General features: G+C 38.2%; 2 protein-coding genes across 5 annotated transcripts in view; one reads left to right on the forward strand and one right to left on the reverse strand.

The window, feature by feature from the left end:
- Window positions 1–705: 705 nt before the first annotated feature.
- Window positions 706–91,421, reverse strand: med27 (mediator complex subunit 27). Its single transcript, XM_088614638.1, has 8 exons — window positions 91,181–91,421; window positions 89,793–89,937; window positions 47,853–47,983; window positions 31,207–31,300; window positions 12,603–12,710; window positions 9,210–9,251; window positions 7,053–7,130; window positions 706–2,801 (listed from the first exon to the last, which is right to left on the reverse strand). The coding sequence occupies exons 1-8, from the start codon at window positions 91,381–91,383 to the stop codon at window positions 2,667–2,669; spliced, it is 936 nt and encodes a 311-aa protein (XP_088470764.1). The 5' UTR covers window positions 91,384–91,421; the 3' UTR covers window positions 706–2,666.
- Window positions 91,422–97,032: 5,611 nt separating this feature from the next.
- LOC148644001 (netrin-G2-like) overlaps window positions 97,033–119,079 on the forward strand; it is a 70,810-nt gene continuing 48,763 nt past the window's right edge. The window contains exons 1-4 of one of the 4 annotated variants that reach the window (XM_088615505.1): window positions 97,043–97,733; window positions 99,687–99,813; window positions 100,115–100,545; window positions 112,593–113,236. In XM_088615505.1, coding sequence (XP_088471631.1) covers window positions 100,315–100,545; window positions 112,593–113,236 — 875 coding nt within the window. In that variant the 5' untranslated portion in view covers window positions 97,043–97,733; window positions 99,687–99,813; window positions 100,115–100,314. Of the gene's footprint in view, window positions 97,734–99,686; window positions 100,546–112,592; window positions 113,237–119,079 lie in introns of all 4 variants that reach the window. The other 3 variants (XM_088615507.1, XM_088615506.1, XM_088615508.1) reach the window with 3 other exon arrangements.

The raw sequence follows: 119,079 nt of genomic DNA on the forward strand, positions 1-119,079 counted from the left end.
TAATGCTTATCTGTGCTGTTAAAGGAGCACGGCTGTATAAGTATTAATACAAATCATGCAATAGAGGTTTGTCCTTGTTCCCTTATCCAGCTGTGACCTTTAGTTTAACATGAGGTGAGTGTGAAATACAAATAGGGTTCACTGGATATATATACACAGTGCATCTGAGGACATACTTCAATTAGCAGGCATACTAAGCCTTCTTCTTTCTATGCAATATTGCCTGCAAACCTGTCTTTATAGCTTCCAGGCAACTGGTGAAGTGATTTCTCATCAGTGTGACACAGTCTTTCTCTATTGACCCCGGTAAACAGTATTCATGCTTCCAATCCACAGGGAAATCGGACTTTCATGTTGAATCTAAAACATTTTGCCAGTGATCTGCATTTAATTAAAACTCAGAAAGTAGGATGCGTTTCAAAGTGACACTCACAAAGTAACCTGATTCAACCCACGTGCAGAAACACTACGTTCAACTATTCACCATATGTTAAACAAGGGCCTTCTTGAGATACTTGTAGGAGGAATTCCTGCAGCCTCTACACAACAGTGAACATGTTTTATGGACTTCATATGCTGTACAGCTCTTCCCTAAGGTTTTTGTCAACACAATGAATCTCAGTCAGACCTTCCACAGAACTCAAAGTGCCCATTTCTAATTTCCTTCAGTGAGTGAAAGTGAACAAAATAAACAAAATGCCAAAGTGTGTCTTGCTTGTTTTTATTACGCCATTTCAAAATGAAAGCTGCATCTCCGACACAAAGGCCCTTAAGTACAAACATGTAGTCTCAAACAACAGCAGCGCTGCAGACTGTAAATGAAAATACAGAATTACACCAGATTTAGTACTCATATTGAATAAGAATTTATATCCCACAATTTATGGCACTGTTATATTCTTGAAGATGTCACCCCTGCAATTTTTTTCCTGACTGCATTTTATTTCGGTTAAAGGCAGAGAATTGGTGTTTTCACAGCTTTAATCGATGCAGACATGAAATAAGCTACGTTCATAAAAATACTGGGAGTAGTTTATAACTAGGTGCTGCTTTTGTAATTCAGTCTACAAGTATCAGATTGTGATGAAGAACAAATGACAAAACCTCTATACTAAATAAGAGCGTACTCTTCAGGTGCCATGGGTATGTGGCACACGATTACAGAAGATAAATATAGGAGATTGGGAATAAGGCAAATCAATGATATCTTAGTTTACAATACGTTTAAGCCAGGTCATACATACTTTTCTGCAAGTGGCAAACCTTTCTTTGTGACAACTGAAGGAAATTTGGTCTCTTTTTTGAAAAAACAGGCTACTGTAGAAAGACAACATGAAGACCTACTCTTACTGAACATATGTGGGCTGATCTCAGAGCTTCACTTCTATTTTAACTTCTGAAATGATCAAAGAGGAAAAAAAAGTACTGAGAGAGATCATTTTAATGTAAAGATGGAAAAACATTTTTAAAGATCTCATGAGATATTTAGTGAAAACCCCCCTTCAGCTTGCCTTGTCCTGCCATGCACATCACTGCTATTATGACTTACTTCCAGTTGAAATTTAATAACCACTGACCGTCTAAAAAGATGGAAGCAATCAACAAGACATATAACATTCTCTAAGACTGGCAACATTTTTAGATCAATTAAACTGAGTCCAGTGACAGAGGATCTGCAGAAACTGCTGCTGTTGGCACAATTATGGGGAATTCTATAATCTTTATCTGTACAGATGCCCTTTTATCACTTTTTTATTTGGGCAATATTTTTTAACAATTCGACATATTTCAGAACTCAGACTCGTTTAAAAAAATAGAACTCCTCAGCGCACATGCAGCTGAAGTCCAATTCTAAGCAGGTTTATTTATAGCAATGCTTTTAACTCACTTTACAAAAAAACAACAACATTCTTATGGGTTCTCTGGGTTGATCATGAAAGATTAAAGCATTTTCCCATGCTAATGGAATTGAACAACAAACTACACTAAACACACCTCCCCTCCCCTGAACCATTATTGAACTGACTGCACCGTGAAAGGTGACTATAAAGCCACATTTGCAGAAATGGTAAACGTGACATACTGAATGCAGGCACAAATCTTAGAAAGCGTGTAAAAGAATAAAGTGATGACTTGACACGGAGCATAATGTTTTCATTTTCTGCGCAGCACACACATGTAATATAGTGTGTATTTCAATGCTTGCTCCTCAGACACAGGTTCACAGCTGGTTTCTATGAGCTTGACCAAAAGTATTTCGTTGAGGTAGCCCCGTATTCTTTTAGGGTCTGTGAAACCTTGAGTTAATACTGCACATTTTTTCAGCAGTTTCCCAAAAACGTGGAGGCTATGAGAAACAGAACAAAGTCACCAGTTGGTAGAGAAAAGATCTGATTACAGTACATCTTGCCAGTCTCAATCCAGAGTTAAAAGTGGTGCTTCCTGAGGCCACTCTGGGTATGTGGGCATTTCGCAAAAACATAAAAATTGTCAAAAGGATATGGGATTATGCCCATATACTGTAGGAATCAGCTGGTCTATAAAACCTAATATAGATTTTATCTAGATCTTCAGAACTCTCTTAAAGTTTACTGACACTTTCAAGCCAATCTGGAGGAGGAGTTAGGAGAACACTGATCTCCAGTCCCTTTTCTGCTATTCCTCTGTCACTGGCGGCAGGTGTCATGGAAGGCTTCCAGTGTGCGGAAATCTCTCCAGGTTGGTGGCAGCCCATCTTGAAGAAACTTTCCACAGCGCTGGCATGGAGTCTGGAACAACTTGATGTAACTTCTCAACCAGGTCTGGGAAAAAGAGCAAGCAGAAATCACCCATTAAACCCAATACTTACAGACGCAGGGCTTAACAGATAAGAAAGTATAATACAGTATAATATATGACAGTACAACATTAGCTAGACTAGACTGAACATTGACTAGATTAGACGTAAAGCCCTTGAGGTGTAAAGAACAAAATAAAAATAAAAAAACAAAATTGTATTCTAAAAAAAATGAATTTGCATTTTAAGTTGATGAGTAAAGCTGACTCTCAATACAATATTGCTTTTAAAGAAATATTAAATTTTAAATGATATCTCAACTCCCTGCAAAACAAAACTCCAAACCTGTTTTCTGGGAGATTCACTTTGAACATTAGCTTTTATTACAAGCTACACTCCCAAACTAGTAATGCAATCACCATTTCTATTTTCTAAGTACAGGGCCATAAGACCAAGCCAGTGTGGAAAATTTTATGCAGGGCAACATCCCAGACTCTGCTGTTTGCTCTGAAGCGACCTGCTGGGGAGAGCGACCTCTATTATGCAGTAGCTGTGCAAATAAAAACAACCTTCATCTGCCATTTCAGTAACATAATGGAAACCATAGTGGGTGCTGAAGTTTTCAACTTTGGCTCAAGACATTATGATTTGAAGTGAGTGCACCTTTTCTTTCACTCTAACCTTTCTTTTTTCTTTTCAGTAATAAAACAAAATGAAAACCAATCCTGAATACCAGAAAGACTGCAATTAAATCTCTGATCTATTGTATGACCCAGAGACATTATCATTTAGGAAAAGCACAAGGTTATTATCACAAAACAAAAACGTAAAGATAAACAGGATTGAACAATCACTGACAAATCTAGCCTGAGGCAATCCATTATCCAGAAGTTCTCAGGTTTCTTTTACATCTTGCAAAAATAACTGGATCTTTAAGAAGCCAAAAATAGCAAAAATCAGCAGTAATCGGAGACAATAGTAGCAAAAGGACAAGTATCCTGAGGGTTTGTGGAATACAAAAAGAATGGAGGCTATTGTTAATGAGAAAGACATCAATTGTTTTAAAATTTTCCTCTAAGCTCTAAACGGCATAAAAAAGCTTTAACAAGTTCGTTTTTTTTACCTACTGTACCTAAAGAAATCTCAAGCCAATCTGAAAATACAGTACCTCATAAGTACCCGTATTGGACTTACTGCAGTCTGCACTTTATGACATGCCCTGAAGTCCATCAAATTGAATCGGTTCAATTAACTATTTGCACCTTTTCACACAACATGTGTGTTTGCGAAGACTTACCTAAAAGGTTGCTTTCAGAACAGAAAACTATGATAATGCCTGAAACCAGAGACCATTCTAAAATATGAGTCATGTGTAGTGTGCAGAAACGACAAAGCAAGTTAGGGTTTCTTGGCTTGCAACAGAACATGAACAGTTTTTTTTTCCTGTGCAGTCAATCTGTGAGAGGTCTCACCCTGTAGTACATTTCCCATAACTAGAAGAGCCGATATAACCCTGGCCACAAATCTCCCGGTTTCAGCAGGAAAAAACTGCATCTCAGGTAACAGCCTGTCAGTGAAAGCATATATTTTACCAATGGAGGGATTATTATATTGACACTTCTGGTTAAAGCTCAGCTTCTCTCTGTTAGAAGTTCTCAGCGGTCTTTGAGGAATCGATCGGGTAGGCTTGTATATTTAAGCTGCTTGTCCTCGTGTCTTCACACGATATCTAACGCTTCCGCAGTACACAGCTTGGGACTGCTCACACTTGTCAAAATGCATTTTCTGCTGGATGGATTTAATAGCCTACAATCCGTTTGGATGCAAGTTTATTTCATTTTACATTTCATTGGTCTCCTAAGCATAAAGATGCAATCTGAGATGAAGGCTTGTGCATTCAAATACTGAATCTGCTGGTAGATAAACTCACCTTTTGTTTTATTATACCAACTTATAGTAGAGTCTTCCCAGGTAAACAAATGCAAAAATGAGCAAACTTCATTTAGAAATTATTTAAACCCTGTAATACATTGAGAGAATATTAATAGTGCCAACAGATTTACTGTACGGTGGCTCTGTGGGTGAGGATCTGTGCCTGTGGCTGGAAGGTTGCCGGTTCGTATCCCGCAGCCGGCAGAGGAATCCTACTCCGTCGGGCCCCTGAGCAAGGCCCTTAACCCCAACTGTTCCAGGGGCGCCGTATAAAATATCTGACCCTGTGCTCTGACCCCAAGCTTCTCCCCGTCAGTGTGTCTCATGGAGAGCAAGTTGGGGTATGCGAAAAGACAAATTCCTAATACGAGACATTTTAATGGCCAATAAAGTGATCTTAAAGCAGTTGGTTCCAGATGTTTTTAGCAAATCATCTCGGCTTGCTAGTGCTCTGTGGTTTACTTTTGCTCATATCTCAGAGCACATTATTTCTGTGCAGGTTTATTTTTTTAGAACATCTATATTATGCTTTTTAGACCCCAGTACGTACTAATGTAATATTTCAGTAGCTTGGTTATACTGCATGTAGTACTATTTGCTACCCCTAACATTACCGAGAAAATTAAAATATATTTTAAATATACTGAGTGATCCTGCTCTGTGCCTAGAAGTAAACTTTGCTAATTACGCATTTAAAGAGCAAACACTATTTTGTTTGTGCACAAGAAAGATAGGATTTATGAAAAACATATTGAAGTTTGCATCAAATCTGGAAACAAAGCCATTTTTATCCATTATTTTACAAATCCAGACTGCGCCTACACATTTGGGCATGATCAGAACAGCTTTTCATTGATCTTAAAAAAACAGACTAATCAATCTCAATTCCTTCTGCACCAAAAGCAGTGCTGAAAAAAAGAGGCTATTAAAAGATGAACTCACAGAAAACACTACTGGGGCCTAAAAAGCATAATATAGATGTTCTAAAAAAATAAACCTGCACAGAAATAACGTGCTCTGAGATATGAGCAAAAGTAAACCACAGAGCACTAGCAAGCCGAGATGATTTGCTAAAAACATCTGGAACCTGAACACTATGTAGGCAATGATTAAACAGCTGGTTTCTAATGCAAAGATTATAGTTAAGAAGATAACATCTCGTGACAGATTCTGTCTGAAGGCATGTAAAAAATGTGTGTTCTTATGGTAGGCATATTTAATGAATTTACTCTTATTTACTTCACTATAGTTACAATGTGAACAAAAGAAAAAGACCAATTAAAGTGTGTATATTAAAGCCATAATGTCTCTTTCACAGTAAATATTCTTTTACATGCTATGTTGCCTAACATTGTCCAGTTGTTTTTGAAAGCTAGTGGCAGATGCCATAAAAATGACCAAACTGACTAATCGCTACATTATAAAATCAATTTACAGACTGTTAGTTCACATAACCTTTTTACTGGGTGCAAGGTTAACAGTTAAAATAAAACTATTCTAATGGGTTTGGTATGCTGTGTGGGTTTTTGGGTGAAATTGACATGGGTTATTTCTTAATGCTTCAGTTGACTTTCTTATGAAATACACTTTAAATAAACTAAAATAGAACCAAACAGTATCGTCTTCTAGATCTAGACATGTTGTGTTTTTATTGTCTACCCATGACTAATTAGGGCTAGAATCAGGTCTTGGTTTATGTATCTATATGCTGCTTTAAATCTCATAAACTTCATGGGATCTTTAAGATGTTATAAAAACAGTAATATTTTGTGGAAATAGTTTAAATATATTAGTTTTTCACAGAATCACTCCAACTTATTAAAAGAAGACGCACAAGACTACAAGATTGGACAAAGGATTGAAATGAAGTATCCTAAAAACATTATGCTTGCTTCTGCATTACGGATTAAGGTGTGGACTTAAACCGTTAGGTATGGAGTACTGTATTACGCCTGCCAGAATGTGGTATACTTTTTTCACCCCACCCCAAGACATAGGCAGACCTGGTGTTTTGAAGCCGCAATTAAATCAATAAGACATTGTATAAGAAAATGAGGGGGAAAATGAGGGGTACTAATAAGTAAGTAAGACAAATATCTTTCTTTAATTTACACATCTTAGAAAGAGATCACTGTTGTTCCAAAATGCCTATTTAGCTTATGTGTTCTCACTTACTGCACTCCGGAGGAGTGGTTCAACAGTAGGATCCAAACTTAAGAACAACAGGTAATGGTAATGATCATAAATGACCCGTAAAATTGTGGACGTAAAAACCTAATTCAAATGAACGTGCCTATATCGGTGCCCACTTGTGGCATGCTGGAGCGTATTGCAGTGGACTCACCATGAAGGACCTCACCACCACATCGGGCATCTGAGGGAGCTGGTAGTGCAGCAGGGCAGTCGTGGCGTGATCCGTCACCTTTGAGAAACCGCAGAAAACACCCCACGTCCCATCAGAGTCACCACCCACTGTCTTTAAAACAATTATAAACTATTCCGAGTTTATTTCTGCCATTCTTTTTTAAAATGAGACTTCCCTACTCCCTTTCCAACAAGTGATGAAGTAATAAAGAAATGACTAAATATATATCACACAACTTACAAACAGCATTTAATTAATGATAATAATATCTTGCATTTTATATAGTGCTTTTCATCTCAATTAACTTTACAAATAGAAGGGGACCCATTTTATTCACAACTGAAGTGCAGAAGTCACTTGGGTAGTGCCTGGCAGCTCTGAAGTCTATTGGATTTTAGATCTATTTATTGTACAAGCCATACACTGATTTCTAATTTTGCAGTGCACTAGGATCTCCAAACTTAAACAACCTAGACTTTCAAATACTTAATTTCTGTCTTTGAATTAACATATCCATGTTAAATAAGGCAATGTAATCATGCAAGTAGGACTACCTACTACATGGATGCATGCAATAATTATTCTTAATATTATTATTAGTGGAGAAGACAAGTCTTAAAAAAATGCAAGAACAAAATGCTACAATGAGGAATTCATGTCACATACCCAGAATATAAATCAGTAATTTATACATCAAAAGTAACTGTGGAACCGGAGCGCTGAACTGATGGGAGACAGTTCAGAGCAACAGAGTGATACAGAAGACTGGAGTGGCTGACTTTGGTGTTTTGCTGGAGAATGGCTTCCACACAACCTCCTTTTACCAGGAAATCTTTTTTTTGTGTGTAAAATAAATAAATAAGATATCCTTTGATCCAGTGCCGCAGATGTGTAAAGTCACTTGAAAAGCAATTTCTTTTAAAGGCAAACCCAAACTGGCTTGCTATATAATTCTGGCGGCACATATGCTACTTCGGCAGTAATTCCATTCTAATGAGATTCGGGGGAGAAGATAAAAGGTGCACAGCTCAGTCGGAAACTCGTAATGTTTGTGGAACAAAAGGCAGGAGATATGCTTTAAAATAGACGAAGCAAATGAAAAACCCCGCCGACTTCTAGGGGAAGAAAGATGGGAAGGGATCTGACAAACTCTGAGCTACATATGTGACAATACAGAGGGGAAAGAGAAGGACAGACATTTCCTAAAGGATAAGGGTCTCGGAAATCTCTGTCAGCTTGGGGAGGACTGTTGGAGGACAACACCACTTTTCATGTGAGCAACTGTCTTCAGAAAGCCAAACAGCCGATTCAAAAATATCAAGTAATTTCACATTCTTCCTTTGCGTAACATGGTAATAAAAATAAGCAGTTTTTGTTTCCGTTTTCTCAGTTTGGAATTGAAAACAATTTAACATCTTAGCTGACCACTGCAGGGATCACACCAAAACCACAGGGGAACAGACAACACAAACAAAACATCCTGGACTCCCAGGTGACTCCACCAGTAAAGATGACGGCCCAGCCATCACTAGTGGGACCAAGATCCCCCAAGTAGAAGACCCTGACTGGTAGGGTAGGACTTTCCAATTCTTAGCTCTCGAACCCAACAGTGACTCTTGAAATGAACTGGGTGCTGCAGGCTTGCTGACTCTTCCCCTGCCTGCATTTTCTTTCCTGTCAGGCACTGTTCAGCTCGCAATGTCTCAAATGAGAAAGGGCTCTGCATGATGGTATGTTATAAGATGTTTCCATGTGTCTGCTGGGGAGGCACATTTTGCCAGACAAATGACTTGTTCTAGATGCGTCCACAGCGCCAACAGCAAAAGCAAAGGCATTAAATAGAGAACCGATGAAGCTCCAGCTGATAATATTCATGTGTACCTGGTAAGGTGCAAAGAATAACACAGCAGAACATTAAAGCCGGCTTCAAACATATCCAACCTCTTTAGAGCCACACATTGAGTAATTAGGTCACCTCTCCTAAAGTATGCCCACATTTGAACATCTGGACTTTATAACTCTCCCTGTCCTCCTGGGTAAAAACTGAAAACCTTAAAGATGAATTTACCTGAGAATAACTTTAGGTAGTTTAGATTTCAGCATATTAGAGCTGATAATGTAAATAGGAGTTCTTACCTTTTGAAATACCTGATAATTGGACTTTGACCAAATGTCCAGCTGAAACAAAATGCATACTGTAGTTAATACTTAGTATTCTTACACATTTCACAAAATACACTGTTCAAGTAAGGCAAATAAATGGTCATTATTGATGGCTATTTAACTTGTGTGATCCACACAAAGTAAAGACAATTACATTTTGTCCCTCAATTGAAAAATGGTGTGCTTGTATCAATGTGCTTAACATTATGAAGACGTTTTAACCTTCCATTTTAATTCAGGACTAAATTGCTATGTATCTGATGGCTTGTTTGCTTTCATGTGCAGTCTGTTAAACATGTTGTTCACTGCAGCCAGTCTAGCCTCAATACTCTGCTGTAGCAAGATGGCCGGTTTCCAGATGTGGGGGTGGCCGGCCAGTAAAGTTACAAAAAAACTCTGCCCTGGAGTCTGAGGATCACTGCCAGAGAAGACCCCTGTCAGAGAGAAACCAGGCACAGCTGGACTATGAGAGGATTTGGCAGGAGTGTGGGAAAGCAGCCTGAGGCAATGGAGGTCTTCAGTACAAGGACATACTATACAGTTGTCTCTTTCTAGAACACGTTTATTTCAATTAATATTTCATATAAAAGCTGTGAAAGGGATTAAAGTTCTAACATATGAAACCAACGTACTTCTTTAGTCACTTAACATTTAGCAACTTTCTATTAAGCACGTTTTTTTGTAATAGTTTTTAAATATCCAGCATTTTAAAATCCCAACAGATTTCTCCATTTTATATCTACATAGGTCCACTGTTAGAGTCATATTAAGTACAGTTTAATAAAGCACAAATGGTGTAAGGTTTAGTTAGACTGTGAAGACACTGTTTGAAGACCTAGGAAATTAAAAAGTACACTAAGGCTTATTATTTTACAAAGCAGCACTCAAGTAGTCCCAGGTAAGGGTGATCTGCTGAAGTAAAGAAAAAAGCTCTCAAATTGGCACTAATAATCATGTCAGTCAATTAATCAATCAATCCAATCTAGGGGAGACCAGAAGTACAGTGAACAGGGGAGAGGGGGGTAATTTATATTTCTGGAAAACAAAGTCCCTGTACATTAAATAATGCACCTGCTTGCTTCTGTTGTATTGCTCTTTAACTTTTCACTTTCAATCACATAACAAATCTGTAACACCACAGAAAAAAAAAACTGCTGAAAGCACAGTATCGGGGAACGTCCTTCTCCTTCAGATTAAACTGGCGAGTCCTTCTCTTCCTTTTCCACCATTTTTTTATTTTAGAATGTCGAAGCTTTTCTCCCCATTCCTCCTCAGTGCTTTCGCATAACGGGAGTGGTAATAAGGCAGTTTTGTGAAGGTCGTCCGAACAATTTCAAAGGCGATAACAAATCAAAATGTTCCCTGAATCTAATATCAAACAGGGCTGGTGTCAGCATTTATTAGAGAAATCAGATTCGATCCCCCGCTGCCCCCACCTCTCCGACACGCAGTCGGGCTTTGAAGTTGGAAGAATGCGGGCTCGCAAATTACCCAAGAGACGCTTCTGATAGTCTTTGAAGCCTTCCTTTGATAGTGCTTTTTTTCTCCCCTCTCTCTCTTACGCTAGCAGGCTAAAGAAGCCATGTCTGCTCTCTTGGCACATGGTAATTAGTGGAGAAATCGCATAAACATGACCCAAGAGCCCAGCCAAGGGAGAATGCAGTGGGACCCCTGAGTTGTCTCTGTAGTTGTGGTTAATTCATGGAAGATGAGATATGGGGGGATTGGGGGTGGGGTGGGGGGAATCCAAACTACCATGTGGGGGCTCAGTACCTCTGAGGTACCGCTCCATTCAGCAATCAGCTGCATGCACAAGACTCCACTCAGTCTCAGTAGTCATCTGCCTCCTCTGATATAATCACGTGAGGGGGCACAAATTTCATTTTTAATCCTTCTCTCTCTACATATTAACCTCTCCATTTATCTCAGGCTCTCTTCTCTTTATCAGTATCTATTTTTCGAACCTACTCTGTAGCGGTCTTTCTCTGCGGCCGCCTCTTTGTTTTCTGTCTGCCTCTCTGCCTCCTGGTGGAGGCTGACTGGCAATTTGTTTTTTCCCGCCCAGACCTCTGACGAAGTATCTTGGGAGATTCCAAGAATACAAAGTAATCTTTTTAAAGTGCTGACAAATAGTGTGGGGAAGATATTCTTAATGTACAGTGGTCCTTTGAATTATTGGTGTATTCAAGGCAAGCAGCCCAGCTCAGCCTGAAAGAAAGGTTGATAAAACACTTACGGCTCATTTAAATACCCCCCTGTTTCTGTAAAATACATAAAACATTTAAGTTGCCCAAAATGTTTAGCACCTACCTACTTATATTGTTTTTATTAAAATACTGTTATGTTTTTTTCTGTCCTACTGTATGCATTGTGAAAACAGTTTTGAGCCAAGAGAGAACCACTGGTTTTCTGAGTGGCCCAGATTACAGGAATATTGTCAAGGTCTTGCGTGGTGAGTTGAATTCTCCCACCATCACTAATCACATGCACAAGCTCATATATTTGTGTCATAACATTCTGCACTGCTCAAACATATTATTTGTATTTTGTGTTTCTGTTGATTTTAATCAGAAGTTCTTCTGAACAGCAAGATGTCTGTGAATGAAAAAATGGAAATCTACCGAGTTGTGTAAAAAATAAACACCTGCTTTAGGGAGTCTGCTTTCTACTACATTTCTGTTTTTTTTTTCAAAAATAAATTAAAAGGTCATGAAATCTAGATTCAACATTATCATCAATTAACACCTTCAGTTAAGTTTTAATGGCAAATGTTTAGTTGTAGCGCTAACATGCATACAGTAGTTGTAGTTCTATTAGCCCAATTAAAAAAAGCACTTTTGAAACTGTACATCCGATACCTTATACAGGTAGGAAGTTTGGATATTCCACATATAATTAATTGTGATTAGGGTTCTCTAGTGTTTCCATGCAATAATCTTTGTTCAAATAATTCTAACGAGAAATTGATTGAATGAGAAAAGTAATGAAAAACATGCCTGCCCTTATTTTGATCTTCACAAAGATGCAAATGTGTATATACATGCACACAAAGCATTTATAAAGTTAGATGGCCTATTCAGACAATTGATTCAGGTTCCTTGAAAACATACTTGAATGTTTTGATTGAGAGACAACACAATACAGCAGGAAGCAGGAAGCTGTCCAGTGTCCACTATATACAGTTAAAGTACCTGTGAGCCAAAGTTATATCTAAACTTGTACAAATACCTAATTTCATTGCTCTTCTGTTACCATGATGGGACTGACTGAAAAGGCCAAGTAACTTTATAAATACCCTAAATTTGGCTTTGAGTAGATATTTTCTCTCCAGCACTGCTGTGCTGTCCCCACACTGTGAAACTCTACCTTGCCATCTTCAGAGTACACATTCTCGTTGAATGCCCTCACAATCGTCCGATCGATAAACAGGCTCCGCATTACGACTATGCCTTTTAGCACTTTCCCCAAAGTCACCTGTGAGACATCAAATCAAGGGAAAAAGAAAGAATTAGGCACAGACACCTTTCATGCCACACTAACCTGTGTAAACGTGACAAGCCACTGTTACAAATGTCAGATGCCTAACAGTTATTTCAACAGTGCTAGTGCTATACAGATCCCTTTGTGTGAACATCTATATATAGATATTTTGCAGCTTGAACCCTCAGATTGGCTGGGACTCTGCACTGCTGTTGTATATATTTATATATGCTTCTTACTATTTCTCAAATAGCCGGTCTTAGCAACGCTGGAGAAGAGATTCAGCAATGCCAGCAGTTTCCTTTAAAGATTTTGTGGATGTTTAAATTTTTAATATCTCCTTTAGCTGATGATTACATAGAATAAGATGAGAGTTAGAGTTTACAGTTGGTGCCTTTTGGGGCTATATAAACACAATCTATCGTCCTAGGATGAATACTTTTATTTTTGATAAGAAATTCAGATACATTCAGTTATGATTTAGCTACTATACATTATCATTTATTTTGCATTTTCATTTTTCACACAACAGTTATAGTCACCTAGGATCAGTTCAATATGATTGTGTGAAGCCCCAATTGAGAAAAATGCATCAAGTAAAAAGTCAATGACAGACTGACATGTTTACACAGGCTTCAAAACCAAGATTTTACAAAACAAGTGCAATGATGGAAAGTGAAAACTGTGCTACTGTTCTACTTTTGACGCACAAACATGAAGCTAAATGTTAACCCCCTAATAGCATGTGGACAAAAAGGGACGACATTCACTCAGAGACTGCTCAATTAAAGTTGAATTATAGTTTTAGATGACTTCACATCATAAAATTTAGAATAAAAAAATAATTCAAATTACAAGAAAAAAAACAAACAAGGATGTAATGTGAATGAGATTAGCAAAATCACATCAAGATCCTGCTTTATTCGTAAAATAAAAACGACTCCCCCACATCAATGCTCTTTAGGGACAAAAAAACTATTTATCTTCTTGCACCTTCCTCTGAATTAGCTGTGTTGTCAATAAAGGAATGTTAACTGCAAGCTGACAGCTTCATGTTATTTTGTACTTAATTCTCTTAACAATTTAACACTAACAGGTGTCGTGGACTCCATCTACCACAAAGTATTTTCTAAAGCAGGCCGTGCTGCCATTCATGTATAATGGGGCCAACTCTGTATGAGGCAGAAATAAAATCACAGGGAAAAACGTAATTTAGAGGCTTCCCACTGAGTCTTGAATCAAAATGAGCAAACATCATTCCTGTCCAGACAAATGTTCCTCTGGGAGTGAGGGTCTACGGGGGCACCATTAAAAACAAATGGCAAACTTAACGTACATCTTCAATTAATGAACATGAAACGGACACACAAATAATACAATGTAACCCAATCAGCAATAAAAAACGATAAAGGTTTTCATCAAAATCCCCCATTTGCAAGGATGGATTTGCAAGGATTGAATAGCAATTCTGCAGCTCAGTCTCACTTGTGTAGCAAAAGAATTGATGCAGCAGCTTCTAAATGAACTAACAGAAGTCACGTACATATTAATATCACAACCATCATTTTGATCATTATATTTAACAGCTGCATCACAGGCATATGAATTATTGTACATTGCTTGCTGCTTTATCAAAACAATCAAGCTTGAGTGATAATCCACAGAAAACACTAGGGCTTTATATTCTTTAAAAAAATCTAACGTTTTTCATGTAAGTGTGACTCCTATCATTTTAAGAAGAGCTTCATAACCCTGTCTTTATCATCATTCAAACTTCTCATGTTCCACAATGTATCTTCTTTTATTAAGTGCTTCTCCTTTTTCAGCATTGTGCTTCTTTACTGTATGCCCCTAAATTCAACTGTTGAACTAGTTTTTCAGCTCAACGAAGCTGCAGGCTCAGAATGGCTGCCATCAGGTGGGTGCAGCACTTCAGAGGAGGATGGAGTTGGTCCTCTCCTATATCTGAAGCCCTTCAGGATTCTTGGTGATGAAAAGTGTTACACAAATGCAATCAATTATTGTTGTTAGAAGTGTTGCTATTTTTATATTGGAAAGTAATGCTTTGCTAATTTGGCAATTTTAATATCTTAAAATTTGTTCTGATCTGATGGACTATACATACAGGAATACTGGTGTGATGTAGCTCTCGGTGTCTCAGGTGTTTTTGAGCGAGTGCATTAAAAAGGCAAGGATGGGCAAGATAGCTTTTTCATCTTGTATCTATTCATGCATGAAGTGCTTTGGAGACACTGCTTATGTAATTCAGTTTTTTTTTTAAATAAGTGTATTCTGTTGAGGTTCCGTTTTGCTGTTTGGGAGACTACGAAAGCTACAAAGTGAATCTGAGATAAATCTAAACAGACTAAAAGAAATAAAACAGGCATCCCTCTACTTTAGTAAGAATCTTCTGTTTCAAAGATCAAACAATGTTTCTGTGAAACCTGTGGGATCCATAGCCTGAGATATGAAGCCTGATTTGAATTTCTGACAACACAAACAAAGACGAACAACAAAAATGACAACAATAAAAAAGCATTAAAGACTGAAATAATAACAGATGAAAATGAAACTTATAATTCAGCCAAAGAATTGTGTCTAAATGTTACCTATGTTACTACAATACATAACAAATAGATAGATACTTTATTGATTCCGTGAGCGAAATTGCAGTGCAACAGCAGCTTAACACAGACAACACAGACACAGTGTAACGAATGATACAATAATAATAATACAATACAATCAGTACAGTGAGAAGTGCACTAAGAAGAGTTACTCACAGTCCAGAACACACAAGGAACAAACCAGACCAGAAAAGTACACAAAAAAGTCGTATTGCACAATATGACTATTAATAAATATAAATGTATTGCACAGGTCCCTGCCATATATTGCACAAAAACGTTTTCAAATGGGAAAAGAAAAAGAACAGATGTATCAGTTTACTGTTCAGTCCAGAAACAGGTCACTGTCAATGTTGCCTCTGCCCAGATGCAAGGTGGATGCATTGTCCTTCGGATGAGACGTAAAACCGAGGTCCTGACTCTCTGTGGTCATTAAAAATTCCAGGGCGTTTCTCGAAAAAAGTAGGGGTGTAACCCCGGCGTCCTGGCCAAATTGTCCATTGGCCCTTACAAATCATGGCCTCCTAATAATCCCCATCTATGAATTGGCTTCATTACTCTGCTCTCCTCCCCACTGAGAGCTGATGTGTGGTGAGCATTCTGGCGCACTATGGCTGCCGTCGCATCATCCAGGTGGATGCTGCACATTGGTGGTGGTGGAGGGGAGTCCCCATTACCTGTAAAGCGTTTTGAGTGGAGTGTCCAGAAAAGCGCTATATAAGTGTAAGCAATTATTATAATTATTGTACAGTCTTATGGCAATAGGCAAGAATGACCTCCTGTAGCGCTCCCTGTCGCACCGTGGATGAATCAGTCTATTGCTGAACGTGCTCTTCATTTCTACAAGGATGTCATAGAGGGGACGGGAGACGTTGTCCATGATGGCCTCTAGTTTGGACACCATTCTCCTCTCAGCCACTACCTCCAGGGGGTCCAGGCCAGACCCAACGACAGAGCTTGCTCTCCTCACAGGTTTCTGTATTTTGAGATTTTTTAGATAACTCAGGGCGGAGTGGTGGCTCTGTGGCTAAGGATCTGCGCCTATGGCTGGTTGCCGGTTCAAATCCCGCAGCCGGCAGAGGAATCCTACTCCGTTGGGCCCCTGAGCAAGGCCCTTAACCCCAACTGCTCCAGGGGTGCTGTACAATGGCTGACCCTGCGCTCGGACCCCAAGCTTCTCTCTCCCCGTCTGTGTGTCTGTGTCTAATGGAGAGAAAGCTGGGGTATGCGAAAAAGACGAATTCCTAATGCAAGAAATTGTATAGGACTAACAAAGTGATGTGATGTTAAGTTATGTTCAGTATTGTGGAGCAGTGGTTAGGGTTCTGGTTTAAATGCAGCTAAGATAATGGTGCTGTTCTTCCAAAGAGAGTTATTTTAGACATACTGTTACTTCCTCCCATATGAGCCTAAATAATTGGCTCAAATTGTTTCAAAAAATATAATTAAGGGTAATCATATTATTATTATTATTATTATTATTATTGGACAGTAAACATGATATAATTGTACCCTTAAGCTAGGTACTTTACCTGAATTATATTTATATATAAAAGGTGCAAATGTTAGTTGCTTAGAAGAGTCTGTCAAATAACTTAGCAAATATAGAAGAAAACTGGTCTTAGTCAAAATATGTACAATACTGATACATCTTTTTTAAGGGGAGCTATCTTAGACATACTGTTACTTTCTCCCATAGGGGCCTAAAAGATTGGCGAAAATTGTTGTTAAATAATATCATTACAGGGTATTTGAAAATAATCCTTAACAACTCAATTTGCATACAAATGAAGACAGAAAATCCAAGGCAAAAGATTAAATTAATGAGACAGCCCCCCTCCCCACAATGTGCATACATAAAGTACACACACTAAAATAAAGAGATAAATCACTGCTTCACTGCTAGAACTTGTCTGCCCCTGGAAATTCTAATATTTCAAAAGAAGACTCCATCTAAACAGTAGAGGTGGTATGTTTTAAGGCTAACAGGTACATCAGTGTTGGCAGAGACACAGGTTACTGAATAATTCTTCGAAATGTATGAGTCATAAGCTGAAACAAACCCTTTAGTGTCAAAGTAAAAGTATATATTTCTCAAAAACTTTACATTAAAATAAACTTTGACGAATCAAATATTTTCCAAAAAATATTATTGTGCAGAAATAAAAAAAACCCTCTCAGGTCTTACAAGACTGGTCTGTGAGCTTCATGATAATCACCAATCTGTTTCAATTTCAGGTGACCACATATTATATCAAACATTGAGATTGAAAGATATATAAAAAGGGCAAGTGAAAAAATAAAAGACCTCTGAAGTTATTATTATTAAGGTAGTTCACTGATACTATTATGCAAAGCATTTTGCATTAGGACCCATTTAAACAGCTGGGCATTTCACTGAAGCTGAGTGAAGTACCTTGCTCAAGGTTACAACAGCAGATCCAATTGCCTGAGTACTGCAGCTCAGTAAGTATACTAATACTCAGTATTTGGTGGACAAAAACGACTGTTTGACAAAAATATTCTTATAATAATAAAGATCAAAAGTTTGGAATATATCAGGACACCACTGTAGCATGGATTTGAAAAGACTGTGAAACATACATAACTGACATAACTCCTTTGGCATGATCTCCCTTAATTTACATTGCAGTGTGAACAATGGTGTTTAAGTAGAGCTGCACTCGGTTTCAATAAAGTAATGGTTCTTAAAATTTTGCCTAATGGTTGCATTAATAATTCTGATAAGCAGTTAAGGGGTGATATTCCAATTGTTGCATTAACCTCTGAAAGAACACATATTTACTAAATAGCAATTCGTTTCTGATTTGGAATTTTACTTTGGGATTTTTCTATGGACGTCACGTACAGTATGTTAATAATAATAATAATAATAATAATAATAATAATAATGTTTCTTTATTAGCCCTATACAATTTCTTGCATTAGGAATGCGTCTTTTCGCATACCCCAGCTTTTCTCCAGGGAGACACAGACACACAGACAGAGAGAGAAGCTGGGGGTCAGAGCGCAGGGTCAGCCATTGTACGGCGCCCCTGGAGCAGTTGGGGTTAAGGGCCTTGCTCAGGGGCCCAACGGAGTAGGATTCCTCTGCCGGCCGCGGGATTTGAACCGGCAACCTTCCGGTCACAGGCGCAGATCCTTAGCCACAGAGCCACCGCTCCGCCCCATACTGTACATATGGGTCATTTCGTACAAGCTTAACCGGAGGTGGTACTCAAAAGACTCAAATTGTGCTAAAAAAATCCACCTGGGCTGACTGAATTCTTCAGTGCTAGACATTTTATAATGTAATTAAGATTTCCACTAGGCAAAGAGGCAACAGTTGAGATTTGACATCAAAACTCCCTCTTCTGGCTGGGCGAGGAATGACCCAAATGTATGCAGTCAGGGGAACTTCAAAGTTCCAGCAGAAAACAATAACATCGATTTTTAGTTACAAATACAAAGAATGCCTTGTTTTTCAGAAAATAATATGCCAAACTACTTTAGGTGGATGTGGTTTCTCTAAAACAACCCTGGGTATCAAATGTGTTACTAACACACATGCTGTATGTCCCTTTTCTTTACTTTAAATATAGCTATTCTGAATGTAGTAAAGGCATATGTAAAAATACTTATGCTGTAATTGACCTTGATAGAAAAAAAAATAAGATAAAAAAGCCTTGTATGCCCTGATATCCAAAACTAGACTAAAAAAAACTTCCTTACAGAGCACATCTCTTACAGTAAATTGACAGAGAAGACGACTCAGTTTTCCATGCTCAATAGAAAAATTATGCTGACTGTATAAAATATATTTATATACATAAATATCATTTGGTTTATGGTCCAGTATCTAAAAGAAATGTAAATTCAAAGTACAAAAGAAAAAACAGTCAAACATCCAAATGCATTCCAAAAATATCAGGAGAAAAATATTTACATGACCACCAATTTAAAAAAAGAACCTTTTCTTTATATATTGATATGTTGAGTTTGCATTGTGATGCTGGTCTTATTCTGGTAAAACGTGTTTTAATTGTAATCACACAGTGATAGCCATATGTACTGCATATACACATTCTTAGTAGTTTTTTTATCTTAGTAGATTTGTTTTGCTTAAATGTTGTTTTTTGTCAGGTAATAGAACACACAATAGTTTTGGAGTATATTTCAGTGTGCATCTGCTCTCTTCTCTTTGGATTGAAGTTGAACTCTGTCAGCCAGCACCAAAGTCTTCTAAGGGCGTGCATCTTTCATTTCATGCAAAATCAATGTGGCAGCTTCCCCTTATGATGCACGACTGCTTGAGGAAGAATTAAAAATATCAGAAATTCACAACAGCTACAGGTTAAAGGAGGTCTTTTGGCCCATCATGCTCATTTGATTCTGCTTTTGTTACATACTGGTCTTACTGGGAACGCCCCTCCAAAAAGAACAATTTAGAGAAACCAATCAAATCTAACCTGCTTACTTATAGAATGTACTAATCTCTATGAATATATTTGCAAATAAAATTTTCCTTTTGTCACTGACATAAGCCTCTAAAATCAGATTCCTGTAAAATAATAGAAAACAATTTAGGTTAAATAAAATAAACACTTATAAGCGCTTTTGTGTTTGAACGTGATGTGAAAGTAAGCAAACTTAATGAGTAAAAAGCAGAGCAGAGAATTCACAGCACTGACAAAATAAAAGGATATATAGGCTATGTGTATTTTGAAAGCCCCATTTTGAAGAAACTCAGAACATAAATCAAAGAAATTTCTAAACTGGAGTTTTTTTCAACCAAAACAGACAAATACCTTTTTTAACTAATACAAAAAAGGCCAAACACGAGGCTGGAGAATATTTTATGTCTCATCAACAAATCAAAGGAGTTAGGAACCTGGAGAGAAAGATCTGAGATTGTCAAGAAAATGCAGAAACATCCATTTATATTTGATGAGTTACATACCTCCCCTTAACATTAGCTTATTAAATTCATAACTGTCATTCTGGCTCAAAGCATAACGTACATCTAGCAGAGTGCCACTCTGTACTGAGACAGGTGCTCAAAGCTTAAACCCATTAATGGAGACAGGCTTTTTAATAGAGCAAGAAGCTTAACTTTGGCAGTCAGTCACAGAGTACTGGAAGTTACCTATCCTATAGTTTATAGGCTTGGCAACACATCAATAAAAGTTTAAAGGGGCGTGGAGTGGTCTGTCTGTGACAGAGGCCTGTTCTAAAATCTTAAAGCAATGCACCGTACCTGAAAATTAAGAAAGAAACTTGTGTGGTATTTTCTGAGATTGTGAAATGAAACTACATTTACATATACAGTACATTCTATTAGTATTAGTAATAGTGCTAATACTGGTTTCACTTTATTTAACCAAAGCTTAATCAAAGAATTAAAAATATACCCATAATATAATGAGTCTGTTCAAATGAGTTCAAATATACAGTATATAGTGTAGGACGTGGGCAGTTCAAATATATTGTGAATAACTGTTCTGGTAAAAAAAAATATTAATTAGTACTATTTACCTGTAAATCAAGGAATTAACTGAAGAAAATAAGTGAAAATGAATAACATGATAATATTACATTGTAATGAACTCCTATGAAAACTATCATTATGAGATAATAGCATGGCACATTATCAAGGAAGCCTACACATACACCTACTGAACCTCAGTTATTAAGAACAAACACAAAAATTGAATTAATTGAAATGAAAGGAAATAAGGAAAAAATAGAAGGGACACCCTTTAAAGTTAGGGTGGGGTTTAAATATTTAGCTCTTCTTCTGAACACAAAGCTACAGGAGACAGAACAGTCTCAAAACTTTTAAGGTAGCTTTGCCATCGGCACACAGAGGCTGACACACTTCATTTGAAATCTAAAACAGCAGAACACTCAATGATAGCGGGCAGAAAAAAAATCAGATCCATTTCAAATCAATATATTTTTGCAAGGCAATCAAAAGGGTTTGTGATTAACAACAACAAATCAATCACTATTAACCTCTGGTAGGGCAAATCTAACTGACACGTATTGAAATGTAACATAATGAAAGTGAATTCTAACAGGATAATCCTAGCATGACCATCTAAAACACTTAACACTTGACAGTCCTCGTACACAGACAGAGGAATTGGGTTTTGAAAATTGTATATGGAACTAGGCAAAGTACAGGCAATTTGACAGATGACTACTTTGAGGATGGGGTGTTTCCTTCAGAAGGAAAAGGACCACAAGTTGCATGTAAACCACCACAAAAAATCATGCAAATGACTTCCACCCCAGGAGTGTACATCTTTTACTTTTTTACCTAAGGCAGTTATTATGTAGAAAAGTCTAAATTATATTTGAAATCTTTCTCAGAACTGAACTTGAGATTAAACTTAAAATTGTGATGTAACTACGACAGCACGTAACACATGCTATTAAAACGAAATCTATTTTCGACCTCAGTAAATAGCAATTCCAGTTGCGCTACAAATGAGCACCTGCATAGTGGTCCCACGGTATTGGGACCAACTACCGTGTTGGAGAAAATAACACTCAAATATGGTTTTACAGACAGAAGCTGAGAGATCCCACCAGTTACAGAACAGGCCCTCCTGAAAGACAGCATCTCTCCTGCAGGGCACTGACATGTGCAGATCTAAAGCATGTTCCTTTCACAATTCAACCTTTTCATTTTGATGCAGACAGATGTATGCACTGTATTACCATCTTCTTTTCTTCTCTCTTCGTGAGGGACTACATGTTTCTGCTCTGTGAAAATGAAAACAGGGGGTGCAAAAGAAATAAACAAAAAACGAACATAAGATGCAACCCGTCTGTACCTGGATCACTCCCTGTTGCAGAAATCAAAAAGAGACGAAAGATGAAAGATGAAAGCCAGTGAGCAGACCCCTACCCTCCCTGTGGTTAAAAACCAAACTCTCACACAACACGCTGTACTGCCTGAACTAAGCATTCATCCTAAAAACAAATTGCTCTTACTTAGAATCTCCTGACAAATGCACTGACTGGCCACTTAATCCCTTGTCCAGATTTGTGAAGTCCTCCTCCCTTGTGTGATGGTTTTCTTTAGAATAGTGTTTTTGTGGGACAACACTATTAGTAGTAGATTTAATACTGGTATAGTAGCGCCAACGTAAATCCTAATCTAATTCTTAATCCAAGATGGTTAAATTTACCAGTACATATGAAAAGGTTGGTATATGGCCTACAGTGGGTATCAAAATTGGGTGCATCACAAATTTAGGCTTCATAGTATTCACCCATCTTGGAATTTTCCTTTCTTGTTTTACAATATGGAATATTAATGTATTTAATTGGAAATGTTTTCTACTGACAAAAAAACACTAGATAATGTCAAAGTGAAAACAAAATTACACAGATTAATTAGAAATATACAATAGAAAATGATTATATAAGTACTCATCCCCTTGGAGACAATATTAAGAAATAACAGACATAAGTCACCATGAATAAGTTTCTAATAGCTTTGCACATTTGAACACTGCAATGTTTGCCCATTCTTGTTTGCGAAATTGCTCAAACTCTCTCAGGTTGGACAGCAATTTTCAACTCCTGCCACAGGTTCTTGATTGGGCTTCGACTGGGCCACTCCACAACACTGACTTTTTTTCTTTTTAAATGACTACAGCGTGGCTTTGGTTGTATGTTTTGGGTCATTGTCCTACTGATGAAAGATGAAGCTTCTCCTAAGTCCCATGTGTCTTGCAGACTGCAGCAAGTTTTCCTCCAGGATTTCTCTGTACTTCGTAGGTCCATGTTTCCTTCTGTCTTCACAAGTCTTCCAGGTCCTGATGCAGCGAAACATCCTCATGATGTTCTCACAGTGATGTTCACTCTTACCCTTGCAACAAACATAATGCTTACCTTTGAGGTCAAAAAGGTTCATTTTGGTCTCGTCAGACCATAGAATCTTCTTCCACTCGGTCTCAGAGTCTTGCACATTACTTAAGGAAAAGTGTGGTCAAGAATTGATGCAGGTTTTTTGTCACTCTCCCATGAAGCACAAATTTGTGAAGCACCCAATTTGGGGCAAATGTCATGTGCCAGTTTCTTCCATCTCAAACATTTGACTGTAATTCCTTTAGGGCTGTCACAGGCCTCTTGGTGGCCTTCGTTACTAGTGCACTTCTTGCTTGGATACTCAGTTTTTGAGGACACCCTGTTTCTTCATTTCTTTCCACATTTCTGCATAATGGACTTTACTGTGCTTTGGGGGATATGTAATGCCTTGGAAATGTTTCCTTCCTCTGACTGGTGCTTTTCAACAACCCTATCCCAGGTTTACTTTAAAAGTCCCTTTGTCTTCATGATGTAGTTTTCTTTGGGAGCCATATGAATCAACTGTGGGACCCCCCAGAGATAGGTATATTTATCCTGAGCTCATGTGAAACTCTCTAATTGCATGCAGGTGGACTCCATTCAACACATTATGTGACTTGTAAAGACATTTGGTTGCACATGAGCCTATTAAGGTGTGGCATACTAAAGGGGGTGAACCAATCAATATGATATCACTTATTTTCTGTTTTATATTTATCAATTAATTTAATAAAAATATAATTCAGGAGGATGTGAAGAATTCTGCTTTTACTTTGACATTGTAGAGTGTTTGTGTCAATCAATGGCAAAATTCCCATATAAATACATTGTGATTCTACAGTGCAGCACAGTAAAATGGGAAAACATCCAGGGGAGGTGAACACTTTTGATAGCCACTGTATGTGACAAAGACAGCAGGATGAAATGTTAGTATTTAACTCTCAGGAAAATGGAAGTGACCACTTTTATACAGAAATTAATCAAAATGAGTATAGGAAAGGGTTTTATCAAGAACAACATACTTGAACTTCAAAGCCTTTAATCTAACATTGCTAGATCAAGGCAAAAGTCTAAAACTCACCTAAAACTGAGACAGTCTGAGGTATACCAAAAATCAAGACAGGTAACTGACCCCTAGCTTGGCTTCTGAGAGCTATCCTCTATCTTCAAGGTTCTCAAAGAAGCAAACATATGCACATGCTTTTCTCTTCCTACATCACATCCCATTTTCTTTATCTGGCTGTTCTCCTCCTCCAACAGCTTCAAAACAAGCGAAAGAGAAAAAGAACTGTCAGAAAATTCCTTGTGACAGAAAATGCTCAACACAGAGCAATTAAAAGAAGATATTTCCTTCCAGACAACTGTAACAAAACGTTTACGGTTCTAGTAGGTTTAGCAATGTTCTATATATCATAGGTTAGATTTCAATCCAGCGTTCACAGACACATCACATATGACAAAAACACAAACCATATTGTAACCCAGAGATAGGCTCAATGATGTGGGGAAACACAAACTGACCCAAACTCATGTCTATATATAAGGAAGCCGTTGAGAAAAGCAGATATTCTAGAATGATTTACTTGCTATGCTGAGGTAATAAGGAATTTTAATTTGTAAAGATGCCTAATCTTGCTAAAGTGCCAGAATCACAAGAGATGCTGTAATCAGTGGCTCACATTATCACCTGTTCTTGAAACCAAGTCAAAAGAATGTTTTTTTTTTTAAATATCCATCACCCCTGCAACAACCATCTACATTTCTGTAAATTACCTGCTCCACTGTTTCTTTCATGGAAAACGAAAATGTGTTCTGAACCGAAAAATTAATTATGGATTTAAAAAAACAAGAGCCACTGTCATTGTTGAAAAACAAACTAACGAGCATTGGAAACACTGTAAAACAGTGATCACCAAAACAACGTATTTAAAATTCTGACTCATTTACAATATTTTGCATAATCCATGTGTCTTGCCTTTCTTTCATTATTTTAAGATTTTGTGTTTTGTAATTTTGTGGTTTTGTCCAGAGGCATCCTTTTTTATTGCATTGCCTTCTTTTAAGGTGGGTATTTTAGAATGGGATATAGGAGTTCCAATCCTCTTCTGTTATATTGTGTCTGCTCTAGAGTGGTTTCCTTCTTGCTTTCTTTGTTGCCTAGTTTACTACCTCACACTACTCAAAACCTTCTACAGAAGTCAAACACCCACTGTGGACTAATGTATTTCTAAATGGTGGGGCGAGCTCCACTTTTTTCTCTGGAGGTCCAGTCAAATACTTTGGCTTCTCCTGCTGGAAGCTGATCTTCATCTACACTGTAAAAGTGGTAATAGTGCACATGCCTCAGCCTGTCCCCCTCATTACATCAACATCATTACCTGATGGGTATTGTCACAACAAGCTGGGCATCCCTTACAAGTCAGGTGTATTCCTGAACAAAGACTTCACTTCCATCATAAGCACTGCTCATACAATTGGAGCCCTTTCACGAGGGCAACAGATCAGCATTTTTACGTCACAGATCTGTATCTCTTCTTGTACTGTTTTGACTTCAAAACTGAGCAGTACGAGATGAGCAATGTAGAAGGGTGAGTATGGCCACGTGGCAGTAAGATTGTAGGACAAGACACAAGAAAATCCCCAAAACAGCTCTTCTGAAGTCTTGTCTGGAGGCAAAATAAACGAACAAGCAGTTATGGGAAATTCAATTAATAGCAAGAACATAAAAGTAATCATGTATCCACAACCCCCTGACAACTGAAATGTTTTGAAGCTAAGAAAACTTTTATAGGAGTATTTAAAAAAAAATAAAAACTGAATATACTTTATGTGATGACTCTATTGCTCCAAGACAGATGGCATGTTTTTTACAGAAACTGTGGGCTGCACTGAAAGAACTGAAGGTAGGCGCTTTGGATCTGCATTGAGGAAACAGAAATGTTTCTTAGCAACCAGCACCTTAAATCTTTCTTACCCATCATTTCAATTAAAGGAGCCGATTTGCCCAGAAGCATACGAGATGGCAGGTACAGTAGGTGAGAAAGGTGTAGACAGCTGCTCGATGGAGTTTTCTTTAAGCTGTCTGCTTGGAGAAAAGCGCTCCTCAATGATAACGTCAAATTTGGAAATGCTACAACAGGAAGTGCTACTACTGTCAATTTTAAAACAAAGTCGCCGGAGTGATGGGAGTCTTCTGAAGAGTCTTCAGTATGATTGGCAGCACTTGGCATGAGAATTTAAAGCTTTGTGTGCATAGCACAAAAATATTGTGAAGGCTGATGACTTCACAGATGTTTAAATATCAGCTATAAAATGTAACAGGGTGTTAAAAAATGAGAGAAACCGTTGGTGCCAAAAAATGAAATCTTCCAGTAACCATTTTTAAACTATTGCAGCACATACCCTTTAGCCATTAGCTTTGAAGCTCCCTTTATGAAGTAAAACGAATAACTGAAAACACTGTATATTTTAATTACAAAGTTTTAAAAGACCCATCATTTTATTAGCCTGTCAATAAATGCAAAAAAACCCCCACACATTTCACCTCAAATATCTTTTAAAGCATTTAGAATTGACAGACTACCTTATATCCCAAATACAGCCACTAAAACCTTGTGCCATTCTAAGTATCTCCCTGACCACAGTTCACCAGATTCAGATCCCATTCTGTTCTCTAAAAGGCTAGACTCAGTGGTAGGATAACATTTACTCCAAATACGATGAATGCAGACAATTTCTATTTCAGTCCTGTGATAACTCTGTCAGTTTCACCCTGTTCTTTGGCAGGAGAACCTCTGAAGTTATTACAGAACACTGTCAATACTCCATAGATAGCACACCGCAGTCAAATACTCTGCCCTTAGGATATTTGCTGCTTCGACCTTGAAGTGGAATTTTTTAATTCAAATCAATACCACAAGGTCACTTTAAAATTCAATTAATAAAAAAAGTGTAAAATACTCCTCGCACTGCTTCCCTTGAACCTATTATGAGAACAGTGAACAGCTGTTCAAATTTGAAAGAAAGAAAAAATAAATTAAGATTTGTATTATTAACGACCAAGGTGTGCTAGAAATAGGTTCTTCATGGTGCAAAAAAAATAGATTCCTTGCAGAGCGAAAACAAAAATCCAAATTTAACCCTATAAGTTTGAGATATTAAAAATAATATTTTAGACGGTGCTCAAAAACAAATGCATATCTTTTGTTTCACTTGGATCCTTGTGCAAAACTGCAAGACAGATTCTGCTAAAATATGCATGCTAAGCAACTGCACACATTTCATTTTTAAGCTTCCCTGAAGGAAAAGGCTTGTTTCTACTAAGCAATCGGCCATCACGTGTCTTGCAATGCTTTGCTCTGTCTATAAATACACACACAAAATAGCTAAATAAAACCTCTCATTTATCCTGAACCTGCCGTTTAACTGTATGCACAATGCAATTCAGCGTGTGGGATATACAGGGGTGCCCCAGGAACATGCCAAGCAGGCTGAGCGCTAATTAACAGTAGCTAATTATCAGAGAGATGCACTCCTCACTGCAGTCTGTCACTGAAGGGAATTTGCTGGTCTCTTCCCCTGACCCCAATCTCATGCCCTAATTAACGCTGTATCATTCCTGCCACAACTGCTGCTGCTGCTGTTTACAAGCAGCCATTTAGGACGGAAAAGAGACCAAGACAATTAATTTTATACCTAGTAATGATGATTAAGTAAACATGTAAAGCCCATTTCAAACATACCTTCCAAAATGCACAATTGTGTTTTCATGTTATTACACAAGTGATAACAAAACAATGCAGGATTTTGCAGAATATTACCTAAAGGCCGAGGCTATAGTGGAATACTCCAAAGCTTTTACTCCCTTCACATAATCTTATTTCAAAGAGCTGAGTGGTTGAAATGAAATGAAAAATAATCCAAGACATGCAAAGTGTGCAGCAAACTATTTTCTGCATGTAAAGAAATTCCAAAAAAACAACAACAATTGTTTGTACGGTTGCATTATCTGAAGGTTGTACTTTTTACTGCACCTGCACTGAAATAAGCACATTAGTAGCTTTTAATAAATGTTTGATGCAAACTTTATATGAATACTTGGAAGGAAGGAATAAATGGTAAAATCGCCTCGTGCAAAACATTATAGAAGTGCGTATGATACAAACCACATTTGTAAAGTCATTATATAAAAACTGAACTGCATTTGGGGTTTAATATTTTAGTATTGCCAGAAGACCTGAGAGAGAATTGTATGGGCACATCCCAGGGAATGCAGCTTCAGGCGGCAGTGAGATGCTGAGTTGGATCAGTCCGCCAAGCTCAAGGATAGAATTGGTTAAATCCGGCCAGCGAAAATGTAAAAGTTGCATTTTGTTTGGAAATATTACATTATATTTCCTTGATTTCACTGTTGCCAACTAAAAACATTAAAAACAATTATATGCACTGGCTTCATGGCCAAAAAAAATTCCCTAACCATCGAGTGAATAAGACCTCAAAGTTAGAAATAAATAAATGGCTCCAAACCTACACTCGCTACTTGATCACCTCTCAGGAATTTATTGTTCTTATTTTTGATTAATCCTAGGCTTGGGATTATAGTTGCGATTTTTTCTCCCTTTTTCAAAGTACAGAAATGATGAGAAGCTTAATCAAAATGTCTAAGACATTTTCAGGAAAAAAGCTATTAATGATCAGACTAGGCTACAGCTGCTTTTGTGAGACAGATTACAGAGGCAGTAAGGAAAGCACATGGTCTTCTTTTTAATGCCGATTTGGTGGTATACAGATAATTACTACAAGATGATTCATTTTTGTAAGTGGCAACCTCTATTTTGTTCTTAAGTTTTTCATGATAAACATCATAACATCAGTAAAACAAGATCTCTTCACATCAAATTAGATATGGATTGCATTGTAAAAGGATAAAAAAAGCTCATATCTAGTATTTCCAAAAGGTTGAGCTTCACTCTTTATATTTTAAATTTTGATTGTGAAGACGTTTCTGTCATCTTCAACCTCAAATTAATAAAAGGGTGACAGTCTGTATGGTGCTTACATTTCTCATGCTGTATTTTATTGGCTACAACACTGAAGTGCATGAAACTCACCAAACCTCTGCTCTTGGCAGCACCAGGGAATGACACAGAGAAATTAAAAGTGCACCAGCACTCCTCATTCATGAGAGCTACACATTGCACCTTTATTTTCCTTTTAGACATGCTTCCTCAGTTCCTTACCCTTTTGTTTCTGATTCCAACCCTCTTGTAGATGACAGGTGGCTTTCAAAAGATGAAGGAAAAACATGCACTAGAGCACCCCCCCTCCACATGCAAATCGTTTCTGTTTCACAACGAAAACAAACAGCTCACTAATTTAAGAATGCCACAGGAGATGGTGAGATCAGCGCTTGTGCAAGTCTCAAAAGCAGGTCAGCCAAAACTGAACTGTCAAAGTTCCTGTCAAAACTGCAAAAACAGGTGGCCCAGTTCTCAAGTCATAATACACTGATACATTGAATCCTGCCACCGGGAATGAAATGGGTATCTTTTCGAACTATAATAATCACAGATAGCATTGCAAGAAAGTCAAGGAATGAAGGAAGGAACTTGCAACACCCTACTGTGTATGCTACTAAATGAAATAGATAACTACATAACCTGTCCACTATTTTATTTTCCTTCATCTACAAGTGCAGGCAAAAGGCAATGTTTGTCGCTATTACCTTGCTTCTGGTATTTTAAGAATATATAACAGTACTGGAAACAGGGATTTTCAATATTTTCAGAACTAAGTGAACCAGGGAACACATTATTTAGCTTTTAAAAATGAAAAGTTGAGCATCCAATCATTGAATGTTAGCTATACCCTATATGTGCTGAAAGGGAAGGCTGTTTACTCCAACTAGAAAACAGGTTATGTAGTCAGACGCTAATAAGCACTGCAGAGCGACATCTTTGAAATAAATGTAAACAGTTCCTATTGTTCTTACTGTAGGCTGGCTCATTTCACATACCTGATAATACCAACATCAGGTTCTACAAAAAGCAACCACTGTCATCAAAGGGTGTTACTTTAATGGGGCTGTTAGTTTATGCTGTTGTCTAGTCATGCAGAGGTAACACTAATGCACTGCTGCTTACTGACAGTGCCATGTCCTTGATGCTGCTTGCACTTTTAACCTTGTGACTTCATCAAAGAAAGAAAACTTAGCAACCCAGAGATAATGACCACAAATCCATTAAGTTGGCCAAAAGCACCAGTTTAAACTCCCACTCACAAGACAGAGCCCACACACCCCCGTGAGTTCTACACCCTCCTTAGTGATCACAGCTAAGGCTACAGATTTTCAGCTACGCTTAAGCAGCTACAGATTATCAGGGTTGACATGCAGCAATAGGTGCAGCTAAAATGCATGTCTGCTGTTTCCATTTCAATTCACTGGTTTCTGAGGTGGGACATGACATCTTTTACTGTACCTTATCATATAATCCTTTGCATAGGTTTATAGCTGAGAAAGTGTCTGTTCTATACTCCAATCTTAAAAAAGTGGGCTTCCAAAGGTCTCACAAATATATCTTACAAAATTACCAGTAGTGCAAGAGAAAGGTCAGGTATCCTCACCTATAGGAGAGTGTATCAAGTGTTCTGTGGACAGTTACAAAGCTTTTAGCGGTAGCAGCTCTACGCCACTAACATCACTAAAACGTGCTGGTGTTAATGAAAAAATTAGAATAATGGTCAAAAGGAATAAAAGTAGATAGGTGTTATTGGTTTTGGGGACATCAAGAAAAAGCCACTCAACTCCAGGCAAATACATTTATTCACACCTATCACATTTAAAACCAAGGTGCCCCAGAGTCATTAGGAAGATGATACAACATTAACACTCCACAGAAATATGTTTTAAAACGAGGAGGAACCTAGAACTGAAAACAATAAGGAGGTTGGAACTGAATACCTTAGAAAATGAACTCATGATGCTTGAGAATTCATCTTACCAGAAGTACAGCTGAGGTACCATTGGGTCTAGATAGCTCAATTGTCATATCGGGAAACATGCGTCCAATCCGGGATATGACATCGTCAACATACCTAAAAGAAAGAAAGAGAACATCATTTTTACAAGTTATTACTTATGTAACCCCCTACCTCCCTGAAAGAGCACACTGTGGTACTGAAAAGTGTTACCACCATGCCACCTGATCCCAGCCTGGTCAGTACTGGATGAGAAACCCCTAAGAAAAAACAGGTTGCTTCTTTAAGTGGCATTGGTGAACCAGTAGGTGGTGCTCTTCCCTCTGGATCAGAATTGCCAAACCAATACCCTAGAAATATGACCATCAGATAACAAACAAGGTTCTGACTGCCAGATCATTAAAGGTTCCATGGTGCTGTTTTTAACAGCAAGGGTGATTCTATGCATCACTATCTTGACCAAAACAAAGTTATTTGGATGATGCTTTTAACCAAAGGAACTTACATTGCACTCAGTATTTTTACTGGAGGAATTTTGATAAAGTACCTTGCTCAAGAGTAGACTAGCAGTATCTCACTTGAGACATGAACCCACAATTTTCCAGTTAAAGTGGCACTCCACACTGCTGCCCTTGCAGTGGGTGCTGTATTTCAGTGCTGGGTGAAGTGCAAAGTACAAAATATTTTTGCAGTTGAGTGTTATCCAGTCATAAATCAGTGTGTTCACTGTATCACTCAGCTTGAGCATTAATGTCTTCAACGGAATCATGATTTCTTGTCATATGCATGCACACATTAACTAAAAAATGTAAATCTTTTGGCTTTCATAAAACAAAAATAAACTGCCTTTGTTCATATTTCTCCACTTAACTGAAACAATTTTGTCCATTTCATGTTGCAAAAATATTGAAATAACACTTCCTGTCAGCAACAGAATGGTGTCCAGCTGGTTAGAATGACTGATAGGGTATCGGTGGTAGTTCACAGACTGCCATAATTATTTTTCCATCATCTTTATGTGGTGTTGCAACGAAGCGAGAACACGTCATCACTCAGGCTGGAAATCAGGTCTGCCATAAACCCGTTTGTGCATCAAAGAAGAGACCCTGTTTCTGAGAACAGGAAACCGTCTTTCCTACAAAAAAAAGGAAGTGGCACCTACTTTGGCACTTTGCAAACTCGCTCTATGTCCACAGTTTTAAATAATTTCCAGCAATGCAGACAAGGACCTGATGAATAACTTACTACACTAGTGTTTTTTTTCTCCTCTGCTGGAGCTTGAGTGAAACTTAGCAGGTTTGTGTGTAGGAAGAGTGTTGCTGTTGGCAAGGACACAGCACAGTTAACCTATGTTATTCCACAATAACTTACTGATTGGTGTTAAAATAAAGGCATACTATATGTGACCACATAAGTAAATTAAATTGGAATGCATAAGTGATTTCTATACACTTTTTGTATGGATTTAAAAATAAACGTGTCAGCATGTGTTCCTGTTTCTCTGAAGCCCTGTATGTACCCCAGAAATGCCCTAAAAGTCAGAGGGTTGGCAAGTAAAAACCTTGGACTTCAGTGACTAATTTTTCTCTCTAATATTTAAATCATGTAATAAGTCCAGCAGCAGATTATTCTAAATATCCTTATTGTCAAGCCAAGGCCAGCAAGAGGTTCTTCTAATGGTGTATTGTACATCTTATTCAAGGGGACGTAGAATACAAGGTCCACTCAGGTACTTCAGTCACCACTGATTCATAACATGATCACGTCAAAACCCTGACAGGACCCTCTGTCTCAAGACCTCAATGCCATTCATCAGTACTCCTGGCACAAGGTCCTCAAGTCTCAGACCTCATATTTGTGCATGTCAGCAGAAAGCAACTGTCAGGCTGCCACTACTTACAGCCAGAGGTCACCGTTAACTATATGCTAATCAGGATTTAATGAATATCTCTTTATTGCCTGCAATCAATACACTTCAGTGAGGGGCGTGGAGCATAATGCAAAAGAGCAAAAATGGGAAAAAAAAACGACTCACTGAAGCTGAATTATACCAAGTCGGAGTGCATGTCTAAACATTCAGATTTTTTTAGGCCTCAAGGTTTTTCTAAAGCTTTGGAAATTTATAGTACAATATATCTTCTTTAACTCAGTCTGCCACTTACACATTTTACATAGCTTAGCTTGTTTCAAAAGCTGGTCTTTCCTTGTCACCTACATAAGGCTAAAGAATATACTACCACACCTCATCTTCATTAAAATTGGGGTTTAATTATTAATACAAGGTATGTTCTCTATTATGAACAAACCTAATGTTTTACTCTAAACATGAAACAGTCTCAAAAGTGGAAAAGGTATACATTGCACATTCTTTGATATTTTATAACAAGTTATAATCTCGGTTTGGGCCTTAACTTTAGATTAAAAGCATGAAACTATTCTTGACTATAAACATGTGCGTCTTCAGGAGATGCAAAGAAAGTGTATCTTCAGGAGATGCAAAGAAAATGAATGCATTCAATCTGTTTATTATTTGGTACAGAAAGGTGAAAATTAGATTGGAATGAATGAACAACCAGAAAATAAGACTCTTCATCTCTGTAACCTTCCTTTCCATGAAATCATAAATATAATAAAAAGCTAAGGTGCTTGGAGGTATTCCATTGTTACAGGATAGCCCTTCATCAAACCAAACCATGGAATTACTCACAATTTATCTCAAGCATGGTAATTTATTTGTTACAGGAAGGCCAAATGAGAATAAGAAATAAGAATAACAATAACATTGTATTTGCGGCATATAAAGGTGTCAGTAAGGTTCAAGATGAGGCTTGCTTTGCAATTCTGGCGCCAATTAATTCAACGCATGGTGTGGGCTTTTTGGGTGCAGAATAATAATTGACTCTTTCCCACTTGATATTTAAATTTTGTCACGGTTTATCAATCTGAAGAAAAGATTCCTGCTCAAGCTGTAGGCCAGTTCTATTTTGACACTGAAAACTATTTCAGAAGAGACAATACTTAGGAAGCTAGAAATTCTGAAATATATATTTTATATGGTAATCTTTAGTGGGTTAAGGCCTGTTTCAGGGAAAGCTACCTGTACCTCCACCTACAACACTGCATTTCTACCTGCAGTATTTTCAGATACTCACTTTCTCTATTTCATAACACTTGTCCTTATCATCCCGGGTCAATCTTTTTGCAGAACCCAGATAAAATTAAATTCCCACATTTTAGGAAATTACAACCAAGGTACTGTAGGTAGGATTAGCAAGAAAAGCAAGATCATCATAATCAACAAGACTAAACCTGACACATGCAATTGTCTATGCAGGACAATTTAGGTTTATGCCTATATTGGTAAACATCCTTCTTTCCACCATCTAGCCACAAGCTAAAGAATTTATCATTTATCAAATTGCTCCTATTACAGGGCTATTTCTTAGAACTGGAAATGAACAAGGTTCATCTAGGAAACAAGCAGACAAAATGCACCACCACAGAGCCCACAGATTTCCCTGAACTGCATATAATTAGCCCAATATAATCTTTCTAACTAATCCTTCTCTTTTCACCAGGGCCTAGAAAATAAAACTAAAATATTGCTCCTGCTAGATGGAGGAACTATCGAGGAGGACTGAAATCCCCTCAGCCCATGAATTTAAATCAGCTCACTTTTAATGCACTTTTTAAAATTAGAATCTCTCTTTGCATCTGAAGAATTAACAATTCAATTATTTCATAGGCGTACAAAAGCAGACAAAATATGCACCGGTGATCTGTAATCAGTTGAAAAGGTTTCAGTAGATTATAAAACTGGAAAATATCCAATCCCAATGTTACTGTTATAATTTCGAATTCAAAGTTCACCTCTCTTTTCAAGTCCACAGAAGTAAGAATGCATGTGATCTACCAGCCTTTGCTATTTCACAAACCACATGCTTTACTTAGGTGAGCAGAAAGCTGCACTTTTCACTGCTAAACATGGGTTTTTCAAGAAAAATCAACCAAACTCATAATTTTTCATGTAAAAAATGATGTACCCAGGTATCATTAGTTAAATCAAGAAATTAATAGTTATCTTGTTGTATACCACAAAACCACTTAAACCATTAGAAGCCAAAGTCTGTACAGAGCACTGTTATTTTCAAGAAAACATATGAGATGCTGAAAACATGTTTTACTTCTGTAGTGCTCTAACAATCTCTGAAAGCAAATATTTGAAGGCTGGTATTTCTTACATATACTACTTCGCTCTTCAGTATGGTAAGCATATTACTTATAAATGCATTGGCCTTTTGACCTGTGTTCGTAGAGTCTTACAATTGAAGCTATAAAAATAATAGAGGGATACACAAAAGGTCTTTAAAATAGAAATGTCACAGGATATAAAATGGGAGCATACTGCTCAAGGAGAAAGATAAATCTTAGCTTCTTCTGCAAATATAAATAATTTAAGTCTAAGGTTCTGCATGATTGTCCTCAGATGTTACTGTAGTTATAACAGAAATGGTGTGATTGACGGGCTAGACTAAAAGGCTTTGTGAATTGCCCATCTTCCCTACTGTTTTCACTAATGGCACAGATAAATGTCTGAAGTTGGATACGTGTCAGAACATGCCAGAAAAAAGGGATGGTACGTTTACACTACCAATTACATATTGTCTACTCACATATAGATTTCACAGTTCAAAAGTACCTGTGTGGAGGGATCAATTTTATTTTGTTTTTCTTAAGTTATTGTTACATAAAAACACATAGCTTTATCAATGTACAGTATCAGTTCAGAGACTGCTTTCTTCAGACATTCTCCTCTAATGTACTGTACCATTGTTTGTTATTTGCACTTTGTTTACTGTAAATATACAACACGAAGAGTGTTTACACTCAAAAGTGCTGCTCTGTATCCACGTGGATTTGAAATTCATTTGTTTCTATTTTTCTTCTTGAACAGTGTATGCATTGTGCTTCACACTTTATAGTGCAAGCCTTATCATAATTTTATTTGCTTAATTTTATTAATACTTGTATGCAATGACACCTATCGTTTCCTTCCTACCTAAACTTAATGTAAAGCTTGTATATAATATGTTACCCTATATACTGAAGCTTGCTAATAAAATAGCATCAACAGATGTATTACACACTCCTGCACCAAGCAATTTTATTAAGAATGCAAATTCATCAAATCCCGCTCTTTGTGTTGTCTTGTCAAGCCTAGTTGATGAGACGGTGAGAAATAGAATTAAAAAAAAAACAGAATACAGCTTAAGTGCCCTTTGATATCCTGCTTCCAATCCAAAATATTTTATCTCAGCAGAATATGGTGTAGTGGCTGATTGAATTATCCAGTTATAGAGAATCAATGCATTACACAATCATGAATTAATGCATTATTCAAAGTAGTTAAATTAGAAAATACCTCCCTGCTCAGATTTAATTACAGGAATCTAAATTTATGTATAACAAATATCTCAAAAAAAATTGAACAATAATTAAATGTCAGCATTGAAAATAAACCAGTAGTGATGGGGGGCTTGCGTTCGAGCACATAAAACACAGTACCTGTGCTTTTCTTACTGCAGCACTTTCGATACATGATTTGATTCTACCTAAGACCAGTGAAATGTATTAAAGGGCCAAAGGGCCTTCCAGCTGTTTATTTTGTTTGTTTTAAGCATAATCAATATGAAGGCCTGCCAATTTCCTTCACTTTAGTGGCTGAATTTTATCATCACAATGGGGAAATGTGAATCTGGGTCCCATATGACTTTTGAAATAGCCAAAAATAACCACTCAACACCATTCTACAGTCCAAAGGATCCAAATGGATAATATTAGAGCACAAAACAATCGAGCATCCAGAAAAAGCTACATTTTATGAAAGGTGTTCTTTGATTAAAATTCTATAGTGACATCACAATTTTCACTTTTTCCAAAAACTTTGATTAACAGCTATTGGTTGGACCATGCGTTTTCTTAGTAGGTGTAAAAAGTGTAGCAGTGGGAGAAAGAGTGTGAGCAAGAGGGAACTCGCAGACTGAAGTCAAGTTTCAAGTCAGTTTGTTCAAGTCTACAGTCAAGCCTTGAGACAAAAATTAAAAAAAATAATCAAATGCACTGTTTTACTGCAGGGCTGTTTTAATTATTTAAGCAAACATTATTTAGGTGAAAAGAATGAAAGTCTTATTCCCTGAAAACAGGTGTCCCCTGCAATCAGCCAGGGAGAACACGATGGAATGGAATGAAAGCAACATATTAAAAACACCATTATACATTTGCCGTGTAAAAAAGAAAAATCATTTTCATGAGGGCAAGCAAATAAGTAGGAAAATGAGATACTGTCCTTTTTAATATGGAAATCCGTGACAATAAATTCAGAATGTGACATTTGTTTAATATTGCCTCCAAGTCAAAGAAATTTCTGCTGTATTGTTTAACTAAATGCCACAGAATGATCACACATTCCTTAATGTAGAGAAGAGAGAAATCAATGCTGATCTATACATGTGTACTTTCATTCTGAGTGCACACAGAATTTCGGTAGTACAACAATTATACCTAGGAGTAGTTACAGTTAAAACATCTGATCTAGCACTGTAACTTTTCAACACTGTGATACCCAAGTTATTTTAGAGCACAAATTGAATTCCCTAAATAAGCTAATAACCGATCAGTGAAAATAGTCCAGGTCAATAAATGTTTGATCATGAAGACAATCACTATGGTGTGATTTCTGAGATTGTTTTGGAATGGTATCTCTTTAAAATGTATATTGATTGTCTGAACCAAAAGATTTACTGTTCAATCACTTCAAACTAAATAATCTTGGAAGATTATTTAGTTTGATACCTACTATAGTAAGTTTTTTTTACCAACCATACCTGAGCTTAAATTAACCTCTTCAGCCTTAAGCCTATCCTATTCTTCTCCCCATATGTCAGGATTCTGCATCACTGTCATGGTCCCAAGAGGGACATTGCAAATACAGCTATCGTTTAGGAAGATTTGCTAGTCTACATGGAGTACTGGCACACGGAAAGACAAAATGGAAGGCTTAATACTCCACACTTAGTACTTTCTTCTGAATTGTATAATGTTAGCAGGAGTCTCTTTTCTCTCCTTCTGTATTGTAACATCATGTACTGTCACACAGCTTTGTTAAGTGCCTTGGGGCAAGGAAAAGGTGTGAAAGGCACGATAGATATAAAATGTATATATTTTATCCCTATAAACAATAAGCAGAAGCACTGCTCAAGGGCAAAGTTCTCAAGTGGGCTTTCTTAGCTACACTTTCACATACAGTATGTGGCCTACAGACCTATCAGGCCAGATCTTATTCCAATTTCTGTATCATTAAGCATGCTGAGAGGATGTAGCTTTTCCATGGATGGAATACCATCACAGGATTACGCTCTATCAGTGCTGGAACCCTTAGTGTAACTGGGTGGACAGGAGCAACTGGGGTGAAGTACCATGCTCAAGAGTACCACATGTCATGTCTGTGACAGGACGTGGCACTGCAACCATCCAGTAAGTGAATCCTGAGCTCTAACCCCTACTTTGTGATGCTTCTTATGTTCTCCTTCCTGAGAAGGTGTGCTTGAATAAATAAAATTAATAACCCAGGCACTGGAATGGCAGTGAGCACATATCAAGTGTGCTGATTACGCAGGCCACGAGGGGCCAGATGGTGAAATGGGCCCACAGATTTATCCAGGTCGGTGTAATCTGGCCTGTAAAATGAGAGAAATAATCCCCCAATCTCTCACTGATTAGAAGGGAAAAGATGTTTTAAAAACATCCTGAAAAATTAAAGTATGGTTATGCAATTGCAGGACGTGACCTTAGGCTGGAAGCTGACCCTTTCTTTCCAGGCATCGTGGCGGGGTGTTAAATCAAAGAGTCGACAGCTATCTCCACACAATTCGGAAAGCAAAAAGAAACAGGTGAACACAGGAAACAGGTGTAGGCGGTCATCACAAAATCAATTGCTTAACGTCTCTTCACCATGCCAGTCACCCAATCAAACAAAACAATTTTAATTACAGCTCAGACAACAAGATCTATTGTTCAACAGACTAATTCTGACATTTCTTGATAAAAACATTCATGTTTTTATTCCTATGCCATTCACAGTTTCGCGTATGGTAAAAGCAAAGACACAATTAAGAAGATATTGCCTATTAAATGTCTCGCAATAATGGAAAACACTCCCCTAGCAAACACAACAAGCAAATAAAGCCAAAACCAGCTCTGTATAGTTCAGGACTCCCTGAAAAGTTCATACCCTGTTCTTGCTCGTTTTCAGATAATTACTACCTACTCCTTGCACTTCAGAACACAGCATTACAATAAATCCCTTCACTGCTAAAGTACTAAACAGATAAAAATGTATTTTCATATTCATTATATAAAGCACTATCAGCCTGAGCCTGCAGCCACAGTTAGTGTGCATTTATTATTTCAGAAATGTTGCTAACAGGTGAGCTGAGGATTAATGAAGTCTCTAGAATAAGGAATTACATCTGGAAATGACAGAATACTTCCTCAGCATGCCCCTGCATTAGTGCTTCATTCCAAGGTGTTACAGTCAACAAGGTTTGAAAATTAATTTGTCTTGCTGCTATGATTTTTTCTTTAAATCCTATCATTACAAATGACAGCTGCCCTTGAAAATAATGCATGTGCAGTTCTACAATTAAAGTGAAATCATCAGATTTATCCAAGCCTCATAAACGCCAACTTGCCCTCTCTAATGGGATAGCTGGCAACAGGAAAATAACAGCACTGCAGATCTAATTACAGAAATATTTTGAAATCCAAGCAATGTTTAAAAAAACATAACTCGCGTTGTTTGAGCACTGCAGAAGGCTGGAGTCACCTCTATGGGTAAAATAGTCAGGCACATGCACTTTAGCTTTACCTCAGATGTAAAGATAACAATGCCTCTATGGATCAATCCAGTCAGGAGAGTTTGCTGTTTTAAGTATGTCTATTTACTGTACATCCTTACCAATCTGAATCCCTTGATGTTACAAAACAAAACAGATCTTGCTTGGTCCCCTGTTTTCAAGTCACATCTGTCTAGGGAGTGAAGAGTTTCTGCACTGAAAACTTCAACTTATTCTATATTTTTAACTCAAACCCCAAATGGAGGATTCCCTAGAAAACCAGAAAACACTGAACTATCTGTAAAACTAACGGTTGAGGGAAGGGGATGATCTATTCTGAATTCACATGGGACTCTTCAAATCTGTACAGTATACCAGTTTTTCTGATTTAAGGCATGATAAAGAGGAATGAAAATCAGTAACAGGGAAGCACCTGAATATTTAAATCTAATTAAAGAACAATTCTTTGGGTTATTTCTGTTTGCTGGTCATAACCACGACATACAGTCGCTTTATGCTGAAAGACACAGCCTTAGCTCTTACAACTAGAAATGGAATTTTGCGATACAACTTATTCATAAACAGCCGGAAATTCCAAATGTCTGAAACAAAAAACTAAAAATCGGATACAACCTGTCTGTGATGGAGTGCTATAACAAAACCCAAAAGACAAGCAAAAGTTTCTCCATCTTTTCTGATCCTTGAGCCTAGAAAACACAAAGCTGTTCCAAGGGGTGGTTTAGATTTTTTTCCTGCTTACTGCGTTGTTGCTTTTACTGTATTTTGCTTATAGAGCTTACAGTGGATATGTATTCAATAATTCACCATTAAAAGCTGTTGTGTCTATTTATGTCCAACGCTTCCCCATGGTAAGCTTCAGATGTGTTTCGCTTTGCAGCAGGCTTTTGAACTGTATTAGGGAAATGGATAAAAAATAATAAGGTCCAGAATACCCAGCAGTTATTAAATGGTTATTAATTGAAAGAAAAACTGCTGTACGTGTTTGAAATGATCTGGCAAAATATTTAAATTGGTCAATTTAGAAATGAAGAGAAGTCCCAAGTGCTGGGATCACAAGCACAAGCAGAGGAAAAGTAATTAGCGGCTTTGTGTGCAGAAAATAATTGGCATGTGATGTGCGGAGACGAAAAGGGATGGGTCACAAGTCTAAACAATAGGGGCTACAGCATGAAGTATTACTGCAGGCTAGAGAGCAAAACTGCCAAATAGAACATCACAGATCCTTTTCTAAGGTGCCTGAACTACAGTTGCTTCAAGTTATCTCCACCCATTTGTGCCTGACGTAAAAACACATTATAGATGGCTTTCGAGGGTCTGTTATACATTCAGCTCTTCTTATTGTGTAAACGTACTTTTTAGATATGATTAAATGAACATTAAACTGTTAAGCATAAGATGACAAATGTGTTTTTTCTTTGGACTGAGCAAGAACAAGATGAAGACAAGGAAAATCTAGGTTAAGCTAACAATATATTTTTTTTGAGATTCAGACTTTATTTTAACATGGTAGATGTTTGCCTGAACACTTTTATGATCAAAGATAGTAATATCTCAATCACATTCCAGCCTACCTACACTGCACTGTATTCCCTGTTTGGCCATTTGCACCTGAATTTTGTATCACAGAATGAGCTACATAGAACTGTAAAAAATAGACAAGGCAAGTGGTTGGAAAGGGAAAGTTTAGAAGCATAGTTAAGCAAGACATGGCTTATGTGTACATTTTACACAGCTCCACTTGGCGCCATTTTCATGCAATCCTTGGGAAGTCTTAATCCAAGGCCATAGTCACTAACTGCTTTCCAATCCCAGCTCCAACCAAGGCATGCTGTCAAGGAAAGCAAAAATCAATATAGTCTCTGCTCCTGATTATCCCGGTTCTAGAAAGCGTGTTCAACCATCAGATGCTACCTTAATCTGATTTGCTTCCTATTTGAGCAGAAACTACCCCAGCTAATGACTTGTATAATGCGCCATTGCTGAGCTCCGTACTAGGCGCACGTCAGCGTCACACCGGCCGATAACAGGGATTAAAAGGGCAGAGAGAGAGAGAACCTATTGATTTTCACTTTTTGCTTTAAGCCTCAGCTTCCAGTAAGTTAATGGGAGCAAATGTTCAACCTGGCGACAAGACACATCAGTGGTAACAAGGTGGAAGCATTTACTATGTGTTCATACAGTTGAAGAGGTCCCAACAACATTTGACTGCTGACAGTTGTCTGGGCCTAGGTGAAACATGTCAAATGGCTATTTAGTCAGTTAAATTCAACATGTTTCCATTCAAAAGATTAATGTCTGTGTTGTCCTAGTCAGTGGCTATCATTGACATCCTCTTCTGATAAACAAGGAATCAATAAACTGATTAAACAATCACAACAGATTGCAAATCTTTCTCTTCCCTTGCTGTCCACCCAGGCACAAGACAAGCTGTAAGGAAACCCATTTCACAGAAAGGTATGGATTAAATCGATGTACCTCCTTCCCCTAAATGAGATAAATTTGAAAAGTTTACCTCAATGACTTCTTTAAGTGTCAAGTTAGAAGCAAAGTTTTTTTTGCCCTTTTGTTTTCATCGGCTAAGCACTCTTCACTCACAGTATTTACCTTCAAAGAGATCTATAAACTGAAGACCACAATCATCGACTAAACTCATGCATAAAATTGCAAACAGCAACCTTCTGAAGCATCTTTCACCTATCAATGCATTCATTTATCAAAGAAATGAGCAGCCTACATTTCCAAGAAGAGCGATATCTAGCCTCAATTAATACAATTAATATTATTAATACTATGAATAATAGAACACTTACACTTACAGATTCAGTTGATAATGTGCTACAGTGGTGCAGATGCAGACAAATAAAATATGGGAACACAATAATGTTTCTACACACATTAATCACAAAGAGCTGACCAGGGCAGATCATAATGCAAGAGTCTAAAAATATGGTTTTAGTGCAGAGATGGTGCAAAGTTCATGCACTTCCTTTGTGGTGCCTGGGATGTAGTAGGATACACAGCAATGACGGTCCCTACTGATACGACATCGCAGCTCTGAGAGGATTACCTGACAAACCTGCAGCTAAGGTCACAGGACCATGAATATTCCTCTCCTCATTAAAAGAATTGTTTTATTCAACTGCCAGGAACAAATACACAAATATGCAAAGCCTTTAGCGCTGAAACGGCTTTAAACGTTAGTCTTCAAAGCAGATACAAAGCTGCATATACAAAGAAACTTAAGGTCTAATAAGAAGGTAAAAATCCACATCAAGGGTGCTTGCAAGCAGCACAGCTGGTAAATGGTTGTCTGCTGTGATCCAGATGTTATGAGAGCGAGAATGGGTCATTTTAAGAGCTAGAATTTGCCAAGTAGTGAGGGACCACTGAACTGCCACATGTAGGATTAGTCAAATAGGGCTCTGTCTGCTCCTCATTCCCTATACATTTTGTACACTTTCATCTGAAGCTTTCATAATCACATCATTTAAAATTCCTCACCTACTGCCTTGCACCCCTTAATAATACCACTGTTATTTACAGAAATCATTGAAATCCCCTTCTTTGCTACTTGTCACATTTCTTTGACTCTTATCTTTGATCCTTCTACCATCCCTGTAAACCCTTATATATATAACTCATTTATACATATAAAGTAATCTAATCATGCTGGCACAACTGAGGTTTCCCATCAAGTGCCTCTTCTAAACCAACATGAGGTAGTTTTCTTGCTGGATTTAAAAAGTCAAGTGGCAGTTTGAACTGAATTGAAATTTGTAAAATAACTGTGTCCCTCTATACACAGCTTTTGAAGTAACACGCTCTTTCCATTCTGAAGAGGATTTTTTTTTGTAAGAACCACTTGTATAAAACCATTGAGAGCTCTTACTTTTTTTTTTTACTTCCATTGAGACTCTCATTTGATTTATCAATGCAATTTGCCTTTTCTTCTCATGACCAAAACGTGCACTTTTCCAAGTCACTCCACCACCACCCCCATTAGTGTACAGGCTATATAGTTCTCGCATAATATTTTCATGCTTTGTATAAAATAAGTAATATTATGATTTGAGTCTATTAGGGAGGGTTACAAATGGTTTAATGCCACTATTATTTTTATTATGACAACAAATTACAGTATTTGTGACAAATATTTGACCATCAGTAAGAGTACAGTTGTCCATCACATACAATGTTAAACAAAGTTAGTGAAAAATCGGAAAATATGAAAGCCACCTCACATAAAGGTTTTGCATAATTCATTGGCTACTCCATTTAGCACTGTGATTTCAGGAGAACAATGTTTCACAGAGAAAGAGACAGCTAGCCTTCACCTTGTAGTGCTCTTCAGCAATTTCAGAAACACATTAAGCTTTTCTCCGTCTTTGCATTTGGAATGGTCACCAGGAAGTGCAAGACCAGGCAATCACAGAAATCGCCCAGCAGTGCAAGACTAACACTAAACACAGCACAAGGAAGCTGTGCTATCTAGAATAGCTGTTAATAAACATTTCCAGGAGGGATTCCAAAAGTGTTTGCTTCAGAGCAGACTTTTCTCCTTATATGCCAATAACTACATAAGAACGAAGGAGCCTATTATGCTAGAGACATTCAAATGTTTTTCACCTGTGAGTGGTTAAGGCATTTTGAATGTGTTCTGTATGAAGAGAGAAAAAAATCTGCATAACTGTATAGTAAAACTGCTACATGCAGCAAAGTTCACACCAGGCTGGCCTCCACAACCTACAGTTTGCGAACAGAAAGAATATTATCTAAACCTTAAATTATAAAACATTATGCATGTGTTATAACATGAAGCATTTACGACGGGATTATGAAATCCTTATGTGGCAACATTCAAATAAAGTGTTACCACAGAGATATTACACATAGGCAGCATGGAGGAACAGCATTGCTTCCTCATAGCGCAGGGGCCCCCGAGTTCAACTCCTGCAATCTACGTGGAGTGCTTTCTGTGTGGAGTGTGTATGTTCTCCCCGTGTTTGTATGGGTTTCAGACATGCTGAGATAATTGACTTCTATAAAAAATTGCCCCTGCTTTGTGGCCCCATGATGGTCTGTGTCCTGTCCAGGGTATATCCTGTCTTGCGCCCATTGCTTGCTGGGATAGGCTCCGGCTTCTCCCAATTCCCTGTACTGGATAAAGTGGTTTAGAAAATGTAACAGACGTATGGATATAACAGATACACGTTTGGAATACGTGCCAGGGATTAAGGAATCCCCCACAGATAAATACATCACCATATTACCTTGAATGAAAGCTATGTGACATTAATTTTAAATTAACCAGCTGAGGCGTTTAAACAAGGGCAGAGCTTACCCAAGGGTGCATTTTCTTATATTTGAGGTTTTTCATGAGTCATGTTGGCAAACAAATGCGGATGTCAAGCACTTTGAACATACTGAGATTTTCTATCCTTTATTTCTTGTTAAAAAGATTTTTTACTGAAGACAGAGCTATGTACTCTAAAGTTATGTAAACTTGTCTTCTTGCTTTTCTTTCTAATTCAATGATGATTTCCGCAATACAATCTTCCGCTTCTTGCTTTTCTTTTCAATTCAATGATGTTTTTCTCAATCCAATACAGCTGTGGAGCTATTCCCGTACCTGTTAATGTTTAGAGGCCTTTTTCATCCACCTGCTTTTAATGTACTGCTTGTTTAAGGGCAGTTCTTACGTCAGCAATAATTATTTAATAGTGACGTTAAATCATGGGAGGTGATAAAAAAATGAGCTATAAGTTGTGAATGAAGCTGGTCAGGATTCATCCTGTGTAATCTAAAAAAACAAGATGCGTACAAATCATACTTGCTCTGACACATTCAGACAATGGACTTGACCAAAAGTGAGTCACATGTCGCATCCCACTCAAAATGAAATAAAATTATACCAGTGCTAATGAGACATAGTGAGAGAGATGTCAAAAAGGCAATGAGGCTACTTTCTCAGCATCCTTATTTTATTTTCAAATGAAACAGCTTGGTCTGCATTACAGATTTTCAACAAATAGAATTACTTCACTTGTAACATTAATATCCCTTTTTCATTCGTTAGGTTAAATGTTTTTTTTGCTCCTTTTCAAAAACTGATGTCAAAGTGTTAGCAGTCATTAACTGCTAATTCTTCCTCCCATTCTTTTAATTAACTACAAAATCACTTGTGCATGGCTTGGACTCAGACTCTGGCAAAAGCCGGGTTTATAGAACAGAAGGACTGTCCTCTCGTTACAGAAACAGCAGGGGGGAGAAAGAGCTCAAGGCACCGCAGATCTGAGCGGATGCTAGACAGAGAGGTGCTGAGCAATACACAACTACGGAATCATAACATAATGTGCTCGGTTATTTGGCCCATCATTTATTCCATTTCCTCAAACACACACTAGCCCAGCCATCCATCAGTGACTGAGCAGCCTGGCTGTCCGGAGGTTCAATAACAGAGCTACAGCGGAAGTATTTAAAAAAAAGCAACAGCTGCCAATGCCATAGTGACACAACTTCTGCTTCTGTCAATAAGTAGAAAGGTGGCATCGCAATGTACTTCACCAGCATGATCTCCGTGTTACACAAAATGAACAAAAAAAAACCTCCCAAAAGGCAAGATCAATGAACATGACAGGTAAAAGAAAAATAAGTTTTTCCGGTTCTCGCCACAGAATGCACACGTCAATCATTTTGGCAAACGGGTTTGATGCTGCATTAATGTGGCAGCTCATTTAAATTTTCTTCATTCGAAACCCCAAAGAGACATGGGTTTCTTCCTGAGATGGCTGCACCTCGAATCTTTTTAAAAATCAAAGTTTAATATAAAAGAGTACTTCCTTTCATACACTGCAGCAGAACATTAACAGCACACAGACTTGGCACTTGACATGTATTCCAATTAAAGAGGATTGCTTCTCGCAGATGTCTAACACTGTGCTTGAGACAACCGAAGCACATTCTTCCATTATGTTGGATCTCATATCTTGATGGAAGAGGGTTCAGACCCTGTATAAACCACAAAACACAGACTGAAAGGAAACAAATTCAGTGGCTACATGAACACAGCGTTTCTCTGTTAGTCGACTACACTGACAGCTGTGGACCATTCTCAAGACCTTCTCCAAGCCTGACTGACTTTCATCTTACATTAAAAGCCCATTTTACCCTTGGCAGGGCAATTTTCAAAGTGGCTCCCTGGCTAGCTGAGGCAATGCACAGGAGGTTTGTTTTTATTTCCAAGATCAAAGATTCTGTTTTGTGACCCCTCAGCATATGTATTTAACAAACAGACTAGCATGCTATTCAAATTGTACTTTTCCTGAAAAATGACAGACTGCAATGTTGAATTTCTGTAGGATTTGTCATTTATTTCTTCCAGATCAGGTTCAGAAACAATCAAAAAAATGTATTTTCACATGGTGGCCCAGTGGTTTGTTTGTTCTCCTTGTGTTAGCGTAGGGGTTCTCCCCACAGTCCAAAGACATGTTGGTAGTTTAATTGGCTACTGGGAAAACAGGCCCTAGGTGCGAGTGTGTGCGTGCTTTGGTCTGTGCATGCTCTGCTCTGGAAAGGCATCCTATACAAGGTGTAACCCAGCTTGCGTCCATTGCTTGCTGAAATAGGCTGACTCCCGCCTCTGACCCTGAATTAGATGAGGCAATTAGAAACTGGATGGATAACACACCTCTACAAACTTTTGGAGCACCCCGCTGTATGGATCTGTTTGGAGCTATGGATTGGTATAAACTCACTGTGGAGGAAGGACAAGGGTGGTAGGCTGAACTTTCGGACGTCGTTTGGCAGAGGCACCCATCTGATTGGCAGAGCGCTTCAAGGACTGCTGGTTGAGAAGACTAGATGCCAGACCAGCATGGTATTGCAACTGGAAAGATAAGAAAAGAAAACAGAATAGAACATGTTAGACAAATCTCCCTTGGCCTGCCAGTTCATTTACATCTGTTTCTTACAGCTCTTAAATGCTGACCGGTCAGGTCAGGCAGAAGATACTGCAATGAACAAAACACACAACTTTGGAGAAATACCTGCTCATTCAACACTGGTGAAAGAGGCAGTCTCTAGAGAGTAGGGTGTTACTGCTTTTAACTAAATTAAATTAAAAAATATAAAACACAATGTAAGGGCTGAAAAGCTCACGAACTGTTGCAACAATATAAATGAAACTAAATCTTTTTTAAGTTAAATACACAAGAGAAAAGTTATAACAACAGGGAGTATAACGATATCAGCTAACAGTTAGCATTAATAATAGATTAGTAGAGTATGATTGAGCTAGTGTAATGGAGGACAACCTGTGGCCTGAGAGCTACATGCAGCCCTTGGAGACATAAAACAAACTACCCACTTTACTAAATCTAGTGATGGTTTCAGATTGTTTTTTGCTTACACTTAAATTACGGCTGTTCATGGTTTTGCAACTTCTTGGTCTTTTCTGCTAACTTATGAAAACATGTTTGGAAAAACCAGCTGAATTTAGAAGTACTATACTAATAAGACATAAAAAAATCAATACGATAATTATCACTATTCATAAACACATTCTAAAACATGACTTGCTGAAAATCTCTTGAAAGCATTCTCTTCTTCATGTTATGTAAAAAGTTTTATTCTATTGAATAAAATTATTGGAAGCAATATCATTAATACAGACTCAGCAGCACCTCAGAGAGAAAGTGGCTGCAGTCCTTAACTTTCATAACGTTTACAATATTTATTAACATGATATAGATTCTTATAAGCTGGAGCTTACCTTATAAAAAAATAAGTAGATGACTCTCACTTTTATACGCATTAATAGTATTTTTGGCATGGAGGCCAAACGTGGAAAACATTTCAATCCATAGTAATTAAAAATTAATATGCTGACATTAATATTACCATCATCATGAATAAACATTTTAGGGAGATCATCTATTCATAATTAGAAAAAGGGCCAAAATGTGCTGTGCACAATGTGTGGTGCTTGATATAAATATACAAGGAGATGCATTGGCATCCCTGTATCAATAGTACACTCCAGAGCAGGGTAGCCAACCAGTCAAGGAGTGCTTGCCAGTCGATCGATCCATAAATGGGCTACTTGACTATTTACTTTTTTCCATAGCCTAAAAATGCATTCAAATCTGTGCATGTAATGTCATACATTTTACTGCCCTTGTGTGTGTTTAACCCTTGTCGAACGGGTTGTAAAAGTCTCTTCCCTGAGTGCTGGCTGACACTGAAAAAAGGCTACAGGAGCTCCGTAAATAGTGTTGTGTGTGCTACCCAAGAATGTTTTCTTGGTTATTGCCGCACGAACCCCACATTTGCTACAGTGCATGGTGGAGCGAAACAGAGTGGCCGTGACAAATTCGCCAACAGTTTGTTAAGTTTGATTGCCTATTTGATAGCTGTAGTGTTTGAGCGAAAATGATAAAGCAAAGGACCGAAAACTTACCATTACCACAAGGAATGGGAGCGTGAATATTATTTTGTACTTTCGGATTCAAACCTGCAATGCTAGCGTCTACACGCAGAAGGGAAATATAGAACATTTCAAAACTGCACACAAAACGTATGATGTGGACTTTTCCTCTAAAAGTGAGTTACGTAAAAGAAAAGTTGAAAAATTTAAAACTCAATTAGCAGCAGTCGTTTTTTTTTTAACGAGGCCTATTACAAGAGGAAAAGCGGCAATCATCGCATCATTCTGTGTGAGCCACGTCTTGGCTAAACACAAAAAGTCATTCAGGGATCGAGAAGTAATAATGAAAGTGATGAGGCTGCTGACTTGCTGTTTGGAGATTTCAAAAACGGACATTTTTGGCGAGGTTCAGACAGCTGCTGCCTGAAATCTCAAGTCGTCTAAACACGGTGAATATGCCCAATTAGAGGATGACCAGTGGCTTCTGGATTTAGCATTCCTCACAGACTCGACTGAACTGCTGAATGAGCTGAATGTCGAGCTGCAGGGACAAAATAAAAATGTCACCGACATGATCAGCAATGTCAAAACGTTCAAAAAAAAATTACAAGTGTTCTCAAGCAAGCTTCTCAGTGCCAATGCTCACATTAAGATAGGATATTATTTTTTTCTAAAATGGGGAACATTACTTGTTCACTGTAGCATGAGTCACTTGCTTTGATATGCTGTCATATTAGTGATGGGTATCATTATTTTACTGATCACAGTCTGTTTTTCCTATATCAGAGCTTCAAATTCACCCTGGTAGATCACGCAGGGCTGGCAAATGAAATTGTAGATCTTGCGTTAAAAAAAGGTTGGGCACCCCAGCTCTAGAGTGCATTGTATTGAGTGGATTTACCCATAGTACCAAATCATTAAGTATGGTACAAACCAGTTGTTTTGCAGTATGGACATAGTGTGCCACCATTTTGCTTCACAAATAACCCTAAACCCCCACTTACCGAGATGATCTAAGTAATAAAACACGGAGGAGACAAGCTAAGAAAAAAAGGAAGTGTCAGGATTTTTTTTTAACATGCCTGTGTCATCATTTAATCAACTTGTAATTTAGTGGAGGCAGGAAAGCAATGTCATTGTAACAGGTATAGATCTATACTGCAGTACAGGGTTCTGACAGAGACAAATAACATACTTAACAGAATCAGAGCCACGCAGGCCAGTGGAATTTCAATCGCCACCATCCGAAATCAAACGGTTCTCTGACTCCTGGCCTGAAGCAGTGAAGTCTTGCCTAGAGGCTCCAAAAGTGTTTTAAAATCATCAGTGGCTTCCAATTTCCATATTTTTGTGGATTGTTTTTTTTGCTTTTGATGTTGCTGATATTATGCAGTTAAAGCAAAGTGGCTGAAATGCTACAAACTTTCTGGGCTTTCTCATGGGAAGATGTTTTTGTCTCAGAATATACAAATAATAATTCATAATAATTGCTTACACTTATATAGCGCTTTTCTGGACAGTCCACTCAAAGCGCTTTAGAGGTAATGGGGACTCCCCTCCACCACCACCACCAATGTGCAGCATCCACCTGGATGATGCGACGGTAGCCATAGTGCGCCAGAACGCTCACCACACATCAGCTATCAGTGGGGAGGAGAGCAGAGTAATGAAGCCAATTCATAGATGGGGATTATTAGGAGGCCATGATTGGTGAGGGCCAATGGGAAATTTGCCCAGGACGCCGGGGTAAAACCCCTACTCTTTTAGAGAAACGCCTTGGGATTTTTAATGACCACAGAGAGTCAGGACGGTGCCTGTTTGCAGTATAGTGATGGGGCATTAGGACCCACATGGACCGAAGGGTGAGCACCCCCTGCTGACCCCACTAACATATGCAGAAGAAGACGGTGTGTTGAAGCAAAGAGTTACAAAAAAATACGGGTGCAAGCCCACCAGTGACTGGAAAAGTAGATAACGACAAATAAAAACAAAAACAAAAAATCTTACTGCTGCTGTTCACTAGAAATGGAGCACACACTAGGCTGCCTTCATTGTAGTCTTTCTCTACACCGCATTAAATATTACTATTTCAATAGCCCAGTGCAGTTTCTGCATTGCACTTCCTGTTATGGCTTTATTTTATTTTTTATTAATCATTATTGATTGTTATTAATTATTAATTAAGATATTGTTTTAACTTGTTTGCATAAAATTTAAATTTCCTATATTTTTACAATTCTAGATAATGGATTCTGCTTGGCAAATAACTTGGCTTCCATGTGCACCTTTTAGACAGAGTAGACAGTTTCCTCCAAGCTCCCAATGGAGTACAGATATAGCCATATAATCGAGACCTGGGCTAGCCTATTAGCTAACTGTGACCAGGATTTCCCCAAGCAGCAGTGCACCACTGTTTGAGTGCTGTCGGGGCTGGCTGGAGCTGGGCCTGCACTTCAATCCGTGGTGTTCTGCATCAGTCCTCCCTTCAAGACTGTCTGCACTACTGACGAACACAAGTAGAGAATGACAGCACCTGATTCACAAGACTCACCCATGACGTCTATGTTTCCACTGTGCTGGAGTAAGAGCCGTACTGGTTGGCTGAGATGATTAATAAACTGAAGAATGTCAATAAAAAGTATTTCTAATGCTATTTTAAAAAAAGAAATAGGATGGGATACATATATCGTGGAAGCTTTTAAAATGGACTCTGATGAGTATTTACCAGTTAATGGAAACAGAACCAATGACAAGCATAACAACATTAAATAAAAAGTCAGCTGCACGTACACAAATCTTAGGAATCTATGCTCACTTGAGACTTGCAAATCTAGGACATGACAATACTTCCAAGGAATAATCCCTGCCCACATGTCTGTCCTTTTACCCCCAAAATAAATGTAAATACAACATTTCCTTTAGCATACTGAATGCAAAATAATCACTGAATAGTTATACAGCATTCATAGAGTCAATATTCCTGGGGCTAACCAGTCAGTAAACAGGTGGCCAGCTTGATTCCAGCTAATTACTAAATCGTCAGTATGCTGCACCCGTTTCCCCACAGTCTGATTCACTATTCAGGCTCTGTATCGGTTTCCTCGCTTCAACACAGAACCCTTCAATTAGAGCTTAAATAAATCCGTAGCCTGTTAATTGCTATTAAAATATTCCACCTCTTCTCCTAATTAGCCCACATCCACTGTACTGGTAATGCTTAACAGAACGAGCAGCAGACGGTAGAGCACTCCCCCGGTTTAAATCTGGCTGACCAAAGCGGGTGCGATAACATTAAATTATTTTAATTAATCGCAGCTCCTTCACAGCTAATGAGGCTAGTTTGCAAAGTCTGAATCTCAAACCAGGAGTTTACACCCAGGGATGCTGAGAGCCGATATGAAACACCACCAGCTGCAGTTTTGAAATTAATACTTTGCATGGAACAACTTCACAATTGGTCTTCCACCAAACGCCCAGCAGCGACATGGAAGACGACAAAAGTTCGAGCTGCATTTTGTGCAGGACAGGCATTACAGAGACAAACAGCAGAGGTTTCAGTGTTTACTCTCCAGCAGGGCTGGGGCATGGCCCTGAATCTGCAGGACATGCCAAATCCCCATTCAAAACATTCTTGCATTGTGCAATTCCAAAATTGACCACTGTGCAGGTAAAATATTACAGGTGACAGATGTCTCAGAAGTCCAAGTTGCAAGAACTCCTGCCAACATTTTGTTTTGTTTTTTTATTGTGTGATAAAGGGGGGGAAAACTCACATTACAGAGAAAGCCAAAACATCGGGGGTTCCCTTAGTATGTTGAGCCACAGAGCCAGAAAGACTGTCATTATCTTCATTCAGCTTTATAATCCCTGGCACATGCTCTGGTCTCCTGCTACCAATTCTATTCAATTAGTGCCAGATGATGGCCTGACTACTCGTTCATTCTCCTTCTCCTGTGCGGGTTTCTCTCGCTCTGGGAAGTGTTAGACTGATCAGTAAAATGTTAGCTGACGTCCTTGGGAAGGCTTAAAGTATACATGTATTCAAACAGCACAACAGCAGAGTTTTTTTTTTTTTGGGGGGGGAGGGGGATTGGCAATAAACAGCAATGTGCAGGTAGAATCTTTCAATGGGGAAAAAGATGAGAAAATGAGAAAAGATCCAAGGGCTGACAGCTGAATGTGTTATCTGCAGCAGAGCTCTAAATTAAAAAGAAGGGCATCCGGCAACATACGAGCAGCGGGTGCTTAAACGCTGACAAAGGACACTGGTAGCATAATTACTGTCAAGATCAAACAGAATGGAAAAGACATGGAGCTCCATTGGAGACCAATAAGGGGATGATGGGAGGTGATCTCTGTTGTTTGATTGCCATTCTGATCAGGCAGATCGTAACAGAGACAAATTGTCTAACTTACTTTTGTCTCTTAAACTTTCTTTGCAAGAAAACATTTGAAAGTATTCTACATGCCAAAGACGGAATGGTCAGGAAAGGCAGAAAAGCAGTACAGATGAGAGTAAACTTACCCATACTACGTATATGCAAAGAAATATATACAGGTCTGTCAAATGTCACATGAAGAAATTAAATGCAGTTTAACATCGCTTAATTGGGTTTTTGTAATGCACTATAATAAACCACTAAAAATATAAAATGCTTGTAATCTCATACCATGTCTTGTTACAACTACTCACAAAAATACGAGCAGTGACTTTACTGGATAAAGTCTACTATAAGGTTCTCTGCTTGCCATGTAACCGTGACAAAGTCATTAGCAGTATAAGTATCAGACAGTACAGTTGTATACAGAATTACAGAGCAAATATCAGAGAATAACAAAATGCAGACAACTGCAAATCATCTATTGCTTTTTAGGTAATGGGGATTCTGGTCCACCAGCACCCACTTGGATGATATGACGGCAGCAAAAGTGCACCAGTACGCTCCCCACACATCAGCTCTCAGTGGGGAGGAGAACAGAATGATGAAACCAATTCATAGATGGGGATTATTAAGAGGCCATTATTGGTAAATTTGTGAGAACCTGAGGAAGGTGCACCCTGCTGGAATGCTGTCACATTAGCAGAAGCTCACAGGAAGGACAGACAGCAAGTGAGGTTCCAGGGCTTGCTCATTACAGTACAGTCAGGCTGCCACTTGCCAGTCACTACTGATGGAGTTCTGTACAAACTAGACTTATTCTGCATCAGGTGTGATGGTTAACTGCTTCTGGACACCATGACTCATGGCCTCCCAGATCTGGGTCTAATATCAACAGACTGTGTTTGTGGCTGTAATGTCCTGTCAAGTTAGAAGTTACTGGCTGTGAACACCCCAGATGGTAAGTAGCAGTGAGCCGACTTCGTCAGGCTCTAACATATCAGTAGCACGAAGGCATTCTTTTTGTTATAAGTCAGACATATTATTTCCTTTCAGAGTTGTTCTTTATATTTACCAAGCTTGACATCTAACAGGTTAAACTCATCACCTGTCCCCGATAACACTCTCACTAATGAGGCAATTCAATGCTTACGCAACATAGTCATTCCAATGTTACATAGTGAGAACCTGAAATTCACACCAAAAGCAATTAATCAATATCCAAAATCGCTGTATTTTATTTTCGTAAAAATGTTTCTTAAAATGTTTTTTGAGGTTCCGATGGATATTTGGTAAACTAATAAAAAACGCAAACTTGGTGTTCTACCACAAAATAAAAAAGACCCAGTGTATATATATTAAAATGAGATATATACACATTGACCATGTAAGTGAAATTCGTTTTTCCGTTTTTGTCTGTAAGAGCAATGGAAAGGATTTGGAGGATAAGGATGACAATGGAAAGGGTGGGGGGAAAAAAAACATACTGTAAAAGAAGAAAAAGAAAAAAAGACCCTGTAATGAGTGACGTCTAAATATTGTTTGCATGGCCTAGCACAAGTATATCACAATGAGTGAAGTAAACTCACTGCAGAACTTCCAGCCTAAAATAGCAGTTAACCTTCTGGTCCACTGAATGAAGTCTGAGGGACAAAACAGATATTCATTCTTCTCTTTCATTTTAGCAAGTTGTATGCCTCCCAGACACCCATCTCATTACTCATTGAATGAGAACAACAGACGTGTGTGAACAGGACTCCTTCAGTAAAGAAGAGCTTTGGCTCAATGCCTTTTGTGATGAGACATAAATTGAACACCATGAGTGACTCTTCCAGGACCTGGACACCAGTACATGGTCAAAGAAGGTATCCCTTCAGCATTTGTGGTCAGACAAAAGAAATGGCTTTAAAGATGGCTGCAGTGAAGAAACAACCATCTTATTTTCTTTGTTTTACTCCCAGCCTATGTGCTAATCTGCAAATGACAAGTCACTCCAAATAATGTGCTGACAAGTGATAGTTTCTAGTGTCAAAATTAAGATTAACAGTTGTGGAAAATTTTGGCAAAAGAAAATGATTCAAACTTTGATTCTTGTTCCAAAAACAGACATTGACTCAACTAGCTATTGAGAGGTAGAGTGCAAAATTGAATCATCATTTAGCAACGTAGGCTGAATGAGAGGAATTAATACAATGCTTCTAAATTATATTTTACTTTTAACTGTGTCATGCATCCATTTGATATTTTCATACATGTTGACTACAATAAATCACTCCAGTCCCATAGAATTATTTTATCGGTGTTGTATCAGTCTGGAAAAGAAAACTCTAGGGCTGCCTGCCAGGTACAGCATTTTGAATTTAATCATCAATACAGATGTGGAATATATTCATACAATTTCCAGAACCCACTTGCTTGAAGACAAACTGTGCTCAATGAACATTTTTCTCACAATGACCTTCACATTTTCTTTGATTTCATCCAACTGATAGAAGTAAAAAATATATATATATAATTTTAAATACTTTGGATAGTTCACAGTCTCATCTCCAGACAGGCTGTAAAACAGTTCTGCTGGCAATTTGGACAAACTGTGGGGGGCATGTGGTAGCAGCAGTAACTAAGGTCCAGATTAAATCAAAACCTTTACCCACCTGCCAACACTGAAATCCAAACAAATTCAGTCATGCCCAATCTTTGAACACCAGATGCTTCTTATATCTATCCAGTGGAATCCTGCCACCAAGTAATGGGTTTGGATTGTGCTATTAGTTGGCGGGGCACAGTTTTGATCTAATTCAAACTTAGTGCAGCATTTTAAACAAATCCCTCAAGGAACCCTGCATTAGGAGAACCCTCTGAACTTGCATATGTGGCATAAACATGCTGTCAATCTTTACTCTTTTTCAGGTACATATTTTTTAATCACAGAGAAAAATGAGCAAATATATTAAATGCAATGTATAACAACTGGGTCAATCCCCAATAACACTAACCCTCCTTCCTCTCAGTCCTTAACCTCCACCCCGCCTGAACAGGAATAGAAAACCGTGGCATTGATTGATACGTAGGTACAATTTAACCAGGAACTGCGTTTATTCCATAATTTACTTACTACGCCTTTTTTGTCAGAGCCAGGAACATCCATCACGGGAGGGAAAAAGGAGGAGCAAAACTAAGAGAATACAGCATGTCTATCATGTAACTGACATTTCAAAGCACTCTGCCAAAGACTTTCTGGAAGCTGAGAAGACAACACATGAAGGTGGGAGCAGGGAAGGCAATAAGGAATGTACTGTATGTGGCTGTGTAGTCAGGGGGTTAATTAATTTTTAAATACCAGCCGAGGAGCTCAGGGTCCGTGGTATTTTCTGGGCCCGATTCTCATAAATCAGGGTTATGAGAAAGCGAATGAGATCGGACTTGCTCCACAGTGGAAACTAATTTGGGTTTAAACAAGTTTCTACATGTTGTGATTGAACAAGAGGACGTGAAAATGTGACAGTGCGGCAGTGTTTTAATAAGATCCAAAACTAGCTCTGACCGCAGCTGAAATTAGTGTTGAAGGTGGGGTTTTTTTCATTTTTTTCCACCTTTGTTTATTAAAAAATGGGCACGAAGCAGTCTCAAGAAACGGTGTTAACTCTTCACTGGAATAAGGCCCATTAAATGGAATGGGAAAAATGCAGAAAGATGACAGGGACTAAAAGCACCTGGCTTCCATAGTGGGAACAGTGGCAGAAAAAAATATTTTTTAATTACATTCAATAAACAAGCCATCACAGATCTCATTTTCATTCTGCTTGGCTATGTTTCATAAATATGTAATTATGGTTTGATAAGGTGGGTAAAGAACCTCTAGACAAAGGAATGATAACTTTTATTTGTTATGGTACATGGAGAGGAAAACAAATGCAGATACGACAAAAAAAGTCTTTATTACCACATCTAAAATAAACAACAACTACCCCCCCCTTGTGTGTTTGGCACTAAGACATTAAATATGCAAAAACTTATCAAAAGCATCCTGCTGTCAAAACCTTTTTTAATGAGGAATTAGTCTACTACGGAAAACAAACATGGTACATGATGTTTTAACATCACAGTGCTTTGCCTAAGAACTACGAAGGGATACCAACCTATGATGCTCTGACATCAAATAGCTTGTCTTTTCAGACAGCAGAAAAAGGTAGCAGGTTTTGGTTTGATTTTGTCGTTTCAAAATACCCCCCCCCATTTAGACTGACCAACCTATTAACCCCCCCTTGCAAAGCAATCTGCCAGCTCGTAGTCCATCATTAACAAAGAGATGGGATCATGCTGCAAAAGCTCTGCTCACAGATCTTATGTGGGCGAGCTGCTGAAGCCAACTATTTGTCTATTCTGACGGCTTCATTTAACAGATGATTAAAGCCCGTGACCAGCTGGTATAATTTCATCACTGGGGAAAGAACAAAAACCTTTAACTCTTCCTCATACATCAACAGCTTTTGATCATGTTACTGATAAAAAAAAACTATAAAGTTAAGCTCCATGACTTAATGAAGTAATGCAAACCACAGAGAACACGCAGGTTTAACCTATTAAGCACATAGCTCAGGAAATTCAGAGCAAAATCACACATGATGAGCCAACAGAACCATGATTTTTAAAGTCTATTTTACAGTACAAGAGAGCACTGCAAAATCTGAGTACATGGCCACTAACTATCCACTGTCTTATGCAGTCAGATTATTCAAAGCTGTATTATAGAATTTTAGTGGCTTCCACGTTTAGTATGCCCTTGTCAAGGAATTAAAGCCATTTCAAACAGTGTTAGATTTGAGTTGTTGTGCAGTACATTTCTATTTTGTTCACAAATCTCTACAGCTAGAATAAGTTATCTCGTCACTCATCTAAAAAGGAAATGGGCAAATAAACTGCAATTCTACAAATTGTAAATGAGTCCAGCTAATTACAATCCATCAATCTAAAAATGCATTAGGCATTTGCAATGCATGGGCAATAACCTGACGTCTTCCAAAAAGAGAGCTGAAGGCAATGTGACCTTGCATAAGCAAGCAGGTTGAGTAACTCAGTGATACACTTTTAGCACCTACTCAGCCAAGCCACTCACTGTCCTTGTGCCTCAATAGATGAATCAAATAGTTGCAGCTCAGTCTCACTGCCTGCTCAAATCTGTCTCCAAGAACAGTCTGAAAGGCAGTGGGTGTCTATCTGAAGGCATTATAACGCCTTTACAGTGGGAAAAAAATACAAGATTGCACACCACATCCCACTAATCATATTATGGATGTTGATCAAAATCAGAGCTCATTCCTCATACTATGTTGTAAATCTGATTTCTGAGTTTTTTGCAATACCATTTAGCAAAGAGAAAGAAACTACACAAAAACTCCAAGAAAATTGCTTAATGAACTGCTTCTTTATGAATACTTAGCAAAGACTATTGCTATAGACTGTGTTACTACAAGTAATATTTAGGACACCAGGATCTAAAATCTAAATTTTACATTTGTAGGATCTAAAATCTAAATTTTTAAATATTTTTAGTAGGTAGCCGTGTCAGCATGCGTAGGCTGCAAAGGAACAAGTAAAGGTTTACTCCATGCTGAACAAAATAATAAAAGAAGCAACGTTTCCGCTGTGGAGCCTTCTGGACACAACTGAAGAAGATTCCACAGCCGAAACATTGTTTTTCTTTTCTTCACTTTTCAGCATGGAATAAACATTTACTTGTTCCTAAATAATGTTTAACTATGTAGCAATCATAATACAAGGTCTCAACGACAAATCACTTTAAAAGACTGCCTTCACCATTTGAAGTATAAAATAATTCTGCCAAAGGTATCGCTTGAAAATTTGTTGTTGCCATAATTAAAACAAAACTGGTGAATCAAAAAAGGTTTCTACTTAGGAACATCCACCTTAAACAAATAAAGATATTAGACTTGTAACAAATGTTTAACCATCTGTCTTTGTCAATGTTATGAATTTGTATGAACCTGGAAGACAGATGTTTTAAGACTAAATTGTATATTATACAGATTTTACTGTTTGTATATTAGGAGTCAAACAATAGGGTTAAAGTTATCCTAAGATACTATAGGTGCAAAAGCTTAGATTATGTGTTATTATGTATTTTTCTAAATCTTTTATTTAACCAGATAAATCAAGAGGACAAATTACAATTTATAGTGATAACCTAGAAATGTATGCATTCATACAAGACATTGCAGCAATCTGAGCAAAGTGCCTTGTTCAAGAGTACCACAGCATCATCCCACCAGAGATTAGCATCCATGACCCTCTAGTCCAGAGTCCAGATCTCTAGGCACTGCTATTCCCTGCTGCTGTTTGTCTAACATTGAAGGAGAGAGCAATACAATAAGTCAAGACTCACGTTTCTAAGCAGAAGAAATGTGCACTGAAAAAGCTAAGTGAGGGTCCACTATATTAATCTGGCAAAGTCCCAAGAGGCTGGTGCTTAAGGAAAGCTGGGAGTGCTACCGGTAATAGCTGTCGAGAGGGCTGGCTGATGTCTTCACTGTCGGCTTGTAGAGATAAGCAGGTATTTAAATGGCTCACTGAGCTGGAGGTCTTTGTTAGCTCTCAGGGCACAAAGAGGCAACCGTTAATCAAACTGTTATCTGGTGTTAAATGAATGCGCAGTGCTGGCCCAGGCCATGGGGATAATTGACAATGATCAAATGGTTAGGGTGTCATGCTGTCTAGATAAGGAACACCATTGATAAAGTGCTTGAGGGAGGGAAGGAGAAGGAAATTTGAGAGGGAGTGATCGACAGTAAATGGAGAAAAAGGTATTTCATGTGTAAAGTACCCAGACAGACTGTTCTCTCCTATTTGTTAACAAAATCACTGTTATGTGAAGCTTTCTGAACAAAATAAACTATGGGTTTTTAAAACAAGGAGGATTGTGGAAACGTGGATGGTTCTGTCAAGAAGCTGATGGAGGGAGGAACAAATGATCCCAATCATTGGCCATTGTTTGAACCAACACTCATTGACAGAAACAGCTACCACCTCATCTTGTTCAGGGTCTTAATAATAATAATAATAATAATAATAATAATAATAATAATAATAATAATTGCTTACACTTATATAGCGCTTTTCTGGACACTCCACTCAAAGCGCTTTACAGGTAATGGGGACTCCCCTCCACTTAATAGCTTGAAATATTTCGATTTCAAGAGTAATATAAAAGTTGAAGTGAAGTGCCAAAATATAAAACGCAGGTTATTTGATGCTGATTAGTTGACAGTCATTAGTTGCTGAACACAACTGCAACATATCAACAGGTCAAACGTGTTGCAGGTCTTGACTGAACATCTGTGCACATTTACCGGTAGATAAAGACAAATGAGCAGTGTGGGGACAGTGTCAAATATTTTCAGAGCCATTTTTAAGAATATGACACAAAACACAAAATTATCCCACAAATACTTCAAATTCAAATCAATCTAAGGCCTGATTGCTGATGATGTATTAATCTATATAGCAGCTGGGGCTAAACAATCTTCTGCACAGATGCACCAAAAATAAAGTCCATTTTCCAACTCTCAGCACGGAGAGCATTTCCACTGCACTTTCATGAGACCTGACAGATCATCAATGACAGCTGGAAGTCAAAATTTCATTCTTCTAAAGACCAAATGAAAAATTAACCTTTCATGTTACGAATGACAAGCAGATGTATTATGCATCTCAGTAACAATGACTTCTATCATTTTTTCTAAAAAGGAAAAAAATGTAGCATAGCCTCTAGCTCCAAACAAACAGTGCTTAAGGGATCTCTTGGTAAATTAGTTTAATTTTCTATGTCTCTGATTACATACTGCTTATGAAACTGGGCAGGAGCTGAAAACACCTTTCAACATGAGAAATATTAACATATTGTACATACAGCTTTAGGTGACTGAAAAGTGTCTCTTAGATTTTAGATACAGTTCATGACACTTGGCAGAGTAAACACTTAACTTCAAAGTAGAGAGGTTGTTTGTTAAGATGTGGTGGTCCCTTGATCAGCAACCATTTATACTTAACTTAGTATACCTAGGTAAGTTGTGGGTTAATGATTGTCAATGAGGAGTACAGAAACACACAATATAAGATCACATTTAGAGCAGAGAGAGACAACAAGAATAAGAAAGAAGGAGAAGAGATAGGAGTGACATGAGTCCGGAGGAGTTGGAGCTTGAAGCTCGTGCCATGATCATCTCATGATCATCCATAAAAACCTGACCGGAGCTAAGTGTTTGAACCTTGTCAGAGAGAGGCATTATTTAAGAGTTTCATACTTAGTAGAAATCTGGGGGGGTTTCTGGGTGATTAGGATGTTAGGCATCTGAAACACCTTGTCTGTAAATACTGTACATAGAGTAACTTGTGTGTTGTACTGTATGTTTTGTTGTGTGTAGTGTAGTTTGTGTCTTGTCATTAATAAACATTTATTTAACCAAGTGTGCTTGGATTTTTGTTCTTTCCACCAAAGCTGTGCCAGAGAAAAAATAATTCATGTGCCTCTAACTATACCAACCACTCGGCATACTCTGGAGAAATCACTTACAAGTTGGGGATTATGAACATTCTACTAAACCACTTAGTCAGTTCCCAATTTTCACAAATATTATTATTACTTCACAATCATAACCCTCCATTTGTAACAATATGTACTGTATACCTGTTAAAACAGCAGACAAAGAATGGTTGGTAAAGGGGAGCTTTGACCTTAGTAATGACAAAACCCATGTGAAACAATCAGACACTAATTGTGTGAGGTATTGTACCACATTAACCATTTTATCTAAACACTGTAATATATCTAGCTCTAATCAATGATACTAGAGGTCTCCTCATAACCTATTTAATTATATAAATAACTGTGATGGTACATAAGGTTTGATCTTATAGGAGAAGGGGAATAATAAAACTGAAAATGCCAACACAGAAATGTTAAGTGTACTGCATTTCTAAAAGACACCTACAGTAAGCAAAACCATAACAATTACACTTTTTAAACTTTTATTTCAAATACATTTTAATTCAACTTAAGCCTCAGTTTTACATTCCAAATTCTTACATGTGTATGCAACAAACAAGGAGTGTTTCCCTATTTAATTCCCATGTAATTTAAAATAAAACACAAGAATGGTGATGGTGGAATTGTAAAGGCGTGCACACTATTTGACCTTGGAAGAAATAATTTATTCTCAGCCCCTGGCAATACCCTCTCCTAGTTGACTGTATAAGACAACACTCCACACAAACAAGGAACAGAATGTTATTGAATATTAAGAAGTTACTCCAACAGAAATCTCACACACAGATATTGAGGCAACAAAAATATTTATTAATGTTTAATATTTTAACTAGGATTACTTACACACATTACATAGAGTAGTATTTTGATCCTACCTTTCATTTTTTAAGTTGGGACAGTTTTAGCATTATACCCAACAAGAATCAGAACCCTAAAATGGGCATTATAAACTCAAGAAAATATCATTCCATACCTCAAACTCTCTTAATTTAGGCATGTAAAATACAAATGTAGAGCTAGTTTTACTCACAGCCTTATGGTTTGCCTAACCCTAGGTCATCCCAGAACCCTACTCTTAGTTTATTTTATCTGAACACTATTTAATTTCAGCATAAAAAATACTCCTTTACAACACATCAGATTCAATCCTAATTCTGTTAGCTTAATGTTAAAGCTGCTGCAAAATACTGTTTGGAGGAATTTGGGTATCAGAATCCATTTTGTAACACATCAGAGTTGTGTTGCAGTCAATTTCGTCAAGCCATTTTTATCAAGTCTCAACAACCAAGATCCAAGTAAAACCTCAAGTCAAAATAATTGAGTCTTGAGTACTGAGATACAAGTTACCAACTGTGTGTAAAACTGGCCAATTGAAGGAAAGGTCCAAGTGCGATAGTCTAAGCAGGAGTATCTAGCTCCAGCAGAACTCGACCTGTAATCATTGTAATCATTGATGAAAACATGAAACACAAGGCACTATGTTGATCAATTCCAGGGATCTCATTTGCGAATATGAAAATTATGGCATGGATGTAGCTCCATTTATTGAATAAGCAAAGACAACATGTGTCATCTAGGGCTCAGAGACCACTGAACAGGCACGGGATTGTCCAGGCTCTTCAAACAAATGGGACAGAATCCCATAAGACAGCATGAGCAAACCTGTGCAAAGCATGTTTAACAGTTTTACAGCTTAGACTGCTTCCAGCCATACATGCTACTAGCCTGTGACTTTCATTTGTTGATGACAAATTTTAACTCGCATCGTGAATTTAACTGTCTCATGTCTGTACAATAAAATATCAGTGCAACTGTTACGAAAAAAACTTGGTAATTGTTCATACATTTGTGAGGGTTGTAAGTGAAAGGTTTCTCTTGATGCTGTCTGTACAAACATACCATTGTCTCCCTGGACATGAAACAAGGTCATTCATCAATTTCATTTCTCCCATTATCAGAAACCTGTTTATCCTGACAAGAGCCACAGACAGCAACTATCTCTCCTGGAAGCACAAAGTACAAGAAAGGAGTGAAATTCCCTCAGTGCTAACTCCTGAGAAAGCCATAGGCCACTGCCTAGGGCCCCGAGGTCCTGGGGCCACCATTGGGCCCCTCGATGTACAATGTACAACCTTTTTTTTTTAATTGCCACATCCAAACGTGAGCAAAACATTCACTATAGCGTCTCTTTCTGTTGGTGTTGTGGATTATCCTAACGATAGCCTGATCATAATTGAGTATGTAATGTTTCTGAAGTGCAGAAAATAAGAGCAGGATAAGCACTCTCAAAACTGAGTCAAATCCAGTTACTGTATTAATTCATTTGTATTTACTTGGGTTGTAGCCTGTCAGATCCACATAACTAGCGAACAGTTGATAAGCCACATTTTCAAGCTAGAGACGGACTACTGTAGGTGTTTTACTAGAAGTTAACCGTTTCCCGCAACTGTACACATGCTGAGTGGGTCGCCTGGCAATAAATCAGCATTGCCCAGCCAAACGAAAGCATGAATGCAAATGTGCAGTACAAAAGACTGTTCAGCGATTATACGTAATCAACATTATGACACACTGCTTGCCTTGCAGTTTCTCTTGTATTTCATTAATTGGGGGGTTTGTAAACCCAACCTGTAGCCCTTCAGGTTACAGTCACTTTCCCATCGACAGCGGCAGGAGCAGAGAGGAGCTTTTCAAAACTCAAGTTCATTAAAACATACCTGAGGTCAGCCATGGAACAAAACCATCTCAGTGGCCATCATGAGCATCAGTCATGCAGTGGGTCAGCTACTATTTGTGCTTCTTATTCTTGTTTGTTACTTATTACGGGTTCTTCAAAGTTGGTTAATAGGTTTTCTTTTATTTAACTGTTCTTAGTAGTAAGAAGGGGCGGAGCATTGGCACTGTGGCTAAGGATCTGCGCCTGTGGCTGGAAAGTTGCTGGTTCAAATCCTGTGGCCGGCAGAGGAATCCTACTCCATTGGGCCCCTGAGCAAGGCCCTTAACCCCAACTGCTCCAGGGGCGCTGTATAAATGGCTGACCCTAAGCTTCTCTCTCGCCATCTGTGTGCCTGTGTGTCTCATGGAGAGCAAGCCGGAGTATGCGAAAAGATAAATTCCTAATACAAGAATTTGTTTAGGGCTAATAAAGTGATCTTATCTCAACATACACACAACTGCCCTGGAGGGGCCCCTTTCCAAGATCTTGTCTACGGCCCCCAAGAAGCTAGGGCCAGCCTTGTCCTGGATGGGAAACTCAAAGTATTAAATGTAATACTGATAAACTAGGCATAATTGTCACCAATACTTGTTCTCAGTTTTTCCATTTTATCTTTGCAAAATGTAGTTAGGATGTTTAAGTGAATTAACTGATTTAAGTTAATGAGGCATGGCTCCAATATTTAAGCCTGTCTGCTAAATCCATAGATGTCTATATGGAAAAAATCCTTCCCAGACAATCCAGCAGGTCTGTCAACATCAAGACCTGAACCAGAATTTTTTTAAGCGGAATGCTTAAAGAGGTCAACTCTTTCTAACAAGAAATGCCCATTAAAGATAACGCCTCTCAATAAGGACGCCCTAAATTAGAGTCTATATGTATTAATTATGAAATTTACAGAGCACAGCTGCAGTTCAACAGGTCCACTGTAACTACTATCAGAGCACATCTAAAGAGTATGTGTGTATATAAACATAACACAACCATTTCAGGGCAAAGCTGTCGTTTCAATTATAGAGAAATCCTGCAAAGTCTCTGGCTGAAACCCCTCTGTCCTGGCCACAGAGACACGCAAAATTAATGTAAATTAAGAATTATTCAAGATTCCAAGCACTCAAAATCCTGGAAAACAGACGCACTGCATTGCATTAGTCTCTGAACAGTTAGTCAGCTCCTCCCAGTATCCTGCTGCTGGAAATATATCTCAAGGATGCTGAAAAGCAACACAATGAATGTCCTCACTCAATGGTGGGCACAGGTTATTTCTTAATAAAAACCCCATACTGTCACCTTGAAAGACATAGAGAAACCCAAAGTTTACTTAATTCACAACGGAAAAACCCGTACACGACACAGAATGTCTAAAAGAGGCTTGTGAAGTTCTCACATTCCTCAGATCAAGTCAGCTTGTGATCTGTTGTTTTTTTGCAAAAGTGAGCCCCAGGAAGAAATGGACCTTGAGATTTCTCAAACCAAACACATCAGAGCTTTTAACACTGGTGACTGACAGGCAGTAGCTACAGGCAGTTGTGCTTTCTTTTAATTAAAATGTTTACCCAGGTATTCAGACAAATCGGATCAAATTTCAGGTTGTTTTTTTATTTTTGTTTATTGGAGTCTCTGTTATTAAAATGCGGTCTCTTATTGTGAAGTTACAGTGTATGTAAACTGCTGAATTTGACATTATCACAATACACCCAGTGCACTTTACTTTATCCACCTAGAACCGGTTTTGAAATCAGATTCTCACTGGACTTATGTGGTTCTGTCCTTGACCCAAACTCTGAACATCTTCTAGATGTCTTGACACTTAAAAAGCTTTTTAGTAGCCTTTCTTTCCAGATCACTGATTCTCCGCTACATCACACACAAACTTGCCTCATAAGACCACCAATGCTGCTCAGAAGGATAATTTTTAGTATAGGCTGAATGTGTTACTATATGCATCACAGTATGTTTTTCCCCCATAAGCAATACATTAAGTAACATTTAAATGGTGATCTTTACTGTCTTGTCATGCTTTTCATGCCTCTGGGCTGTTACACCTCCAGGTCATGCAATCTCATATCCAATCAGCATACCTCCCTCTTTATCAACATATCCCATTCACTTTTTACCCCTGTGCTTACAACAGCACTAAAGTCTGTACAAGAGCTGTATTTTAAACAAAACCCAGAAGATAAAGAAGACATGCACTGGTTAGGAGAAAAAAGTAATAGGCAAAGCTGCCAACTGCTCCACTGAATCGCAAACAATTTATGCAAAAAAGATCATTCGCATCACACCTGTCACTTCAAACAATGTAATATAGTAAAGTACAACAGTTAACTTCATTCACTCACCATATGTGTCATACTATAGCACAGAACAGAATAATGGGAACATTTCTTACAAAATATTCTTTTATCTTTATACATGCTATTCCAATGATCAGAGCTAAAGGAAAACAATAAAACAATTCAAAATATAAGTGATTAACAATAGAAATTTAGACAGCTTTTTAGCATATGTCCACAAGTATTAAAATGTAACGCAAGAAAATAATTTTCAAAGCCTCCACTAATTTGTAAATGGTTACAAAGAACCACCATCAGATCAGCATGCATCTTAACTATATACTTCAATTTAGAGAAAGAAGTGATGGGCTTTTAAAAACTCGCTGTCAGATACCTGCCTGCATTATGCAAGAACCCCATGTGAGGCGACGCTTGAGTACACCACAGTGCCTGCCGAACTCACACAGGAGCCCCTGCCTCTCAGATTGGATCATGCAAGCTTCTGCAAGAGTCCCTGGCTGATCTATTATTAATGGGAAATGCTCTGCATTTCCTGTAGAGAGTGACAAGAGAATTCTCCCCTTTTAATTCTCTCTCTGAAGCTGACACAGCAAAACAGGAGAGGACCCACAAACCAGAGCCCATCATTGCACCTGCACCTCATTCAGTTTGAGAGCTCCCAAAGGTAAGCAGGGCCCTATCAGCAGAAAAGCCACACAGGGCACAATGTACAGGCTTCTGCTTTTTAGAGGAGAAAGACTTCAATCCTTTTTATTTCGAGACACCCATTTTAAAGTTGCCAAAAAAACTCACAACTCTGTTTAAAATGGATACATCTCTACTAAGCTAGTTGTGTTCATGTGAAAATGCCCGTGTTTATCTTCAAGTGGTTCTACGTCTGCCTCACTGCTTTCCAACTGTATTTCAAACCATTGCTGTAGTGGCGTAATCCTGCCGTCTCCTCTCATTGTGTACTTTTCTTAGCACTTTGAGAAGCCACTTGTTAAGGCATTAAATAAAATAAAACAAAGTTATAATTACCTTGATTTCTTTTCTGAACAAGGGAAAAAAACAAGGACTGTGAAGGAGATAATACACTAAACAAATGATAGAAGCAGGCTTCGGCTAACAGTAAACACACAACTGTACTACTCAATCTCAGTCCAAATGAAAGAAACGTATATCTACAACACAGAACATCTATGAGTAACTTCACGCTAAACAAAGTCAGAAGGTAAAAAATGGAAAGTATGTGCACAAGCACCCTCTGCCACCTCAACAGTTATGTAAATTATTCAATGCACACAATGTTTGGGTGAAGGAAATATTATAAACAAGGATCTCATAGAGCACCAAACTATTTCACTTGGCCACAAAACCAGCAATGAGGTGACACAGGAGAGCATACCAGCAGGAATTGGCAGAAACTAAAATTAATGTTAACATAAAAAGACAGAGGAAGGGCACCAAAGTGTATTTGCTGAGAGTCTTAACAACATGGAAGAGGGCGCTCTGGAGATGTCTCTGTCAGCATACACTTAGGTACCAAAGAAGCCACATGGTCTCCTTCAGTGGAGAAAGTCACCAGCATTGGCATTACCAGGAGGAACACAACACAGGTAATAAGGTGGCAGGACCTTAGAATCAAGGAGGAAATATTGAGGACAGGACAGCAGTCCACCTTGCATTAGGAATTTGTCTTTTCGCAAACCCCAGCTTGCTCTCCAAGAGACACACAGGCACACAGATGGGGAGAGAGAAGCTTGGGGTCAGAGTGCAGGGTCAGCCATTGTACAGTGCCCCTGGAGCAGCTGGGGTTAAGGGCCTTGCTCAGGGGCCCAAGAGAGTAGGATCCCTCTGCCGGCCGCAGGATATGAACCTGCAACCTTCCAGCCACAGGCGCAGATCCTTAGCCATAGTGCCACCGCTCCACCAATTGTAAAATTGCAAAAATAATATGTAATGGAGAACAGCTGCCTGTTCTCAGATAAATTACCATTTTCTTAAGGCCTGTTCTTTTCGAGAGCTCTTGATTAGTTGGTCACCACAAAAGGCTACAACCTGGAAGAGTAGGTGTAAATCTGTACAAGTGCCAAAGAGCAAGGCAAACATCCTAATACATAATTATGAGTATGTCTTACTTTTCCACAATCTTACCACCTTTTATCCTTCATTGAAATACAATTCAGAGTTAATTTATATAGTTTTAGGATGGAGAGTGCTAATCTGATACCAGGCAAAGAAAGCCAGGTTAACACTCATCCCAATGCATGTTGCTTTTTCTGTAGATGCTAATATCTCAATTTTTACTATCTTCTGAGCATTTTATCTGCAACATGGCAGTGCTGTAGCTGCAATTCACTTTGCACCTATCCTGGCAACCCTTCCAAAATGAGTCACGGATTAGGAAGGGCAGCATTAAACCAGATTAAAGCGTTCAGGATAACCAGAGGATTATACAAATCATTTTTACTGTACTAAAAGATAATAATGGCTCTGGGTTTGTTCTAGGGACAATGTAAACATTTTATTACCAGAAATGCATAGTATGTTTATCAACAACAACAATAATAACTTATTACAGCTTGGTGTAACAGTACAGTTTTGACAATATTACTGCTCGACCAAACAGCAAAGAGCACCAATAGAGCACGGGCAAAGAGAGAAATTTGGAAATGCCTGCTGGTAAGTACCCAGTTTCCATTTCAAAGATATTGATAAAGTATCACTTCAAAACCTCTTTGTTTTCAGGAGGAGGTGTTTTCAAAAGGAGCTGCATCGATAGTTTGAAAACTGAGGCTGGTCTGGAGGATCTTGAGTGTGTGTGGTAAGTAGTCAGAATTGAATACACAGCACTCTCTTAGAGCAATAGCCCCATGTACCCAGACTTCACCTTCTAAATGTCTGCTGCATTCAACATACACACATTGATTGTATTTACATTAACATTGAGGTGCAGCAAAAGTGCCTGCACTGCATTGCTGGAAATTCCACAGACTGTATCAATAATCTTATAGGATGACTCCAGTCCTGCTCGTTCAGAGGCTAAAGAAAAGATGCTACTAATCCTGCCCTAATTCTCCAACACCCAAGGGCTACGCCCTTTAGAGTGTGGGAAAACTGAGAGGAAAAAAAGAAAAAAATGGGAACACAAAATGTCGTATTTGTTGCTTGTTACATAGTTAGCATATACTAACAGAGCATTTCTGTATAACCCAAAACAGAACTCATACTGTATGCGATTCTATGTACTGTTGCAACAATACAACGATTCAACAAATTTTAGACACTGCCCTAGTGTTTCTACTTTTGTCTGGCAACTGTATGTGTGTATGTTCACTATATCAGCACCTGTGCACGTGTTTGTATCAGACAAAGAATTAATGCGAGAACAATGTTGTGCCACTCTCAGCCTGCTAAAACAACAAACGGGAAAAGAGTTTCTTCTTAAATTCTCCCAGTCTCCCGGGGATGTGCTAAGAAACACTCAATGAAAATAGTACCGATGTGCTGTCCCATCGTGAGTTCTACAGTTCTATTTATCCAGCGGCTATATCGCCCTGCAACACAGCTGGTTACCCACTGAAGCTCAGCAGGTGTAAGCCTGGACAGTACCTGGATAAGGTCACTGCCGGAAGACATGTTAGTAGGGCCAGTAGGGGGTGCTCACCCAATGTTTTGTGTGGGGACAGGGACACTATAAAACCAAGGTCCTGACTCTCTGTGGTCATTAAAAATCCCAGGGCATTTCTCAAAAAGAGTAAAGGTGTTACCCCTACTCCATGCACACTGGTGGTGGTGGAGAAGAGTTCCCATTACCTGTAAAGTGCTTGGAATTGAGTGTCCAGAAAAAAGTGTATGGAATTATCATCATACTTATGAGGACCCTAAATAACCAACATCACTTTAAACGTAAAAAAGTGATGCACGGTGCTCTGCAAGTAAACATTTTGTTCAAGAAGATGCTACACCTCTCCCAAAAATGGTTTTGCAAACAAAAGGAAATGAACAGCAGAATTAGCAGAGTGTGAAACAAGGGTGTTCAAGGACATGCTCATTGAAAAACAAGAACAGCTCAGACTGAATTAAAGATGGACCTGATGTCTCAAATGTTCCACTTTTGACTACTACATTGTGCTGTGATCTTCATAATCCTGTAAATAGTAAGTTTCCTACCATCATCAAACAGATGCTTAAAAGATACATGCACTAATAAATTAATAACAATCCAAAAACGCTGTAATGTTTTAACAGTGACATTTAACATAATGGAAATGGAAATAACCTTAAGTTGTAGATTTTCTTTAGGAGACAGTTCTTCACATGTAACTAAAACTGAAAATACAAATAGGTAGATTTTGTTTTCTGAGAAAATAACAATGAATGGTTAAAGATACCACATACAGTAATTAGAGAGTCCTTGCTTTTCTGCTTACTAAAGCAGAACATCAAAATTTCAGTATCCTAGGACATTAGTGGAGTTATATTTAGCTTTCAATCCTCCAGTTAGCAGACAAACAAGTTAATAAACAAGTGAAGAGAAACAAGCGAAACAAACCTGACTGCTAGAGAACAGGAATTTGGCAATGTGGCTGGGCTGTAGCCTTGTGGACCGCTCAATGAGAGGAAGACTGCTATTGATCCTTTGCTTTTATTCTACCACTGTCAACAAGGACTACAGACTGCCTGGAAGAGAGACAGTGGATGTGAAGTATCTATAAAGCTAATGATTCCAAATTGCTTGTTTAAACACTGCCTATCAAGGGAGCATTAGGAACACTGCTGGGAAACTGGCAGTGGTGTTTGATTTGGTCCATGTGCAGTAGTTATTAATTGACTGAGCCTCGCAAAACTACACAACCATTGTTTTACATTTACAACTTGGAAAACAATTATTGAAAATGTCTCTGTAACCTTTGATTATCAAAACACACCGTACTGGATCAAATTTGGAGCTGACTGGTGGAAAGCCCTCTTTTTATATTTCAAAAGCAAATATGGCCAATCAAGAATATTAGCTATAGTTTTCTTGATCAGATCTCTGTTATATCTTTTGCCACATCAGTGGTTCACTGATGTAAGTACCTTTAAAGACCAGGTTTGTTATAAAATGCATGAGATAATCACCAAACATGAGAGGAAAACCCCAAGAGCTTTCCTTATTAATATACGTCTATTTCACAAACCAAATGGAGAGTGACATAACCACGGCATGCCTTTAAGAAGATACCCAGAGAGTTCACCCTCATTAGCAGTACAAAAGCAACTTTATTCTGACTAGATCCTCCTCCCTTATTCATTTCACACTGGACCTTAGTCCACATGAAAAAACAATCTTCAATTATTCTGATACCCAAACGTTATGCACAACATGGGTATAAAGGATGTAATGGAACATCATAAACATTAACATTAAACAAAATAAACAAAAAAACATGAACAATAACAAAGGTTATTTCTTTCTGGAATATCTTGTAGTGTAGCCACTGCAGTTTGAAAATAAATGCAGAAGGATTAGATAGAAGTAATGATGGAGTGAACCCTTGCCTTCCAGGTCATGGTTGTCTCTTATAGAACTAGTTTTCTCATTTTTCTGGAGTAGTACACTGATTGCTGATGCATAATGATCTCATCTGATGGGCAACATCTCTCTGACAGGCCACCGTGTACCAGGCAGATAGCAACCATGGTTGGATCCTTTGCTGTCCTTGCAATAATGAAAATGATACATTTTTAAATGGCTATTATACTGATGTTTAAATCAATGCATCTTGCCAATTATGTTTTTTTATGAAAATCAGATGACTTGAGCACACTGCTCAAATAATCAACAAACATATTGTATATGCTCACAATTAAAAAATTAAATGACTTTGTAGGCCTCTGTGCCCAATGAGCTGCTGGGCTAAAACTTAGACTACTTATTGTCTATTTAAACACCCTTGTAAACACTAAAGATCAGGGAATTAGGATTGATGGCCACTGAGGCTAAGCCCACAGCCTGTTTCTCCAAACCAGAATGAAAAGCACTGAGGGGAAAGCTAACAACTCATCTGTGAAAGCTTAAAAGGCATGTATGGTCCCGTTTTGCTGAAAAACACAAACATTTACATCAGCAAGGTAATAATTGAAATGGCAAGAAATTAGAAGGCTTTTATTGTTTCTGTATTAACATTTTTTAATTGTATGTGGAGCCTCAGGGAAAATGCAGTACTGCCAGTATTCAGTCAGTGCATCAAACTTGAAATATTAAAAATGTACTATTAGTTAAATATATATAATTATAATACATATAATTTTTTTGTTTCAAATGATGAAGCTGTTTTTCATGCTTCAACTCTTTGATGAAAACCCAGAAGCATGAAGAGAGTGGCCTTTTATCGAAGATAATCTTGTTCTTTGTATTTGTAGAATGGCACCTAAACCTTTTGAAAGGCCATATTAGATCCGACAGCCCTCTCTTACTTGTAACTTGTATCTTCTTATGCTAGATGAAATTGTACAGTAGATTATCTACATTAATCAAACCAGCATTATAGCAAAAAATGTACTCAACTTCAAACCTGTCTTATGCTCTTGGACTGGAAATTCTGTAAATTAAAAAAAAATCTGGGTAAAAAAAACAAGAAATAAAACGGTGATAATCAGAACACCAGGGAAGCCCCGATGAGAGGAGGCCATTAGGCCCATCGAGCTAATCTGATTCTGTTTCTCTACAAACCCATAGCCAATAATATAACAACAACCCCCCTCCCCCCATACACAAGTATGAAATTACCCTTAATCAGAGCTCCTATAGTGAAAGGGATCATTCAGACCTATAGTGCAGGTAATAATAATAATAATAATAATAATAATAATAATAATAATAATAATTGCTTACACTTATATAGCGCTTTTTCTGGACACTCCACTCAAAGCGCTTTACAGGTAATGGGGACTCCCCTCCACCACCACCAATGTGTAGCATCCACCTGGATGATGCGACGGCAGCCATAGTGCGCCAGAACGCTCACCACACATCAGCTATCAGTGGGGAGGAGAGCAGAGTAATGAAGCCAATTCACAGAGGGGGATTGTTAGGAGGCCATGATTGATAACAGCCGATGGGGAAATTTGGCCAGGATGCCGGGGTTACACCCCTACTCTTTTCGAGAAACACCCTGGGATTTTTAATGACCACAGAGAGTCAGGTTTTATGTCTCATCCGAAGGACGGCGCCTGTTTACAGTATAGTGTCCCCATCACTACACTGGGGCATTAGGACCCACATGAGCCCCCTGCTGGCCCCACTAACGCCTCTTCCAGCAGCAACCTTAGTTTTTCCCAGGAGGTCTCCCATCCAGGTACTGACCAGGCTCACACCTGCTTAGCTTCTGTGGGTTGCCAGTTGTGAGTTGCAGGGTGATATGGCTGCTGGCGGTAGGAGGAACATGCCCCCACACAGATAGACATGATCTGGAATCACCCAATTGCTCTATATATTTGTTAAAATGAAATAATGAAACACTCACAGAAAATTGTACACTTAAATGTGTTTAAACGTTTATATGACGATGGTGAATCACCAAATTTACTTCCTACCCCAAAAAAAAAGTGTTAAAGCCCTGATGCAGTCGTGAGTCTGTTTCACCTGAATAAAAAAAGCAGTTTTTCAGAATAGATTTAAAATTAAAATAAACCCTTATTAAGCCTGTTAAAATTTTGCAATGCGCACAAATAATGCAAAGTACTTATTTGAGAAAAAAACGTACTTTCATTTGCACCCTCCTAGTATTTTGCAATGCTAGGATGTTTACAATACATTAATAAAAGCCTGCCTACATCATTACCCTGTTTGTCATCCAAGGCAGTTGTGCAGGAATTTTGCAAATGCCACAATGATTTTTTTTGTTTGTTCTTAGCCAAGACATCCGTTCTTTAAGAAAATTGTCTCGTACAGCAGTGAAATAATTCCTGCTGCAATCAAGGCACCGATTATAAATGTTTTATTAATTTCCTCCATGCAAATCACTTCTGTTTCGTACAGTGCTTGAGAGGCAGGTTAAAACACTACCTGATTCCATTCCTTAATATTTAATGTGCATGTTCGCTGTTCTCCTGTTTCTGGGAGAACATCTGCATTTTTTATAGCCTGGTAGAAATAAGCTTTGTGGTTTGTCCAATCTTGCACAAGATGAGCTATTTGTTCATTCTGAATCCAGCTGTGAATTGTTCTAAGGATGCAACGCTATCCTAATCTCATAGACTTAATGTTATTATTTGCATGATTAATGTTTGTTTTCTATGTAAGATTAAAGCTCATTATAAGTGCAAATGAAGAAAGCTGAAGAAACTTTCTGAACAAACTGACATTTTCAAAAAAGCCACTTGGGCAGTACAATGGCGCAACGGTTAGCTTTGCTGTGCGCTGGTGCCCTGGGTTCAATTTTTTAGACGCAGAGCGCTTCTGCATGGGCTTTTCCGCATGTTCTTGTGAGTTTCCTTTGGGTGTTCCAGTCTCCTCCCATAGTTCAGAAACATACTGGCTTTTGGGAAACCTGACCCTGGTGTGAACATGTACATGTCTGTGTTTGTGTCTGTCTGCCCTGTGAATGACTGGTGTCCCATCCAGGGTGTACCCTGCTGACAGTATGTACCCTTGGCTTGCCTGGATAGGCTCCACCTCCCCCCCCCCCGCGACCCTGAATTGGAAGAAGCAGTTAAAAAAGCTGGATGGATAATAAGCCACTCTGAAGTTTTTACTTGTCTCATTCTCACTGCCCGTGCAACTTTTCTTGTACTCATGAAAGGGTCTAGACATCCAGAATGAGTAACCAGAGCACCTGCATAGCCAGGGTACAATCTCATTTTTTTAACACTCTAGCTGGAGAATGATTTTGAAAGTCAGTGCTCAATACAGGTGCAGCAGCTTTCTAGCAGAAGTTAACAACAACTTCCTCAGGCTGCTTAAACTCCCAGTTATCATTTTTTTCCCCCCAGAGGACCGCACATACTGATTTTACTCTACCCATTAAGCTAAAAAAAATCAATTTCAGGCATACATCTCCTACTGTAGTCAAATGAGAAGAAAAAAAACTAGCCTGAGAAATATGTTAAAAAACAAGCCCTGAAAAAGACTTTCAAATTTGCAATTAAAAACCAGTGTTGGACTTGTGTAATGCGAAAGGAAAGTTAACACAGCCACCGCATTGAAGTTAGAAAGTACATCCCCCAAGTTGTGCCACTTGCCAACTGTTGTTAGGATACTCTAGTGACATGCAGGTTTGGCCACGATACCGTTGCTAGGTTTGGGTGAGGCAGTCAACTGAGGGACTTTCCCCATTCCCACTTGGTAATATCTCCTGAGAGTGTTTCAGCCAATGTTGCTCCTGCCCTTTGGTACAAGTTCTGTCTGTGCTATGCACTTCAATATGCTCTCAGCAGTACAACAAAGAACTTGGAAGACACAGCATATACTCTTCCTGCACAGGGCTGCGGGGCTACTTATAAGACAGTCCTCTCTTCCCACAGAGGGCACATCAACACTTAAAATTATTATAAAAGCTTACAGTGGCTATAAAAAGTATTCACACACCTTGGACTGTGTATTACATTTTATTGTGTTTCAACATGGAATCATAAGGAATTTAACTTTCCACTGATTGGAAGAAATCTCTATATCGTGTCAAAGTGAAAACAAAATTGTAAAGATCCTTCTTAATTAATTATGAACATAAAATGGCAAATAACTAAGTATTCAAGTATAAGTATATTCCTTTGAGTCAATATTTGGTAGATACATGTTGGGTAGAAGTTAAAGCCATGAGTCTTTTTGGATAAGTTTCTACCAGCTTTGCACATTTGGAAACTTTTGCCCATTCTTCTTGGTATCAATTCTCAAACTCCCTCAGGATGGATAGGAAAAGTTGGTGAACAGCACTTTTCAACTCCTACCACCGATTCCTGATTGGATTGAAGTCTGGGCTTTGACTGAGCCAATCCACTACATTGTCTTTTTTCTTTTTTAACCACTTGTTTGTTTGTTTGTTTCACTGTCTTACTGGAAGATGAATCTTCTCCTACGTCCCGTGTCTCTTACAGACAGCAGACTGCAGCAGGTTTTCCTCCAGGAGTTCTCTGTAATTTCCTCCCATCTTCACAAGTCTTCCAGGCCCTGTTGCACCGAAACATTCCCATAGCATGATACTGCCACCACCACGCTTCACTGTAGGGACGGTGTTCTCAGGATTATAGTCGAGATTCAATGTGAGTTTTTATCACTCTCTCGTGAAGCCCAAATTTGTGAAGCACCAGATTTGTGCCAGTTTCTCTCACCTCAACCATGTAAGACAATAATTCCTTTAGGGCTGTCACAGGCCTCTGGGTGGCCTTCCTTACTAGTGCACTACCTGCCTTGATACTCAGTTTTTAGAGACATCCTGTTTCTACATTTATGTCTACATTTCTTCATAATGGACTTTGGGGGATATGGAGCTGTACTAATCAACTGTGAGACCTCAAAGAGATAGGTATTTATCCTAAAGTTATGTGAAACAACCTAACTGCACACAGGTGGACAAATGATGTGACTTCTAAAGACATTTGGTTGCACCAGAGCCTATTTAGGTGGGTCATAGTAAAAGGGGGTGAATACATATGCAACCACTTATTTTCTGTTTTATATTTAATAATTAATTTAGGAGAATCTGCAGAATTGTGTTTTCAATTTGACAGTATGAGTCTATACTGTAACACAATAAAATGTGAAAAGGTCCAAGGGGGGTGAATACTTTTGATAGCCACTGCACAGCTTGTGTCGACATGGTGAAAGCCAAACTGCATCAGGCTAAAAAAAGATGCTGACTTCTGTTTCCAGATGCCCAAGATAGGCTTGGTATGCTGCAACTGGTTGGTCTGTGCGAGGAAATGGAAGGTGATGCTCCTCATTACCTGCAGAGCACAATTCACAGACCTCAGCTCATTTGGGGTAGTTCTCCAGCTGGATCTAATAAAGGGGAGTAGCAATTATCATCAAGCATCTACATTATACATTTCATCAGGACATTTAACAGGCAGCTTGGAAATCCCACTGAGCTGGTTGTCATTTGTCTGGTTGTTAATGGGTTATTCTCAGCCAGTGGCGGCCAAATTCAAAAGTAGTTAATATTTCCACGAGCATCATCAAAAGGACTGCATAAATGTCATATTTATCCTGCAGTGCTCAGCGTCTCAAACATGGGTGAAAAACTCTCACCTAGGTTTAGGAGATTGACTACGAGGACCCTCTAATACCAAACAATTTGCATGGATGACTTCCTGTTCCATGGTGTTCCATGGTGTTCCATGGTGTTCCGTTTCACAGGAGAGGCATTTGATAAATTCCAATTTACGCTACCTCTCTCTTTGTATTCTATTGCAGTTGAACTTGGATCTGTAGTAGTGGTTATGATTGTTGTGGTCTTGGCTGCCATAGAAGACAACTCCAAAAAGATTCTCATAAATTCAAATTTCTCTGCAGTTGAGATGTGCTAACTTCCTCTTCTTTTTCTTTGTTATGGGAGTATTGACATTACTGTTTACTATTTACTATTTATTGGGGAGGAAGGGGAACTCACTATAGGAGTACTCATACAATTGTACTGTATTACAAATCAGAGAACACAGCATGGGTGGCAGTGTTTTGAGGTTGGATGGCAAAATATGAGAAGGATTCTTTGAGTAGTCTAACTGCACAAGTGTCTTGAAGTATTTTTAAGATTACATGACTGTTTATGTATTCAGTCTCTTTTCAGACTTAACTCATATACCAATCCAATTGTTGATTAGATTGGGTTAATTTTATTTTTCACTGACCCTTGAAGTTATATTTTGATACTGAAAAGTAATTTTAATTTATTTCCCTTGATTAATTTCCTCAATAAGCGCGTCTGTTGTTCACATTTTATGCACAGAAAGAAAATACACATTACATTAATGCAGGAGTCTTGCCTTAAACAACAGGATGCTTGCAAAATGACAAACATTTAATTTTGTTACTGCTTCCTTTTCTTCTAAAAAATAGGAGGATTTAATTTAATTTCATGATGAATTTCTGTTCCTGGTATAATGATGGAGAAAGCAGGATTTTTCAAAAACACCAAGGAATTGAATGGGTTTATTCAGTACATGCTCTGACAGCTAGATTTCATTACTCCACTGAGTAAACCATTAACAGATTTCTCTCAATATAGTTTAATTCTTGGTGCCGATATGACTGCTGTATTTAATTCAGCTCTCGATAGATCGTGTACACAACAGGAACCTCACAGAGCACAGCATATGTTGCTCTGAGCAAATTTACATCCGACCTTGGGCTAGTTGATGCTCGGCGAGTGTTTAACCCATCTGCCAAAGATTTTATGTTCTTTTCTCCGAGACATAAATCATTCTCCAAAACGAGCTACAATTTCATGTTGAAATCCCTTTTTTCTCAATTCCATCATGACATTCTACCAATAGTTGATTTTGGTCACAATACAATTTACACTAACTAATTGAATCATTTCAGATGTTCTACATAAAGACACGAGACGGCACTTCATTTCTAATCTGATTCATTACAGATTACAAGATCTACTTTAATCTGAACGTTCCCTTAATGCAGATTGAAGTTTGGTCATATTATTTCGTATTTCATGGAAGACAATGAAATCTCGGTATTTGCTTTCACGATTTCAGGAGAAATGTCAAAATTGTTGTACTCTCCAGGAACTTCAATCATGCCTGCAATCACTATTCAATCATGCATAGTTTATTGATTACATTCGTTTACCTATGTCTTTGTTTTTAGGACTTTGCTTTCACCTCTTACATAAAATGCTAAATACAAAGACAATCCTCACACAAACCCTTGGTAATCAGTGTTAGCTGAAACTCGGATACAGTTTTGAAGCTGGTCTCTAATAACGTTGACCATCAGTTGATCCAATATTATTTTTACTCATATACATGCCTACATAGAGACACTTCCTACTGGATATCACTGACGCCCAAAGTATACTTTGTGTCTCTTCGGAGAACAGGTGACCTATTTTTCATGAAGTGGGAGTGCTCAGATATACCTATGTTCTGAGGCACCTCTCTTCAGATTTACAAACTATTATGGGGAAAACACTCCTTATTATCTGTTGTTTCTTTTATTGGATGATGACTCTCCATCTGTAGCAGGGATAGATTTAGCTGGCTAACAACACTTAGAGCATAATGGCTGATTGCCAGCAGACTCTGTCTTCCTTTCCCTGGCAGCTGAAGAGCTTTTTCTTCCTTGACTTCAGACATATTGAATTCTCCATTGCATAGATCCATGAGGCAGAGGAGATAACTGTCCAAAGGAAGTGGTAGCAGACATCAATGCATCTAGACCAGCCAGATAAATAATAATAATAAATCATATAAATCTCATGAGACTTGTTGGAGTCCTTGTCACTGATCAGGAAAAGAGATGGGTTGCCACTTGGGGACAGATGAGGAGAGCATGGGGAAAAAATTGGATTGTTTTTTTCCCCGTGACACGGTGTATGTCTTGATTCTTTTTTTAAATATAAAGATACCTGACCATTAGAGATACTGCACAAGTTCTTAGCACCAGGAACATGATGCTGACAACTCTCAAAGTACCGTGACAAGCTTTTGTTCAAACTACACCTGCATTCACCTCGGTTACACCGAAAACAGATGGTGCAGTTAGCCACTCTTCCATTCTTTACAGTATATTTCCATATGCCACAAGCCATAATTATTAAAAAAAAACAAGGCAGTATACTAAACACTATTTTCACGGTTCTCCCCAGGAATTTAGAACAAGATGGTGCTCCATCTGGAAGTTAAAGATTTTTTTTTTCTCCCAGAGACCCAGTGAAGTGATTTTCTACAATCTAACACTAAATTATATCACATCAGCTACTGTACTTAAAAAGATGTCAAAAGTTTTTGGATAGAAACCATGATCTATAAATTTACATATGAAGTATAGAGCGTTTAGAAGCAATATTAAAATGATATAAAATGCCATGTTTAACACATTTAAAATGAATTATTTTATTACAGAGGATCCGACAAGACGTCACTGCTGTACTCTTGAGATGTATGGAGAGATATTATGTTTTATGTAAGCCTAACAAACATAAGCCTAGTGGGACTTTTTTTAAATTAAATTAAGATTTTGTTGTGAATGAGACTTCCATAATTACCATGTAGCACTCAGAAGCTTATTTTTAGCACTTGACTATAATTGATAACATGTAAGAAAAACACAATTTAAAAGCTAGGTTTCACAACCCCATGCTATATTAAAATACTTTTGTGCTTTTCCAATGTGTGAATGTATATAAACCTAAAGGTGAATTTTGGGGCTCATAAATAATGTTAGTCTTGGATCTCCTAATATGAACTGCTTATTCAAGTGTCAGAAGGCACAAGTAATGGCAACAAGGAGCATTAAGAACAGTGATCACTTTTCAGTTTCCAAGTTTGTAAATGAAGCAGAAAAGGTCTTTGTTACCATGTTCCTTTTTCGAAATCGCTGTAGCATATTCTTGAACAAAAAAAGAATAGCAGTAGTTTCCCCACAGTTTCTCTATTCCGAATAAACATAAATTGAAATATAGAAATAGCTTTCAATCAACCAGCTTTGAAAAACAGAAGCCTCCTCTTTCACACAGCATGGAAAAAAAAACTACTGACAGGCAGATCTGATGACCGGAAAGGGGGAAAAAAGTACTTTAACAGCATTTTTAGAGTGACTGTTTAACATTTAATGGCATTTTATTGCCTTTAACCTAATATTCATACGTAATCAATACTAAGTTACTGAGCACCTAAACAAGCTTGAGAGGTTTTTCTTTCTTTTCCATGCAGTAGTTTATTATGGAGGCTCTGACAGGAATTGATTTCTTTTTTTCTGTATCTGCAGCAAACATAGTCCTGCTAAATCACTCCTAATTAGCTTAAAGGTACCAGCATGAATGAGACAAAGGAGCCTTCAATATGTGACAAGTTGACATTCTGATGTCTTTTTACACTGTAGGATAAAGACGTAACCATCCAAATTCTAAAGCCTGTACTTCATAAACATTGCTAAGACATATGACATATCTTCAAAAGTGTTTGGAAGTATATTCATTTCCCAACCACCATAACCATCCATCATAATAAACTCTTCTAAATGAGTATAACCAGTTGTATTCATTGTTTTGTTGAAAAGCACCTGTTCTAACTCTTAATCAAACATGAAAACCTGAAAAGAAAACACATGGCATATTTCCTTATCAATTCAACTGCACATTTTTTACTCACGAGATATTTTCAAAAACAGTATAGATGCTGAGAAATTTCAATATTTTTTTACCAAGGAAATGCACTTACAGTATGTGCCAGTGAAAGGGAGGAAGGATTCTGTCAATGGCATCACAGAATGTATTATGTGATATTAATGTGAAGCTTGCAAGGAAAAACCATTGATGAGATTTCTCTCTCTAGCTCTGTGGCTAACAATCTGTGCCTGTGGCTGGAAGGTTGCCGATTTGTATCCCACGGACGGCAGGGGAATCCTACTCCGTTGGGGCCCTGAGCAAGGCCCTTAACCCCAGCTGCTCCAGGGGCACCGTATAAATGTCTGACCCTGTGGTCTGACCACAAGCTTCTCTCCCTGTCTGTGTCTCTCATGGAGAGCAAGCTGGGGTATGTGAAAAAAGACAAATTCCTAATACAACAAAACTGTATATGGCCAATAAAGTGATCTTATTTATCTAACCTAATAGCGATTTAAAACGCATTAACACAGAATCTACAAACCTAAAGACAACAGGCAGCAAAATCAATTACAAACCCGTGTTCAAGCAGAATGCTAAATCAAACAACAGAATTAAACCTGTGCCAAATCTGTAAACATATCTTCCCAAACTCTGCTGAAGATGTCTGCTAGGTTTAATTTCGAAGAGACTATAAACAACCAGAGCACTCTCTCGCTGGTTTCTCTGCTTGATTAATTGCTATTTGGAACAGCAGTGCATGCATCCACCATGCAATGGAAAAGCTTCAGGTATTGCCTAGATGTAGAATATTAGGATTAAGAGGGTAAATACTTAAAGTGCAAAAAGGATTGTACTTTTTTCCCCAACTGGGGCTGAGGATAATGTGCACTACAGAATTTATTTGTGTCATGTTTACACACATATTGTAGGCAATAGTCAGCAGCCAGGTACAGTCTCAGCTGTTCTCACCTACAGGTACATCATGTCAAATGCAAAAGAAGAGCCACTTATCCTAGAAGTGTAGCAATGCCCTGCCCTTTATGATAAACTATGGGAGAATATGAATACCACATAAACATTAAGCATCTTAAAATAAAAATAAAGTTTTTACTACCATTAAACATTATTAAAAGCCACAATTACTGAACGCATCCAGTAACACCTAATCACTACCTAATAAGTGTCATCTGATGTAATATCATGTTGCAGTCCCTCTAGATAGTGTGGCAATCGCAACATCTCCCCCTAATATCAAACTTATTACACTTTTTCTTTCTCCATACACCACATCACATTTTTTGCAGTGATAACACTCAGATATGAAAGGCACTAATGAACTGAAAAGGTTCATATAAATGCTGTAGTGTGAATTTAGATTTTAAAGCTGTTTGGCAGTATATAATAAACGCACATAAGATTACAATACCTTATAATACTAATAAATCACTCTCCACGACTTGAAATAATCCTAGATGCACTGGGAGGTTCAGTTCAAGAATTCAACATTCCACAAATATTAAGGTTTTAAAAGAAAAAATAAATTTACAGATATTTGTATCACATCCCCACAGCTGCTGCAATTTTCATACTCACATAAATACAAAAGTTAGAGAATAAGGAAAAAATAGCGTGTAAGAAAGTTGGCAGCTCCTATTAACTCAAAGAAAGAGGGACAAACTGCAGAAGGAAGACAAATGTCATCTGTTGCACTGCAGGCAAGATACAATACCCTCACATTCAAGTTGTGAATGATGAACTGTATTGTGGTTCGCTTTAAGCAGGGTTTGAACTTATCCACTCCTGGCCCATAGTGAGTTAGTGTCTATCCATTACCCAAAGTGCTGCAATGCAATCTGAATCAGCATGAAAAGGCATCATTTCCCCTTCAGATGCAACAATTAAATCTTGACAGGTTAATTAATTTTTTGGTCAAACAATCTCTCATGTAAGCCTGTCATACAACAGATCTTGAGACCTGCTAGGATATCATGGTTCATAAGTAATGCACAATGCAGAGTTATCTGAGCACACCTGCAGGGGTGTAAGTGGAAAAGACTAATAATACCACCATAGGAGAAAAGCCTATTAAACAGAAAAATCATTGTAATGTGAAATTGGTCAATGTTGATATAACTCACAATGTCAATGCTATCAGACATTCACTTATTCACCGATTCAGCAGGATGGTAACTATTGGTGTATGTTTATTTTTAATGTTCCACTGACGAATAGTTCCCAAAGCATTGATTAGTGTAACCTGATCTCAGGTATACTGCCTGGAACAAAATGCATTAGACTGTAAGAGAAAAATATTATAATTATTTCTATTAGATTAAGAGTCTGCTATTCTTTTTGACAGGTATCCCTGGGTACTACTGTGATGATATCGCATCAGGATTGAAGTCCACAGGATTTACACAGGAGGTGTTTAAGTGGATTTTGTTTGTCTATGTAGGTGTACAGAAGGTAAACATGGACGAATGAAGTACATTAATCACAGCAAAATTTCAAATGGGATTAAAAACTTGAATCAAATTAATCTACAGTTCATTCTGACCAGCTACTGATACAAAGCACCCCCAGCATAAAGAATTATGAAGAAAAGTACTGGTCTTGTATATAGCTCACATGGCCCAATATAGCAAATCAACATAAAATAATTTTCATATTAAAAACAGCTGTGAGAAAACAGTTCAGATTTGATGGTCTCAACATGGTGTACAGTACAGAACTATGCTCAATGTTCTAGACAGAAATAATTGATTGGCAGCAGATGGATCAAAACAGTAACAGTAACATTTGTACAAAACAAGAAACCCTGCAGTGGCTTTTTTACCAACCTGACTCCACTGCCCATACCTAAACCTACTTGGCAAAGACTGGCTTTCTACATTAACAAACCTCCCTACTTGCAGTAAAGAGGGTTATAAAGCTGAAATGTCAGTGTGAAAAAAGTACGTGAAGTGAACTACAGGTTTCAGCTGATGAAATTTCCCTGAAGTAGGCATTTTTCAATTCCACTAATGTTACAGCACCAAGCTCTCAATGAGAATTTGGTCAATAAACTAGCGTCTGGTTCACTTGAACAATGGCAGCTGACTCTTGAGAATCACTGAAAAAATTATTAGAGAACACAGAAGTAATTCTTTTTAAAATGCTTGGAACCAACTATAGCAATTGACTACAGTCTGTGCTTTTTTAGTATAAAAACACCAAGAAGGAATAATTGGTAAACTGCTGAACAGAGCCAATCCCCAGTACCTTATTAAATTAAAACAGAATGTTTCATTCATTCAGTGTATAATTTCTTAAAGATGAATGGCCTTAAAATAATTCTATACCAGCTGTCAAAATCTCACAGATAACCTTAGACAACATCAATTACCTTGAAATATGACTTGCAAGTTCACAATGGCTCCATTGTTAAACTGCCACTAAATGCTAATAATTGCAAATAATCCCATAGAAAACTATATCAGTCTGTGCAGAATACTGTTCAAAGACATTTCTATTTAAATCAATTAAAGGGAACTGTTTCTTCAATATCTTAACAGCTTTGCAGTTTTTATATCTTGTTGTAGAGACATTAAAAGCAGAGGAGAAGATTCCTCATTTCTTGAAACTCCTGTAACTAGTATTTTATAATGAGCTCTAGCGCATGCATCTAACTGAAATAAATTAGCACTTAAATCAAAGATAACTAACAAAAATTGACAGGAAAGACCTTAAGTGGTAGGAGCTTGTACTGAAATGAACTAGAAACTTAACTTTTAATATTCCCTAAACATTTTAAATTGACATGATTACATTAAATTGAAATCACACATTTTTTTTTACTCATCAGCATTTCAAACTATTTTCTCAATACACCAACTGTGGGAAATTTAAAAATCAGATCCACATTTTAACCACATCCAAGATGTTTGCATTGTTTGCATATAGTAGCATCACAAGTAAAAATAGGTCACCGTTGACTTGTGAATTAAGATTTCATGTTAACTGAAAGCCCATTGGACCACAGCACAGCAAAGCCTTCAGATATAAACTATGTGCTCTGAATTAAACCAGCTACCTTACAAGCCCCAGGCAAATGGATTTGCCCACACTAATGTACCCACACCAAAAGGGCTTAGCACTGGGAGACACTTTGGTATGCTTTAAAAAATGTCAAATACTTTCAGCAAATAGTACTTGTGCTGTCCCTTAAGTTCACACTACATTGTGATGTCCTTCAGGCTGTTCTGGGTTATTCATATTTCTTACAAACAACATATCTCAACTTTTTATTTGTTCACCAAAGCTGATGTTCTAGTTTACTACATTTAGAAGCCCAGTTAAGGCTGTATCTAGGAAATGACAGCTCTCTGATCCAAGGGTAAGCTCAGACAGTAGCGAAACAACGTTTCAACCATGTGTCTAAAACACTGAAGAAACACAAACATTAACTTTACCTCCAGTACTTTTGGTGTGTAGTGTGTAGTTGTCATCTACACACTAGTTTGTAGTGTAGTAGTTTCTAATCGATAAGATTCTAGGATGTGAATTTATGCTTTTATCAAGGAGAACTGCATAGTTTTATAATAGCAAAGGTGTGATTGCTTACACATTTCTACAATAGCTTCCTTCTGTTATACGTGAAGCAGCCACAATCCCGTTCACAGATTTTCTAAAAATTATTAACCCTCCTGATATTGATTTAAAGTAATGTATCTGTGATGGTCTTGACAACTTTAAACATTTAAAAAAATGTTTTCTCATTATTCCTTTCTCATTTTACTGTTGAAGTAAAATTCCAAGGAAAATTCATTTAAAGAACAAGTGTTGCCATGTTTCAAGTTAGCCTTCTATCCCTGATGTGTGAGGTTGAATACAAAATACTTGCTTTTCTTTCAGTTTGGGCAATTGTCACATTAGCAAAATGATCAGCATATTGTTCTAGGAGGATGCAAAAGAGGAGAAAGAAACTGTATAGTTTTAAGGATTGAAACTATTTTAAATAAATTAGTTTGGCAAGTGTTATTCAAAACTAAAACAGAACATGTTTACAAAAGTTAACAGGTCCAAAAAGTTGCACTTGGCAAAAATGTCTGCCCACTGATTTACTGCACGTTAATCATTACTGATGTACGATAATAATTGATTAAAATGAAAAGAATGACTAATGGAAGATACTCCTACTTCACATTTAGCTGAATCATTAAAAAAAAATTACAGTGGAAGGTTTGCAAGTGTGGCGGCCAATTTTCTTCTTCTCATTAGTCTTCATCACACTATTTAGTGGAAGGATGATGTATCGTTGCACAGCACGACCCTGACAAAGCTCACCGGTTGCACAAGGAAAGAACAAGCAGGATGCACAGGGAAAGACAATTCTTTGCCCTTCATGACTGTCCTCCAAAAACCTGGCCCTGATCACACTCCTCCAATAGCTGCATCATCACTCCTGGCCTTCCTTGGTTTCTAAGTTGCTCGTAAATGTAGGAACAGTCACCAAGACAAACAGTGACAGCCTGGGAGTTTTTAACGGGAGTCCTCAAGGAAATGCCCACATCTCCTCTCATCAAAAATACAGCAAGGAGGGAGAGCAAACAAGTCCCATAATTAAAAATTAAAACCAAGAAAGGCTCCTCAGTAGCTCTTTGAATCAACATTAATCAAAATGGACAGAGGAAGCAGTGAACATTTCACCTGGAACCAGCTCAGTCCAGCAGGAATACATTTTAAAGCACAATAGGCACAGCCAATATTTGTACTTTGGAAAGCTGAGTGCTTGAGGAGTTTTGCTGGCCTCTACATCAGAAGAATATTGAAGCATGTTGGATGTGTATCAGATATTTTACTTTCCAGTCCACTGTTACCACACATTATTCAGTCGCATCCGTATTCTACAATATTCTCTTCACTTTTCAGTCATTCCTTTTCAAATAAATGTGACGGCATTTCTACGGCAACTCTGCTGTTAAGTCTTGTTCATTCCCATCAGACAGAAAAACAAAAAGACCCCCAAACCTACAAATAATCCTGTTGTTCTGTCATCCTAATTTCTCACTCATGCAGCCTGGCTGACAAATTATTTCCAAGTTTCAGCAGATCAACTTCAAATTTAACTTCTGTAGGGATGCAAGGAGTCACAGCACAGTCCATTGAAGGTTAGAGATTAAATTATTTGTCATGCAAATGGCCACTTCCAGAGCACACTGAAGGAGGCACATAGGTGTATTTCTCACAGTGCCCTGTGTTACAGAGTTTTTTATAGTCCGAGTCCAGCCATGTTCCCACACCTGAAAAAGGCTCCACGGCCGAAACATTGTATTCTCTTTCTTCTTTTTTTTTCAGCATGGAATAAACCTATTACTTGTTCCTTTGCAGCCTACGCATGCTGACGCAGCTACCCACCTGAACTACATGTTCCTATGTTAATACTGTAACGCATATGGCCTCCATTGCTTGTGAGAACTGTCTTACCAGCGCGGTGACGTCACCGCCCTTCCCTGTGAATAGCAGGGACCGCAGCCGTTGGGCTGAAGGGAGATTTCCCTTTGGCTCAAGAGGCTGGGTCCCTGTTGAGCGACGCCGGAGGCCCGGGTTCGAGTCGCCGACGGTGGGGGGCCGACCTGATGTGGCAGCGGTCGAGGGCGCCCACCTTAACCCCGAAGTGTTACAATACCATGAATGGGGGTTGATGAGTGTGTACTCCTTCTTATCCCACCTTTCAGCTATTTCTGAGGTGTAACATACAACAGCAGGTGTCTGTTTAAAATTCCCTCCAGCCAAGTCAGGAGCAATGACCCCAGTCCAAAGCCAGATTTCTACATTTCAGTAACAAAAAGGCAAATTAAAGGGCTCATAACATCAACTCATTGCAAGTTATCGTAAGTGGAAACAACAGCGTGCAGACAACAACAAACCCCAGCTCTAGAGGTAAGACAGCCATGTTTAACTACAGAAACACCACCACTCAGAGGAAACAGAAATACACCTTCTTCTTGTAAGTTACTTATTGCACTTAGAAAAGAAACCAAATTAAGTGTATGTGGACCAAATCATTCATAATCATTTCTTACCTTATTGGACCACTTATATGCCTGGAGTAGCTGGCTGTAGAGAGGGGTTTTGTCCTGCACTGGATCAAGACTTAGAAGTCCACTGTTGTGAAGGGGATGGCTTTCAGAAGGTCTGCCAACTAGGTTACTCAGGCGTTCCAGCTCACTGCACAGCAAAAAGAATGGATCACCTTTTTCATCACATGGGGTAGATAAGTCATCAGCTGCCTGGCACTTTAACCCATATCACCAATATTATGAGTTACAGGGTATTATGTCACATCTAGCCTTTATATTAACATGTACCTGTATATAGGCACAAGTAAAATAAATCTTACCTTTAAGCTCTAACAGTGCTAGTCCCATATTCACTTAGTTTAGTAAATATTATTGCCTTTCTGGCTTATTTACCCACTGGATTGCACAAGACAGTGATAAACAGAGCGATAAATGATATCTGTTATGTAATGTCCTGTTTATTTGTAATGTAATGTAACTCTTACTGTTTGTATGATTTTGGAAGTTTGTGTGTGTGTAAGCATAACAGCTCTGATGTGAGACAGCTTTCTGAGAAATAAGACAATCCAGTACTATCGTATTAGTGACTGATCGTTTCAAATTTTCAGACACATAACTGTAGGGAGACAAAGGAAATTCTTTCATTCTGGGTATTTTTCCTTTCTCAAAGACAAAGCATTAATAGATTCAAGTTTTAAATCCTCACTGTCCCCCCAAAAAATAAAATAAAGGGTTGACAGTTTTATCTCCTCTTTTTCATTGTGAACAAGCACAAAAGGTAATAAAAGGTCCAAACTATCGTTTTCTGCTAGTAGTGGAAGCAAAGCGAACAACAGTCATTAAAAACTAAATTCTAAGTCTCGTCTTCCTCAAATAGCGATTCACTGAGTATATACAGGATACAAAATACTTTCCTGAAATAAAAGACGAGGAGTTTTTAAAATAAAACCTCTTACCCACCATAACTGTTGTCACGTCATACATTTATGACATGAGGTGGCCGGTGATATCGTAAGCTGTACGGAATATGTACATATGGTAATTGCAAGCATTGTTAATTGCAGTCCAATACAAACAACTGATTTAAATTATTCAAATAATTAATAATTAATCAGAGACGATAATTGGTGTTGGAATGAGTTTAAGATGTGGTCCCGGCAGGATTATTGATTCTTGATTGAAAGGATTTTGCTGAATGCAACAATTAGAGAATGTGGAAGACAATATGTATCTCCTTTAGGGGAGGAAGAAAATATAGTTCAATCACGATTCCTAGGACTTTTTACCAAGTAGAGGGGAAATACTGTAATGAACAGACATATTTACTGAAGTAGCAAACTAATAATGTGCAAGTCCTAGAAAAGTAGCATCACACTACAGGAACTACTCACTTCAAATCACGGTTGACCGACTGCAAATTGTCCTGGAATTCTGTAATGAAAACCTTTTCCCGGCCTTCCAGAGTTTCTTTATTTTTCATGCCATCTTTGAGGGAATCAAACACACGAGTCACACTAGACCGAAGAGCTTGAATTGCGCTTATTGCTTGAGAAAAAGCTTCCAAATTCACTCCAACACTCATTACATCCGCCATTTTCGACTTGCGAGTGCTGTTTACATACAGACGCTTAAAATTTGCGTCACTCCTTGGTGTTCATGGGAGTTGTAGTGTTTTGTGAGCAAGACTTTTTTTTCCTTTGCTCTTTTCCACGTCAATAGACTGCCTTGTTTTGGGGAGATGCCGGCCACAATATACAGTAACTTGATTGTTCTAAATTAATGTATTAATAGACTATTAATAATAACAACGCGTATCCAAGCAACAATTGAATCCATCCAAACAAGCTAAATTCAGTTTAAATGGTTTTGCTAATAAAGAAAATTCAAGAAAGGAGAGTTCTAAAGTCTGAAAAAGAACACACATAATTTTGTTAGCTCTAAAAGGCACGGTGAATAGTGTCCTCAATGTTCCTTAAAAGTCCCCTTTTTACTTAATGTTACAAATACTACATTATAATAGGTCGTGAAGTTTTATGAAACTGTGGAGTGTAATCAACTGCAAACGTTAAATAAAACATCATATTGTGTCAGTTCTGCAAACTATTATGTTACATTTGAAAAATGTGAGTAAGCATTCAAGGAAAGCTTGTTTGTTGGCTGTTGTTTGTTAAGACATTTGTTAACCTCATTTCCTGGCTGCGTGGATGAGAAAAATGAAAGATGTAGTGTCTGTAAAATATATTTTTTCTTGCCCTGAAACCAGCAATAATGACGTCCGGGTAATTCTTAGCAGAGACTATTACTTCACTGTTTCCTATTTTTATACAAAAAGTCGTTGTTCCCTCAATGTGAAGGTCGCTGTCTTTACTAGCGAAATGAAATACAGTGTCCGGATGAGAAGCAGTTGAGGAGGATTTAAGTCATTTAAGCTTCAATGATCAGGATGCTGCTCTTTAATTTTATCGATTTCCCTGTTCAATATTCCATATCATTGAGGCAGTGACGTATTGAAGTCATTCACGACAAGGCAACTGTAGCCAAAAGAGACTTGAAGTCCAGACATAGATTTTTGCAGTATGTTGAATTAAAGTCTTAATTCTCTGTAGATGTCCTTGATTAATTAATAATAAGGACTTGCTTCTGCGCATGCTTTGACTGAACCTCTAAAGATGTTTTAAATATTGGGTTGTAAGGTAACAGACTGTTACTTTATCAAAAGGATTGTGGTTTCAGTTGTCCGTTTTCTCAGCAATGAATAGGGTCTCGACTTTCAAGTCCAAGTCAGAAGATACTGACACCGAAGCATTTATCCGCAGTGATCAGACACTAAAGTATAGGCCTACCGCGTCTGCTAATATGCAGGAACGGTTTTTTATATTTTCACCCAAGTAATGTAGCAAGGCTATCGCAACTTCAGCTTGCAAGTGAGAAATTGTTTCTTTCCAGAACAGATAAAAGCCCCTCCAACTAGCAACTGTGCGGTTTTTTCCTTGTTTCTTATGTTAAACGTGTTATATGTGAAGAGGGGTAGAGCTGGGCTAGTCATGCCATTTAAACCATGATCCCGCATTTCAACTACTGTGGTGCGCGGTCAAGAGCGCAAGTGCTGATCACAAACAGTAGGGTTAAAAAGAAGAACCCGGAGATGGATAGACTGGGGAGACAGCTTGCAAGGACAACCTATCGATTCGCTTTCCAGGATACTGTCAATGCTAGCAGACCCAGTAAGGTTCTGAGTTTCTTCCAAGTCGTTGTGCGTGGCAAGCTTTAAAAGTGCTGGAGTACCTTCTCACCAGCCCCTTTCGTTAACATCTACCCTTAGAACTGCAGCAGGCTTCCATTATGATTGGCCGGTTGACAGCTATTCTACATGAGTTCTTCAGGGTCCTTTTAAAGCGTACTCAGCGTTTTTCGTATTGATCAGCTTTGTCCTTTCATTGGAATATTATTATCTGACATTCAGCTGCTTCGTAATAAGGCGCGCATATTAAGAAATACTACCTGTTATAATTCAGGGAAAATTAAATTAAAGCACATAAAATTAACGTCCTACTTTCTGAAAAATTAAAAGCATCTAAATAGAAATGGTTACTTGAAAGATAATAGGCTTACAATTTGCTATGTTGTTTTATTGGCTTTTTCAGATTCATAAACTTGAGTAAAAAGGTTTAGCAACTTTTAGCACACAGAAATCATTAAAACAAATTGAATCGAACTGTTCAGCATAATCATGTTATGACTGTGAATGTATATTGAATGTATAAAAACAAGTAAAGATGATCGCTTCAATTTGGAAATTAACATTCTTGATTACTAATTTTACTAAATTACTTGGCTGTACTTTGACGTATTGACAATGGCTTCATGCCTCTCTAATAACGAAATTCAAATAAACCGATTTAAAGTCAAAGTTCAAAGTCCTCATATCCTTGGCTCTGTTATAAGTACATTTTTGTGGGCATCAATTGTCTGAAATTGAACAATTCTGTATTTTCTTATGTCTTCACTAATTATTGCTAATCTTTCAGTAAGTTATATTTCATATTGCTGGCATTAGTTTTCAACGAATGTGATAGCTTTTTGTTTTATTTAAGCTATAAGATGTTTCCTTTTCATTTAATTCTTTGATTATTGAACACAATAGTTCTTTGTTCTTTCTAGGTGATTATTACACTTAAACTCAGGCTATAGGCGGACTTAAGAAAATCGATTAAATACCTTGTCATGCAAAAACGTCTCGTTTTAATCCACTAAACAATGCGTGCTTCAATTCTTTAATTGAGCTTACAAGAGATAAACCATTTTAATTCTGCAACTGTTTTGTATTTTTAAAGATATCCCTTTCTTTCACCTGTTTTTTTACATCTGCTATACTCAATGCTACTGGGGGCATTTTATTCAGAATGTGTTAACAAACGCATTCTGTACAGTTTTTGGTGTGCTTTCCTTTTTAATATATATTTATATAGAAACAGAAGTAAATTAAAAGATTTCTAACTCTTCTATTAAATTGATATTGAAAGGTCACCGTGTAAATGTATACATCTCAGCACTGATACTTGAAATTGTTTTGGCTGTGATTTAGCCAAGTTAAATTATTTTAGCTTTTAGGCCTCGCTATAATCATTCTTGACACCAGTCTCTATTTACTAAGCACATTATTTTTACCTACAGCCATTAGAGTATAACTGAAAAAGAGAAAAATATTGTATTTTATAATTGGTAAAGGGCTTTAACCAAATGAAAAATTTTAAATGTGTACAATATTTTAACTTATGTCGATGTTAAAGCAAAAATGTTTTCCCCTGTATTGCTTTACCTTGTTTCTTGTTATGATCTTATTTTAAAACATACAACTCCGAAACAGTTTAACAATCACAGAGCTGGAGTACACTAGTCTTAGTTTTAGATCGTTTTAACCAGCAAACTTGACATTAACAGAAACAGTTAAATAGGCTTTCATCGGAGTCGGATTCCACAATCTAGGAAAACAGAGCTGGTTATGCGAGGTAACTGTAGTTAATGGATGAATATCTTTTTTGTCGTTTGAACAAAGAGACGTCAAAGATACATTTCATTATCGCATAATAGTTATCCGAATCGAACCTCTCAGGCTAATCATTTTAACATCAATTTTCATATTTTAAAACAGCTGAGAAATATTAAGAATACTGTATAATTCTGTAAGTTATAGTGTTACTTTAAGATATATATATATACTTTATACCTCATAAATAACGGATTCGTGCCTTGTACTCTAATATGAAAATATACGTTACTGTATAGAACATACAGTGAACATGAAGTCCGTCAATTTGATAGCCTTGTTTTTTAATCATACATTGAATTATAAACCTGGGATTTATAATTCACATCGACATTTGTGTTAATGCCGACGTGACTGCAAAGCAGCATAAAACGTGAGATGAACGGAGGCGAGCATTAGATGCACAGGATCTCTTGACCTTTTATGTGCATGAGAAACGTTCTAACCAATACAGTAGGTCGCTCAAACACGATAATGATACGAATAGCCTTAGGATTATCTTAATTGCAGAAGTCATTAATTAAATTGTGTTTTCTTTGTGTGTATAGAGATCTTAGTAACCTCATAAGATTCACTTTCATACAAAAGTAGAATTCAGTAATTTGGAGACACAAGTAATTGGTTTGTGCCAAATACTGTACATTCATCTTCAGATTTTATTCACATGTGTTTGGAGTGGGTGGGGGGTGACAGTGTTCTCTGTCTTAAATCATAGATGTTTAATATTTCAGGTTGTGATATTTAGCCTTCATATACTGTTCCCCTTTTGAATACGGCAGGCTGTGCAGTGCTACAATAAAAGCTATATTGAAACGTTAGAGTGCTTTGCGTACACTGTCTCCTGCTCTACGCCGAAGTGTAGTTGGAGATCGAATGTAATTGGCATTAAATCGGACGAAGAGTTTAACGCGTATGAAATGACAGAGAAAAAAGCGATTGGGTTTATAATGGCTCCGAGATAGTCGTAACGCCATTGGTAAGCTTATCATATACAGTATATGTTACGTGGGTCAGCTCCACGGACAGCTCCAATGTTGTAGAATAGCTGTTACAAGTAGGGCTTGACAGTCCTACCATTTGTTAATTTTGCAAAAGTAAACCCTCTCTTTTTCCTTCCGTGTTGTCAGAAAGCATTTGACTGGGCAAAGCGCAATACACAAGTTGGTGGTGAGTTCAGGGTGAGAGAATAATATTTCAGCATACAATATTTCTCATTTGTACCCATGGTTGTGAGGCGTGCCCCTGTTTTCATCATTAATCTTTCTTTGCAAATGATGTGTAGAACCTCAAGCAATCGTTTTTATATGAGCACTTTCTTTCAGGATGATTGAAGGCAAAGACGGAAATATAAAGTCAAACTCAAAGTTAATGTTGGCATTTTAATCTTTCTGTAACTTCATTGATGATTTTTAAACAAGGCCATTGCACTGTGTGACTAAGAACTTGCGATGAGTGTTATTTAAATCAGGGGGAACAGATATTGTGGTAGTGAGCAACATACCACAATATAAGGAATAAAATTATTTGGTGCTTTACTCCATGAAAGTCAAAATGAACCGCTCTGGGAAAGATCGAAGACTGAGAGGCTTTTAACGTACCTCAGTGACCTTTCGGAAGGAGTCTGAATAAGATATGTGAAAATGGAAGGCTCATAGATGCAGATGTGAGTTATCAAATAATTGCTCCAGTTTTGCAGACTGGAAACAAACCAACTAAAGTGAATTAATTTTAAAGAGGAGGAGGAGATTGCAATAATGTTGTGGCAGGCAACTGGCAAAGTAATTTTTAAGTCTTGATGTCATTCATTGGAAGCTGGCATGGTTACATAAAGAGTCACGGGCTGTCTTTTACGTCATTTGTATGATAATTTTTTATTGAGATGTACGTAACATATTGTACGACCGCCAAATGATATTTTGATGAAAAATGAAAAATGAAAGGCATTAAACATTCATCACTTTTACTAACGCATTTTCTTGTAAACGATTAATTGTACTGACTAGGCGTGAGCTATTTTTAAGTACGCAAAAGACGAAAATTGAAATAGATGGAAATATAAAAGGTAACCATGACAGACGGCATGTGTATCATATTTTCTCTATGAAATAATTGGTTGTCAGGAAAAACCGCGCACAGCAGGTGGGGACTTTATTAGAACTGCAACTCCATGGTGTTAAACCACTACATCATCAGTCTAGTCGCTCGTTTGCACTCACTGGGAGAGAACTGCTTCCTTGTGTCTTTAAAATATTCCTCTATAGGAACTGCTCCTTTAAGCAGCAGAGCCCGGTCGGCTTGTGGGATGGTTCAGTTTCAAGCCTGAGAGAGGAAGTTGCGCAGCCCTTATCGGGCATTGAGATAAAAGCTCAGATAGTGATTGAAAGTGATGGCAAAAAGGATTTAGCATCAGTATTAACTTCGTGCGAGAGGGAGGGAGAGAGGAAGAGAGCGCACGAGAGCGGGGAGGGACATTTTCCATGAAGCTCCTGCTCCTGTATCTGCCCTTGAGCGCACAGGGCAAAGCCGACCTGCTAAAGTAGGGAGAAGAGAGTCGGGCTGGGCAAGAGCTCCCTTCAAAAGTCATCACTTTCACTGATGACATTTCTTCGTCTTTGGAACTTGCTTACTGATATCACTGCGGGATCTAGGGCACCATCACAGCGGTCCGTGGTGCCTTCGCCTCTGTCATTAAAGAAAGTACCAAGCAGAAGAGCGAACAAATGCCAGGAAGCGCATCCCGTGTAAGCGACTTTCAGAAGGGAGTACAGTAGGACTGAATTCAGAGGCGCGTCCCAGTGCTTTTGTGCTGAAAGGACTGCAGCAAGTTGAGAATACTTTTTGAAGGGGGTTCGCGTAACAAGGGAATACAACGCTTACTGTCACTGGCCGCACAGAAGGTGAGCATTAAGAACGACTATCTCAAAAAATTCACTCTGATTGAATGTGTCTGTTGAGTAATCCCATGTGCAATCTATGCCAAAGGCTGAGATACATTTTAGGGATCTGTGTTGTCTGCGGTGACCCACGTCTTTCAGGTTTGACACGATCAAACGACTCAGCCAACAAGTGGAGCCCTCTTTCCCAACTCTTTGAAATACTTTTAAGTTTTCAAAAATGAAATACTAAATAAACAGTGGGCGTCCGATGATAAGCTCTTGTCCCACACATGAACATGTTTCAATATACTCACTGTCATTTAAAACTTCTTTTAGACTCGGTATGATCTGTATAATGAGGTTTTTGAAAAGTACCCGTCCAATCGACTGTCGCATCAATCGTGTACTTGTGCTGGTCACCCCCGCTTCTCCTGCAGTTCCCTCTCTCTTTGCTTGCCCGGCGTCTGCGTTTTTACTTTCCTTGTGCTTCGGTTCTTTTTACGGAATCCCCACAAGAATCGATGAAATCAGATTTACCGTTTCTATTTTTATGCTGCTAACGCGGTGATTTCAGAGCAGTAAGAAGGATGGAAAGCTTTTCCGTGTGCAGGAAGCTCGAGTTTCATTCTTCAGGATGTCTTGCAAGAAATGTTCAACTTAGTGGCCACGTGTGGAGAAAATTTAATTTCCTCTGATAATTACTCGAGGCGTTCTTCTGTCAGTGCTGCAAGCAACCGAAGAGTAGTTTTTTTTTAAATAAAATACAGATACATACTCCTAAATAGCTGTATGTCAGTAATTTGATTACTGAGTATAATATATGTGAAAATGTTACCGAAAGTCGTCAAACATTTTTATTTTATAGTATTTTAGCTTTCACTTTTAAATGTTAACTTTAATCTCAAACAAATTCCCAAACAATTCCAATCACCATTTTTTAATGAAACCTAATTCAGTGGATCTGAATCTTTGCTTTTTTTTATTTATCGCTTTAGATGTTATGTGACCGCTAGTCCTTATTGTATCAATGTGCATAATTTGACTATGATTAATGCATTTACTGTATGCATTTGTCTCTTCGGTTTTTATTAGTACAGTTCCTTTACATCCAGATCATTAAATACATTTCAACAAGCGACTGATCATAACTTGCCTGGCACAGTATAAATCACTAAACATCAAATATGTTAATATACTGTATATTTAATATGTTTATAGTATTGGTTAGTTTTATTTGCCAGTATGTTCTGCTGGCTTACTTGAGGATTCAAGTGTTCATATCAACGGATTTGGGTGTTGGCCGAAATTTCATTTAATATAAATGAGCACTCGCAACTAATTTCTGCACAGTAATGTCTAATTTTAGTGAGATTTTTTGCTTTACAAAGTACAAACTGTGAAAACGTGAGTCATTGAGATGCCAACAAAGAGAATACAGAATACAGAAAACCTGGATTTATCTGATGCATTAAATACTTAGATTGTTCGTCTGATTTCAGTTTCTCAATTGCAGCGTCATTCTTTCCGTTGCTAGTGACTTGTAAAAGTTAGCCGTTTTAAGCCTCTGTGACTAGCGCCCACTGTTTCAGAAGCGCTCATAACGCTAAATACAATAGTATTGTACACATGTGCTCTAAACCAGTGTGGGTTATTACTTACAAACATTACGAGAATGCACCTTACACTGCGAATTCTTGTAAAGCAATGAACTTTAAATCTCTGATGCTCCTGACAAATGTGCAGCGCATGAATGTAATCGCATTTCTTGATTGACACTTGCGTGTAAATATGCAAATAACGTTGTTTAATCGAAAACCATTTTTAAAGTTCAGACACGACGGAAAGCATTAGAAAATAAAAAAAACTGCAAAGTACAACTCTAATTAGGATGAAAAGGGCTGTGGTGATAAGGAGTGTTCCCTGTGTAGTGTATCTGATGCTCTTGGTGATTTCTTTTTGCTTTCTGTTTTGTAGTCTGGAAGCAGCAGAAAAACGACCAAGAGAAACGCGTTTCAACACATGGATCAGTGTCATCCGTTTCTGCCAATTCTCTAGCTTCGATCAAGCAAGCGCTCAAGGAAGACTTCAGCAGTTCTGCCAGGTCTCATAAAGGCACCGTCGAATTCCAGTGCTCGTGTGCCAAGTATCTCGCGAAATTCCGCCTTACGGTACTTCTTGCGATCTTTTCACCCTACAACTTGCGGTCCAACACTAGGTTTCTCAAGGCACAAATAACATGAGGGAACATCCCTCACCATAGATTCTCAGGCAACACAGATAATCACAAATATCCAAAACACATTGTAAAATATTCATTTATTCATTCTAAGAAACTAGTACCTCCAAATCGTACGTATCTGTTGTTCGCACTAAAGCCATCTGGTAATTGTTTTGAACCACAGACACATCATCTTTCCTTCAAGAACTAACCGCCGTCGTTAGTGGAGTTTGTACGGAGCCACTCAGGACGCTACTCGCTATGAGATCCTTTGATATTTCCACCTGAATGGCCATCGGGTTCCATGCCGATCTTGCCAGCGCTCGTTAAGCCGACTGTGGCACTCTCTGCCCTTCTCCGGATTCTCGGCCACGGACCGTTCACATGGCCCCGGTGACGGCCATGCTCCGACAGCTCGTGTTGCTGCTGCAGTGCGTTGCTTTGACTCTGAGCCAGTACGACATATGCAAGTCCCTGGTGAGCACGGATGACGGCCCGATATGGGAATTCTACGCCTGCCAACCCAAACCAGCATCCATGAAGCAGCACATGAAAATCAAGGTGGAACCAGAAGGCATAACCTGTGGAAACCCGCCGGAGAGGTTCTGCACGTTGGTAAGTTGCACTCTAAGGCCAACTACTGTCTCAATTTGTAGGGCTCAATATCTTCATTCGATTCTTTAATTCAAGGTTTTGTACAGTGTTGTGACGCTTTTGAAACAACTTTTTTCATTGCGTTTACTGCTGTTCTCGACAGGTTTGCTGCCGTTTAGTCTGTTTTCAACCCCGTTTTCCAATGCTTTAAAGTCCATTGAAGCTGCGCATATTCAGGTTAAGGAAAAGAAACCATGTTTCACGGCAAATACCATGTTTATATAGTCGGAAATGTAATTATTATGTTTCTAAAGACAATAAAAGAACTTTCCTTACCCTCTTTCATAAGCAAATGTTGTAGCAACGTACTTCAGAAAACAAGATGTCTTAGATAAAAAAAATCGGAACCACTTCTGCTGTCTCCAGTTGGCTTCATATTAGTGCTTTGGTCCTTTGGTGTGGTCTTTCTGATGAAGAGGCAACACCTACATCATTATTGTGACATAATACTAAACAAGAAGAAACACACAAAAAGACAGGTCTCCTGTAAGGAAAGTTTCATGAGATTCAGGAGATGTTAAAGGCATCTCAATTAGGGATTCAGAATGGTCAAGGAAATTGACAAAAACAGCCTGAAGGACTACAAACTCAACAATGAACTGAGAACTTGATATCCCAAACAGAAATGAACAGTTAAGAGTGAAAACACAGGATAATTCTTCTCATAACAAGCTGCTGGATTCTGAACCAAAGTACACAGCTATGATGCAGAAAATGGCTTTCTTGGATCATTCAAGAAAATACGTGATTGTATTCAAATATCAATTAGCTATTGACAGCCAAATGAGCTTGAGGGACATTCACAATCTCCTCTCATTAGTAACCTTCCTTATGCAGGACATAGGATCAAAGTTGGTACATAGTCAGGGCTCTAACACGAAGCCTACAATAATTTAGATTTTGCTAAAAAGCTTGGGTAGTTTCTGCTCACCCTGAGGTGAAGATAATTCAGCAAAACAAATGCATCACATAGACAGTAGGATCTGGGTATAGTAGGAGTCTTTTGGGACTAAACTGCAGCTGTTGTTCACATAAGGATTGTGTTGGCATTGCTTTAACAGAGACTGGGAAATTCAGCTTGATTTCAAATTATTTCAATTAAACAGCACTGAAAGCTTTTCAATTTCCCATGAAGGGGCTTTTAATGTGAAAAACATGTCATCAGAGAATACAAGACAAAAAAATGCTGTTGTGGCACTAAAAAGTGCTGTAAACTAGTTCTTTGCTATACAGTACCTGGTTAAATAAGCCTTTCCTACAGCCCAAGGGGGTATTATATTAAACTTTTCATGAACATCAAACAATACAATTTAGGAGACCAAAAACAACTTAAAGAAAACAAGGGCTAGGAAAACAAGACCTATGACTGAGTCTTGAGTTCATTTATTTAAAAGAAAACAGGACCATCAGGAACATTCTCACAAGAGACAGCAATTTCACTTTAAAAAGCTTACCGAGGATTCTGAAAAAAAAAAAAGCTGCATTAAGGCATTATTGTGTACCAGTAACCTGAGAAGTTCAGTAGATACTGGCAGGAAATATGTTTGGTCTTCAGGTTTTACTTGGGTTTTGATATCATAAGGTAAAAGTAGACTTGTACCCTTGTTTTTTCCCACTTGCACACAGCATAGGGAGAAATGAGAAGATTTGAATTTCCATGATGTTTTAGGTCATTACTGTCCAGTCTTGATTCTGGAGGGTTGTAGTCCTGCAGATGTGATGTATCTCTTTAAAACGCAAACAGCTTCATAACTGAGACAAGTTGTTAAATGGCCCATTTAAGCCAGTGAGCTGTAGAAATGGGTAGCTGAAGACCTGAACTGAACTTAAAACATCGCAGATCTCCAGGACAAAGTATGGACAGCCCTATTTAAGATTATTTGAATGAAGATATAGAGTATATTACAATCACAACCAATTACTATCTCACACGAATTACTGAGTGACACAGTTCCACAATTCCTTTTAAAAGAGTCTGAAGTGTTGGATAAGTCAATTATCTGTGCATTTCATCGGGCCATAGTATGAAAGACAGAACCCAAACTTATGGATGCCTGAATACTGAAAATAATCGAATTATTTTCATTCATTACACACACACTGCCATATAGGCATAGCTTGAAGACATTTTGTAATGAAGTTAACTGCAGCATGATGCTAAAACATCTTTGTGGTACTTCTAAAATATGGAAAGTTTCATCTTTGATAGTATGAACCAAAAAATCTCTGCTTGTTGGCAGTACAGTAGTTAATCTGCATTAGAGGGATGGGAGAGCCTGTTTTGGGACATCAGCCAGAAGGTTGATTGTAAAATAATCCGATGAAGGATTTCTCCAGCAGGATGTAAAAAACGGAGCAAGAGTACACTGATCGCCAGGTTGCCTTTTCATTCTTTCAAGTCAAATTGTTACATTTAGGACAATTTTGTATAGAAGAGATTAAAATGAAAAGAAAAAATGAAACATGTCTGGGAGTTCAGCATTGCATGTGCAACAAAGTGTCAAACCATCTGCAAAGAGATCTGTGCACATTGAATCATGTTGCAACTAAAAAAAATAACGTTGCTTGGGTGAACCTTAACTCTTAATTTGCTACACATATGAAGGTGTAACTGTGAGCTAGGAATTCCCCCTCAAGCCGAAGAGTTTCTTTTATTCTAGTCTCTAGTGATGCAGAAGTTCTTCTGTGTGAGAGAATAAAGCCAAAAGTCAGTTTTTGTAATGTTAAACCAGTAGATCTTATCTACTCCTTCTTGTCTAACCAAATTGCTGCAAAATAAGAAAAGCTCAGAAGTGCTTGTCAGGACGCATGTCCTCATACCAGTTCAGAAAATCTACAGCGTTATTTATCATAAGGTTAAAAAAATATCCTCAGGCATTTTACTGTCAAAGTGAATGTAGCTGATTAACTTTTTTAACTTTCAGTTTTTATTTCCCTCTCACCTATGTTTCTGATTTTTCCTTTACTTTGGGAAGTCTGAAACTGAGAGGAACCATCTCTTTCAAATCTGAATTAAGACCTTATTGATGAGCAAAGAGGGAGCAAAGTGAGTTTAATGTGTATTTTTAGATGAGTCTGCTAATAGTTATTAAAACAAAATACAGCACTTAGGGAAAGCACTACAAATGCTGCAAAAAAACATTTTCATTGCAAAAGCTCTTGATGAATTCTGTTTTCTCCGGTCCTTAAATTTAACTTGAGAAGGATGTGCAATGAAATGATACTATGAGATCACGGCAATGCAGAGAAAAAAAAACTAAGAATATTTAAATCTTTGTTCTAAAAATGCTGATTTGTCATTGCAAAGTTGTAAAAGCTCTTTGACAGCCCATTAAAAGAAACATAGTGATCTTACATTGACTCTTGGCTTTTATAAGCCCAGCTTCTTAAGTTATACAAGTCTTTCTAGCTGATGAAATATTAATGGGGCCAATATTGGTTTTCCTAACAAAGTTTAGATGTAGTGCACTGAAGACATCAGCTCGGCTATGGAGGAGGGGGGTAGTAGTGTGTCCTTCTGTGTAAGCATTTTTTGATTGGAATCGATACAGCCCACTGCACTGAGAGCAAGTAATTTTGTATAAGAATAGTGGAAATAGGGGCTACATAGTTAATTTGGAAACAGTTTTGGGAAACATCGAGCAAATGTTTGGACAGCCTTGTCCTGCTACTCAGATTCTTCTGATTCTGTGTCAGCTCCAGGAAAACAAGTGGCACAAGATTTTCTAAGGCATTTTACAAAAATATCCCGCAGGTTCTTACAAACGTTCACATACCATGATTTTCATAGGGGGCACTTTTGTTATTTTGTCATAGTTGTTTGGCTGTAATAGTGTTTTGTAAACCTGTCCTGAATTGCCCTTCATTTAATAGACTGCAATGCCCCAGTATGTACTGAACTGTAAGATTAGTGCATGTTTTATATGTGACTTAAACAATGTATGTTGTAAAATGTATGATCAGGTGGTTCTTTGATCTGAAACCCAGGGTATTAGAGGACCTCCTGGGAACATTTTGTTAAATTATTGGATTTTAGTCATTATGTCAATTAAGCAGAAATGAAAATTAGATGGTAATTTAGGATTATATTCCACCTCAATGTTTCCACAAAGTAAAATACTCTAGGTGCTGGTAAATTTGCATTGATATAGTACAGTATATTTAGGCTCAACCCTTGGATAATAATTCTAATTATTAATGATAATATTCTAAAAATATCCAGTCCAGCAGCCTCACTACACAACACATGATGGAGAAACATGAAAAATAGCCTCACTAACTTGAGGAAGGTAAGATTGTACAAGACCAGAGCTGAATTTAACCAGGACAGTATTAACACCCTCACAATCATTACAGAATATAGCTTCAACCAAATTAAAAACAACAGAGAAAGACAGACTAACAGGATAGTGTTTAGCTTGACACTTGTTGTCTGGTCTACATAGTTTCAGCAGAAGATCTTAAACTTTTTCATCCTTACACTTTCTGACCCCTTTAATTATCATTTTGCCTTAGTTAAACCAGCAATAAGGTGCTACTCAAGCAACCATCAAAATTGTCCGGTGGTCCTAGATACTGTCCTTTTCAGACAAGACAAAACTACAATGCAACCTTTCAAAGTTTCAAAGTTTATGGCTCTTTCAATTATTTTAATTTCTGGGCAGTCTGATCAAAAGACTGCAAAGACTTGGGAGTTTACTGTGAATTCAGAGCGTTTAACACAGTATTCCAGCTCTGATTTCCTTTTTCTGAAATGCATTAAGAAAGTTCTGTCCATTTTTACAGATTGTCACAACTCAACATAAATTAATAAAGGAGCTGTCAAATGTGCAGCTGAGCGTGTTTCTGAAACCTCTCAAGAAACAAATGACTAAAGGTTACTAGTGCAATGAAAAAAAAGAGGCAATATTATCTTTTTGCCACAGTGTGTCTACATGGTTAGTGTGTAACAGATTGCTGGAGATAAGTTAAAGGCAGTGAGGCAAAGTGACAGGTCACTGGATCTAATCGTAGTAGGTGAGTAGGTGAGCTTTGAAGGGGGAGCTGGAGATCTGTCAGAGGTGGTGCAGTTCTCATGTTTACGAAGGAGTGTCTTGTTCTCTTGGCAAAACTGGTGTGTTTGTCTTGATCGATATAATGTCAATAGGTTGCAGTGCTGCACACAGCTTTCTTCTAAAAAAGAGAAGAGGAGGTGAACAGACATTTAAAAATGTTGAACATATACATGAGATAATGGGCTGCTGGAGAGTGAAAAGGCCTAGGCTGGGCAGGGCATGCCAAAATACAAATGAATTGCCCAACCCCTAAGCAATATTTAACAGCTCATAGCTTTTCTTTAGATCTGTCAGCAGACATTACATATACAGGCAGCGTTTATGCTTTCATCATATGATTCAGACCTTTATCATTTCAGTTGCAGTTCCATTGGGTCTGCAATGTTATGCAATATGTTTTTGAGCAGTTTAGTGAGAAAAGTAAGTCAGACTCAGCCAAGTCATGAAAACCGTCTTGCTAAAAGGACTGCAACAATTAGATGATCACTGGTTCACTCTCACCATGTTGATTTCATTTAGGTCAAAATCATGCCAGGTGTTATGATCAGTGCTAGGGCATGCTTCAGAACAGAATTTCATTTGGGAGCTGAAATGCCTATAGCAATTTAAAATAAAGAAATCCTGTTAGATTATAAATTATTAAAAGCATGTTTTCTTTTATACAGTCACAGTTACAGTTTGTAACCTTTTTGAGAATGAATTTAAGAATGAATCTCCTGATCTGTGGAGGTACAAAATGTTCTGAACCACTTCCTACTGGACAACATTGCCAATTACTGTATATTGTTATCCAGAGAAACCTGTGGCCTGCTGGAAATTACTGTTATTTAATTTAGGAGAAATAACACAAGAATGACTCAATGGCTGAGTAATAAAACACACTTACATAAATACAGGATATATTATTTTACTCAAGTCCAACAATTGGTAATGATTTCTTGGAAGAAACACTCTGAAAGCCTGTAGTTCTGTATAGTCACTGATTTGTTAGTGCATGTGATTGATTCTGCTAACCACATCAGAGAGATTATTTTGTTCACTTTCTGCACTGCAATGAAGATTTTACATACAAAGAAATAATAATCAGAGGTTTTTGACTTATAACGGGCGAGCTCATTTTTCTCATTTTTCATTTTTATTTGACTTTTTGCCCCCGCCTTTCTTATCTTCAAATTACCTCTTGTCTAAAGCACATTGTGACCCTTACATGAACAAGCTCTATATAAAAGGGAAATGGCTATGTAGCAGTCAGAGTATGGCACATTCCATTGTCATGATGACCTTGTGGAGGATTCTCCAAAAAAAAACAGCAATTAGCTCAGCCAATGAGCAGATAAGGAGAGGACCAGCTTTTTGTTTGCTCCCAATTTAGTAACTCCATTTTCCCAAGGAGCTCTTTCCAGCTCATTAATGATTTAGAGGAATTTTGACTCCTTCCCAGACGACAGGATATGGCATCTTTTGTGCAGAGGTTTTCTTCTTGTTGATGGTTTTGGCTGCTGTTCAGTTTGTACAGAAAGATGGGTAATGATGGAGAGGAGGGAGTGTGAAGGGGGTAGGGGGTGCATCTCAGCTTAGCTCAGCAGAAAGATGAAACTAGAACACCCTGTGTCACTACTTATCCTCCAACACACTCTGATATCATCTAGGGGCAAGAAACGGTTTTCTGTTAAGTGGCTTCTGGTGTGACCAGACCAATTCCAAAAGATCTGATCACAAACACAGTGTGAAAAGGGGAAATCAGCCTCAATTTTGCAGGCTGTGCTCCACAGTAGTGTTACTCATTTTAGAAAGCAAAACAGCACGTGCTAAAAATAGCCTTTGGAATACATACAAAGCACATATTTCATTTGATGAGCCAATGGGTTGGAAGAATTTTCTTAACCTGGACATCCTCTGTACGTACAAAACTTGAAATATCATACCTTTTTTTTAAATAAAAGCTGACATCATTGTAATCAGAGGAATTCTCAAGGACTCTTCTTGAGGCAGACATTATTATGGGGCTTGTTAACGTAGGTACACAGGGACACTAGCTGCACCATCATTTGATGGAGCAGCTCTCTTGACTGGCAAAAAAGCGAGAGAAAAACAAGAAGGTGGAAAAAATAGGAATCCCAAATGATCTAAAGCAAAAGTAACAAAATCAAGTTTTGAGGTAAGTTTTAAAACATTCAGTGGCTCAGGGGTTTAAATTCCATAAAGGCAAAGCATTCCACAATCATAGTATATCAGGAGAGCAGGTTTTCTTTTCCATGATGCTCAGTTTGGATTGAATGACAAACAGTTAACTAAAGAGCACAAAATAAGAGATTATGTTGAGAGTAGGCTGTTTTTGTATGAAAGAACAATAGCACAAATTTGAAAATCGGTTCTAAAGGTAATAGGCAGTGTGATACAGGGAAGAAAGGAGACAGGTGATTATACCAACATTTTGGATACTGCATGCTTTTGCATAAACTTGAAGTCTGTCATAGAGAACCCGGCCAAAAAACTCGATAAGAGCAAATCCAAAGTGCCGCAGGAAGAAAACATATGTCACTGGTTCTGGGAATTTAATATTCCTGTGTTACTAACTAGGCATTTAAGTATGTGACAGGGTCTGGTTGCTTCACGTGGTTCGTGAAGTTGCTGCTTGGTCTCCTTGTTATCTTTCCCCAGGTTCTTGCCATGAACGTTGTATGAGCCTACACAGCATCTGAGCAAGTGTGTCCATCAGTGCATGAGAATGAATCTATTTTGGCCTCAACAGGCATTGCCCACATGAAATTGTTGCCATCTGCCTGTGTTTATGCATGAGAAGCTCTTTGGGGGTTCTGAAAACCGAAGTTGTTCTTCTGTGTCATATTCCTGTGGTGTTACTGCCTCATGATAAATCTTTTGGTTAGCATGTGCAACCTTGAGGAATTTAGAGATGAATGTGTGTTTATTTAAATACATACAGAATTATATACAGATGGTAGTTTTCATTTTAATCAGTGGTATGTAGACTGATCCAGAAAATCTATGGGGTCACCATAAATCACCCATTCCTGAAAATTGGAAACACTTTTTAAGTTAATGATCATTAAGCAAGTAATTTGTTCAATTAAGGGGACTCTTGTCCTTGAGGAATTAAATTAAGATTTTTGCTTCAGGTGGCCTCTGAATTACTTATTATAGCCAATCACCTACTTAATTACTCACAATCAATTTGTACCCTGTCTTTTGAGATTAACGATTTAATTGTTAGCTATAAATCCTGTTGGATTGCGGTTGTTCAGGAGAAAGATGGAACTACTGGTTTAAATTGTTCCTTATATTAATAAAAAAAAGGTTTTGTGCTGATTGTCATGACCATTTGTAAATAAAATACCTTGGACATTGATCAGAGCACTGAGACATGTGAGTACAAAAGGTTACTGATTTTCAAATGAAGTCTAAATGACTTTGGCAATAGAATGAGAACCTGTTAAAGTACACAGTCAGAGTAACAAGGAAGTTGAAACTAACAGTTTTATAGCTTAAAGCTTTTAAGTGTTCAAGAATGATCTGTAAAAAAGTAATTAAAATGCCTCAGGGAAATAGCCCTAATAAATTTCTCCACCTACAGAGTTTTATAAACTTTCATTTAAATGTAAGAGCCCAGTAATGGACAGGAAGGCTTTTTTATTTTTATTGCTGTGGAGTTGCTCTCCTCGTGGCATGAGGGGGCTGTTTAAAAGTGGACTTGTTAGCGCTAGGCACTGTCACTGGGCGCCCCCGGAGAGCCTGCTTCTGCGTAATTATCTTGAAAGAGAAGGTTATGAAGAGCGCTCATTGGATAAGAAGCAAATTTCAGAACCTTCTATTTACTCCCTGTTTCATTTTTCTGCCACAACCTCCTTTCCACACCTAATTGCACTTCTGAGTGGCCCTGTTCAATGATCTGAGACAGCTGGCGACATTTTGGAATTATCGTAGCTGCTTATCAGGGGCAGAAACTGCCAAGAGTGCAGGAGAGTCAGAGCCATTGATGTAGTGTGTCAGCTTTCTGTGTGTAAGCGCTACAGAGAAATGGAAAAGGCGGGAAGTGTTTGGCAGATAAGCAAGCAGTATAAAAGAGACTCTTGTACAAACTAAGGGCAATTTTTGTTTTTTCTACAGTTAATTACCATTTTTATTTTGTGAAATAGCTAGCACAAGATGCTTCACAGCATCTTCTTACCTGTTCTTTTCCAGTTTTCCTGAATGTCCTCAGACTTGATGATTTGAAAATGTGAGACAGCCCGGCTTTCATCAGAAGGCAGAGATTCTCCTCCAGAACCAAATCTTTGTTCTCAGAGGAGTGGAAACACGGAATTTGTCAGCTAATAAAGTACTTGTGGGAAAAACAAAGGTCTATTGTAATTAAAATTAGAAGCCAAATGCAAACTCTTTTGCAGTTCCACATGTATGCTCAGTTGTGTTCACAAAAATCTGATTAATTAAGACTACTAAATGTATATTTAGTAGTGGTAATCCATTTATGACAGAGAACAATTATTGGTATTAATTATTGGTATTAATAACATTACCATTTGCAAATTAAAATTCATTATGTATATGGATAGATTGTAGAACTCAGTTCAAATTACGTTTCTTCATCTATATCCATAAAATTTAGTCCAGTGCGTTAATACATTGTAATTCCACATTTTCAGAAGGGATTTGGCAGGGCATGGGATTTGGTGGTAAGTGATTTATGTCATGAATACAAATGTCTATACCCAACAGGCCCCACAAGATAAAATTACACATGGCAAATTTGGAGCAAGGCCCTCTTTCCATTCAGCTAAGACTCCTTATAAGACTATTAGTTAATGAATTGAGCTGTGTATCCCAGCGGACTCCAGATCTAGCTACTGATCCAATAGTGAAGGAGACAATGCTTCTTTAATTTATGCAGGAAGCTATTGTCATTGATATTATTATTATTATTTGTAACAGCTGCACGATGCCAATGTTTTTGTCTGCTAACTAATTAGATAAAAGAAAAGGATTTCAGCACAGCCTTCAGAGTGTTAAAATTAGGCTCTGGCAGCAGTATAGACCCCTGCTGTTTGTCCCTTACTTCAACTCATTCTTCATATTTACCAGATGCAGCCTTACTGTTATTCCCTAGAGGTAGGCAGCACACCAAGGCTGATGAAGCACTTTTACTGCCTTCTAACAGCCTCTGTGCTGTACTCCCCCACATATGCACATTGCTGTCCCATCACAAATCTAAGGCTAATGCTCCAACAAAGAAGCACACCTGTATAGACAGGGTTCAGTTCTGGATCAAAAAAATTCAGATTAGAATGGGACACACCATTGTACTGTACATTCTGGCTAGAGACATATGGGAGGTAAGTTGTTAGGATTGATTATTATGAGCAAATATATGATATGTGAATTCTGGGGATGTCTCCTGCAGTTTTAGAGTAATTAATGATTTCCTCTGTGTTTTTTAGCTTTATTTTGTAAGGCCGACGCCTGAAGGTTGCTGGAAAGGTGCTAGAAATAAAAGGCAGGCCGTTATTTTCCCACTGAGCAAGCTGTTGGCAGCCTGCCTGCTCCACAGTAAAAGAATTAGTCCATTTACCCTGAGAGGAAATCAGGCCCAATAGGTTCTGTATCAGTGCATGTCTGATTTTCTTTTTACCAAGGCTCAAATGCTGCTGAATGAATGAATGAACGATCACATTTCTGGTGCATTAATTCACAGGACCAAGACCTGCTAGCTCATCCAGTTTACTGCATTTAAATGGATTTTGCAGCTGCCAAGGAGCTGCCAAAAGACATCCACTCAATATGAAAAGAATGAAAATACCAGTAAAAATTGTACAAAACCAGGTTCAGATTAATAGTCATTTTTTTGCTCAGTAATACTTCTTTGGGGGGTTACAAAATTCATAAAGTCCAAGAACAAGTGACCAAAACCACTGGTCTTTATGTTTCTCTAAGTCATAGAAATGAAGTCTTAAATTTGCATAAATGTGACTGCATTTAATGTGAAGCTAACCATTGTATCTAATTATAGCATTAATTGTATATTTGGATTTCCCATTAAAACAGTAAAGACGATTTCCTCCAGGATATTGTAGTCATGCATTGACCGGCTAACGATGTTACCATTAATCCAATTACAAATTTGTGTCAACAGAAGGGGAATAGCACTGTACAAGACAAAGAACAAGCTAACTGCTTGGTTTCAAGTACAAAGATATTACTCTGGTTCTTCATAAAGTAATTGTATTCAGTCCTTTCTAATCTATTCAAACAAAGATAACATATCTTATGCTCTGTAGGTTCTGTAAGCAGTGTAATATAAATAATTACAAGATCCAACTTTGAAAACAAGTTTCAAAATGTGATCAATATTTTTTCTATAGTTTGCATTGTGGTATTGCATAATTGCTAATTGGTTTGTCTGCAAGCCAGTTCACACTCTACACCCACTGGAGGTTGTAGGCAGAGCAGCGCCCTCCAGTTCTGAAGAGGTTAATCAAGGGACACTTACAAAGTTCACATGCTAGGATTTCCTTGCTGCTACTTTGTTTGAGATACAGCATGCTTTGTGACTTCTGCATAAACGCTGCACTGTCTAAAGCAGAATTAGAGCAGCTTTTCTTTTCCTGAGAAAATGTGGTTCCTTCCAGGAACCTGATTAAGCAATTAGTTATACTATTTTCATGTATTGATTAAAGAAAGTGCAAAGATCAAATGAAACAGATACAAATATAAGGCTGCATACTGTATATAGACTCAGTTTGATTTAATATGCAAAGACTGTAACTACCTTACATTTCCATAACTGTGATTATTGATAGCAGCACATAATTTCCAGTAAAGAGGAAAAATAGACGTTTCAGACTGCATCAGGGAAGAAAAAGTTAACTGTCTTTCTTTTTACTTATTACCTTCCCCATTCCCTTCTGTGGCTGACCTCCAGTCCTTGATTTGTGTGTTCAGGAGAATCCTTACCTGTGCAGCGACGAATGTGATGCCTCCAACCCTGACCTGGCCCACCCTCCCTCGTTCATGAACGACACCGAGCAAGATGGCTTGATCACGTACTGGCAGACTGTCACGTGGAGACGCTTTCCAGACCCCTTACTGGCCAACATCACCTTGTCCTGGGGCAAGAGCCTGGAGCTGACGGACGATATCTTGATCACCTTCGAGTATGGCCGCCCCACCATGATGGTGATGGACAAGTCCATGGACAATGGGCGGACGTGGCATCCCTACCAGTTCTATGCCGACGACTGCATGGAGGCCTTCGGCATGCCCCCCAAGAAAGTGCACGACTTGTCGGCCACCAATGTGACCCGAGTCATTTGCACGGAGGAGTACTCCCGCTGGGTGGGCTCCAAGAATGATAAGAACGTGCGCTTCGAGGTGCGAGCGCGGTTTGCCATCTTCGCCGGGCACAAACTGCAGAACATGAACAACCTCTACACCCGTCTGGAGAGCATGAAGGGCCTGAGGGACTTCTTCACCATCACCAACCTTCGGCTCAGGCTCCTGCGCCCAGCCCTGGGTGGCACCTATGTCCAGCGAGAGAACCTCTACAAGTACTTCTACGCCATCTCCAACGTCGAAGTCATGGCGAGGTGAGAAGCTTTGAATCTAGTAACTTATTACCCAGGATGGCTGTAATGGTTTTATACAAAGTGCATTTTGATCGATTTACAATGAGTGGCTCAATGGATTGGATTAGAAAGGAGTGACATGGTGGACCTTAGGGTAGTGCAGTCAATTCAGAGCTTCAGGATCCTGGGTTCAAGTCTAGATCTGTCTGCATGAAGTTGGTATGTCAAACAGGGCTCAATACACTGCGCATGTTACAGAAGTGACATCACCCACTTCAAACCTAGATAGTGTAGAGTTCTGCTGTGGCAAAGGACCCAGTCTCTTACCGCAGTGGAGTTTGGCGCTCTCTAGGGAGTAACACTCCAAGCCCATGAATGACCAAGATTGAATCCTGGCAGAACGGAGCTAGTATACCTGCATTACACATTTTCTCTGTTTGCATGGATTTTCTAGATGTTAGGAACTAGCAGTGAGGACCCTATGCAGAAAACCAGGGCAAACTCCAAAAGACGTAGTCGAAAGAACAATGCGAGGTCAGAAAGCCGTAGGTAAACTAGCCGGTGCAAAAGTACAAATAACCAGAGGCGGAGCCGTAATCCGTAAGGGAGCCGAGAGTCAAAACCAGAACGAGAGCAAAAGACCGAAACCGAAACCAGGAGACGTAGACGGAGAACAAACCAGGGTCAGGAAGCCAAAAACCAAGTAGTGAATAACAGTTAGACTGGGAGTAGCTCTAGACAGTAAGACCCTAATACTAAGCACAGGGGAGAGTGTGAAGCAGCATTAAATAGGCTGGGGAAAAGGGCTAATTGGGAACTGTGCTGGAATGTGAGGTGGAATGCCAATTCCTCCAGGGGCATGGCATAACACTAGAAGTCTAGATCAGTTGGTGTCTATAAATTGCCCCCTGCATCTGGGCCCTTTAATGAACTGGCATCCTGTGCAGGGTGTAGTCCTGCATTGTGCCCTGTATCTGCCAGTGTAGCCCTGGGCTCACCACGGCCCTGTAAGGATAAAGTGGTGACTGAAAATAGTAGGATGGGTTGGAAGGCCGTGTTAGCTATCAAATATTGGTACATAACGTTGTCATAGATATTAGCCACCATTCTCCATTCCACATTCCACTACTGTGAGTGACAATGCTGAAAATGATGTTCTTTTTTAAACAATTGAATGAAAACAGGAAATTGTTGCATGCATATGAAAATGCTACCCAGTACACTTTGGCTATCCTGCCTCTAAATTATGATCATCTTCAATTTTGGTGTACTCAGATTTTTCCGTCTCTTGTAATTTTTGTCTACCCAATTCTCACGCGTATTGAAGATAGGATAGAAATCTATAATATAACTAATGACTTTAACCTTCTTCACTCAAGTAAGGCTTTACACAACTACTGTAAAAAGACAGTACCTCCCAGTTCTGCAGTATCACCTCAGCTGCCACAGGCTCTCCATGGAACAGAAAAGTATTCTGCAAACACAGTGCTAGACATTGCAAAGAGACTCTGCACCAGGGCCTTTAATTCTATTGTTTACAGTTTACGTTAATTCCACAAACACATGCTGTTGAGCAGGTAGGGTTCTTACATAAAGCAATCAGATTTCACCATGCATTTATTCAATATTTCTAATAAATTTCAGATTGCCAGAAAGCTGCAGGTATGATAAATGAAGTATAGCAATTCCCCATAATTACTTAATTGAACCAGAAATTTCAAGACTTCAACTCCAAGGTGGCTGCTGGCTGACAGTGAAGGATGGTACCCAATGAAACTACACTGTTTGATATTTGCTTCAGAAAGGATGTTTATTATTATTATTCCAATTGATTAAACACATTGGTCTCTGAATGGTATTTAATGTCAACTGAGGACTGAAAACAATACACTAAGGAAGATTATATGGAACAAAGCGTGTGTGGGCAATTGCTTGTGAGGGACAGAGCTCCAGTAAGGTCTTAAGGTGATGCTGAGCTGGCTCATTTCGTGAAGTCAGATCCCGTCTTTCGCTTTTCAATAACTGTCCTGTAAGTATTGATCAAAAATGTAACTGGAGACAGATGAAACATATCAGGAAAAAAAAATCCCAGCTCAGCTGTGGAGCCTAAGATGAACAGAGATGAAAGAGCAAGCCTTTTTTTGCTGACATCTAAATCCAGAGCTTTTTTTGCCTCTGAATTTAGTAACACTGAGGCAAATATAAACTCTGTGATAAAATGAATGAGGTTAGTTCTTCTCCTACCAGTAATATAATCCCCCAATCAATAGTTATTTCAGGATATTGGAAAAAAGGAGAAGAGAGGGAGGCCGACTGACTACACTGGATTGAGGGCACAGTGTTATCCGTTTATTCAAGTTCAAATTGGCAAAATGAACCATATTGCAAACCAGGGTCTGCGTGAGGTGGCATGATGTGTTTAGTTGTCTATTACTTGAAATGTAATGCATTAACTTACAATTTCACCATAAGTGAGCCAAAGGAACATAAATGATGATGATGATGTTTCCTAAATGGAGATTTAAATCAAAATAAAAGACGTTGAAGTTTTTCATTATGTTTTGCTTTACAACATTACATTAAGATGACTGTAAAAAAGGACTTCTAGTTCAGTTAAAAGGCTCTTTTAAAATCAGTAAGTGTTGAGGAGAGCATAGAGTTGTAATCATTAGTTTGTGTTCTAATTTCTTTTAATGTAGTGCACATTTAAATCCATAATGTAACAAAACAAGCACTGATACTGTTATCACCTTCTTGCCTCTGGAAAAAGCTGTTTATATAGTTAAAGTTTGAACTACGTTTATATAGCAGAAGCATGGTTTATGGGTTAAATTAAAGTTAAATTATAAGGCAGGAAAAACACTGTAGCACTGTTTCTGAAGTGCATCAAAAACAGATCATTTAAACATTTTAGCAAAAAGTTCAAATGGATATTTCTGAATTCTTCAACATAAGACAGACAAATTGCTGACCTTACAACAGTTGATCTCTCTCACACGGTCTTTTTCACTCATATGTTTTTAGATTTCTATTTAACAAGGCTACACTTTAATTCCAGAACTACCAGCAAAATGAAAGCAAGAGCATTTGTTTTTGGAGTGGCAGAAAGCATGAAAAACACTCTCTAGGAAACCTCTATGATAGGATAAATGAGCATACTGAGTTATCAAATTTAAAGTATCCGCAAATACCGAGTTAAATGCATATTTTATATCCTGTGTATGAATTCTTATTATTACAACAATGGTCTGTAGAAGAATGGTAAAGACTTGGCTTACATTAAAGTCAGGATAGAAGTTTATAAATTCCATGTTTCTAAACTACACCAGAGAGGATTAAATCATAAAAAGGGTTTCTAGCAGTCTCTTAACCATCTTTTCCAAAAGCACTTAGCAAATGAGCTCTGGAGTCTAAAGAAATAAATGGGGAAGGTAGATGTGTTAATAAGATCTCTGTACTGTCAAGTGTAGCCGATACTTCCTCCACAGTTCATTTCCTCCGTAGTTAACAACGGTAATCAGCTGTAATTGAAGTTAATCAAGTATAAAAACAAAAGGCACCTGTTTCTTGTTGAGTAAAATGCAATAATATCTCATTGATTGAAATCTCTTATCTTATATACTTATCTATAAAACCTATTTTAGGGGTTATTTTATTAATGTTTATTTTATACTGGTTGCAGATTTGGACATTTCAGGATTATTGCCAAAATTATCAAGAGACTTGGTAAATTTCTTTTTTTTATTATTATTATGCACTTATTTCAACCATTCTTATCGCTTCAATATTGTTTTACAAGTCTAATGGTCAGTTTGAAAAATCTGCAAAGCAATTTATAGCCTTGTAAAAACCTGTAATGTCTATGAAATTGATGACAATTATATCTAAACTGCTTCTGTACATGAAACCGTAGGCCCAGGGTGCTCACTGATAACATTGTTTATCAATAAGCAGAGAACCTGATAGCCCTTTAAGCACATTCACAAGACAGCAAAAGAGGAAATCTTCAGGTAAATATAGCTCTGTCAATAAGTTGTAACCTTGGTTAGATTTATGGGGAGAAAATAAGACAGAGGTCAGATGGCACAGAGCACTGAGAATGGAAAAATAGTGCAACAATTTCATTAAAATTAGTTAGGAATAATGAAGTAGCATGATTCCCCTTAAAAATGTAATTAAATGAATTGCAAACAGTATTGCTAAAGACTCAAATCATAACCCGCAAGCCATAATTACAGTGCCTTCAGAACATTGGAGAAGCCAGCTGTCATTTCAAATTAGACCACCATCACATAGATTCTAGACAATAACAAATATTGAATATTGTAACAATACATTTGTTATTGTCTGAAGCAGTGTGATGAGCAGAAATCCCAGGCTAGGACATGGTCTCTTAGGTAGATTTCCAGCACCAGGAGCCACACAATGCCTGCCACCATGGGAGAGTTCAAGGCCACTGGGTGTCCTAAGGGTTTGCATCACCTTAAGAGTTTCATTCTTCTGTTACTTTGGTACAAGAGAGGAAAAAAAAATACTTTTCAAAACAGTCAAATATGTTAGTTATTAGTTACATTTAAAATTTCTGGAATATTTGGAATTATTATTTGGAATATTCATTCATCCATTTTCTAACTGTTTTATGCTATTCTGAGTCACAGGAGAGCCAGGAAGCGATGGGCACAGGGCTATCACAGGGTGCACACAGACACCGATACAGACACACACACTCTCACACCACAGCCAGTTTCCCCAGAAGCCGAAATAACTTACCAGTATGTCATTGCACTGTGGGAGGAAACTGGAGCCCGCAGAACATACAAACTTCACACAGATACAGTAGCACTCCTTGTCAGGAATTAAACTCAGGGCCCCAGTGCTGCAAGGTAACAATGCTAGCTACTGTGCCACCATACTGCCCTATTTGGAATTATTTGTTTTTTCAGGCTCTTTTTCTGTACGGGGCTCTTACAACACAAAATTAATGTTATGCCCTTGCCTGTAAATGTGCAATTTCAAATGCATAGGATAAACCTGGTGGTATGGGGTCAGTTTTTCTATGGAAACATGAGCTCTACCCTTGTGGGTTGTCCACATGAGATAAGACTGTTCTTGTCATAGACCTCAGAGACTGAGGTGCACATGTGCATGCGAAGCTTATACCATACTGTAGCATGAGAGAGGAACATCCTAGAGTTCTGGTCTCAGACTGGAAACCTATTATTTGGGCTGGTCTTTCCCGTCCCAGGATCCATCATTTTTGGATGAACCTGCCCAGATTCAAAATGTTTTGTGTGGCAGGTATCAACTGGAACAAACTATTGGTACAGAATGTCTGGAAGCACCATTCCTTGGGTTTGTAATTTTCCAAGGCTGAATCTGTTTTAAAGGTCTTGTTTAAGCCATCAGAATGAAGTTTTTTCCACAGAACGAGGGGTCAAATTAACACAAAAAAAGAGGTGTTAGTGGGGCCAGCAGGGGGCGCTCACCCTGCAGTCCACGTGGGATCTAATGCCCAAGTATAGTGACAGGGACACTATACTGTAAACAGGCGCCGTCCTTCGGATGAGATGTAAAACCAAGGTCCTGACTCTCTGTGGTCATTAAAAATCCCAGGGCGTTACTCGAAAAGAGTAGGGGTGTAACCCCGGCATCCTGGCCAAATTTGCCATTGGCCCTTACCAATCATGGCCTCCTAATAATCCCCATCTATGAACTGGCTTCATTACTCTGCTCTCCTCCCCACTGATAGCTGATGTGTGGTGAGCGTTCTGGCGCACTATGCCTGCTGTCGCGTCATCCAGGTGGGGCTGCACATTGGTGGTGGTGGAGGGGAGTCCCCATTACCTGTAAAGCGCTTTGGGTGG

Source organism: Lepisosteus platostomus, chromosome 21 (genome assembly GCF_059453375.1).
Source record: "Lepisosteus platostomus isolate fLepPlt1 chromosome 21, fLepPlt1.hap1, whole genome shotgun sequence".
NCBI classification, from domain to species: domain Eukaryota; kingdom Metazoa; phylum Chordata; class Actinopteri; order Semionotiformes; family Lepisosteidae; genus Lepisosteus; species Lepisosteus platostomus.

Excerpts from the sequence above, each read along its gene's own strand:
- med27 (XM_088614638.1), bottom strand. The coding sequence starts at position 91,383 with ATGGCGGATGTAATGAGTGTTGGAGTGAATTTGGAAGCTTTTTCTCAA. Across the intron at positions 47,984-89,792 it reads CATATAAGTGGTCCAATAAG|TTGCAATACCATGCTGGTCT; the intron begins GTAAGAAATGAT and ends TTATCTTTCCAG. Across the intron at positions 31,301-47,852 it reads ACCCTTGTCCTTCCTCCACA|GTATGTTGACGATGTCATAT; the intron begins GTGAGTTTATAC and ends TCTTTCTTTTAG.